The sequence below is a fragment of the Podarcis raffonei genome, chromosome 5 (assembly GCF_027172205.1).
Source record: "Podarcis raffonei isolate rPodRaf1 chromosome 5, rPodRaf1.pri, whole genome shotgun sequence".
Lineage (NCBI taxonomy): Eukaryota > Metazoa > Chordata > Lepidosauria > Squamata > Lacertidae > Podarcis > Podarcis raffonei.
The window spans coordinates 2,451,004-2,595,182 of record NC_070606.1 but is presented as its reverse complement, the minus strand read 5'-3'; the positions used below and the strand labels follow the sequence as shown (position 1 = coordinate 2,595,182).

General features: G+C 42.8%; 4 protein-coding genes across 8 annotated transcripts; 1 reads left to right on the top strand and 3 right to left on the bottom strand.

The window, feature by feature from the left end:
- The first annotated feature begins 53,394 nt into the window (after positions 1 to 53,394).
- Positions 53,395 to 91,889, top strand: PPARA (peroxisome proliferator activated receptor alpha). Of its 2 annotated transcripts, none has more exons than XM_053387562.1 (8): positions 53,395 to 53,474; positions 60,506 to 60,631; positions 71,946 to 72,194; positions 72,802 to 72,962; positions 78,092 to 78,230; positions 81,477 to 81,679; positions 90,136 to 90,583; positions 91,214 to 91,889. In XM_053387562.1, exons 3-8 carry the CDS (start codon positions 71,957 to 71,959, stop codon positions 91,459 to 91,461), a joined length of 1,437 nt encoding a protein of 478 aa, XP_053243537.1. In that variant the 5' UTR covers positions 53,395 to 53,474; positions 60,506 to 60,631; positions 71,946 to 71,956; the 3' UTR covers positions 91,462 to 91,889. The 2 variants fall into 2 exon arrangements, with proteins under 2 accessions (XP_053243537.1, XP_053243539.1); XM_053387564.1 differs by having other exon boundaries at positions 90,136 to 90,339; positions 91,214 to 91,352.
- Positions 91,890 to 104,591: 12,702 nt separating this feature from the next.
- On the bottom strand, positions 104,592 to 111,871 carry CDPF1 (cysteine rich DPF motif domain containing 1). 4 transcript variants are annotated; one of them, XM_053387559.1, is made up of 4 exons: positions 111,818 to 111,871; positions 108,890 to 109,106; positions 107,092 to 107,203; positions 104,592 to 104,855 (listed from the first exon to the last, which is right to left on the bottom strand). In XM_053387559.1, the coding sequence occupies exons 2-4, from the start codon at positions 109,000 to 109,002 to the stop codon at positions 104,697 to 104,699; spliced, it is 384 nt and encodes a 127-aa protein (XP_053243534.1). In that variant the 5' UTR covers positions 109,003 to 109,106; positions 111,818 to 111,871; the 3' UTR covers positions 104,592 to 104,696. The 4 variants fall into 4 exon arrangements, with proteins under 4 accessions (XP_053243534.1, XP_053243535.1, XP_053243536.1 ...); XM_053387560.1 differs by lacking the exon at positions 111,818 to 111,871 and adding an exon at positions 111,444 to 111,628; XM_053387561.1 differs by lacking the exon at positions 111,818 to 111,871 and adding an exon at positions 111,127 to 111,354.
- A 4,143-nt stretch (positions 111,872 to 116,014) lies between these two features.
- On the bottom strand, positions 116,015 to 124,223 carry LOC128413522 (polycystin family receptor for egg jelly-like). Its single transcript, XM_053387557.1, has one exon. It carries the CDS (start codon positions 124,170 to 124,172, stop codon positions 116,304 to 116,306), a length of 7,869 nt encoding a protein of 2,622 aa, XP_053243532.1. The 5' UTR covers positions 124,173 to 124,223; the 3' UTR covers positions 116,015 to 116,303.
- A 5,903-nt stretch (positions 124,224 to 130,126) lies between these two features.
- LOC128413521 (polycystin family receptor for egg jelly-like) lies at positions 130,127 to 138,722 on the bottom strand. The gene has a single exon (XM_053387556.1). The coding sequence runs from the start codon at positions 138,656 to 138,658 to the stop codon at positions 131,000 to 131,002; it is 7,659 nt and encodes a 2,552-aa protein (XP_053243531.1). The 5' UTR covers positions 138,659 to 138,722; the 3' UTR covers positions 130,127 to 130,999.
- Positions 138,723 to 144,179: the final 5,457 nt, after the last annotated feature.

The window sequence follows — 144,179 nt, the reverse complement described above, 5'->3', positions numbered from 1 at the left end:
GAAAAAGAGGGTTGGGAAGAGAGAGCAAAGGTGGGAGAGAAAGGGGGTAATAAACTTCTGTTCTTTTACATGGTACGTGTGCGAGGTTTTTGTGTCAGTGTCACATGGGTAGGTTCTCTTTCTATTCATTTATTTGTTTTCATTGGCACTGAGAGATTAGGATGCCCGGAGGATGGTTAGTTGTCTACAGTTGACTGCAGTGAGTTCTGTTTGCCGGTGGGGTGGGCTAGTTGGGTCAAGTTAGCCATATCAGTTCATATGCTGTCAGTGGGTTCTTCTTGTTGTCCTGTTGGGCTGTGTGTGTAATAAAGGGGAGCCGCACCAGGGTGAAGTCATCCTCTCTCTTTTTTTACTCACTTTAGTTTCACTTTGTTGGTTAGACCTTTCAGTGTCTAGCTATGATGCTCCTGGCTGCTGAGAGTAGATAGGTTATAAGCCCTTTGTGGTGTGAGTGTGTGTTATTGTCTTGGAAAATAGTTCTGGGGTGGCTTCTAATACCTGTTTAGTTATTTTGCATACTTCTTATAGGACTGATGTCCAAAAGGGTTGCATTTTGGGGCAATCCCACCACAAGTGGATGCATGTACTTGTAGAGGCACAGCCTCTTCAGCATGTTTTTGATGTTCCTGAGTGTTATCAATGCCAACATATGTGGTGTTAGGTTAGATAAGTTTCAAGGTGAGTTCCCTTCTTTTGGCTGAGATGAAGATAAAATGAGGTTTAGACCACAGTCATTGTTTTTTGATTGAGTTGAGGGGATTTGTGGGATTTTGGAGCAGCGCTTTTTATATTATAGATACAGTCCCCTTGCCATGTCCCTCTGCTGTCAGCAGAAGGTTTTCAATGGCCTAGTGGCTGCTGTTTTTACTGCTGGGTTGTTTAAGAAGGCATGCAGTTGAAAGTGGGTTAGCCAGGACATTTGGTTGTCCCCTAGTTTGTCTTGTATTTATTGTGTTGGTATGGATTTATTATTTTTGTAGAAGTCTGTGGCAATATAAACCTTTGGCTTGCCAAGTTTTCATTTGGAAGTTTTGGGCTGCATGGCCAAATAGTGGGTGGTGGCCCAGGGGGGTTAATGGGGATGGGGTTGGAACAGTTTTCCACCTTTTTCCTTCCATGCTTAAAGCATGGTCTGTGTGAACCTTTTAGTGTTGTGGGGATTTTCCTTAGTTTGTTTTAGAGGAGTTGGTGTGGTGTGGTGGGGGTATTTTCAATTGTGTCTATCTCCCTGTTTCCTTTCGTCTTCTAGGATGTATGGGATTATGTGGCACATTTGGTTGGCAATGTAGTATAGTCCTATATTGGGAATTCCCCCATCCTTCTTCTGAGGAGGGAAGGTGCAGGTATTTGGAGCTTATTCCTGGCAGTTTTTTCTGCCATTAGCAGAGTTGGGTTGGGGAAATCCAAATTGAAAGGGTTTGGAATAGGTAGGTTAATTTTGGGATGGTGATCCTTTTGATCATGACTATTTAGTCTGAGGGGGTGAAGTTGGACTTCAGGTATTTATTAATTTCTTGCCACAGGGGATTGTAGTTGTGGAGATATAGTTTGTTGAGGTTTCTGGTTATTTGTACCCCTGAGTATCTGAATATGGTGCAGCAGAGCTTTATTTTTATGATGTAGGTGAATTCTTTTTGGATATGAGGGAGGGTGTTGAAACATATAGCCTCAGATTTTGCAAAGTTCACCTGTGGGGCTGACACCATTGTGAAGAGGTTGTGAGGTCTGCTGTGGTTGTGAGGTCTGGTGTCATGACATCACTTAGTTTATAGGTTTTGCCTTTTATTTCCACTCCCTTGATGTCAAGGGCTGCCCAGAATCAGATTGCTAGGGGTTCCAGGGCCAGGATGAATAAGAAGGGGGGCAGTGGGCATCCTTGTTTTGTGCCTCTTGGGATTGCTATGGTATTGGAGTCCATATTGTTAATTCTGCATTTTTCTGAGGCTTAGGAGTAAATTTGTTGGAGGGTTTGTAGGCGGTTGGGGCCAAATGTCATGTTGGCTAATACTGCTATTAGTTATTTCCATTCCAGACAATCAAATGCTTTGAGGATGTCCAAGGACATAACTATCAGTGGGAGTCTGGTTGTTTTGCTATGTTTAATCAGGTTCAGTAATTTCCTAATGGGGTCTTTTATGTTGCGGCCAGGGACAAAGCCAGCCTGGTCCGGGGCTACTAATTTGTGTAGGAAAATTTTATGCGGTTAGCCAAGATTGATGTGAATATCTTGTAGTCTTGATTTATCAATGAGATTGGGCAGTATGATTCTACTTTGAGACTATCTTTGACTGGTTTGGGGATTTTGAGGCACTCTTTGTGTGCTAGCAGAATAATACAATATAATACAATATATTAGAAACTTGACAACCCCAGTAATTTGGAGATGAGACAGGCCATTTGATTGTGACTCTTATCTTCTCAGCTACATACTCTTGAAATTTTGATTCAAAAAGGAGCCCCTTCTGATCAAAGTTTTTAAAGTGTAGTATGGGGATAGCCAATGCCATGCCATAAGTTGTTGGACTCCATCATCCCTGACTGTTGTTGTCCATGCTGCCTAGGACTGATGGGAAGTTCCAGATGTGGCAGATGCCGAGACCTTTGAAAACAACAGAATGGCCAGTTAGAAGGGCAGGGTTGAAATAATAAAATTATTATTATTGCTTTATTATTATAGCTTCAAGGTACTGTAGTTAGCATTTAGAGTAGATCTTGGACATCTCAGATTGCATGTTGATATGGTGTGTAATCCAGCAGTTGTGTCCTGAACATGGATGGAAGGGAAAACCACAGGCTGGAAAGCAAGTTTTAGTACACATAATCATGTATGGAAGCTCATGGTTGTAGGCTAGAGAAACCTTTGATGGTGTTTTCAGATCTTTGCCTGCTACTCCAGTACACTGTGAGTCAGAGAGTGTGTGTACATGTGTATTCACCTGACTCATGACAAGTTTAAACAGATTTCATGTCAAAACATTTTTTTGCTGATGTAGCACATTGGTGCATTGAGCAGCTAATTGCTGCTCATTTGTTTGTAAGATTGTTTTATGACACCTAGTGGTCATTGTGCTGGTATTTCCGACTATTGTAATTATTACTGGACTCATATTCTAGACTAGAAGTTTTTACTCATAGTAGTTTTGTACTAGTCAGTTTCGTGCAGTTTATGGGCTAAGACTGAGCTAGTTGGTAAGTCCAAAGTTTGACTCCCCTGCTATGAACTCTCTAGCTGGCCCAAGGCAAGCTGCTTTAACTCTACTTCTGCCTCAGCAACTGTGGCATAGGACTAATTATACTTGCTTGCTTTGCTTGAAATGTTCTATATTAATACTGTATTACTGTTATGCATACTACAAGTTTTCAAATGGCAGGAGTCCAGGAGAGAATTTCCAGAAAATCCTGACAATTTCAAATAAATGTAAAAGCCAAGTGAAAGTAAATGTCCTGTAGGCACCAGGTGAAGACGTTCCTCTTTAACCAGACCTTGGGTGATTATTATCTGATGCCCTTTTACATGTGTTGTGGAAGAGGGGGAATATTGGTTTTTGTTAAGTATTTTGTGCTTTGTATAATATAATTTTATATTGTAAACTGCCCTGAGATCTACAGGTATAGGCCGGTATGCAAATTTAATAAATAATTATAATAATGATACTAATTCTCCTTTCCATCATCTACAAGAAACAGACATATATACTGCCACAAGTGTGAACAGTGAAAGCAACTGTAAACATTTCTGTAATTTCCTGCTGGACATCATAGAATCTTAATTTTCTGACTATATTTATGCTGTAGATGGAAAATGCATGAACATTTTACTGCTATTTGTTTGTTTGTTTGTTTATATAGCATGGACAATGTATATAGCGCTTTACAGACAAAGTGAGACAGAGGCAGATACAGAGAGAACAGCCCATTCTAAGAAGTTTGCATCCTTTTTTCCTAAAACATATAAACGTTCATATAAAAACGTGCACTCATTATCATTGTTACTAGAAGAGAGAAAGTTTCATAGAATCCTAGAATCTTAGAGTTGGAAGGCACCCAAGGGTGCCTTCTCCCCTGCAATGCAGCTAAGGCATCCATGACGTTTGGCATACGGTGATTGGGTATAAATAGTTGGAAAGAAAAATGCATAGATGGAGAACAGTATACACAACAGTAGCAGTTTTTCTTTTTCTGCTTATTCTATTTATGGGTTTTTCCCCTCTAAATTAAAATTGAGGAGGCTTTCCAGTTATGAGCAGAGCAGTCCTAATCCCTGGGCTGTCTTGTGGGAGGGGATTGAGGTGCTGCAGAGGTCTTCCTCTGCTGGATGGGCTCTGATGCCACAGAGGCTCCAAATGGGCCCACTCAAAGTGCTGCCGAGCACACGCCACCACAGGCTGCGTTTCCACTTCCTGTAGCCAGCAGCAGAGTAGGACCATGCCTCTGATGGAGCCAAGGCTGACTGATTTCCCACTGATTTCCCTAGTCAGCTGGAACCATCAGGGCTGTGGATGCCACAGAGAATCCACCTCTCTAATGCCAGCTGGGTGGATGCTTAAGAACTTGGAGTCACAATCAAAAACAAAGCAAAAGAGTAACAGTTCAAAAATGAAAACTTTAGTTTTAAGAAGCTGAAAAACATTATCCAAGAAGGCATAATTTTAAGGGGGGAGCTTTGACTAGTGTAGCCGGAAATACTGGAAACTCTGAGCACTGGAGACCTTCTTTTGAAAGGCAGTTCAGGAAGATGAGGCAGGGTTGCTGGTGAGGAGGCTGTGCCCATGTCTCCTGCGGGCATCATAGAGCAGTATGTGGGACCTCAAGCCCAGGACCCTTCCTGAAGACCAAAGAGGGTCACGGCCTCGTTCTTTAAGCTGCTCTTTTTGATTCTGCATATTCACTATTAGTAACTGGGGGCGGGTACCCAATCCATCTTCATGGCTGTGTGCCACATCCCTGGTTAGCGAACCAGCAGCAGCGCTTGAGATTGGAGCTGGGATTGTCTTCTTCCCATCACCATCCTCCACTTGGCCATTAATTGGTGCCATCACCAGGACTATGTGCACACATCCCTCATCAAGACCACTGAAATTAAAGAGAAGTTAGTCACTTCTGTGGGGGCAGCTTCTGAACAGGAAATCCTGTAAAAAGTAGCGCAGTAAAGTGCACCTTCAGTTCTGAGTCAAGTTTCCATTTTTCCGTGCTTTTCTTAGCTGATCGTCGTAACGGTTCCCTTGCTACTTTCACTTATGTAAAATTAGAGACCTCAGCAAAAGCATCGTGAATAATTGACACTGAGAATAGCATGCTGTTGAGCGCCATGGCAGCAGCGATCTGCTTGCTTTCTGACACTTTGAAGCCTTTGTTTCACTCTATTAATGAAGGTTTAACTACATAAAAGCTTTATACTGTGAGTTAAAGACACACATACTCCATTTCAGAGCAACAGAATAGGTTTTTTAAAAAAATGGAAATCACTGGAAAGCAGCATCCCTACGGCAGTTGAGTTACAGTCACGTCTCACCAAGTGCTCTTTTGTTATGTGCTTTGCAGGCTCTGTGCCTCCAGGTGGCTGGATCTCAGACATTTGCACTAGGCCCAAACACCCAGGTTTTGCATCCCTTATTTCATCTTGCTCAATGCTATGGTCCTGTTATATGTTACTTCTTACTACCAGGATGTTGTGTTATTTTAAAACTGCTGTGTGGTGAAAACTTGATAGATTTGGAAATAGCAACTTATATAATTAGCAACTTGAAGGCAGCAGTCCTTGCTAGGGGGCTGTTCCCACTGGACAGAGTGTGGCTTTCTTATGAGTTTTATGCATTGGGCTAGATAAATAATTTAAATGGTTTCTCTAACTCTTTCGTAATCCTTGGCCCAGTTTCATTCATGGCCAGCTGGATATCCAAAAGGTGTATGACTTCTACAAAATTGTCTGAAACCTTTTCTTAGTCCTCGCTCTGCTTGGCCCCTTTTTTTTTCTTGTCAGGTAATGTACACAAAGCCTTACTTTGAATTGTTATTTAAGGTAATTGTTTTTCTTCCTCAATACATTTCCCATCTCTCTTTCTTTCTCTTCTCCCCTCAGGTTTCTTATCCATCCCAAAAATTGGCTTGGTACCGCTTTCGGAACTCAGACCATCTGGTAGCCATCACAGCCTCCTGTTGGGATCATGGAAACTGGTTCCGCCATGCTGCTGCTGCTGCCACTGCCTCCCTCAGCTGCACATGTCACATTTCAGCACCATGTGGCGGTGGGCATAAAGCCCATTGGCACTAACACAGCAAAGCAATGGAGGAGCACAGGTAAGAGGGTCATGGAAAAATTATAAGGCCACAGTCAAGTACTTCTGGTTTCACTGAAATCATTTTCACTGATTTCAGTTCCAGAGCTGAGCACGTGCTTTAACTCTCGCTCAGACACATTTGTACATGCATACGCAGAGAGAGAGAAATTGGTGGGAATTAAAAGCTCTTATCTTCAAATGGATTGCTCCCCATTTAAATCCTGTCCCATTTTATTTTGAAACAATCTGCTTCAATAGACTGGGTATAAGGAATTATTCCGTATGAGAAAAAGGATAGAGGGTCTTCTCTGTGGACCTGGCTTTCAGACTCCAAACTCAACTAGCCTCTCTGAATCCTATCTTGACCTCACAGAGCTAGACCAAAGCAGCCTGGCTCTACTTGTTCAGAACTATGAAAGGCCCCATCTTACAGACAAGGTAAGGTGGAAGAGATTGAAGACATCAGGGTTTGCATCAGACTTTAGTAGTCCCTCTGCCCCCAACACTGATTTGAAGTTTTGCCAAGATTTGCTATAACCCCTGCCACCCTTAGGTCCCACCCCACCCCAAACTTCTCCTGGACATCCTGGACAGTTGACTTCTCCTGGACATCCTCACCGAAGTGTAGGGTGACACTGCTTGGGTCCCATCCACTGCAGGTAACCACTATGTTGTAAAGGTAAAGGACCCCTGACAGTTAAGTCCAGTCGCAGACGACTCTGGGTTTGCAGCGCTCATCTCGCTTTACAGGCTGAGGGAGCCAGCATTTGTCCACAGACAGCATTCTGGGTCGTGTGGCCAGCATGACTAAATCTCTTCTGGTGCAACGGAACACCGAAACCAGAGCAGCGCACGGAAACACTGTTTACTTTCCCGCCAGAGCAGTACCTATTAATCTACTTGCACTTTTTTGCATGCTTTCGAACTGCTAGGTTGACAGTAGCTGGGACTGAGCAACGGGAGCTCCCCCCGTCGCGGGGATTCGAACTGCTGACCTTCTGATCGGCAAGCCCAAGAGCCACTCGTCTGGTGCCAGCTTACTTGGAGGAGTTTGTCGAGACGCATTTGGACAGCATACCTACCACATGATTGGTTCCCACTCCAGGTGGTTGTTGATGATGGTCAGGCAAATACCATTACCCTTGATCCCTTCTAAAATTAACCAAGATGTCACTAGACTTACTTTTGCATATTACAGTGTAAGAGGTTTTAACATTGGCACTATAACTCATGAGATGCATGCATGTATGTATTTAATATGCCTGGTATAAGAAATTTAAATAGCAGCCATGGGAGGGCTGGGGAGGGGAGAACTCAAACACACACACACACACACACACACACACACACACACACACACACACACTGGTGCAGCAGTCTTGATGGGGGAAGGAAATTCCCAATGCTGCTGTCCCCCCCTCCGGCAGGCTGGAAGCTGCCATTGGCTGGTGATTTTTTAAAAATGAAAGGTTGACAGCCCTGTTTATGGCCATATAATTATAATTTTTTATGAAGCTTCTGATCCTGGCAGTTGTTATCCTTTGGAGTTGTATATATCTCCTACCTTAAAACTGTCATTTTTCCTATTACATAACAAAAATAGCTGGCTTGGTGCCTTTTGAGGAGAGACTGTTGAGGTGTTTATTACCACCAGTCCCCCTCTCCCAAAGTGCAAGGGCGTTGTTCACTCAGCACTGAAACTGCTGAGAATGGAGGTGGGGGAAGAGTATCGGCTTTCCTACTTTGGAATACATCTCTGATGGACTCCGTACGTGCCGCTTTGGTTTATGAAGCAACATTTTAACCAGTTAAAATAAATTTACAAGCACTTATAAAATCCCAAAAGTAATTGGTTTTCACCCTTGAGCAAAAACATTTCATAACAGGCACATTAAGCATTAATGTAACCAAACCTTTTTATTGTTGACAACCACAGGACAATCATGTGTAAGACTAACAGTTTGTAGTTAATATTTATGATGGAGCTTATGACTCACCTGTGGAGCAATTAAGTGCTGCTCTTAAAGACTGAGGTTTGGGGTTTTTTTACCAAAAAAAAAGTATTTTCTGCATGCTCGTGTGAATCTCCTGCAACTTTAGTACATTCTTGCTTTAAACACTGATCTTTCTAAACATTGTACATTATTCTGCTGAACGGATAACAGACATGTTAATTATTGTTGAGTTTATTCTTCTAAAGACTGTTGTATGTCTGGGTCAGACCGGATAATATCAGTACATCAAAACAGCACATTAAACCCCAAATTATCAGATCAGCTGAGGTCAGCAGATGAGACATACACACACACCTGTGGGTGACAGTACACATTATCAAAAAATGTGAGAGGGCAACCCCATGTCAAGACCCATGTATCAAACAATAACATGTTAACTGACTGGGTGTCCTTGAGACTTTCCCTGTCCTAACCCTCCATCATTGGCGCCTGCCGGCGGTGGCAGTGAAATGCTCCGCATAAAGTTTCTCAGGATACTAGTAAATCGTCTTTCATGATTTCCTATTGGGGCAGCCCGTACTTGCAATGTTGCTGGACTCTTTCCATCATCCCTTTCCCTGGGCCTGAAGGGATTTGGACTCCAGCAACATCTGGAGGGCATCATATTGCCTGTCCCAGTGTTTCTAAGCTCTGGGATGGAATTTGGCAGAGGGCTGTTATTTTTTATCTAGCCCAGAGTTTCTGATAACATGTAATTCTGCCTTGCATAATGCCACACAAATGGTTCTTCATGTTTTCAGAGGGTTTGGTCCTTACAGATTAGGTCTGGCTGACATGGAGTCAGGGTGGTGTAGTGGTTAGAGAGTTGAACTAGGACTGGGAAGGCCAAAAAATCAAAGCACCATTTGGCCATGAAGTTCACGAGGTGACTTTGGGCCACCCACATTTTCTCAATCTAACTACTTCACAGAATTGTTGTGGAGATAAAATGAGAGCTGAAAACTATGTACACCTTGAGCTTCCTGGAGGAAGGGGGGAATCTAAATGCAACAGATAAATACCATACACATCTGGGAATTAATGAATCATTAGAGCAATCACTGCATTGGTCATAAAGAAAGATGGGATCTTTTGACACCTTTTGTTTGATGAATTGTGTTGGCACAGTAGCATGCCTTGATAGTTGCATTGAAGATGCCTTTATTAAACAGTAGAGCACAAGCTTTGCACGCAGAAGGACCTAGATTCAGCCTGCGCTGTCTCCAGTTAAAGGGTATCAAGTAGCAGTACGTGGAAAGACTGAGATCTTCCAGAGCAGAAGCCAAAATGGGAAGATAGAGGTAGACAAAATGGAGCGTTAATGTATGCATTAGTTTTGGCCCAGTATGGTTCTGGCATCTCTTTCAGATGCTGAACATAGTCTTTAAAGCTTGCTTCTATATGAATTAATAAAATAAATTCAGGGTGACTTGTGTGGGGTGCCATCTCAGTTGGGGCATCACAGTGTTCAGAAAATTATCAGGCCCCCTGGCTGATATATTATTAAGAATGGGCTTTGTGTAGCCTCCAGTAGGTGAACAACACCCACTGACCAAGCCTGGTGGTGCCTGGCCAGACCCCAACAGCTCCATGCCCTGTGTATAGAATGCAGGATATTAACCCGTGTTAGTCATACATAACATACTTTAAGTTAAATGTCAGGTTATAAATGATAAAGATGGACTGCCTGGATTACTAACAACAATAAAAGCTAAAGTATGATGGTTATAAATGTGGAATTTGTAGAATATTCCTAAAAGATTGTATTGTGTCTAAACTAGTAATGCACTGATTAGCAACACCATTAATTTTTCCCCCCTCTAGAGATCTTTTTTGTCTTGCAGGTTACTGTGATTCAACCCAGGGATTTGTTGGACCTCATCTGCATCAGAGTGAGACTGTCCTTTGGGGTGAGGTAGTAGGTTGTATAGTTTTAGGGTTATACCCTGCCTGGCAGATAACTATACAATCTACTGTCTTTCCTGAAGTGGCTGTGATAGCGGCACAGGACGTTCCATCACCGTATCAGGAAACAACATCTGTTACTGATTCAGCCCATCCATTGACCTCGTTGAGCCAAGGACATGATTCAAGGGCCAAACACACCAACCAAATAATGTCTTCTTACTGAGTTGTACTTGATAAGGGTGGCCTCTGCGTCTAGGTGTACACATTTTGGCTAACCAAACAGTATGGTCTTCTTTAAAATGTTTTGAAAAAAAAAAAAAATAACTCTTGTGGAAGAGAGCATCTTTCTTTAGTACAGTAGTTCCATAGGAAGTTTGCACAGATCGCAATATCCTCCAAATGTAAATTACAGCACTACTTGGCCACTAAAGGTTTCCAGTTGAGACAGGAATAGACCCATTTGGCAGGTGGTTATTATCAGAGGGTGCTACAGTGTGGCAGCAGAGGTAAAGTATGGACCAAGACCACATGGTAGGAAAATCCCACACAATAGACCTGGAGTGGTGACTCCTGAGTGGAAGCAGAAGGCATTGCAAGGCTGCTGCTAATCCTGAGGAATGACTAGGAGGTGGGGAAGGGGCTGGTGGACATAGGAAGGAGAGCATGATGCCAGTGCCGTACTGCAACACCTGGAGAATGGCCAGCAGCACTAAATACAGGTATAGCCTAGTGGAATGAGCACCATCATCCCCTCTTTGGCTCTGCTGGATTCCTTGAACAGCAACCCCTGGTTGTCACCCAGTGGAAATGGCGGCCTTGCCTTTCACTCCAAATACATTTATGCATCACCACATGCAAGACTCTCTCTCTTAATTGTGGAAGCAAAAGCCAAGAAGTAGCTATGTTCTATCAACGCCACCCAGCGCTCTGGCAGGATGAGGTAGTAGGTTGTGTGGTTTCAGGGTAGTGATTTTGCCCCAATCAGGAGATAACTATACAACCTACTGCCTTCCCTGAGGAGCAGCTTTGCAGCTTGCCCAGAAAACCCATTTCACTTTCAAGTAGACAATCCATGCAACAGTCCTCCCAAAGTATCTTGAGAACTGTATGATTATGCTGGGAATTCTGTGTTGGAGAACCACTACCCTCACCTAAAAATGCAGTTCCGAAGGACAATATGACTTTTAAGCCAGCTTCAATCCACGAAATGGGACAGTATAAATTAGAGATGTTATGGTCATCTCCAGAGTAAACCTATATGTGAAAATAGTATTATTTGGGATTTTATATTTAGAGTTTATATAATTTTATGCCTGTCAATTAATTCATATTTTAGAAAAAGTTCTGATTTATCTCATAAGTTCAATAAAATGTTTTGGGCTGTAAAAAAATTGCCTTAAGTGTCAATTGAGTGGAGTAAAATTTTTATGTTCTGAAGAGTAACACTTTGGCCCTCCTATTCAGCATATTTGAAGACTGCCACTTGGCTTACAAACAGCTACAGTGGGTGTCACTAAGTTGTCAGGCAAGGAATGTCCAGGGTGAGGATTTAACTCTTTACTGCCAAAAGTACACTTACAAGTTTGGAAAAGGCATGTCCACCCATCCTGCATCTCTCAGCTCTCCATAGATGTGCACCCAATGATGCTGTTGCAGGAATGAAGAGACCCCGCTCCCAACCTCAGCTTATGTATCTTCCCCACCTGAGCTGTGCACAAGCCGACAAAGACTCTGCTTCAGTCCTCTTTTGCTCCCTCTTACTGAGGTTGGAAAAATAAGGCTCCTCGCATTTAACCCCATGAAGCAGCCCATGATGCCATCTCTTTCAATGCTGATGACCACAGGCAGCCACACTTTAAGCACAGGTGATTCAGGTCCTACCAGACCCTTGTAGTGTGTTTTTACAGGATGCCAAGCCGTAAGGGATCTTTCGTTTCTGAAACTAACTTAGTGAATGCATGTCCTCAGGTACATAAGCCTACAAGCCATGTTTTACAGAAATGGAATAACTGCTTCACATCTGCGCATAAACCTACATATGTAAATACTAGTAACTGAGTTTGCCAAATGGTGGTTGCAGAAAGTGGGAGGGTGGTGGGTGGGAATGCCGCAGGTTTGCAAGCAGCACTCAAATTCATTTCTAATAATCTGTGAGGGAAAAGGTACTTGCCTCACAACCTCCTTTGAGGCTTGTCGATTTACCAGGTGTGAAATCTGGATCAGTTCCTGGAAATTTTGCCTGTCTCTAATGGAAAGCTTGGGAAGAGCTTTAGTAACCTTATAGCAAGTTATTTAACTGGTTGGGAGGTGAGGGGGGGGGAGAGAATGGCCCATTGCCCACCATCAAATCTGGTATCTATTATTACTGTTTATTAAAGGTGCAAGATTTTATCCAGGCCTGCCCAGCTTGGGACCCACCAAGCAGCATACAGCTCACCCATTATGTGTGGCAATGGAACTTACTGTTTTTCCTGTTTGCAAGAGAATGCTGTTAAACATCAGTCAAACCGCAATATTTGCTGTGTCGCTGGAATTGTCTTGGTGGGTCATAGGTTGATCAAGCCTACAATAGGAAACATTTTAATGGCTCTCATCCAGCCAATGGAGCTACCTCTTTGCCTTTCCTTCCCACCAGGGCACAATGAAGGAAGCACAACCTGTGACCTATCAAAGCACACATAATCCACCATCATGGTAGAACAGGATCTTGACAAACCTCATATTTATATCTGTCAGAGACTACAAAAATAGGGGAGTTGCAAAGCCTTTGGCAGGCCACAAAGGATGGCTTGTGTTCAGCTTGGTGGGTTTCCCAGATGGAGGGACAAACAAACTGCTTGGCACTGGCCACCCCCACCCCACCCCCCACCCCTGCCTTGCTAGAAGAACTCCCCTTTTAACCATAGAATCCTAGAGTTGGAAGAGACCACAAGGGCCATCGAGTCCAACCCCCTGCCAAGCAGGAAACACCATCAGAGCACTCCTGACATATGGTTGTCAAGCCTCTGCTTAAAGACCCCCAAAGAAGGAGACTCCACCACACTCCTTGGCAGCAAATTCCACTGTCGAACAGCTGTCGAACCAACAGATTCCTTGTAAGTAGCTCCCTCCAGTCTTTGTCAAGCGTTAGAAAACAACATTTATTGTGATCCTGCTATCTTGGAGTATTAAGTATCAGCAACAAAGTTTCTCTCGGTTGTTTCTGACAATCAGCCACAGAGTATTCAGATAAAATTGTCAGGATTGGAATTCAGATTCCCTGTAGGCATTCAAATAGCAGCAAATGAAACCAGCAGCAGAGTCTCTGAAAGAAGAAATGCATTAAGAAGAGACATCAAACATCAGCAGGAGAATATGTGGAATTTCAAAGTATTCATTTACAGCAGAAATATCTTATTTGCATTATGATGCATTATTTATTGAAAAGCACTTTGAGTCTCTGTGAGAAAAGTGAGTGTAAAAGCTTTCTCAATAAATACAAATAAATAAACATTTCCCATCACGGTCTGTGTTGAGGGATCCAAACAGGTGATAGCAATGCATAACCAGAGCAATGGCAGAATTCTTTGATACAGTTTGTGCTCATTTTTAAATGCAGATTTTGAAGGCTAGCCTATATTTTAACTGGCAAAACATGGGGCAACATAAGTTCTGAATGTTGGCCCACCAAACCCATGCTCATATGCTATTTTTTGGAAAACCTCCTTTACTCTGGTAGATTTCTCTTGTGACTAGGCAGGGGAAATTCACTGCTATCTGAGCAGGCAACAGTCTTAACCACTGGAAGTAAGCCCCAATGAACTCAGCTGGGCTTGTTTCTGAGAAGACATGCCTAGGCTGGCACTGTAAGTAAACTGAGCGGCATCTTCCCAGTGAGAAATGCAGGGAGGCTCCTTTCATTTCTTTGTGGACACAGAACAAGTCAGTCCATGATGCTCCTCTCTTCCACCAGCTGACTGTTCTGAAGACCTGCTCAGAATTTCAAACAGGAGGATTCTATTTGAAGAGAATGGATGAATGGAAGCAAAGAGCTTTCATAAACATTGCACAAAATGAGGTGATAGACCAGAGTGGTAGAATTCTGGGATGTGCTACTTCAGACTGCAGGGAACACATTTCTGAATGCACCTGTATATAAAGCACACACACAAACTCCCAACAAGCTGAAAACTTGGCAGAGATATGTTAAACATTTCTCCCACAATAAGTTAGATGGCTACATGCAGGGACGGTTTTATGTAAGGATGCATAAGAAAAGCAAACCCCCCATTTGCAGTCCAGAATTCTACTCCATTCTGCATAATCCGTAGAACAGCTGTAAGTCTCCCTCCCTAATGAGCCTGTGGGAAAGGAGTTGAATATAAAAACCCCATTTTTTTCTGAATCACCTGAAAGTTTACAACAGCTGATCTATTAGTACCCATCTGTAATGAACACTTGGAAGAATGAGTAACACATGCTGTATTTAAAATCAACACCTTGAAACAACAATACCTAGCTAGAACAATTCTCACACAAAGCAGTTGTCATCACATCTAAAATATTGATGCTACTTTTTGTTAATAAGGCACATCTGAGTCCCCCAAATTCTATCCCATGCTGTCAACATCAGGAGTCAGCAAACTTCTTCAGCAGGGGGCTGGTCTACTGTCCCTCAGACCTTGTGGGGGGCCAGACTATATTTTGGGGGATAAATCTGAACAAATTCCTATGCCCCACAAATAACCCAGAGATGCATTTTAAATACAAGCACACCTTCTACTCACGTAAAAACACGCTAATCCCCAGACCATCCATGGGCTGGATTTAGAAGGCAATTGGGCTGAATCCAGCCCCCGGGCCTTAGTTTGCCTACCCATGCTCAACATTGTCACACAGGGATGTGTACCTCCTGTCCACAGTCCAGATGTGACATGACAGCTGGCTCACTGTGGCCTGCTGGACTCTTTCCCCAGGCCATGGCCCTAACTGGCTTCACTCCCTGCTTTTCTTAGTGTCCTGTGATTGCCAACAAAGGAGAGCATGCTAACTCTGCTTCAGCAGCACAGTCTGATTCCATAACTGGCTTCTGCAAGAGTGAAAACACTTTCTCTGCCAGTATGGAAGCCAATTGTGCTGGCAAAGTAAGGAGAAAGTGCTCTGCTTCGTCAGGCCAGTCAGGCTGGCAAAGACGGGCACCTGATCCCTGCTCGGTCAGCCCACTGGTTGCAAAGAGGCGGAAGAGGCTTCCTCTGCAGGTACGGATGCCAATCAAGCTTGCAAGACAGGGAGAGAGAGAGCACTGCTCCAGCAGCACAATATATCTGGCCAGTGGGGAAGAGAGCCCTCTATTCTTGGCCAACTCACAGGGTTTCTGTGCCGTGCAACATAGAAGCAGTGTGTGAGAGAGAAGGTGTATGCACCTGGGGGGGTTTGGTCCCACACACTTGGGGCCTGGCCACTGTCTACCCAATGGAATGTGGCCCCAGCAATAGGAATAAATTATATCACTATTGGCCCCACCCCATGCAGGAACAGAGTTGGTTTTCAATGCCTCGGTTAAACTTCACTAACAAGGGAGATAGATCCACCGTACCTGTGAGGGTTTTTCACCACTTTTTAAAGTAAGTGTTTGTAGATCAAATTCTTTTAAGCAATTTTCTTTGCAGCTATTTTTGCCCGACTTTCTTAAATAACTCATTTGTTTTGGTACAAAGTAATGGCCAGGTCACATGTAGAAAAGGTTATATACAAGTATGCATATATGTTAAAAGAAGTAGCGCTTCTTTACCCTGGGAGCTTACAGTGAAGCGTAGGTAAGAAATAAAATAAAATAGTAGTAGCATGCACATCCACTTACTATTAAAGGTAAAGGGACCCTTGACCATTAAGTCCAGTCGCGGTTGCGGCGCTCATCTCACTTTACTGGCCAAGCGAGCCGGCGTTTGTCCACAGACAGCTTCCGGGTCGTGTGGCCAGCATGACTAAGCTGCTTCTGGCGAACCAGAGCAGCGCACGGAAATGCCGTTTACCTTCCCGCCGGAGCGGTACCTATTTATCTACTTGCACTTTGACGTGCTTTTGAACTGCTAGGTTGGCAGGAGCAGGGACCGAGCAACGGGAGCTCACCCTGTCAGGGGGATTTGAACCCCCGAACTTCTGATCGGCAAGTCCTAAGCTCTGGTTTAGACCACAGCACCACCCACATCCCTTACTTACTATTAAAAAGGTAAAGGTACCCCTGCCCGTACGGGCCAGTCGTGTCCGACTCTAGGGTTCTGCGCCCATCTCACTTAAGAGGCCGGGGGCCAGCGCTGTCCGGAGACACTTCCGGGTCACGTGGCGAGCGTGATGAAGCTGCTCTGGTGAGCCAGCACCAGCGCCGCACATGGAAACACCGTTTACCTTCCCGCTATAAAGCGGTACCTATTTATCTACTTGCACTTAAGGGTGCTTTCGAACTGCTAGGTGGGCAGGAGCTGGGACCGAAAGACGGGAACTCACCCCGCCACGGGGATTCGAACCGCCGACCATACGATCGGCAAGCCCTAGGCACTGTGGTTTTACCCACAGCGCCACCCGCGTCCCTCTTACTAATTACGCCCTGTCTAATTACTAATTACGCCCTGTCTACTTACTATTACACCCTGTCTAATCTGTACCACTTTAGACTGCATTTAGGGTTCACATTTCCTTCATGCTACATCTAAAAATCTCTCCACATAGAAAACTAGCATGTCAGGAAGATGGCTGTAGCCTAATTTCATATGGAGGAGTATCCCAAATCAGAATATTTATCTTTTGTAAACCACTCTGAGGTATTTTTTCAATCAAGCAGTGTATATATCTTATGAAATTAAATAAATATATCAATGTATCTCACAGCAAGCTGGCTTAAGGTATGTGAAGCAGGCTGTGCAGCACTCACAGCCAGTGGCGTAGCATGGGTTGTCAGCACCCGGGGCAAGGCAAGTAATTTGCGCCCCCTAACCCGTGGATTTGCGCCCCCTAACCCTAACCCCCAGATGTTGCGCCCGGTGCGGCCAGCCCCCCCCTGCACCCCCCACGCTACGCCACTGCTCACAGCTCCAGCATAAGAAGCCAACAATATTTTTGAAGGCATGCCCTCCAACATTTCTCCAATGAAAATAGGGACGTCTTTTTCTATTCTTATTATACTATTTATACCCCACCCATCTGACTGGGTTGCCCCAGCAACTCTGGATAACTTCCCACATACATAAAAACACAATAAAGCATGAAACATTAAAAAGCTTCCCTATACAGCGCTGCCTGTAGACGGCTCAGGGCTCCATACCCCCCCCCCCAAACATTTTGCTGATGAAAATAGGGACATCCTAAGGAAAGTGGGACATTCTAGAATCAGATCAGAAACCGGGATGGCTTCCGTAAATCTGGGACTGTCTCTGGAAAATAGGGACACTTGGGAGTGTCTGAATGCTACTCCTGATTGTACAACTGGTAACTCAACAGGCTGAATGCAATCAATGTTTTCTGTCTGTTTGGGACTTCTGGGGAACTGCAAAGCACCTGACATTCTGCAATGCAAGACTTGCAATACAAGACTGCAAACTGTAGAAGCCTCATCTTCCTCCACCCCCACTGATTTCCTTCTTTGGGCTATGGATGTCACCTTTTTCAGTCCTGTGCCCTTAAGCAGCAGCTTGTAATGCAGAAATGATGAGGATAATGTTTTCCCGGTCACTTTATCCCTATGCCAGGAAAACCTTCACCTATTCAATGTCTGCACGTCAGATTGCTGCTCAAGGTGCAGCAGCAAGATACTTAGATTCACTGCTGCGACAGAAACACATTTATTACAGAAGCAGAGCAGTTACAAAACCATCCACTTGATATGCATGCAGAGACACCTACTGGCTGCCTTAGTGCTGTTGTTTTTCAAAATCCTGTGCAAACATTACAAGACCCCTGCTGGATCAGGCCACAGTTCCATCTAGTCCAGCTTTCTGTTTTCACAGTAACCAATGAGATGCCTGTGGGAAGCCGACAAGCTTGTGATTCCCAGCCTTGGAAGGAAGGCCTCCAAGAGCAGAGGCAGAACAGAGCCATCATGGCCAGGAGCTACTGATAGCTCTGATCGCTCTGTCCTCCATGGCTTTCTCCAGTCCTTTAAGAACATCTCCCTATAATCCTTTTAATGGAGCTTTGCGTATGTGTTGTTTATGACTGAGTAATTTGAATGATTGGACAGTTGTTACCTCTGCATTTGTTTTAGATTTATCACCCTAAAAGCTTTCAAATAAATTTGCACAAATTAATGCCATATCACTTTAACATTTTAAAATTAAAATATACCAGCTTAGAGCAAGAAAAAATGCTGCACCAGTAGCTAGTTAAGGCAGGCAGGCAGGCAGACTTTCCCAAAGGTACTTCCTTGTGACTAGGTAAGAATTCCAAAAACCAGTTTTGGGGTTTGATTTAAAAATAGAAGGACTTTATTTTTTCCCTTTGCACCCTGCAGTATTAGTTAGTGGAAACTGCAAATCTGTGCTCCAGTGCCTGACAGCAAGTTGGAGGGGTTTATGCTTGTCTCATAAAAATGTACCTATGCATGAATTAATATTGTAAGACTTGATTGTGTGAAATGCTTTGAGTTGTATTTTCTACATTACATGCTTTGAGATGCCCATATGAATGGAAATGACCAACCAGTCATACCCTTTTCACTACCTCACACCTTTTTCACTAAACATTTTGTACCATTTAGTACCATTCCAACCTTGCAATTGGGATCATAATTACTTTATGCGGTCTCTTTTTAGCCCTCGGAAGTTGAACTAAATCCATTCCGGAAGTCCGTTTGACTTCCAAAACATTCAGAAACCAAGGTACGGCTTCCGATTGGCTGCAGGAAGCCACAGAACCCACTTTGGGCATTCGGGTTCCAATGAACGTTCACAAACCAGAACACTCACTTCCGGGTTTGTGGCCTTTGGGAGCCAAAATGTTCGAGTTGCAAGGCGTTCAGCTTCCAAGGTACAACTGTATTCATTCAAGTGAAATGTTTTTATATTTGCTGGAAGCAGCCTAGAGTGGCTAGGGAAACCCAGCCAGATGGACGAGGTATAAATGTTGTTGCTGCTGCTGCCGCTGCTGTTGATAAGCTATTTGGGGATTACTAGGTCAGTGAGGAACTTTTGTCATTGAACCACACAGTGTTTTGAGGTTCTAAGGCCACAGTCCCCAGCTCATTTGCTTAAACCTAACTATGCTCCAATCATGTATCAGACAGATGAGGTTTCATTTTAAGAGCGAAGGGGGCACTGAATCAACCCCTCCTGCTGCAATTTACCTCCCTGCAGCCCCCCACCCCCACCCCAATTGAGCTATGTTCTTGTTCTGGAGCCCCATTGAAATGGGCTCAGTGGGAGCTCTAGCAACTGATTACAATGCTATAAGCCATGAGAAAGTTCAGTTCCCCTCAACCAAGCGTCCCGCTGGGTCTTCAGAGTACCCTGACTTATTCTTGACAAATAGGTCTGCTGTGGCCATGTGTCTTTGAGCCTCAGTCACTCTCAGCCCTTCTGCCTCTTCCTTCTCCCAACTGAAAGTTTCCTTTGTTGATTTATGAAGCTGAATGACCTCACTGGGTGGAATTACAGCCCCCTTTCGTCACATAGTGCTGTCTCTGTTATTCTTACTGTGTTCTATAGATTTACGATAGTTTTTAAGCCTGGCAGTACATGATGAAATATGATGTTTAAAGAAAAAACCCAACAGGCCAAATGACGTTGATGTGGTGGAAGCTGAATATAATATAGTGGTTTAGCATTTCCCTTTCTTTCTAGACTTCAATCACTAGTAGGCTTTAGCTGTTTTTGCCAGCTCTATCTGATAATCAGACACACAAGGATCAATCTCTAATCAAGCAAAAAGGGAAAGGGAAAGAGAGAGTTTTCAATGCTGCGTTTTCATTTTTTGCTCTACAAATATATTTTATAAACCTTGAAAAAGCAGTTCTAGTGCAGAGTGCCTCAGCACCCACCCAATGGCTACAATAGTTTATCTCCTTGTTTTATTCCTAAATAATTGCTACTGGAATAGAGGTAGGGAGCCTATGTGCTCTCCCAAAATCCCTGGCTTGGGCTAATAGGAGTCCAACAAGATCTGGAGGGTGGAAGATTGCCCCTCTTACACACTGAGGGGAACAAAGCCAAACTCCTCTCCCCTCATTTAATGGAAAATATTTTCACCAATTCACATATGAAGTTACATATGAAGAAATATAGGATCAGCTTGCATAATAATTATACCGACAATGGATTTTAATGGATTTCTAATGAAGCTGTTGGGAGTACCGTATTTTTCGGACGATTGGACGCACCGGACCATAGGGCACACCTAGTTTTTTGGGGGGGAAATAAAGGGAAAAAAATTTCCCTTTATTTCCCCCCCCAAAAGCAGGTCAGGGAAACCGAACCAGGTCGAGGAACAGCGGGATAGTGGCGCTGCGCCTCCCTGCTGTCCCCCGAGCTTGTGGGGCTGGCTGATGTCTGCCTGGCGCGCGGGGCGCTCTGCTTCAGGGCGCCCCGCCCGCCGGGCGGCAGGCTGCTATCCGCAGCTTGGGGAGCCTTGCGGGGAACTCCTGCAGGGCTCCCCACCCTGCGGATGTCTGCCCGGCGCGAGGGGCGCTCTGCTTCAGGGCGCCCCGCCCGCCGGGCGGCAGGCTGCTATCCGCAGCTTGGGGAGCCTTGCGGGGAACTCCTGCAGGGCTCCCCACCCTGCGGATGTCTGCCCGGCGCGAGGGGCGCTCTGCTTCAGGGCGCCCCGCCCGCCGGGCGGCAGGCTGCTATCCGCAGCTTGGGGAGCCTTGCGGGAACTCCTGCAGGGCTCCCCACCCTGCGGATGTCTGCCCGGCGCGAGGGGCGCTCTGCTTCAGGGCGCCCCGCCCGCCGGGCGGCAGGCTGCTATCCGCAGCTTGGGGAGCCTTGTGGGGAACTCCTGCAGGGCTCCCCACCCTGCGGATGTCTGCCCGGCGTGAGGGGCGCTCTGATTCAGGGCGCCCCGCCCGCCGGGCGGCAGGCTGCTATCCGCAGCTTGGGGAGCCTTGCGGGGAACTCCTGCAGGGCTCCCCACCCTGCGGATGTGTTCCCGAAGCGCCGGGCGCTCTGCTTTCAGGGCGCCCGACGCTCCGGGAAGCAGGCTGCTATCCGCAGCCTAGACATCCCTGCGGGATCTCCCGCAGGGTTGCCTAGGCTGCGGATGTGTTCCCGAAGCGCCGGGCGCTCTGCTTTCAGGGCACCCGACGCTCCGGGAAGCAGGCTGCTATCCGCAGCCTAGACACGGCTAGCGGAGCGCTAATCCCGAAGCTTGGGGCTGCGGAGCTCAGCGCGCCCCAAGCTTCTGGGTGCCGGCAAGGTCTAGACGGCTAGCGGAGACCTTGCCGGCACCCAGAAGCTTGGGGCGCGCTGAGCTCCGCACGCGCCAAGCTTCGGGATTAATGCAGCGCTCCGCTAGCCGTGGGAGAGCTGGGTCTCCCACGGCTAGCGGATAGCTTCCTGAAGCCTGGAGAGCGAGAGGGGTCGGTGCGCACTGACCCCTCTCACTTTCCAGGCTTCAGCGAAAGCCTGCATTCGCTCCATAGGACGCACACACATTTTCCCTTGCTTTTTAGGAGGGAAAAAGTGCGTCCTATGGTGCGAAAAATACGGTACATTGGCCAAGTGACCTACTTTACAGAGGCAGTCCTCTGTTTGAAGGTATCCTTTATTTGAATGGTTGCCCAGCCCAAGTCCAGTTTAAAGAACCATAAGAAGGGATAACAGGAGGCCCCTGGAATTGTTCATCCACAAAGTTTGCTGCATCTGATCAGCAGATGGAGCAGGCCCAGGCACACAGGTCACCTAGTCACTGTCTTCTCTGATATGGTAAGATGTATTTCTTTCTAAATTATAGGAATTGTTTCCAAATTTGTATCTATACATATCAAACAGCATATACAACTTTATGCTATTCATTGTCTTCTTTTGGTGATGCATAAATGGCACCATAATTGGGAGTAAGCGGTTTGCCTAATAAAATCTATGCCGGAAGTGTATGCTCATCATAGAAGGGGAATAATTGTAATATACAGTTACTGACTTACATTTGCGTGCATGAAAAGGTTAACCTGAGCCTTGAGTTCAAGTTACCAGAGTGTGTGTAGTTTGGCAGGCTCACAGCAGCCCATGCTTCCTGGAGCAAGCAAAGAAGGAACCATGTGACTTGGCTCCCAACTCAGAAAATGCTGTAGGTGAACTGAATTACTCCAAAAGGGAGATTTTTATAGCCTGCATCTTTGCACAATCCTTTTTGTAAGGAAACCAAGTTCTTTTCTTTTGAAGTTGTTTAGAATCTCCCCCCCCCCTTGTTTTACTGCCTGCAGTTGGAGATCTGTTTGCAGTAAAATCTGGAATCTCTGTGAGTAAAACATTCACTTATTTGCAAAGCTAAGTGTCCGTGATTTATTCTAGCCTAAGTATTTTTGTGGGGAACATTTCTTTAAAGGTGGATGAGGGCAGATGCAAATCTAACCAAGTTTTAATGTGCTTAGAACAATCACCATTGTGCTTAGTTCCGCTACTGGACAGTAGGAATCTCTCTTCCAAACTTCTCTCTCCAACAAGAAGGTATTAGGAATAAACAAGAAGCAGAAACAGGTGGCACTACTCTGAGAGAAGATGATGCAGCAGCTTCAGGATTTTAGGCACCACTAAAGGTGGCAGTAGGGATGCGGGTGGCGCTGTGGGTAAAAGCCTCAGCGCCTAGGGCTTGCCGATCGAAAGGTCGGCGGTTCGAATCCCCGCGGCGGAGTGCGCTCCCGCTGCTCGGTCCCAGCGCCTGCCAACTTAGCAGTTCGAAAGCACCCCCGGGTGCAAGTAGATAAATAGGGACCGCTTACTGGCGGGAAGGTAAACGGCGTTTCCGTGTGCTGCGCTGGCTTGCCAGATGCAACTTGTCACGCTGGCCACGTGACCCGGAAGTGTCTCCGGACAGTGCTGGCCCCCGGCCTCTTGAGTGAGATGGGCACACAACCCTAGAGTCGGACACGACTGGCCCGTACGGGCAGGGGTACCTTTACCTTTTAAAGGTGGCAGAGTTGGCTGTGCTAAAAGAAGGGTAGCTGCAGCCAGCTACAGCTTTCTGGTTAAGTTACCTGGATTATGTGTATGTTCGTTTCATTCATACTTTACCATTTTGCATGGTATACCCTAGGTATACCCTGAAAAATGCAGCATATGTGGAAAGGCTCTCAAAGGCAACCTTGAGAAATCACTTTTAAAAGTGACAGAAATAGGAATAACCTTTAAATCATGCATCTCTCTCCCAAAATTGGCTGATCTGGGAATATGTAACAAGTCAATTACCAGGATTCCCCAACCTGTAAATTTGGTGGTTATTTAGTTCTCATAATGTTCTCACCTTTGCAAAGAAACAGCATTAAATGTTGGTTGCAAAGCTCTGCTTACCACCTCAAAGATACAATTTGTTTGGAATTGACATTGGACTGCTCCACAGTTTTCCACTGTGGTCAACTTTTCAAGCTGACCTGGCCTAATGTGGGCTGACTTTGTGTCCCTGGTGCCAGACTTTTCCCCCTTCTGCTCATGCCGTGAGCCATCTGTTCAAATTACTGTTGAAAAAGTACCAATGTGAAATATTGCAGAGAGAATATTGTGAACAGGAAGCGGGTTTCCAGCAGGGTAATTTATGTACTTTAAAACTGAAAGGTATATTATCCTTGCTTTAACAGACATCAGTTGCTTTTTAAGCTAAAACTTACAGGTATTTTCTCCCTGAGGGGCAAACAGCATTGAGGACAATTTTGATCAGGAAAATGACATTGGGGGAAGGAGGTTTTTTAAAAAAGAATTTCCCTGCTATTTCTAACAGCATCCCCTTCCCCTGCTCCATTTATATTTGTTCTTAAAAGTCAGGAAATGTTAACCCATGGGCTCTGAGTAGGGAGCCCTTATCAAATGTTGCTGGTGGTAATTACAGTATTAAGAAAAGGGCATTTTGCATATGCTCACAGTCACTTCTTGGTGCTTTTTATCTTCTATTGCTGAGACCCGGCACCAGATCCTAGGCCTTAAAAGGGTTTTGGGGAGCTTTTCAGCAAATGGAGAAACACCACAAGGGGCAATTTTTAAGGCACCAGTTGTCACCAACTCTGGATTTCGACTTCAGCCTTCCCATGCACTGAAGTGCCTGTGTGTGGTCATTTTATTACTTATTTACCGTATTTTTTGCTCTATAAGACTCACTTTTTCCCTCCTAAAAAGTAAGGGGAAATGTGTGTGCGTCTTATGGAGCGAATGCAGGCTGCACAGCTATCCCAGAAGCCAGAACAGCAAGAGGGATTGCTGCTTTCACTGCACAGCGATCCCTCTTGCTGTTCTGGCTTCTGAGATTCTGGAGGGCAACCAAAATGGTCAAAGGCCTGGAAACGATGCCTTATGAGGAACGGCTAAGGGAGCTGGGCATGTTTAGCCTGGAGAAGAGGAGGCTAAGGGGTGATATGATAGCCATGTTCAAATATATAAAAGGATGTCACATAGAGGAGGGAGAAAGGTTGATTTCTGCTGCTCCAGAGAAGCGGACACGGAGCAATGGATCCAAACTACAAGAAAGAAGATTCCACCTAAACATTAGGAAGAACTTCCTGACAGTAAGAGCTGTTCGACAGTGGAATTTGCTGCCAAGGAGTGTGGTGGAGTCTCCTTCTTTGGAGGTCTTTAAGCAGAGGCTTGACAACCATATGTCAGGAGTGCTCTGATGGTGTTTCCTGCTTGGCAGGGGGTTGGACTCGATGGCCCTTGTGGTCTCTTCCAACTCTATGATTCTATGATTCTATGAATATTTTTTTTCTTGTTTTACTCCTCCAAATACTAGGTGCGTCTTGTGGTCTGGTGCATCTTATAGAGCGAAAAATACGGTACTTAAAATATTTGTACCCCACCTTTCCCCATACATACAGTGTGTCTACACATGCAGGTATGTCTATACAGTGCAACTTTTAAATAGGCCAGCTATGCAGTATATCCAACCCTGAAAGTGAATGCCCACTTAGAAAATCAAATAGTTTCTTTTTTTTATGTAACAATATCTTACTTAGCTTGATTTTAAAAATGTACGCACCTTTCAGCAAAAAGCGATTAAGCCTGTCAACATACCACCAAAGACACAATAGTTAAGTCATATAAACAAACCCTAGAAACCAGCATTCATAAACACAATCCAAAGCATGCCCATCCACAATCAAAGCTCTCTGTACTTTTTTATGACGTATCTGCAGAGATCATAGAATCATAGAATCATAGAATCATAGAATCATAGAGTTGGAAGAGACCACAAGGGCCATCGAGTCCAACCCCCTGCCAAGCAGGAAACACCATCAGAGCACTCCTGACATATGGTTGTCAAGCCTCTGCTTAAAGACCTCCAAAGAAGGAGACTCCACCACACTCCTTGGCAGCAAATTCCACTGTCGAACAGCTCTTACTGTCAGGAAGTTCTTCCTAATGTTTAGGTGGAATCTTCTTTCTTGTAGTTTGGATCCATTGCTCCGTGTCCGCTTCTCTGGAGCAGCAGAAAACAACCTTTCTCCCTCCTCTATGTGACATCCTTTTATATATTTGAACATGGCTATCATATCACCCCTTAACCTCCTCTTCTCCAGGCTAAACATGCCCAGCTCCCTTAGCCGTTCCTCATAAGGCATCGTTTCCAGGCCTTTGACCATTTTGGTTGCCCTCCTCTGGACACGTTCCAGTTTGTCAATGTCCTTCTTGAACTGTGGTGCCCAGAACTGGACACAGTACTCCAGGTGAGGTCTGACCAGAGCAGAATACAGTGGCACTATTACTTCCCTTGATCTAGATGCTATACTCCTATTGATGCAGCCCAGAATTGCATTGGCTTTTTTAGCTGCCGCGTCACACTGTTGGCTCATGTCAAGTTTGTGGTCAACCAAGACTCCTAGATCCTTTTCACATGTAGTGCTCTCAAGCCAGGTGTCACCCATCTTGTATTTGTGCCTCTCATTTTTTTTGCCCAAGTGCAATACTTTACATTTCTCCCTGTTAAAATTCATCTTGTTTGTTTTGGCCCAGTTCTCTAATCTGTCAAGGTCGTTTTGAAGTGTGTTCCTGTCCTCTGGGGTGTTAGCCACCCCTCCCAGTTTGGTGTCATCTGCAAATTTGATCAGGATGCCCTTGAGTCCATCATCCAAGTCGTTGATAAAGATGTTGAATAAGACCGGGCCCAAGACAGAACCCTGTGGCACCCCACTAGTCACTCTTCTCCAGGATGAAGAGGAACCATTGATGAGCACCCTTTGGGTTCGGTCAGTCAGCCAGTTACAAATCCACTGAGTGGTAGCATAGTCAAGACCGCATTTTACCAGCTTCTTTACAAGAATATCATGGGGCACCTTGTCAAATGCCTTGCTGAAATCAAGGTAGGCTACATCCACTGCGTTCCCTTCATCTACCAGGCTTGTAATTCTGTCAAAAAACGAGATCAGGTTAGTCTGACATGACTTATTTTTCAGAAATCCATGCTGACTATTGGTGATCACAGCATTCCTTTCCAGGTGCTCACAGACTGTTTGCTTAATGATCTGCTCCAGAATCTTCCCTGGTATTGATGTCAGACTGACTGGGCGGTAATTATTTGGGTCCTCTCTTTTCCCCTTTTTGAAAATAGGGACAACATTTGCCCTCCTCCAGTCTGCCGGGACTTCGCCTGTTCTCCAGGAATTCTCAAAGATGACTGCCAGTGGTTCTGAAATCACATCTGCCAGTTCTTTTAATACTCTTGGATGCAGTTCATCTGGCCCTGGAGACTTGAATACATCTAGACTAGCCAAGTATTCTTGTACTATCTCCTTAGTTATTCTGGGCTGTGTTTCCTCTGCTGAATCATTTGCTCCAAATTCTTCAGGTCGGGCATTGTTTTCTTTATCGGAGAAGACTGAGGCAAAGAAGGCATTGAGGAGTTCAGCCCTTTCTGTGTCCCCTGTTTGCATTTCACCATCTTCTCCTCTGAGTGACCCCACTGTTTCTTTGTTCTTCCTTTTGCTACGAACATACCCATAAAAGCCTTTTTTGTTGCTTTTAACCTCTCTAGCAAGCCTGAGTTCATTCTGTGCTTTAGCTTTTCTGACTTTGTGTCTACACGTGCTGGCTATTTGTTTGAATTCCTCTTTGGTGGTTTCCCCCCTTTTCCATTTTTTGTACACATCCTTTTTTAATCTTAACTCAGTTAAAAGTTCTTTAGATAGCCACCCTGGCTTCTTTAGGCACCTTCCATGTTTCCGTCTCATTGGTATTGCCTGAAGTTGTGCTTTTACTATCTCCCTCTTAACAAACTCCCAGCCATCATGAACTCCCTTTCCTTTTAGTATTACTGTCCATGGGATCTCACCCAGCACTTAGTATTATTTAGTAATAAATAATATTCTCACCCAGCATGAGTGAAGGTAGCTGCATACACATGGTGAGGGCAACACCCTGGCTTTAAATCCCCACCAACCATGCCTTTGGCTGTGAGAGATTGGCCTGTATTCCAGACCTTCAAAAATAGGGCCACTTACCAGAAGAGAGTCACTTTCTGAGGAAAGCCATATAATGAGAACTGATACATTGGTTCTCCTCTTATAGATGAGTAGTACTCATGTGACACAATAAACACATTCAACCATGATTTATTGGTCTGTGAAGGAGCCTCGGGCTTGCTTCCCTCTCCTCCTCCAGTCCTAGACTTGTTAAATATGACAATCACAACAGGGGCAGAAAAGAAACAGGAAGAGGGCACTGGCTGGAGAAGAAGCAGAGTCGGCCACTCAGTAGCCCCACTAGGCCCTTTGCCTCAGAGGTGCAACAGGAAGGATAGAAGAGTCCCTTTGCCAACCACCACCATTTACCACACGAGGACCACAACTGCTGCTTTGTTGCTGCAGCAAAGGAAGCTCCTGTGGGACTCTCCAGGAGTGCCAAGGCCAGAATGGCAAGCTCAGATGAAGGGTCCTTCCTCAGTGAGAGGCATTCTGGGTGAGGTGGACTCTGAGGGGACCTGTGGTGCTGCTACTTTGCCATGGTAACTACTTTTGAAGTTTGAGTAGCAGACCATTAAACCTTAAAGTCAAGCGTCTGTTAAGCTTGTGGGATATGCCCCATGGACAGAGTGACTGCAGAGAGGATTATAGAGTTATCATTATTTATGATGGAATCTCAGAATAAGTCACTGTTAGCTTCCAATGGTCACTGCTCAGATAGTCAAGAAAACCTCTCCTGATAACATGTGAAAAATTTAAAACAAAGGGCTTGGTAACATAAATGCTGTTTGTTATTGTTCTGTTTTTTAAGAAGCTGCTCTTTTTTCCCCTGCTCCCCCCTCCCAATTTCTTCATTTTTTTCTGGCAATCTTTATGCAAAAAAATCTATCCATGCATCTTTCCCTCTTGGCTGTTGTAAATGTTTCTGTTTTAACTTTATTCTCCTTTCCCTTTAAGATTTCGGCTGCAGAGCTGCTCATTTTCATGTCAGTCCTTTCTGGAGTCCCATTTGCAGCAGCTTTGATATCAGCTGCAAGCTTCTTGGTCTGCTCTTAACTTTGCAGGCAAAGAGCCTTTTGTGAATGAATTAAACAGCATGAAATCTCAAATGCTGGAACCGGGTAACACTCTGGGACAAAAAGCTCAGAAATGACATTTTCTAATGGAAAGAAACAAGAATGGAACCAAGGTGCATCTCTAACACACATACACACAAGAATTTTAAATAGGGATGTAGGAGAAGCCTATTGTGGAAGGATTTTGGGTTTTGGAGAGATAGGAGTATTGGTATGTACAATACTTCCTCCTTGCTTCCTCCTTGCACATCCTAAAGGGTTAAACCCTTGACTCTTATGCATTTTGGGTTTGCATTATTGTCTTGATTTTCTGTTTCTGCTTCAGGGATAAGTGCCTGCAGCTGAAGGTTGAGTGGCTGCCCACAGTAGAAAATCTGTAGGATTAAATACCTATGCTGGTCCTGGTCTATTAGCTTACCTCCCCTGGCCAATGATGTAACATCCCTCACACCACCCCAGGAATGGTTTCTGGAACAGGTGTGAGGCTTCAACATAGGCCAGGTGCTTTGTTCTGGCTACTTGGAGTCTCTCCATTATTGTCTCTGATAACTGAAGTGGGGATTATTTTATATTGTTTATGCTATGTTATACTGTTTGAAAACTGCTTCCATGGCTTTTTAGTCTGTGTTTAAGCCTGCTACTTAATAAAAGCACTGAATTTCTCTCCACTAGTGTTATTGTGATTGAATAAAAAATAACTATTGCATTTGGTATTGGGCAAAGAAAGCATTAGGATATTTTGTACTGTGTTCACTCAGAATGAAATGTGAGTAGGAGGCTGCATGCAGAATGCTGTATGACAGTGGTCAGCAGTCTGCGGCCCATGGGCCGGGTGCGGCCCACGAAGACCGTTTTACTGGCCCATGAGCCGCCCATGAACCCAGCCGCCCTCTCGGCGAGTCCCCTTGGTGAGTTTAGCATGCTGTGCTAAACAGGCACGGCGTGGGGACTCGCTGAATGGCACCGGAAATCGCTTCTGCGCAGGTGCGATTTTCAGCGTCTGGGCATGCACAGAAGCGATTTCTGGTGCCGCAGACATGCGCAGACGCGATTTCTGGCATCACGCTGCACCAGTCCGGCCCACAGACGATCTCCATGGGAGTGATCTGGCCCATGGCCGGTAAACCTTGCCGACCCCTGATGTATGATAATGAATGTAATGATCTTAAGAAAAAATGTTGATATCATTCCAGTAAAGGATTTAGGCTGTAGTGCTATACAGATTCATCTGAGGAGATGTACATAAGGCTGCATTGTGAGTTTATTCATTATTTTATTTACATATTGGATTTATTGCTGCTAAATAACAAAAGTCCTCTGAGTGGCTTACAATCTTGATCACAATGGGAGAGAGAATTCCACAGCTTGGGTGTCATAATCAGAAAGGTCCTCTCCCACTATACTTAATGTTAGGTGGTTTAAAGAAAAGGATTAGATATGTTTGAGGAGGGTAGGTCTATCAATGGCAGTTTGCCATGAAACCTAATTGGAACTTCTGTTTTGAGTCTACATACTTAAGAAAGCAAGATATTTAGGACAACCAAGAGGGGAAGGCCATTACCGCAATACCTTGCCTGTGACCTTCTCACATGAACACTGTGCTGATAGAACAAAGCAGTCCTTATATTTGGTGCAGACCATGTGCGTTGCAAAGTGCGCCCTTACTGGTGGTGGTCCAAGATAGGGTAGGGGTTCTGGAGTAGTTTGGCAAAGAGCTATAGTTCACATGTATAAAATCCAGGGGTAATCAAAGACATATTGCTGCTGCATGAGGCAGGCAAGATGACACCCTCACTCGTACCAGGTACAAAATAAAATCACACTGGGAGTATTTAACTTCAACACTGGTGATGGGGCTGTATCCTCCAATGTACCTCACAGCAAGCTAGCTTAGGGTATGTAAAGCAGGCTGTGAAGCACACAAAGCTCTGTCTTACAACCCCTTGCCAATGCTTCTCAGCTGCTTCTTCTGCAGGTGCATGCCTCCCTCTGCCGAATGGTAGGGCTGGCCCCAGACAAAGCCCTAGGTTCAATTCCTGGCATCTCTAGTTAAAAGATCTCAGACCCTCAGCAAGTGTCCCTATTTACCAGGGACAGTCCCAGATTTACAGGAGCCATCCTAGTTTCTTATTGGATCCCAGAATGTCCCTCATCCTTAGGACGTCCCAATTTTCATGGGAGACATGTTGGAGAGTCTGGAGTTATGTGACCACCAAGCCAAGGCGATAAGTAACTATACAACCTTTCGAAGACATCTGAAGGCAGCCCTATATAGGGAAGTGTTTTTTTAATGTTTATTGTTTTATTATGCTTTTATATATGTTGGAAGCTGCCCAGAGTGGCTGGGGCAAGCCAGTCAGATGGGTGGGGTGTTGTTATTATTATTGAATAGGATGTCCCTATTTTCACTGGAGAAATGTGATCTCTGTCTGAGACCCCTACCAGTCAGAGTAGATATTTGGCAGTTGTGGGGAGAGACAAAATGAGGTGGTAAGAAAGGGCAGCGCTGATTTAGAAAGGGGAACATACACATTGTGCTAATGAATGCTTCCCTATTTTAAAAAAATCCTCTAGTTCACATATTAATGCCAATGTAGCTAATTTACACTTCCAAACCCAATATGTGAACAAAAAAACAGGCTTCCCTCAAATTTGAAGTTCTTCAATCCAAAAATATGTGCAAAAATATATCTATTAGGGGAAAGTATTCTACTTCTCTAGGTCTTGTTTTTGCTGAAACAAAAACAAAAAACAAAAACAAAAAACAAAAGCAAAAAGCAAAAACAAGACCTGGAGCTGACTGTGGCTCAGATCATCAGCTTCTTATAGCAAAATTCAAGCTTAAACTGAAGAAAGTAGGAAAAACCACTGTGCCGGTAAGATACAATCTAAGTCAAATCCCTTATGAATACACAGTGGAAGTGAGGAACAGGTTTAAGGATTTAGATTTGGTGGACAGAGTGCCTGAAGAACTATGGATGAAGGCTCGTAACATTGTACAGGAGGCAGCAACGAAAATCATCCCAATGAAAAGGAAATGCAAGAAAGCAAAGTGGCTGTCCAATGAGGCCTTACAAATAGCGGGGGAGAGAAGGCAAGCAAAATGCGAGGGAGATAGTGAAAGATACAGGAAATTGAATGCAGATTTCCAAAGAATAGCAAGGAGAGACAAGAAGGCCTTCTTAAACGAGCAATGCAAAGAAATAGAGGAAAACAACAGAATGGGAAGAACCAGAGATCTGTTCAAGAAAATTGGAGATATGAAAGGAACATTTCATACAAAGATTACCATAATAAAGGACAAAAGTGGTAAGGACCTAACAGAAGCAGAAGACATCAAGAAGAGGTGGCAAGAATACACAGAGGAATTATACCAGAAAGATATGGATGTCTCGTGCACCCCAGGTAGTGTGGTTGCTGACCTTGAGCCAGACATCCTGGAAAGTGAAGTCAAATGGGCCTTAGAAAGCACTGCAAATAACAAGGCCAGTGGAAGTGATGGTATTCCAGCTGAACTATTTAAAATTTTAAAAGATGATGCTGTTAAGGTGCTACACTCAATATGCCAGCAAATTTGGAAAACTCAGCAGTGGCCAGAAGATTGGAAAAGATCAGTCTACATCCCAATCCCAAAGAAGGGCAGTGCCAAAGAATGTTCCAACTACCGCACAATTGCACTCATTTCACACGCTAGCAAGGTTATGCTTAAAATTCTACAAGGAAGGCTCAAGCAGTATGTGGACCGAGAACTCCCAGAAGTGCAAGCTGGATTTAGAAGAGGCAGAGGAACCAGAGACCAAATTGCAAACATGCGCTGGATTATGGAGAAAGCTAGAGAGTTCCAGAAAGACATCTACTTCTGCTTCATTGACTATGCAAAAGCCTTTGACTGTGTCGACCACAGCAAACTATGACAAGTTCTTAAAGAAATGGGAGTGCCTGATCACCTCATCTGTCTCCTGAGAAATCTCTATGTGGGACAAGAAGCTACAGTTAGAACTGGATATGGAACAACTGATTGGTTCAAAATTGGGAAAGGAGTACGACAAGGCTGTATTTTATCTCCCTGCTTATTTAATTTATATGCAGAATACATCATGCGAAAGGCTGGGCTGGATGAATCCCAAACTGCAATTAAGATTGCCGGAAGAAATATCAACAACCTCAGATATGCAGATGACACAACCTTGATGGCAGAAAGTGAGGAGGAATTAAAGAACCTTTTAATGAGGGTGAAAGAGGAGAGCGCAAATTATGGTCCGAAGCTCAACATCAAAAAAACGAAGATCATGGCCACTGGTCCCATCACCTCCTGGCAAATAGAAGGGGAAGAAATGGAGGCAGTGAGAGATTTTACTTTCTTGGGCTCCATGATCACTGCAGATGGTGACAGCAGCCACGAAATTAAAAGACGCCTGCTTCTTGGGAGAAGGGCAATGACAGGCCTAGATAGCATCTTGAGAAGTAGAGACGTCACCTTGACAACAAAGGTCCGTATAGTTAAAGCCATGGTTTTCCCAGTAGCGATGTATGGAAGTGAGAGCTGGACCATAAAGAAGGCTGATCGCCGAAGAATTTATGCTTTTGAATTATGGTGCTGGAGAAGACTCTTGAGAGTCCCATGGACTGCAAGAAGATCAAACGCATCCATTCTTAAGGAAATCAGCCCTGAGTGCTCACTGGAAGGACAGATCGTGAAGCTGAGGCTCCAGTACTTTGGCCACCTCATGAGAAGAGAAGACTCCCTGGAGAAGACACTGATGCTGGGAAAGATGGAGGGCACAAGGAGAAGGGGGCGACAGAGGACGAGATGGTTGGATAGTGTTTTCGAGGTTACCAGCATGAGTTTGACCAAACTGCGGGAGGTAGTGGAGGACAGAGGTGCCTGGCGTGCTCTGGTCCATGGGGTCACGAAGAGTCGGACACGACTAAACGACTAAACAACAACATTCTACTTCTCTTTAAATCCCTAATGTCCCCTCACCTGAGCAGGAACTTCCAGAACTTCTCTTCAGCTGAAATTTGGGGGCAGTCATAAATTAGAACTGTTTGGGTGGGACATAAGAAAACAGACCTAGAAAGATTTGTGTTCACCATTTTGCCAAATATAACTTTCAGCCACTAGGTGGCAAGTGCTCCCTTCTTCCCTAATTAAAAATTGCTGGTTGTATACTGTACTCCTGTTGCAGAATTGCAGGATAGTAACTTCTGTGGAGGCAAGAGTAGATGTTTTGCACATCACCACGCATGGGGTGGCTCATTCTTCCCCGAGGCAGAAGATTATCCATGGGAAAACAGATCCAACTGCCTTATCTATGTGTTTTTTTTTAACCTGAGAAAGACAAGTTTAAAACATAGTAGGACTTGCATATACTTTGTCTAGACAGCTGGAGCAGTTGCTGTTCTTGCCACCCCAGCCCACCCTACATTATTGCCCCAAGGCTATACATGGGGTGGGGGCAGCACCACATCCGAGCTACCCAGGATGGTGTGAGTGATGTGGGACTCAGGGAAACAGCAAGGCAGCCCTTTTCCCTGGGTGGGCAATGAGAAATGGAAGAATTCATATATTGACAGATGTTGACAATCTGGTGGGCAGAGGGGAGCAAAGGTAAGAAGAGCGGTTTTCAGTGTTGCTTCCAATGCTTTTCTCAAGATGTTAGTGGAGGGTGACATAGCTGTTAGAACTACTATTTTATCATATTAAATATGAAAAATAAACTAAGAACAGTAGTGCAGAACAGCACAAGGGGCAAAAAAAGAGTGGTGTCCCCTGTGGTCACCTTGCTGACCTCTGCCTCTGGAAGCCCTGGGGTTACATTACCCTACAGTTTACTTACATTTAAGCATGCAGAGAACCCTTCCGGTTGGAATAAAGTGTACAATACATTGGTCGAATGAAGGTGCCTCAGGTTCATCACTCATATAATCCACATATTATATCTGAAACCTGAAAAAGACTGTGGAAGTGAATTTACTTTTGACTGACTATAGTATTTGCATATAAAGTGTCTGCATGGAATAAAGGTTTTTGCAAGAGTTGTTTATGTAGTGGAATTTCTTCAGTTAAACAAGAATAACTTAGGTTTATGTTTATACAAGAACTCTATTATTAAATTTGTATACTGTTCACAACATACAACTGGCAACATTGGGATTTTTAACATTTAGTCAATTGAAGTGTTGATATAGTGACTCCTTAAAGGAAAGAACAGGTTGTTTACCTGTGAGTAGTCATTTGTGCAAACACATATATGGGTATTTTAAAATGTACTAACCAGAAGCTCAAGGAATAATGTTAAGTATAGCCAGAGATTAAATAAAGCATATTCAAGTTCAAATGCTCACATTTACCATTATTACCTCATTCATGTCTCCGATGTCTTTAGCTTTCAGTACAACAATTATTCCTTCATTTAAATGTTAAAAATTGCAGTGCAGAGCAAGATAATTTAAAATTTTGAATTGTAGAAATAAAAGTGGTTTAATGCTGAAATGGCTCAGCAGGCAGGAGACATGTAATTTAAGAATTTAGCACTTGGTTTTAAGTTTCACTGGTGACTTGGAAAAATTAATCAGAATCATCTGATCAGGCCTTTCTCACACAACCTGCTTTAAAAACAACAAGACCGCAATAGTTGTCATTCTTACTTCAGAGGTGCATTCAGTAGCAATGAACAATAGTCCTTTTACTTGACACCATGTCAAGTTTAAGCAATACATTTACATATTATTGAGTATTACTCCAGTTGCTTTCAAAGGCATGGTAAGAAAACATAGTCCCTACGTTTTCCTCTAGAGTCCATACTTTCATTATTTACACAATCCTATTGCACTCTAATTATTGATACATACATGTAGATTATGGATTAAGGAATATAATGTAAACAAAGAGCAACAAATATTCTTTACACTGGAAGAATCCTCTTTGGAAAAGGACCTGGAGCTCCCCAAGGCAAATGTTAGGGAGCAGCAGGCCTTGTCACTGGACAACCAGGCAGCGAGGATTCAGACATCATGGCGCCCCAACCACCTTCTCAAAACACAAAGGGTCCCTTTGCAGAATCAGAAGCAGAGAAGTCATGGAGTCCAGCAGATCACAGATGCCTAAAGGTACAGTGGTGCCCCGCAAGACAAATGCCTCGCAAGACGGAAAACTCGCTAGACGAAAGGGTTTTCCGTTTTTTGAGCTGCTTTGCAAGACGAATTTCCCTATGGGCTTGCTTCCTTTTTCTTAACACCGTTAACACAGTTGCGACTTGACTTCGAGGAGCAACTCATAGAACGCAGTGTACATAGTAGCCTTTTTTGAGGTTTTTAAAGACTTTGGTGATTTTTGAAGCTTTTCCAAAACTTCTTTTGCAGCCATTTGGTAAGTTAAGCTTTTAAAACTTTTGGGGGGGGGTTGGATTTTGGGTTGGGGTGTTTGGAATTCAAGGACTTGGTGTTGGGGAGGGGTTTGCAAGAATCTGGAAGCTTGTTTCCCCCCCCTGCATTTTTATGATTTTCTGTGACCATTGGGCCACTCTGCTGTTTTTTTTAAAAAAATCTGGGTTTGAATTTTGAAATGCTCTTTACAGTATGTGTGACTTTAAAGAGCACTTAATAAACTCTTGTTGTACCAAATCTGGCTTTGTTTGGACTTTTTTTGACCATAGGAACGTATTAATTGATTTTCAATGCATTCCTATGGGATTTCGTGCTGCGCAAGACGAAAAATTCGCTAGACGAAAAAATTCGCAGAACGAATTAATTTCGTCTTGCGAGGCACCACTGTACAGGCTTAGTCAGCTGCCAAGCATCCTGTTGCCTGCCTGAGGAACAAAGACTCTTCACAAGTAAGGAGCGACTCATGAGTAAAGTGCTACTCTTGAGTAGGCCAACTCCTCAGGCAGGCTACACAACCTGCTACTTGCAAAAGATAATTTTAATGTGCATAAGATGCTATGTTTGCGTGCATTATATATGAAACTTAGTTGAGGTTTGAATTCACAGAACGTATGTTTTGCAGATGGGACGCGGGTGGTGCTGTGGTCTAAACCACAGAGCCTAGGGCTTTCCTATCAGAAGGTCAGCGGTTCGAATCCCCGCCACGGGGTGAGATGAGCGCACAACCCCAGAGTCATCTGCGACTGGACCGAACGGTCAGGAGTAGCTTTACCTTTACCTTTATGTTTTGCAGAGAATTACAGCAAGTGCCCCAAAGGTGCTTTTACAGCTAAAGCTACATAAAGAGGATGGAGTCTTTATTTCAGTGTTTATGTTAATTGATGACTCAGCCCTAGAAGTCTCAGGCTCTCTCAGAAGCTGCCAGCACATTGAAGAAGAAGCTTGGTCATCTGAATCTCTCTCTGGGACCAGAGGGGGGCTAGTAGTTCTTGGACTATATTACCAAGTAAGATCTTAAAGAAAACTGGACTTCGTTGCTAGTTGTTGAAGAGCAATGTGTTGGGTTGTATTTACAGCACTCTTTGGTCACAAGTTTAAACACAGTTTGCAGTAAAACCCTGGGACTCTTTCTTGATGTGGAGGGCTTATTGATTTGTACTCTGCACAAGGTCCAGATCAGGGCATTCCTCTCACACTGCTGTGCTCTGGGTGGGACTCCAAAAGCTGAGAGGTTAAAGTTTTCAGTTGCTGGAGCCAATATCTACACCAGCTCCCTGCTGAGCCTTGGTGAACTTAGCATGTTTCTGAACCTTGCTCTTGTGTTTTGACTTTCAGCTGCTACCAGACCTTGCTTTTTGTATTAACCCAGTGAGTAGACTTGGAACTGCTGCATTTGACTATGAGGGGCACATTTCAGGTGTCTGTAGCATCTTTCCTACCCCTCTAATGCATGCTACTCCTTTTCAACAGCCTTCTTAAAGAGGAGAGCTAGGATTGTCAGTGTGTTAAATACTAACTTCAGAACAACTTAACTGGAAAAAAGATCCTTATAAGGCTACACTGCCCTTCAATGATCAAACGCTGACTACTTTTATTCATCATGTAACAGGACCCCATAAATTCCAAATGGGGAAAATTTAACTCCCTTAAATTCTATTCCTGTACAGTGGTACCTCGTGTTACATATGCTTCAGGTTACATACACTTCAGGTTAGAGACTCCACTAACCCAGAAATAGTGCTTCAGGTTAAGAACTTTGCTTCAGGATGAGAACAGAAATCGTGCTCTGGCGGCACAGCGGCAGCAGGAGGCCCCATTAGCTAAAGTGGTGCTTCAGGTTAAGAACAGTTTCAGGTTTAGTACGGACCTCCGGAACGAGTTAAGTACTTAACCCGAGGTACCACTGTAGTACAAATATTGTTTTTCTTGGTGAGGGGGAAACTTCAGCATCAGCCCTCTAAACAGGCAACTCACATTAGTTGGAATTTTACTACAAAAAGTTAAAAATGCACACCAAGCAGACATTCTTTGGCATACAGTTTGGTATGAGTTTGAAAAATGTGTTCCAGTGATTTTAAAATCCCCCACATAACAACATTAATCCTTTCATCAAAAAGTTCCTGCTTCTGAATGTGGTTAAAACTGTGTCAGTATCGAGAGGATTATTAAGTGCCCCCAACCTACTTTGCAAATGTTTAAATTGCCAGTCTGTCTTAGGATGAGTGTTGTATAGTAACCACAAGTAAAATATTAACAGCTCAAACTTGTAAACACATCCTGACTTTTGTATCCTTTGACAAGAACCATTATTGAAGTAGAGCATATTTTTATTCTTAAAAATGGTATCCTATTGTTCCATCTCAACTGATGCTGAAGTTAAAAAGCAATCCCAACTTCACTGCTTCTAAATTTAGGCAGCTCTGCTATGTACTTTGAACCATTTGTTTATGTCCTGATCCACCTAAGGTGATTGTTAGGCGAGTGGTCGCAGATTCCATGTTTTGATTGGGAATCTGTATTATAATTAGATTAGGAAGCAATACAGTTAGAATTGGTTTAAGCTGAACACTCAGCTGCTTCTTATTGATCTCAGCCTTTTCATGGTGTGATAACAACTATACAGTTCAAAGTACATCACTAAAGCGCAGCTGCGCTTTCTCTCTTACATTTCTATCCTACCTTTCCTCCAAAGAGCTCAAGGTGAGATAAATTGTTCTCCTTTATTTATATCATTACAACAACCCTTTGAGGGAGGATAGGCTGAGATACTATGACTAGCCCAAGATCACACAGTGACCTTGATGGCTGAGCAAGGATTTGAACCCTGTTCTCTCAAGTCCTGGTCCCCAGCATCCTAGCAACAATGCCACACTGGCTCTCAGTGGGTAAATAAGGGCCAGAAGACTAGATATGTGGTGCCTCTCTCCCCTAGGGTTGCAATTCCGTGGGTACAGTTTGCTAGAAAGGACACTGGGTGATTGAATGGAGCTAAGTGAACAACTGTTCCTCGCTTTGCTGTTTTCTATCTCCTCCCTCTAAACTTAACTGATAAGGGAACTGCATGTTTTGATGATCACTGCATATTTGGTTCTGGCCATGTCCAGGTTCTGGTGTTATTTTTGCAAATCATATAATTGGATCTGGTTCTGTCAGTGCTGGTCTCTTGGCTGGAAGTAGAGGGGAATGAACCCAGCTCCCTTTCCCACATCAAACAGGTAATGATGTCTTTCACAGGCAGCCAATCTTCATGAATAGATATCCAGATAAAGTACATCATAGCTGGAATGGGACCATCATGGTTAAAACCTTGTACTGTATAAAATACATTCTAGTGTTCCAGTATTAAGTTGGCATGCCTTACAGGTATGCTTAAAATCAGATATCTGGTTTGATTAGAAGTTGGCACATCATAATGTTAAGCTCATAATTATCCTAGAGTTTGCACTGAATATACATTGCCAAATATTTTTACTAGCAAGTAGGGCATGCAATTTCAGTGGCGCCTGTGCGAGGCCCAAATTCAGCACCCTTCTCACCTTCTGTTCTGCTCAACTCAGAGCAACATAGTGGCGCCCCCTCCCCCACCTGCTTGGTGCCCAGTGGGGAGAGACTGGGAGGACTGGTTGCAGAGTGAAGTGCTTCTGTTCAGAATACTCCATTCCATTCCTGCATCAGGAAGAGAGTATAGAGTTCTGCTCACTTCATCTCAAAAAAGATATTGTGGAAAATATTTAGAAAAGGACAAACAAAATTATCATGGAGATGGAACAACTCCCCTATGAGGCAAGGTTACAACATCTGGGGCTTTTTACTTAGAGAAATAGTGAGTAAGAGGCAACAGGATAGAAATTTACAAAAGTTGTGCATGGCATGGAGAAAGTGGACAGGAAAAAGTCCGTCCCCCCAGAACACTCAACCTCATGGACATCCAGTGAAGCTGAATGTTGGAAGATTCAGGACAGATAAAATAAAGTCCTTCTTCATGAAATTCAGTGATATCCCCCAACTTGGGAAGCTTTAAAAGAGGATTAGACAAATTCATGGCGCAAAAGGCTGTGTTCTGCCTCCGCTGCCTGAATGCCAGTTCCTGGGAATGGCAGGAGGGGAGAATGCATTTGTGGCCCCATCCTGCTTGCAGGTTCCCCATTGTGGCATCTGGGAAGCAGCCTCTCTTGCCGCTTGGCCGCATCTTTTCACCATAGATAAAATCCTGTGAAAAGACTAAAATTGGTAAAATCTTATTGCAGTTGCTCCGATATGCAGCAGAACTCTGGCTGCAATATACTATTATCAAAATAATAATTTCAGAAAATAAGACAAATTCCTAAGTTTTATACTGTTACTGAGCATTAGTGCTATAACACCATATTTAGGTGCAGTGATACCAGAGCTAATACATCCTGGATATCCAATTACAGTAATCTGCAGTGAAAACATATGAATTGCCTTGGTGGTTGAATCCAAGACCCATACAGTGCAGTACTCACCTTTTGGAAGTTTGCAGCCAGGACGCAAAGATCGCTCACTCTTTTGTACAATATCATCTCAATGGAGGCCTCTACTTGCTGCTACAATTTTTCTTTCAATCAGCACCGCAACCTAGAAAGAAAATCACTGCTTCTTGCTCTTCCTCACAGCTCACTTCCTCAGGAGGTGATCAGGCAGCAATTGTCAGGAGAAGGAGCAAGGTCAGAAGGCTGGCATTAGTGGTGAGACCCCTACAGAGCTGTTGGCTGTGGCAGGCAGCTAAGAAGGCCAACGCTTGCTCAGAAACAGACTAACTCCCATCCAAGTACTAACCAGGCCTGACCCTCCTTAGCTTCCGAGATCAGACAAGGTTGGGCATGTTCGGGGTAGGACCATTTCTCCAAAACAAACTAAAGAAAATCCCCACAACACTGAACAGGTCCACACATTTACAACTCCCCCTGGCCTACCACCCACTATTCCATCACATGGTGCAAAATCTCCAGATAAAAACCTGGCAAGCCAAAGGCCTGCACTGCCTAAATGACTTCTACAAAAAGAAATCCATACCAACACAAGAAATACAAGACAAACTAGGGGACACCCAAACACCTTGGCTATCACACCATCAACTACATGCCTTCTTAAACAATCCAGCAGTAAAATCAGCAGCCACTAGGCCAGGGGTCAGCAAGCTTACCGGACGATGGACCAGTCCACGCTCCATCCGTCAGAGGGTGGGCTGGAGCGTGTGCGCCCGTGCGCTCTTCCAGGTCGGAGGAGCGTGCGTGCGCACATGCTATTTCCAGCACTCCTCCAACCTTGATGTGTGCCGGAAATAGTGTGTGCGCATGCGCACAGGCGCTTCTTTGTCCTGCATGGGTGCACACATGCTATTTCCGGCATACATCCGGGTCGGAGGAACACCCATGCACATGCGCACAGGCACCATCACCCTGGAAGTCGGTCCTTGCACCGTGCCACACCACACCGCACCGGTAAGAGCGAGTGGCAGGGGTCACCATGGGGCAGATAGACGAGCCCTGTGGGCCGCTACTGGCCCATGGGTCTTAGGTTGACAACCCCTGCAGTAGGCCCTTGACCACCTTCCAAAACCTTCTCCAGACTGCAGAGGGAATGGTATCCACAATATACAAAATACTGCTCCAAAATCCCACAACTCCCCTTGATGCACTCAAAGAACAATGAGAAGTCGTCATAGGCTATGAAATAAACCCTACTCAATACGCTAAAATATGGTCTAAATATCTATTTAGACCAGGGGTCAGCAAACTTTTTCAGCAGGGGGCCAGTCCACTGTCCCTCAGACCTTGTGGGGGGTGGACTATATTTTGAAAAAAATATGAATAAATTCCTATGCCCCACAAATAACCCAGAGATGCATTTTAAATAAAAGGACACATTCTACTCATGTAAAAACACGCTGATTCCCAGACCATCTGCAGGCCAGATTTAGAAGGCGATTGGGCCAGATTCGGCCCCCGGGCCTTAGTTTGCCTACCCATGGTTTAGACCCATCTCATCCAAAAAAAGGGGGGAAGTTACTCTGAAACTTACGGTACTTACAGATGGTACCAAATACCGCTGGCACTGATACACCCAGGAACCTCACCAAAATGCTGGAGAGGCTTTGCCGCTACAGGCCCATACCTCCACGTGGGGGGGGGGGTAATGCCCCCAAATCCAACCCTTTTGGACATCAGTCCTACAGGAAATACACAAAATAAATAAGAGAAGTCACCCCAGAACTGGCCCTGCTGAACATCTTCCAAGATAATAATTTCCACTCACACTATAAAGAGCTCATAAGCCACCTACTCTCAGCATCTAGAAGCATCCTAGCCAGACCCTGGAGAGACCTGTCAGATGTGAACATGGACTAAATCGTATGGGAAACAGCTTTACTAGAAAAGCTAACCAACAGACTGAACCTGACATGGGGACAAATAGAAGAGGTTGCCTTCACCTCAGTATGGCTCCCCTTTATCAACTCAATGGGACTACAACAAGAACCCATTGACAGCATACGAATCAATATAGCTTACTTGACCCCCCCACCCACTGCAAACCTCCCCACATCCAACAACAGACAACCAACCACGCCCCCTGCCTCCCATCCCTCTCACCACCAAGAAATGCAAAAAGCGAATAGAAAGAGAACCTACCTAGTTGACGCTGACACAAAACCCTCACATGTACATTATATAAAATATGTTTCACCACACCACCCCTCCTCTCCCCCTTTCTTCTTCCCCAACCCCATGCTGAATACAAAACTAATGTCTCGTATCAAATGTAACTGATTTGTAGAAAAGACTTTACAACCTGAAAAAGAGACAATGCACATACTTTTGTAAACCAAGAAAACCTTTTATATATATTTTTAAAAAGAAATAAACAGACTAACTCTGAACATGGAGGTTCGATTTAGCTGTCATAGCTACAGCCAGCAATAAAACTAATTGGTTGCTTCAAAACTAGCAATAAAAAGTCATTGGTTGAGGCATGCTATTATTACAAAATTCATATATTACAACATATATTTCTAGATCTGTGTTTATGAAACTGCATTATGAAAGACAATCTTATTATGTTATATTCACATAACATTCCTATTTATATATGCTTTTATCAGTTTAAATATAGTTTACATTGGGCTTCTTTCATTTTAGTTCCCTAATAGGTGTTAAATTGGTGCTCAATAAACCACCATTTCTATTATTGAATCCATTTCTAAGGGTGTGCATAACTCTTAGGTACAACTATCTTGGCATGGTGGTCAGAAGCAATCAAAACAAAGAGATTAAGGTCATTAATGATATTCATTTGTGGAACACTGATACAATCAAATGCAGAAATTTAAAAGCAATAATGTTCATGCCGATACCATCTGTTTCCTCCATTTTCTGAAAGTCATCAAATCGGGCAAGCAAGGTGTCCCCAAGATGTTTTATTCACAGTACCACAGAGATCAAATCCATCCAGGAATATTATAATGTATAAATCATCAGCTCCTGCCCTGGAAGGCAAACACCTGAATATACTGCTATATGCTGATGACATGGTGGTCATGGCACTCACTCGAAGGGGCCTACATAGCATGCTGGAGGGGCTCGCAGCTTATTGTTCCCAAAACTCTCTAAAGATAAATTATGATAAAACAAAAATTGTGGTATTTACTAGAGCTCGCCACACATTTAGATGGTCTTTAGATGAACACAAAATTGAACAATGTCTTCTCTTTAAATATCTTGGTATCACTTTCCAAGCTACATCTAGCTGGCTTGCCCACTTCAAGACTGTAGCCCTTCTAGCACGTAGGACAATTGGTGCTCTGCTCAGCTTTTTTTATTCGAGGGGAGGGCAACTGGTGACCCCGGCACTAAAAACTTTTGTTGGAAAAGTGATTCCCCAGATGTTATATGGAGTAGAACTCTGGGGATGGAATCAGAAGCTGTTAGAACGGCTTGAAATCTTCCAAAATTTTTATCTCAGAAGAATTCTAGGCCTCCCTCAGAGCACTCCTGCAGCTTTCCTAAGAGTGGAAGTAGGATTACCCTCTGTGTCTGCCAGGGCCCACTTAAGATTCCTGCGTTTTTTCACCAACCTTATAGATGCCCCGAACACCTTATTGGCTAAACAAGCCTTTGTATCATTACAAAATAATACCACTTGGCATAAAAACCTACTAGACATTCTATCTAGATACAACCTACCTGAGTTTAATACTCTCAAATTGTGGAGCCCTGATAAAGTTCGGTAATGGATCTTTGAAAAAGACGCCTTTTTGGACTCCACTAAGATAAAAAAACTCTGGGTTTTCCTACTAGTTCCCTCGAGTAAAAGCAGTCAAAATCTGTGCCAACTACTTGGTGGAGATCACTGATCCCACCCTTCGGAGAGCTTTTACTATGGCACGGTTTCAAACATTGCCAACTGCTTATTTGACCGGTAGATACACAAAAACCCCAGTAGAACATCGTTTATGTCCTTGCCTTATGAAAATTAAAGAGGATCTTACACATTACCTCCTCTATTGTCCCATTTACTCGGGCTTTAGAGACGCATTGCTGCAAATTATACCCAACTCTATAACCAGTCCTGAAGATAGAGTTAAATTTTTGTTAGTTGATGCAAACCCACGCATTACCCATGTGGTAGCGGTTTTTGTGATGAAGGCCATGAAAGCCAGGGAAAGATTTATGGACGACAATGTAAAGACCCCTTCACCGTCTGTTTAACTCGTTGCTCGTTTTCCCTCCTTTTCTATTCTGTGGGAAGAAGGTTCTGTTGGCATAGTATGTAATGAATTTTAATATTTTTAACTATTGTAGTGTTGATGTTTGTGCACAGGCATGGTCCTCACAATAAATGGATTTGATTTGATTTGATAATGTATCTCCCTAAATGACCTTAATTTCATTGCCAGAGTTTGTTGTTTGTATCATGAAATTTCACTGTGGAGAGCAGGATGATCTTATTCTTGTTTCCCATCCTACACAATGTGGACTGGCCTCGTTGGTCCTATGGGGACCCATCCCCCTCCAGGTAGCACATTGAAACAACGATTAATCACTTGCCCAAGGAACATGAGATTATACTTTGGAACGACTAGTTTCAAAAGAGGAAACTAGTACCGAAAGAGGAAATCTTTGGTTCCAGCTGCTTAAGAGGGTGGAGTAGAAAGCAGTGCCCATGAGGAAGTCTTGCAGGTCCTGCATTAGGGAAGAGGCAGGTGTAACTAATCTTTTGGTTCCAATAAACTAATGAAATTCTTAATGACCTGTGGGCAGCTCATATAAATACAAATCAATATACAGATCAAGTGTTGCCTTGCACATTAATTTTCATGCAGAAGATCAAGTCTTCTGTATGATGCACCAGCGTTTTGTATCTGTAGAATGGATATGCAAATCTGGCCGGCTTCCAACAAATATAAAAGCACAATAAAACATCAAAATTAAAAACTATGCAGGGCTGCATTCTAAAAGTTGAATAGTTATTTATCGCCTTCTGATGGGAGGGTATTCCACTACCAAGAAGACCCTCTGTCTTGTTCCCTGTAACTTCACTTATCACGGTGGGGGAACCGCCAGAAGGTCCTTGGAGTTAGACCTCAGGCTGAATGATGGGGGTGCAATGCAGCAGTTTGGACTAGAGGACCCTTGGCGTCCCTTCCAACTCTACAATTCTGTGATTCTATAATTAAATGAAGCCTGTTGTTGCATCCATTTTCACATTACAAATGTGTACATTTCTTATTCATGACCACAGACATTTGAGTATGAAAATGTAATGTGTAAAACATTCCAAGAATACAAATGTTACTGAATTAGAAAATAAAAGTATATGCATTAGCATTACTCCATGTGTAACTGAACCTTATCAAGGACGTTAGCAAGCTCTCCAAAATTACATCCGTGTAAAACTCTCCATGTGGTTTAATAAGCAGGAATTTATGTGCTATTTCCATTGGCTGAACTCTTACCAAATTGTCATGTTTGCTTTCTGAAAAATAGAAGCGTTTGTTTGCAATAATTGTCATCACAAAAGGTCTGCAGCAAAGAAGGAAGTCCAGCTCAGCTAGTGTGACTAAGTGTTTTTTGTTAACTTTACTCACACTTTAATAATAAAGTTGAGGTGGATCTTTTCTATGCAAATGTTTTATTGATGCTTACTGGATGAGTAATCTCTACATTGCTTGCTGTATTAAAAAAAACCTGGTTGAGAATTCTCATCAATCAGTTGCGGGAGGGGGGAGAGATTCCTCCCCCCTTGATCAGTTTTATTCCCTCTCTTTTATGATGGCCAGAGATGCTGTGGCAATGGATTTACATGGTGTCCTGACTCATTTGGAGAAGCAAGGGAACTATGCGAGACTGTTATTTGTAGACTTTAGTTCTGCATTTAATACTATTCTTCTGCATAGATTGGTGCCCAAATTATTAGACCTGGGACTTCCACCGTGTTTGTGCAGGTGGATATTAGTTTTTCTATCTAACCATTCCCAAAGGGTCAGGTTGGGTTCACAAGTCTCTGCGGATCTCATCATGAATACGGGGACGCCGCAGGGGTGCGTGTTGAGCCCACTTTTATATACGCTGACTGTGCCCCCAAATACCCCAGTAATAAGATCATTAAGTTTGCAGATGATACAACGGTGGTTGGTTTAATCACGGCTGGAGAGGGGGAGGTGGCTTATAGGAAGGAAGTTGAGCAGTTGGGGGAGTGGTGCAGGAAAAACAACTTACTCCTTAACTTAAAGAAAACAAAAGATATTATTGTGGGCTTTAGGAAATGTAAATTGAATATTCAGCCACTTATTGAGGGGAAGTGTGTGGAACAGGTCTTGGTGTTTCGATTTCTGGGAATGGAGTTGAAAGATGACCTAACCTGTTGAGAGTGTGTTAACTTATGGTCTGTGTGTGTGGTTTGGGAGCTGCACAGCCAGGGAAAAAACAATGCTGTCTAGGGTTGTAAAGACTGCAGAGAGAATAATTGGGTGCACTCTTCCCGCCTTGGATCAAATCTACGCTTCCAGGTGCCATAAGAAAGCTGCAGAGATAGCGCAGGATAGTACGCACCCCAGAAATGATCTCTTTCAACTTCTGCCTTCTGGAAGAAGGTACAGGGTTATAAAGACTAGGCCTGAGAAACAGTTTCTATCCAAATGCAATTCTGGTTTTAAACGCAGTATAAGGAGTATCTATAGGAGTATATTGTATTTTAAAATGGGGTTTCAGAGTTTTTAGAGGTTTTTGAATGCCTCATGTAGAGTTTTCAATTTCATTTTTTTCTGTATGGGACAATGGCAATAAATATATTGTATTGTATCGTATCGTAGAGGACACTGTTGGTGTCTATGCAGTTTAATTAGGTCTGGGCTTTTCACATGGGCATAGCCAAGGGGTGTTCAGGGGGGCAGCTGCTCCCCTAAATCAATACAAATCTGAGGTTCTGTCCCCCTAACAAAAGCCTGCCCCCCCACTAGCAGAAAGGCTGGCTGCGCCCATGTCAGAGCAGTGTGTTTTCCTGAGGTTGGACCATCAGAGCAGCAGCTTTTTGACTGCTTTGTAAGGTGTCTCAGAGAGACTGGAGCATAAATATATGCTTATTAGTTCCCCTATTGAAGCCAGTAGGATTAAAATGTGCTTACCCGGTAGCTTTTGCTAAATCATTAAGTTAAAGTACCTAAGGCTGTAATCCACAATATCACCACTAGACCAGCATTTTATCAGGGCTTGAACCACTCTGGGGAAAAAATCAGCAGAGTGATTGCCATTTGTGGTAAAAAGCAGGTTTTCGCAGGGAAAGTGGTAGACAAACCAAAAAAAGTTCTTGGACACAGACCTGGAAAGACCAGACCTGTGCCCAGAAATGTGAAGTAAAGGCAAGTGTGGAGGAGTTCTCAGAGGATGCAAAGATGATGTTCACTGCAGATCTTCTTCACTTGCACCCTTGGCATCTCCCAGACATGAGATCAGTGATCACCAACCTTTTTTGGAGCAGTGGCATGTTTGGAATTCTGGAAGAATGTCATGGGGAACCAGGCACAAAGTGGCTGCCATGAGCGTGCAGCTTGACACAAAACTGGGAATACTGGTTTTCTTGCATAACAAAGCATCAACTGATTGGTTGACCTGAGAGACCAGGGTTCAAATCCCCACTCAGTCATGAAGTTCAGCGGCTGATTTGGGGCCAATCACAGGATTCTCGTGAGACTATAATGGAGAGAAGGAGATGCATGCCACATTGAACTGCTTGGAGGTGGTAATAATAATAGTAATAATAATAATAGTAGTAGTAGTAGTAGTAGTAGTAGTAGTAGTAGTAGTAATAGTAATAATACACCCTTCAGGTCATGAAAAAGCAATGAGTCAAGCCTCAAAGCAAGTGGGGAAGGTATCTCTGTCACCTCTTCTCCCCAGAGCCAGAAAAGGGGGAGAAGGTAAACTTTGCCTCCGTCTGTTCCAGTAAGTGAAAGATCATTGAAAATATTAAGGAAGAGCTGCCTGGAGTTGAAGGGCCAACTGCTGCATCTACATCTTGCTGTTCTCCCTGGCCGGGAAAGCAGAAGGCAGGCAAGTTGTTAAACCAGCCTGGAGCTGGAGCTGTGATTAGGCTCACATTGGACACATGATGACAGCAGTGAGTGAGGCCAGTTCAGGACCCAGCGCTTCCTGGGCTGGCTCAAGCCTTCCCCACAATGTCCCATATTGGGGCTTTCTGTGGTGGAGATTCCGCCAGCAACACTTCCTCCTGTTTGGCAGGCATGTCTCCCAGGCACCACCAACCAGCAGTTCTTGCAAAGCCCTGTGCTTTCACAAGCCCTGACATGATCATCAACTCTTGTACATTATTGATAATGTACAAAAATAAATCAGACCGATGCTGGAAATGTAAGGAGGTGGTGGGATCGATGTACAATGTCTGGTGGACATTGTAAAAGAATGAGGGAATTTTGGGATTCAGTCTGTAAAAGAATGAGGGAATTCATCTGTAAAAGAATGAGGGAATTTTGGGATTCAGTCTATAACGAGTTGAAAAAGATGTTCAAAATTTCATTTCCCAAAAAACCTGAAGCATTTCTTTTAGGGATTATTGGGAGGGAGATTCCAAGAAATTTAAAGAAATTATTTATATACACAACCACAGAAGCAAGAGTTTTGATTGCACAGAATTGGAAAAGTGAGACGATACCATCAAAAAAAGTTTGGCTGATTTAACTGATGGAATACACTAAGATGGAAAAACTGACAGGACAGAGGAGGGATCAAGTGAAACAAAAAATTAGTAAAGACTGGAATATATTTAAAAAATACCTGAAAGACCACTGTGGAGAATTACATTTTTTGACTGGTTTTGATTAACTCTTGTAATAAGAAAGTAGCAAAAAATTGGTTACCGATAAACTAGATTTATTATGATATGCATTCAACCAACTCTAAAGGACCCAAGTAAGAAGGGGAGGGAAGTCAGAAGTAATTAGAATATTAATGAGTCAAATGATTAAGAATATATTTTTGTTTTTCTTTATTATGATTTAGAAGCACATGTACATCAACAAGAAACTGAAACTTTATACTGTGATCTTACGTTAAGAAAGCATTTCTGTTGTTAAAAACCAATAAAGATGAATTGCAAAAAAAGAAGAAATGATCATCAACTCTTGCTGACTGCTTATATATGGTCAAGGCAGAGGGAGAGGGGAAATAGACCAACTCAAGCTATTTAAAGCAGGTTATTTAATTTAAACCATGCCTTCTAATACAAGAGATTCTCAAATGCTGCTTGCATCTACTATATATTTTGGATGGTTGTTTGCTTGTTTTTGACACAAAAAAGCCCCATGAAACCACATTGCAGTACTCCAGTCTTGAAGTTACCATCACTGGAAAACTGTGGCTAGGTTATGTCAGTCCAGGAGTTGCAGGCAGTGAATCAGCCTCAGCTGAGATATTCTTTTTGCCACCAAGGCTACGTAACTATCAAGAAATAAAGAGGAGTCTAATAACATTCCCAGACCACACACTTTGTGGTTGAACACATCTTCCTTAAGAATTAAATTAAATTAATTAAATTAAATTCCTTAACCCTTTCCCAGTCTGTGATTGCTTTCAAACACCACATAAAAGCTTCTTCTGGGTGTGATTGGGGTATTGATGACACACATCTTCTGACGGCCTCATTCAGCAGCTTCATGTTGAACAAATGGGGGACAGAAGGGATCCTTGAGGGACCCCATTCCACAAATGTCATGGAGCACAAGCACCTTGTGGGACCACTGGGAACGGGCAGCGTGCCTCCATTCCTGAGAGCATATCCTGAAGATTACCATGGTCAATGCTATCAAGTGCTGCCAAGGATCCAGCATAATCAGCAAGGCCACAGTCTTTCTATTCCAGAACAGAACCCGTTCACATCCAGAGGTACCACTGTATTCGGACAATTCTCCCAAAGTATAGAATCTTCCTGAAGGTACTTTCCAGGGACGTTTACTACATAGGATGAGTTGTACATGCCCACTTCATTTACTGGCTCTGCTCCCGTTTCCTAGGCAGGAGGGGGGGAAACCACCAACTCTCCCCCCTTCAGCATACCATGCTAATGAATCACCACCTAGCCTCCATCTTTATGCACCCAGATTTAGCTTCCATTGTTATTTTTAATATACTCAGTGATTTTCTTACTGAGAAAAGGTGGGGAAACTCACCACAAAATTAGTTTCTTGCAAGCCCAGTCACAGTGCCACCCTGACAGGCAGTGACCAAGGGTAAGATGTGATTTAAAAACTCAAGCAGACAATGATCTGGATTAGAAATGGCCACAACTTTATTGATTACAGATATAGGTGGATTTTTGGCTCAGGCATTGGGTGTACTGTATATCCGTTCCAGCCCCCCCCCGCCAACAAAAAAATTAATTAATTTTAAAATGCTGAGAATATGCTGTATATGTCTTCTTCTCTCCTTATGTTTAGAATCTTAAGAAACTAAGGTCTGTTTAGTCCAACATTTGATTTCCAACAATGACCAGCTAGCTCTTCCTTTTATTTATTTCATTTTAGGGACAATGGCATCCAGCTCTTCTTTTAAAAATGGTAAAAACCAAAAGTGGTTGGGTGCTGCTAGTGTTCCTCAATTTAAGTTAGGAAGGCCATTTCCCACACCAATTGAGGAAGCAGCCAGTTGGTTATGGGGCACCTTGAAAAGAATGGCACACAGAGTCATTGAAATCCAATGGGAGTCTAAGCCCTGTTAAAGAAGATTCCAACTAAACAGCAGGAAGAACTTTTGGACAGCAAGAGTTGTTCCACAGTGGAATGGTCTCCCTTGGGAGGTTGTGGACTCTCCTTCCTTGGAGGTTTTTAAGCAGAGGTTGGGTGGCCACCTGTTGTGGATGCTTTAGTCTGAGTCTTGCAGTTCAGGGTTGGACTATATGACCCTTGGGGTCCCTTCCAACTCTGCAATTCTCCCCACACCTGAGGCCGGCTGCTTCCTTTTTGTTTCCTGAGGAGGAGGCGGCGGCCTGTGTTTCCCATAGCTGTTGACATTCTATAGGTGCAGCAATTTTGCCCTCCCTGTTTGGAAAACCCTCGCACCTGCCGAGTTGGTGGTTTGGTTTGATTGATTGATTATATATTTCCATGCTGCTTTTTATTAAACCAATCCCAAAGCAGCCTACAAGCAATAAATAACAATAACACGACACAACAGAATTTGTGGGGTGTGAAACACAGAGCAGTCAAGTACAACATTCCTAGCGTGGACGTATTTAGACATGAGGAGGGACGTTTGTCCAGCTAGTAGATAAACTTCCTGCTTCCTCTTGGGCTGGGACAAACTTCCTCCACAGTGACCAGAGGTAGGCGTGACCTCACCTGTGCTGGTTACAACAAAAGCACATGGCAGGACACCACATCTCTCTCCTCTTCCTTTTGCTTCCCTTGAAGAAGCATTCGCCTGAGATGCTCTCCTGGCTTCAAAGGAACTATCTCCTTATGGGATAGATTCCAGGTGCATATATTTTGTCACTTAAGTCTGCCTTCTGGGATCCATTTGTAACAGGATGAGTGAGCAAACTATTTTATACTTTTATGTAAGACTGTTGTGTCTATTCTTTTTGTGTGTGTGTTTGGTCGTGTCTGCCTCTTCGTGACCCCCTGGACCAGAGCACGCCAGGCCCTCCTGTCTTCCGCTGCCTCCCGCAGTTTGGTCAGACTCATGCTGGTAGTTGGAGAACACTGTCCCGCCATCTCCTCCTCTGTCGTCTATTCTTTTCAGGAGGGATTAAAAGGGGAATTACCAGGAAACTTATTTTAGAGGCTTAAACCAGCCTGGCAAAAACGTTGTCCGCTATGTAAGTTTAAAAAGGGGAATGTTACTCTGCTAAATTGTAGAACTTGTTAACACAAGTTGGGAAGGATATAATTCAACAATATATCCTCTCCTGCCTCCCTGAACATTCCCACAAACAGAACATGGCAAATACAACTGAGCCCATTTTCTGTCCCGCTGCCTGGGGGCGCCGCGTCTCCCGCGGACCTGGCTGCCCAAGCGACGCCTCGGACCTTCCCGCCCGCCCGCCCGGCGAGGGGAGGGTGCGCGGCCCCCGGGCGCCCCCTCCAGCCGCCTCCTCCCTCGCCCCCGCCCCCGCCGCCCCCGCCCGCTGGCTTGGCCCGTCCTCCTGGCCTTCGCGGCCCAATAGCAGCCGGCCCTGGCGGGAGGTGTGCGCGGGCGTGGGCCGGGGACGTGGGCTGCTGTGTACACGGCGACCTCATTTCCGGTACCTGCCACTCCGCGGCGGCCAGGCCCCTGGGACCCCCAACCCCGCGCCCCCCGGGACGCGCGGCCCCTCGCAGCTGCGCCCGGAGGGAGCCCGGGCGGCCGAGGCCAGGTGTGCGCGACCTCCTTCCTCGGCGGAAGCGCAGCGAGCGGCTCGGCCTTTTTCTGCCGCGGCTCCTTTGTGCATTTAAGCGGCGTCTCCAAGGCGCACGTTCAACAAGTGAAGTTCTCCTCCGCAGCCGCCCTCTCGGGCGGGAAGAGGAGGAGCTCTACTGGTTGAATCGCTGTCTGTCAGGCGGGCTCGAGAAGGGCGCGTGTGACCTTCTTTCCTCGCTTATTTATATAAAAGCCGTAGGCAAGGCAAGGTGGTTGCTGCGCAGCGCGGAGACGTGAAGGGCCCCTGGCGCGCCGTCCAGCGAAGCTCCTCGTCCCGGCCGCGTTTCCAGGCGGAGGGAATCCGCGCGGCTTGAAGTTCTGCCTGTCAGTTTTGCTCCATGGTATGTGTATTCCTTTGCTCCCCAATGCGAGGCTGGTAGCCGCCTTTCCTCCTGCTTCTAATCTTCCTTCCTTCCTTCCTTCGGGGAGGACAAACTCTAGTAGGAACAGAAGTAAGAAGGGATCGTTGGGCTGCCTGCTTCCCTTCAAACTTCGCAGTCAAGAAGAAATGCAACAGGTGTAGCAATTGGGAAAGTTTCACCTGGGGAGGGAACGCTGCACATGTTGAACTCCTGCCTGTCAAAGACTGCAGAGAGTATAGGAATCCTTTTCAGATTAAAAAGTGGAAATCCTGTGTTTGTTTGGCTGCGTATTCCTCTCTTTCAGCTGAAATAAAACCTAAGTGCAGCATAATTAACTTTGTCTTATATGGTCTTCTCCCTTTTTTTGGTCTAAACGCAGAGTTTAAGCTCCATTTTTGTCACCTTGTAAAGTCCAGATACAGTGGTACCTCAGGTTACAAACGCTTCAGGTTACAGAATCCGCTAACCCAGAAATAGTGCTTCAGGTTAAGAACTTTGCTTCAGGATGAGAAGAGAAATCGTGTGGCGGTGGCGCGGCGGCAGCAGGAGGCCCCATTAGCTGAAGTGGTGCTTCAGGTTAAGAACAGTTTCAGGTTAAGTACGGACCCCTGGAACGGATTAAGTACTTAACCTGAGGTACCACTGTACTCTAATGGTATTGCATAAATAGCTTGAGGGGGAAATGTTCCAACAATATTCTTGTTAAAATAGGTTAAAATAGGTCAAGATCTCTTAGCAATTATTATTTATTTCAAACTTTTAAAAAGTCTTCAGAGCTATGTGCAAGTTATGCAGGGATTAGTGGTGATAAAAGTGTGGATTTCCCCCAGCCCACCTTCTTCCTGGTCTCAGGAATCAAGGGTTCACAGTTCAAATCCCTGCTCAGCTCTGAAACTCAGCCGGTGACCTTGGGCCCATTGCTCCCTCCTGGCCTAACCAGCCTGGCATGCTTGTTGTGAGGACAAAGTATGGCAACCTACATTTGTGTATGCCGCCCTGAACTCATTAAAGGAAGGGTGCAGTACCAATGTGATAGGCTAGCAAAACCAGTATCTTACATATTTTAGTGGCTAGACTATTTGAGGATTATGTAAACGATTGAGTTTCACAGAACTCCTCTTCAAGATGACGTGGGGAACGATGATCTCTATCAATTCTTGTGAATCAAAAGCTCAGGCTGGGATGATGTAATTGCATTTTATCACACTCTTGGACTTTGTGTTGGTAGACTGTGCCCTGTATCCTAACCAAAGGCTGGGGTGTTTCAAAAGAAACTGCCTGTGAATTCTGACGTAAAGGGCCTTAAAATATCTATAACAGAGTAACATAGAGGTTGGCGCAAAAGAAAGATCTTGAAAGAAGCTGCCATCACAATTTAGGTGGTAATTCTTTCTGTTGAATATGTGAAGTATTTCTTTGGTTTTGGATGTAGGTCATATGCACACCAACATAGGTGGGTTGATTATGTAGTCTTGGATGGGTGATAGTGTTATCCTTGAGACGAGGGCAGAACAGTTGTGTCCCTGACATAAACAATAGTTGGAAGCTATCCATACCCACAAAGCAGGAGGCTTGTTGCTCCTGGGTGGATTGATGAATATAATTTATTTTATAAAAATGTAGTATTTCTGGCAAATGGTATTTAGGTGGCAGACTAGACAAAATTACCATTTTATCTGAATTATCAGTTGTAAGCTGACACTTATACCCAGCCTTCAACTCATAACTGGAGTTAGTATAACACCTTAGTAGGTTGTAACTACGCTTTGTAGGTGAAATACATTGCTATACTATACTATACTATACTATACTATACTATACTATACTATACTATACAGTGGTACCTCGGGATGCAAACGGGATCCGTTCCAGAGCCCCGTTCGCATCCTGAACAGAACATAAGATGCGACTGCCCGTGCACGGGTTGCGTTTCGCCGCTTCCGCACATGCACATGACGTCATTTTGACCGTCTGCACATGCGCAAGCGGCGAAACCCGGAAGTAACATGCTCCGTTACTTCCGGGTCTCCGCGGAGCGCAACCCGAAAATAATTATCCTGAAGCGTATTTATCCCAAGGTATGACTATACTATACTATACTATACTATACTATACTATACTATACTATACAGTGGTACCTCGGGTTACATACGCTTCAGGTTACATACGCTTCAGGTTACAGACTCCGCTAACCCAGAAATAGTGCTTCAGGTTAGTAACTTTGCTTCAGGTTTCGAACAGAAATCGTGCTCCGGCGGCGCAGCGGCAGCAGGAGGCCCCATTAGCTAAAGTGGTGCTTCAGGTTAAGAACAGTTTCAGGTTAAGTACGGACCTCCAGAACGAATTAAGTACTTAACCTGAGGTACCACTGTACTGTACTGTACTATACTATACTATACTATACTATACTATACTATAATTGAACTTGTGCTGTACAATGCATAATAATGAAGGCTGCTCCATCATTTTAGTGGGATTATTTATTTCCAGGTAAACGCTAGAAAGATTGGCCTGCAAAAGCATCTAATTATAAGTTTAAACATGTGGCAACAACACTTTCCTTGGCGATCTTTCTGTGTTCAGAGGCATATTGTTCATCTTATGTTAGCAAAGTGCGTTTTGGTGATTGACCTTGGTGACTCTCCTGCTTTCTATGATCCAAGTACGTGGGATATTCCTTCTCTCCTTCCCCTCCCCCGCTTTCCATTTTGGGAAGGCCTGGCATGGTGATCCTGGGACGTGGGAGGAGGAATCTTGCCAAGTTACTTGTGCCCTGCACTGCTGCAGTAATAAGATGGAGGTGGGGATTTTGGAATTGAGGATTTGTGTGGATAGATTATGTTAAACCTGCTTGCTTTACTTTTAAACATTAACTATTTGTTACTTTTTCACCCTTGCCTTTTTCATTAATATAATTTGAATTTCAAAGTTTTTGCATTGGAATAAATGTAGCTGTGGACCAGCATTGCACGCCTGGTGTTCTCATGGGTAATGATGGCTGCCTTATCAGGTTGGATTCCGCCCCCCCATCACAAGAGTTTTATTAGCCGAAATGTGATGGGTTGTTTTGATGTAATTCTAGATGGGAAACTTTGCCACAAAATACACTTTATTAATCTGTTTTAATTTACCTGTTGAGATTTAAATCAAACATGGAAAGATTAATTGTGGAGAAATTAAAAGCTTGTTGTAGCAAGTAAATGAAAGTAATGTTTCAAATATTTTCTTTAATTTGTTGTAGGAGTTAATTTAAATGTAAGAATTGTCTGTTACTTATTTAGACTCGTATACCTTCCAGCTTTTGCTCTCATCCATTAAGCCTAAGTTTCCATTTGTTTTTTCCTCTTTGGGATGGGTGTGTAAGAGATAGGATTTATTCAGGTCATTTTTAAATTTAGGCCTCTTGTGACTAGGTGTGTATTCATTTTACAATGAGCATTTTAATGTATGTAAATGAAGCGCCTACCATAGGGGTGTTACTGATACTGCAAAGGCATGGTATTGTTTTTGTGTACATAACACCAGCAGAAACAAGGAATGTACTTATCCTGAATCTTTTACTACAATTGTGAGACTTTTGACTTGTAGAATGCTGTTAATATTTCCACAGAGAAGTAAAACAGCAGATTGGAAGACCTATTGCACAGCTTGTTAGAATTTCTGACAGGTTTTAATAAAGAACAACAAATAAGGTTTTCAATTATATTTCCTATATGTTGCAGAGTTTTTCTGTTGTGTCTTCTAAGGTTAGCTGTGACTTTGATAAAGTGTATGATTGATTGATTGATTGATTGATTGATATAGTGATGTTAAAATATATGAAACTGAAACAGGGATTTGTGTATGATGAATATTCATTGTGAAAGCTATTTTCTGTAATTGAGACTTATAAAGGGTGGAAGAGTCCAACTGGAGAAATGTATGAACATAAGTAATTGTGGTTCTCAGGCCTGTGGGTATTTGTAGGTGACATAAATATAGTTTTGTTGCACAAGTTCAGCTTTAGAAATGTAACTATTTCCAGATGGGTAGCTTATGTGGCAGCAAAAGCAACGAAGAGTCTTGTGGCATCTTAAAGACTGGGTGATATTCAACTAAGCTGTAGGATAACAGATAGGTAGCCGTGTTGGTCTGCCGTAGTCGAAACAAAATAAAAAAATTCCTTCCAGTAGCACCTTGGAGATCAACTAAGTTTGTTATCGGTATGAGCTTTCGTGTGCATCTGAAGAAGTGTGCATGCGCAGAAAAGCTCATACCAATAACAAACTTATTTGGTCTCTAAGGTGCTGCTGGAAGGAATCTTTTTATTAAGTTGTAGAATGTCATCTTAAAGAAATTTATTCTTGCTCATAACATAAGCTTTTGTTGTCTACAGTCCACTTCAATGCAAAGTATTATTCTGGTCAATGCAAAGTGTTACTCTTTCAAATTGCTTTGTTTAAGAATGACCACCTTAAGGTCAGTTACACAGTTGAGTGCCAGGTAACAAGACCCTCTCAGCCCAAAGGAAAGCAGAGCAAGATGTTTGGCATCAGCTTGGCTGCAGCAGTTGCCAGAAGGAGGTGCACAAGACGCCATCCGATTGTCTTGTCCGGGTTTATGTAGGGTTTACTCCTAAGCCTTTTATTCTCCCAAAGAGGCAGCAGGTATGGATTCTTCCTCATGGTTTACCGTGAGTATAGCCACAAGGTGGCAGAGGCTTAGGACCAGAATTTTCCTTCTCCTAGTTGGGCTCCCTTCCCAGGTTGATGAGCCCCTCACTTCCCTCTACAGTGTGTGCAGAATCCGCTTTCTTGACCATTGGACCCACTCTTGGTCTTGTCCACTCAATCTGCTGGAGCCTGTCTTCACATGCGGGGGAAGTCTGTAACTCACTGAGGGTTTGAGACCCATTGGCTACCCTCACCTGGTTTAGCCGGCCTGTTGAAGCCATTCCCAGGGCGTGGCCACTGTCGCATGCTGACAGCTTCTAGTTAATAGCTTAGTTCAGTCGTTTTCAACCTATTTGAGTCCACTGCTCCCTTAACCAACTTACATTCTTTCTGTGGCACCCCAGTGGGGCTCAGGAGCCCCGCTATTTGACCCCTTGCCTGCAGAGCTGACAGCCTCTCACCCTTTTTCAAACACCTTCCCTTTGGGAGTGTTCTCCTCTTCCCTCTCCTGGGGAGTCCTCTGAACAGCTGCTGCTGCTGCCCTCGCACCTGCCCCACAGAGAGGGGCCTCCTCACATTGCCCCACAGGGGCCTGGGAAGCACCCCCTGGCCAGCCCCAGGCACCATTCGCCTGGGGAGCTTGTAGCAAGGGCTGCTGCAACAAACAGCTGTGCAAGCCTTTGGGAGGCAGAGATGCAAGAGGGCATTAGAGGAGGAATTAAGCAACTATCTTACTTTTCAAAGACATCCGAAGGCAGCCCTGTTTAGGGAAGTTTTTAATGTTTAATGCAGTATTGTGTTTTTAACAGTCGGTTGGAAGCTGCCCAGAGTGTTTGGGGAAACCCAGCCAGATGGGCAGGGTATAAATAATAAATTATTTATTATTATTATTATTATTATTATTATTAACCATCATTCAAAGCACCCCAGGGTGCCAAGGCACACTGGTTGAAAACCACTGGCGTAGTTAATAGCATAGTTATAACAAGCTTTACTTTTCTTCATTTCATATTGTTCTCACCATGGCTACCAATTCCAAATACAGTATTAGGCAAGCTTGGTCTGATATTTCTGACCAAGAAATATTAGCTTTTTAAAAACTAAATAAAGGTAAAATAAACTAATTACAGGTAAACTAAATATGCTAATTTAGATAATCTAGGATATTAATCTTTAAGGTGTCAGAAAACGCACTCTTTTAAGAAATAGAATTATTTTAGTTTGTATCACATACTGCTATCTCTAAGCCTTGGGCAAGTAACTGTGTAGTTAAAACACAACAAAATTATGCTGCATTGGATATTTGGGTGGTTGCACCTAAGCATAATAATACTTTAAAGTCGATAATCAGTCATTTTTGTTAATTTTCATTGTTAATTTTCATTCTTGGCCACTGTGTAATTTCCATTCACCAAGATCGCTAATCTAATCTTTTCCCAAATTTGATTCTGAATGTGGACTTTTGCTTTGGTTGCCACCTCTTTTCTTGGCCCTAGTCCTATGCATTTAGCAGCAGCCTGGCATATAGAAATTAAGCTGATGGTTTTTTCCTCATAACTTTTTCTCCATGCCACGAAATATTTCATTTTCTTAGTTTTTTGTGTGAGCCGGACTGTTAAATTCACAGGACGAAGTCTAAGGGTGGAAATGGCAACCTTAGAAATAGTATACATAGGAGAAAACGTAAGAAAAGGCTGGAATATTTATTCAGTTGCAGCAATATGAGTCACATAAATTAAACAAATAAAACTTTTTGGTATGGACATAAAAGGTTGAGAAAAGACCTACCTGGAACGGGCAGGTCCTCTGAAACAGAAAAGCTTTTCTAGGCTCCCTTGCAGGAGAGCTGATAGGAGGAAATAATAGTGATCTCATGCACATAAATCTTGAAGATATTTAGCAAAAGTTAAAAATGGGAAGAAAACAGCAGCTTAGAGCACAACGTTTAATGCACTGCTTAAGCATGAATTATGCAATATTCAAGATATAGTTGAAATCTTTGTAAAATAGTTAGGTGTCTTGTGCTGTAGTCCCAAAGAGCTTTGAAGTCTGCACTTTGCTCAGAGAGCTAACATTAAAGATACCTAGACAGAAGCCTTGGGCAAATTGATAAAACCAGGCTTGTTCTTGATATCTAGTATCTGCTTGTATAGATCTTAATATATGGGACTAATAATTTACCTGCTGATTAGATTTTTTGAAAGTGCAGTTGCTAGATTGGATAGTAATAGACATACCTTATTAAAGTTTGGGGGAGGGGGCAACAGACTTGCGGAAGTTTGCATGTGCCTTAGCTGCATTTAAGAGCCCCCTTTCCATGTTCTGTTTATCTTATGTAGTACTCTTTTTCTTTTTAAGTGAAAACACTAGAAATCCAGAATTCATGGTGAATCTAACAACAAGCAAGTCTGCCAAGAAAATGGAAGGGAAACATATTATGGATACAGTTTTTGTTTCTAGTTTTCCAAGAATCTGTTGTAAATGGTAAGTAAAATTTGCATTTTGTATATTATGCAAACCACTCTGATTTCTTTAAGGCACTGTGGAAAGAAACTATTACAGATATTCTTGCTTGAATAGGTGTAAGTTGGCAAAATAGTATTTTTTATAATATCATAACTCCTGATCTGTCTTGTTTTACATCAGCTCAAGAGTTCAATTCTTATTTTGTTGTTGGCTCACTCACAGCGTTCAAAATTAGCCCATCTAATTTTGACTGGCAGCCGACCTTTTGTGAGGCAGTACAGATGTCCAGGCGCCATTGTTTGGTGCCTAACATCTCCCCCTGGCAATACCACACCAGTCAGTTGGTCTGTGGGGCATCAGGGCACCAAAATACATGCCTCTTTTGCTGCTGTACTGCCCTGCCTGATTGACAGGGTAGCACGGTACCAGAAGACGCATGTGCCGAAACATCCTAGGCAGCAACTCTTGAAGGGTCTCCTCTGCTGCTGAGGAGAAGTGCTGATGGGATGCTGCCGAGGAGAGGAGCTGTTTGGGGCTGGCACTCAGAGCTTCATCAGTGCTGCAAATGTGGAGCTGTTCATTTGGCTGCTCCAACTTCTTAAGCAGCTCTAGAAGCTTCTGCACTTCAGCGTGAAGCTTCCTCATTCTGTTCCCTTCTTTCTATTCTCCAATACTGCGGAAGCCAGCTGATTCCCCCTGGCCTTAGAGTCTTCTCCCCACGTTGGAGATGCGGAAGAAGGGGAGGGAGGGGGGAGCTTCACCAGACAGAGAGAGAATAGGAGGAAGGGGAGAGGAGCCGGCAGCAGGAGCTCTCCTGCTGCTGCCTTGTGGGGTGAAAGAGTGACGGGGTTCTTTGGAGCCATGGTGGTGCTGATGCTGAAATGCAGAAGCCGCCAGAGCTGCTTACGAAGTTGGAGCAGCCAAACAAGCAGCTCCACATTTGCAGCGCTGATGATGCTCTGAACCCAAACGGCTCCTTTCCTTGGCAGCACCCCCAGCACCTCTTGCCGAGGCCATCAGCATCCTGCTACCACCTTTGCTGCTGTCCCCCACGGCCACCAGGAGCAGCCCTCTGCTGCTGAGGCTCGAGAATCGCTGCCTGAGGTCAGACAAAACCAGACCCAGGCAGCTTCCACCAAGTAAGAAAAAAGGACGAAGCGAGCGGGGAGATCTGCAGGGAAGAAATGTATTTACACATTGTGTTTTGGCACCCACAACCCAGGTTCCAGGTGCCATGTGGCGCCTAGCTTTCCTATCCCAATTTTGAGCACTGCTCACTCAGGTGTCATAATTTATAATAAAGTATGGATCTCAAAATTATCACATGGAATGTGAATGGACTTAACGAAAAAGCAAAGAGAAACAGGGTGGCACATGTTTTAGAAAAACAAAAACATGACATAATATGCCTGGAGAGGCCCACGTTGCAAAAAAACCATAAAAGAGTTTTATCAAATAAGAGACTGGGACTAGACTTTATCTCTTCTAATAATTTGATAAAAAGTGGTGTAGTAATACATGCAAAGCCTTATTTGGATCCAAAACTACTACCGGAATATAATATGAACTAAAGCTGAAAAGCTTTGAAGAGATAAGAGAACGGATAGTGGACTGGTTCCAATATTATCAACTATTTGAAACATTCAAAATAGATTAAAAAGGGGGTTTGCGACAGAAACATCTAGATTGGAAACAGATTTGGTCAACTCCTAAATGAAAACTCTTTCCAGAATGTAGCAACTCCTCCTTGACTGGGAAGTCAGTTGTCTGGAGGGTGCTTTGGTTCCCTTTCCCTCACTTGTATCTTCTCTGGGTGGGATTTCAGCAGTCAGATTCTCACACACCTTCTGATCCTGACTTCTCCTGCATTTCTGTCTTGTGCTTCTACCGGTATCAATCTGTCAGGTACTCATCCCAATTGTGTATATTAAATTTGTTTAATAATTAACTATATTACATTTATTAAAGGTGTATTTAATTATCTATTTAATAAAATATATTAGTCGTGTATATTAACTAATATTATATTGTCAATACTTTAATTAACGATATGGCAATTTAATTCAGTGCTGGCACACAAATTCTATGTCAATGTACTCTTGCAGCCCACTTGGTCTGAGAGGGTACACCACCCAGGTCTATGGGAAAGAATGGCACGTTGCAAGTCTCGATAAATAGCAATGTCTAGCTGTGGAAATGACATGATTTAGGATAGCGGTGGTATTTCACAAGTCTTAGAGTCAGAGACTAATGTAGCTATCTAGTCATTTCAGCTTAGAATCAGAGACTGGATGCTCAAAGAAATTCCCTCTCAGGGGTTTCTACTCCTCACCTTCTGGGGGATTTTTTTCCTTGGGTGTTGGAGAATGATGTTACTGTGTGTTCCTTCTTAATGAAAAAATGTAGAGTTCTACATTTTCTTATCTGTCCTGTGCCTATAAATAGCATTACAGCAGCATAATATTAAATTAATAATGCATTATAGAATTCTGTTGTATTTATTTTACTAGTTTAGAAGATCTAATCTTAATGCATTTTATATTTTTGATGAGTAAAGTGCTACTACATCTCTCTTTTATCCTTGTAGAAGATCAAGGAGCCTGTATGTTTGCATTTTAAGAACTGGCAACTGGGCTTGTGAATTGTCTAAGGATATCCTTAAATCTGAGAGAGTGGCATTTGGGGATGCAGAAACTGGCCAGGGACGGACAGCTGCTGGGGCTATAGCCACTACTCTGGAGCTTACTTATGATGTCAGGATGTATAATAGGCTTTCCTGGGATGATGGGAAATGCAGGGAATTAAGGAGAGAGAGGTTAGTATGTAGGGTATCCTACAACTTTGTTTTCAGGAGTATTTAATGTGTTTGTAAATATGAATAATTTTATTAAAACAAAAAAGTAAATAATTAGTGCAGGAGCTACTAATTACGGAATATAACTACTTCAGATGATATCAGTACTTGATTAGTGGAATGTGCTTCATGTGTGCCTTTGTATGGGGTCTAGAAGCTGTAGCTAGTGCGCAGTGTGGTGGCCAGACTGCTCACTGGAACAGGTTACTGGCAAAATGTTAACTCTTTTGCTGAGAAAACTCCACTGGTTGCTGATTTGCCCAGGGTCAAGGTTCTTGTGTTAAGTCCCAAAGCCCTAAACCAGGCATAAGCAAACTCGGCCCTCCAGATGTTTTGGGACTACAACTCCCATCAGCCCTAGCTAACAAGACCAGTGGTCAGGGATGGTGGGAGTTCCAGTCCTAAAACATTTGAAGGACCGATTTTGCTTATGCCTGCCCTAAACAGTTTGCCTCCAAAGTACCTTAAGAGCTGCCTGGTTCCTTGGGATCACAGAAATCTTCTGATGGGCCACTTTTGGTGGTCCTCCATGCCCCTGAAGTTCAGCCAGCTTTTAGCAAGAGTGATCCTTTAGTGTGGCAGACCCTGTCCTGTGGAACTCCTTAGCTACTTTCCTTTAGGGTCCTAAAAACTATTTCTCAAACCAGCATTTGGAATTTGATTCCCTCCCCCCAACCAAGTTATATTGACATGGTACTTATATTTTTGCAGATGCTGTTATATTAAGGTTTATGTTATATACTGCCTTGTTCAGGGCCATCTTAAGCATATGCGGCGCCGGGATGCAAAGATCCGCCTGGCGCCCCCACCCCAGGTTGCCCAGAGTTGTTGACCTTTTTTAGGGTGGGCTGGTGAGGCACGCAGAGCTGGCCTGGCCAGCTGCCTTAGCAGAGAAGCCCAAGGCAGCAGCAGAGCGGGGCCGGGCACCTGGGGGGGGGGTGCAAGCAGAGCCCAGTGCAACAACAGTCAAACCCGAGGTGGCAGCGGTGGCAGCGACTGAGCGAAGCCAGGTGCCTCGTGTGAGCAGCGTGCGCTGGGCAGGCCTCTCAACAGCCCACCAATCCCAGGCACGCAGGAGGGTGGATCCGGCCGGCTGGCTGCCACAGCACCTCGCTCGCCCGCAGCAGAAGAGCTGTGGTGCTCTGACAGGCTCTGCTCCACTCGGCAGCAGCTGTCAGCACTTCCCAATCCCCAGACTCCAAATCTCTGCCCCAGACTCTCAGCCTGGAGCCCCTGAGAGCCCGCGCCCGGGTGCCCCACACCCCTAGTGCCTATGGGTAAGACGGCCCTGTCCTTGTTATGTTTCCTATGAATGTGTGGTTTATAAATACTTAAATAAAAAAGAAATAAAGCTATTTATTGAAGTAGATATATGTTGAATAGGTTATATTCTTGAAAACCTTTATGAGCTATTTTAACTTAACTTCCACTGTTCTGTATACAGTGGTACCTCTGGTTACGTACTTAATTCGTCCGTTCTTAACCTGAAACAGTTCTTAACCTGAAGCACCATTTTAGCTAATGGGGCCTCCCACTGCCGCCGTGCCACTGGAACACGATTTCTGTTCTCATCCTGAAGCAAAGTTCTTAACCTGAGGTATTATTTCTGGGTTAGTGGAGTCTGTAACCTGAAGCGTATGTAACCCGAGGTACCACTGTACATATATACAGGTGAGGGGATGAAGAGGAGAGCAGGTGCTAGTAAAACTCCTCGCCCTCCTTCCCTCCCTCTGTGTTGCCAGAACATGCAGGTGTTGACCAGAGAGAGAGAATGAGAGGGCATGCATGCTTCTGTATCTACTGCTGAGAAAATGCAGCAGAAAACGTGTTCATGTATAAAGTGTATAACCAAAGAAGGAAGAAGACGCTGATATGAATTGTTGTATTAAGTATGTGTATGCTTTCCCAATATTGTATTGTAACACTGAGTGATGCAATGCATTGGCAGTAAAAGCAAGAAAGTGAAAGGACATAGTATCGTTTTTCTTTTCAGCCCAGAAGAAGAATTCATTCTTGTGCAGTTTCTTCCGCAAACAGATGTTAGTTTCACTGTAGCTTTTCAACTTGTAAATAATTGTGGTCTGTTTGTATTTTGTAATGAATGGTGCAGGGGCTACAGATGGTGTGGAGGCTGCAGCTGTGCAGATGCAGAAAGAGCTGGGATGGGGGGGAGCTGGAGGAGTGCACTGGCCTTCTCAGGCAGGAGAGGAGGAAAACAGCTGAGAGAGAAAATTAACGGGAGTGGGAGAAATAAATTGAACTGAAGGAAATTTAAGTTTTGCTGTGAATAAGAATAATAAGCATTGGTTGTGCTGGATATTGATGCGGTAAGTCACTGGAAAAATTGCTGTACATATTTAATTGCTAAATAAAAAAAGTCAGAGTGTACTAACATTTCGTTCAGATGTTATGCTGTGAAGTCATGATACTAGTTTCCTAAATGATCTTCTTCTGGGTTTGAGTTCACAAGAAAATGTAGCATGTGGTACATTATTCTTGTGTAGCTAGAAACTATGGTACAGTCCAAATAAACAAAATGCACGTCTGGAGAGAATCTTGCATGGAATTTCTGTTACTGTGCTTCCTACTGCTGAAGAGGCAATGAAAACAATGACTTGCCTCTAGCACTGTGGATTCAGCAGAGGCAGCATAGAAAACTGTGACACTGGATGGAATTGCTTACTATACTTCTGTATGGATTACAAGTTTTTTTTCCTTTTTAATATTTTCTTTTTCAAGTTTCAAAATAACAGCATTTTTCTTTTGTTTATACATATCCAATCCAAATTTGCATTTAATGACTCCCTCCACCCCCTCTGGTTTCCCTTTCCCCCCTTAAATTCTCCTTGCATATGATTATAGCTCTCCAATTAATTTTAAGTTTTCTATAGAATCATTATTTAAGAAACTTTAGCATAGTTTGCTGGGAAGCAATGTGTCTATACTTTATTTCATATCTCAATTTTGCATTCAAGTTTTCCCAAATGGTGCCCTTATTGAGCCATAAGGTAAAGGTAAAGGTACCCCTGCCCATACGGGCCAGTCTTGACAGACTCTGGGGTTGTGCGCCCATCTCCCTCAAGAGGCCGGGGGCCAGCGCTGTCCGGAGACACTTCCGGGTCACGTGGCCAGCGTGACAAAGCTGCATCTGGCGAGCCAGAGCCACACACGGAAACGCCGTTTACCTTCCCGCCAGTAAGCGGTCCCTATTTATCTACTTGCACCCGGGGGTGCTTTCGAACTGCTAGGTTGGCAGGCGCTGGGACCGAGCAGCGGGAGCGCACCCCGCCACGGGGATTCGAACCGCCGACCTTTCGATCGGCAAGCCCTAGGTGCTGAGGCTTTTACCCACAGCGCCACCCGCGTCCTTGAGCCATACTACTAGTAAAAACAAGGCCAAAGTATTAATTGGAGACCAAGTAGCATTGTGCTGTTGAGTATCTTTGAGAATACATAAGAGGTAGAATTGTACAAAACTGGCAAGAGTTCAATAACTGTTTTGCAAAGTAGTCAAGTAAGAAAAATGAAATAAAACCGAGAGCAGGGCAGAGTTCTAAAAGAGACTTCCGGGTTAGCGCCATCAACTAATGACGGATTCCCTCTGAGCTCCGGAGGGAATCGGCTCCGCAGGATCGGGTCTTGCCGCTGCGGCGACGCGGGGACCCTCAAAAATCACAGGCGGTGAAGCCTGTGAACCTGGTGACTCGGCGGGCACCATTTGCGCGCCCCCGACCTGCGAAGGAGCCTTTTTAAAGGCTTCGGAACGGGGGGCGGGGTGAGCAGCGCGGTGCTGAGAGTCGACTGCTTCTCCTGCGGAGTGAAGCCGCATTGCCATGGTCGGAGAGCGCTGACTTCTCCTTGTGAACAATTGGATTCTAAAAGTAACAACCCGTGAGTACTACGGAAATTGGAACTGTAAAGAATTTTTTTTTTTAAGAATTAGGCACGATCGGGGAAGGTGTAAAAAGGAAGTCTGCCTCCCCGTCTTGTAAACAAGTTAAAGCAAGGACCTGCTAACTAAGGTCGAGAGAACCTCTTTTTTCCATCTTTGGTAAAAGACTTTAATTTCACGGTTTGGCAGTATAAGAAATCTTGCTGGAGGATAAGAGCTAATTTTGGGAGCTGAAGTGCCACCCTCCCGGACCCGGGAGTGTTCCGCGAGAGAGCCTGTTGATGAGGTACTAAAGAGTTTGACAGCTGTCAAATTAGCTGTCAAGACGGAAAAAGAGAACTTTGTTTCTGTTGCTTCTGCTGGTTATATCTGTTACAATTTTGTTATAATTCGTTGAAAACAAGGAAGAACTGATACAAACTAACTGGATTTTTGGATTTGAACTGGAATGAATATTAAGAAACCAAAATCCCTCTAGAGGGGGTTTTGGGACATTACAAGAATAGCTGGAGGAGGGAGAGTTCAGGCTGAATTGGACAGAGTCTTTGTTCTCTTGGGAAAGTTACAAGGCCAAATTGATGTTTTGGCTATAAATGTTACAACTCTGGACTCAACTGTAAACAATATCATTGAATCTGATAAGGATTTGAATCAGGAAGTTTATTCAACTGAACAGAAAGAGAAACTTGACAACTTTGAGAATTTGGAGAAGGAGACATATGTTGTCCCTGAAGAAAAGGAAGGAGGAACTGAAATTCTGCAGATGATGAAGGAGGACTTGAGGTCTGACATGATGGTAATGAAGGAAAATAAGAATTTGATGTGGAAAATCTGGCCTGAATTGGAGATTGAAAAAAGGAGAGATCTCCTTATGTGGAGATCTGAAGACCTAAGGATTATAAATTTGCTTAAGGTGGAGGTTGGAGCCTCGGGGACATTTGGACTTGAAAGGGGTAAGAAACAAGATTTGGGCTCCACTTTTAAGTATGGAGGACTGGTTGGAAGAAATATGGATCCTGAAGGACCAGAGCTTCTCCGAGATTTGGTGTTTAATTTAAAGGACTATCAAAAAAACCGGCAGAGAGGAATTGAGAGAGAATTAAGAGCCTCGGATGTGAGATCTCCAGGCTAATACAAGATTAAGACTGATGGACATTTGTTGGGGACTGAAACCGGGAAAGGGTGGGGTGGGGTTTGGGAATCCAAAGGGTACATAATTACATGTGTTTTGTTTTTATTTTGTTTTTGTAATGTGTATGAAAATTGGGAAATTCGTGGAAGGGAATTTGGGTCGACTTTAGAAAGAATGTTTTAAGAATGTGTATTGATGTATAAGTATTGATGTTTAAGTTTGGATAAGGTAAAATTGGTTTTTTAAAATGAATTAAATGAAAATAAGGTTAGTAAAAATAAATTGAGGAAATGGATGAAAGAGAAAAAGTAAAATAATAATATGTTAAATTAAGTATAGAAATAGGTTAAAAATTATGGATAAGGACTTGCTGAATTAACAATTTCAATTGGAATACAAGAAAGGGAGGTATGAGGAGGTCAGGGAAATATGTTATTGAAAAATAGGTATTGTGAAATTTATGTGTTTTTAATCTTTTTTGCTTTTTCTTTTTTGATTCTTTTTTATTGTATTAAATTTGAAAACCTTAATAAATATATTTTTTTAAAAAGAGAGAATACATAAGAGGTAGAATTGTACAAAACTGGCAAGAGTTCAATAACTGTTTTGCACAGTAGTCAAGTAAGAAAAATGAAATAAAACCGAGAGCAGGGCAGAGTTCTAAAAGATTATCTCTAAACAGAGAATCTGCATAAACCTGAGATTCAGCATAGTTTGAAGGCTAAATCATGGTTTGTAAAGACCACAAACCAATGCAGTTACCGTATTTTGCGCCCCATAGGACGCTCCGGCCCATAGGATGCACCTAGTTTTTTGGGGGGAAATAAAGAAAAAAAATTTATTTCCCCCCCCCCCCCCCAGGTGCGGGGCTGGAAGAACCAGGTCGGGGAACAGTGGGAAGGCGCACTCTGCCTCCCCGCTGTCCCCCGAGCACACACATTTCCCCTTCATTTTTGGAGGGGAAAAAGTGCGTCCTATAGGGCGAAAAATACGGTATAACATAACAGATACAGGAGAGAGAGGGGGGCCTGGACACGTGGCGTGATCACACAGTATTCTGCACTTGAATTATTGTTGAAGTTGGTGTTGTTGTCTTGAGGTCAAAAGTCCTAAATGAGAAGTGAATATTTAACTACTCTTTCAAGGACAGTTGGTAATCTTTCTTTATTGGAACATGAGATTAGAGGGTTGAAAACAACTCCAAAGAGATATGACTCTGGATGGTTTTGGCTGCCAGAGCAGTGCAGCCTGTGGATTTAAAAGACCATTCCATAATAAAAATGAGACACACTGTGAATGACCAGAGAATGTTTTTTGGGGGGGCAGATCTTGGATTTAAGCATTGTCTTCCTTCTCTCTGCCTGCCCCCACCTTATGGTGGTGAGTTCCTTTACATTTTTTTCCTAATCCTGTACTACCTTTCCCCACCAACAAAAGACTCCTAGCACAAAAAAACTATGAATGGATCTATTCATTTGCTATTTATTTTGTCCCTCCTTGCCTATTTGTTTATATGTGCAACATTCACACTTCCTTACTGCTCCATGTGCATTCCATTTTCTCTATGTAAAATTATTTGCTTGGACATTTCATAATAATTAATGAGAACTAAACTATTTCGATGGAAAAAACCAATATTTTTCTTATCTGACAGAATGAAAGAGATTTAACATGTCCAACTCCCTAACAGAGTAGCTGGCAGAGTAGCTAGCAGTGCAGTGAGGAAAGATGATCTGGAATACCAATCTGGATAGCTTTAAAAGATTATTAGACAAAGTTATGGGAGATAAGGCTACCAGTGGCTGTTGGGCATGGAGCATAGTCCTCATGGCTATTCTTGAAGGCAGCATGCTTCTGAATATCAGTTGTTAGAAACGGAAGGTGGGTTTTCCACAGGCATCTGGTTGGCCATTGCAAGAACAAGATGCTGGAACAGGTGGGCTGTTGATCTGGTCCTGATGATGATGATGATGATGATGATGATGATGCACAAGTTTGCCATTGAAAGCTAGCTTGATTCTTGAACGGTCAATCCTTTACCAAGAAATGTAAGCGCACACCTACCAGCACTTGTGAGAATGCCCGGCAGTACAGCAATTCTTGGGGAGGGGAGATGTTCTAAGGGAGATCGGTTATCTCAGATCCCAAGTTATGGTAGCAGTGTTGAGAATTCTGATATCACCTCCAAAATGTTAATTACATATTTATATGCAATTTAGAGCCCTGTGTGGGTGGGGAAACATCCCCCATGACATGTTTAATTTTTACTATGTATTTTGTGTTTTTTATATTGTATTTTTATGTTGCGAACTGCCTTGATATTACAAATGAAGAGTGGTGTACAAATTTATTAAATAAATGAAAAATAAATAATGCTAGTTTACGACTGTGATTGAACTTGCAAACATGAACCCATGACTTGACTAGACTATTTTTTTCCTTTCCCCCAGGCATTTTTAATCTTTTTATTTATTTCCATTTCTAAAAATTATACACCACTTGATTATATATTTTAAAACCCTCAAAGTGGTTTACAGAGAGATAAAACAATAAACTTAATGGTAAAATCAGTTTAAAACAGCCATTTAAAATATTCAAAAAAATTTAAAATAAACTTTGGTTTGCGTTTTTCACAGGTATGTTCTGGTGCCTGCCATTTTTCTGCTGCATTGCTATTGTATTGTATTGTATTCAATGGGACGCGGGTAGCGCTGTGGGTTAAACCACAGAGCCTAGGATTTGCCGATCAGAAGTTCGAATCCCTGCGACGGGGTGAGCTCCCGTTGCTCGGTCCCTGCTCCTGCCAACCTAGCAGTTTGAAAGCACGTCAAAGTGCAAGTGGATAAATAGGTACCACTCCAGCGGGAAGGTAAACGGCGTTTCTGTGCGCGGCTCTGGTTCGCCAGAAGTGGCTTAGTCATGCTGGCCACATGACCCGGAACTGAACGCCGGCTCCCTTGGCCAGTTAAGCGAGATGAGCACCGCAACCCCAGAGTCGGTCACGACTGGACCTAATGGTCAGGGGTCCCTTTACCTTTTATTGTATTCAAGGCCCCCCCGGGGGGGGGGCTTTGGTAGGCATTCCATAGGAATGTTGAGTCCATGACTTGCTGTCCTGCTTTTCACTTCTATGAAAAAGCAACATGTGAATACAGTGGTACCTCGGATTAAGAACTTAATTCGTTCCAGAGGTCCGTTCTTAACCTGAAGCACGTTCTTAACCTGTTATGCGTTGGAAGAGGGGTAGTCTTATACGGCGAGTATATCCCAAACTCTATATTTTAACTGGAAAAGTTGGGGGTTGTCTTATACACTGGGAAATATGGAAAATTTGAACGTGGTTTGCACCATTGATGCTATAAGCTACATCCCTGAGTATTTTGAGAGGGAATCATACAAATATGGCAAATAAGTGGCTCATCTTACCTTGCTAAGATATTTGTTTTGCTTTCAGACGCCTAATAAATGCTGAGCGACATACTTTGCTTCACCGAAATGGTGGACACAGAAAGCCAGCTTTGCCCCCTCCTTCCCTTAAAGGATGAGGATCTTGGTAGTCCTTTATCTGAAGAATTCTTACAAGATATGGATTCCATACAAGAGCTCTCACAATCTATAAGTGGGGATAGTTCAGGAGCATTAAGTGTAACAGACTTCCAGTCACTGGGAAATGGAGCTGGGTCTGATGGATCAATCATCACAGGTAAGAATGTTATTATCTAGAATGGATTTAATCAGATTTTGTTTTAATGTATGGCAGCAACCTTTTATGTACCCTTATCACACCTAATACAATTTGAAATACTAGGTTTGCTATATTGCTGAAACATGATTTGGGATTTGTGTAAACCAGGGGTCATCAGTGTGTCCACCAGTACCCCCAAGGGACCTGCAAAAGAAACCCACCATGCCCAAGAGACTGTTTCTCTCGTTGCTCAGCTCTTGCCTCTTCTGTTTAGAACTCCCCGGCTTAAACAGGGGTTGCCAAGATGGGACAGGCACGCTCAGCCATAAACTTGATTGGTAGACAATACAGTGTGCTTGTCTATTATTTATTAGAACCCTTTTCTTCCATACTCCACCCACCCATCCTCTATAAGTTCAGCTGCCATCAGAATTCCATATTTTCTCACAGGTTCCTGTCATGCAGTTGGAAAATAGTAATTTCTTTTAATTCACAGATATATATTCTTTTGCTTAAATAGGTGCCTCTCAAATATTTTGAGTTGTCTTGTTTAGCTTCCAAACTTATAGGCTTTCAGTCACCTGTTTGCTGTTTGTATTTGCTAACTGTTTTTTTTAACTTTCAGACTCTCTCTCGCCAGCATCCAGTCCCTCGTCTGTGAATTTTTCCACAGTTTCGGGTAGCAAAGATGAACTGCCAAGTGCATCGTTAAATATTGAATGTAGAATATGTGGAGATAAAGCTTCAGGCTACCATTATGGAGTCCATGCTTGTGAAGGTTGTAAGGTACTGTCCACAATATTCTCTGCATAACGATATTCCAGAATAGCAAATTAATTACTTTAGAGCTGTTGAATTTTTTAATCTAGAAATTAGTAGTTGGATCTTATTGAGAAGTCCTTTGTGAAGTTAGCAGTCCTAGCTCCATTTACCTGGGAGTAAGCCCCTTTGAATTCAGTAAAGCTAGCTTCTGAGATATGGGGAGAATGTGCTGTAAGTTTCCAAGCATGATTACTTGGAAACAAACTCTATTGACACCCATGTGCCTTACTTCTAATTAATTTTGCTTCAAAGTATAGTGTGTCATTTTTTTACATGAAGTTTTTTGTACTGGGGCAAAATAAGGATTCATCTAGTAGCAAAGCGAGCTAAAGAACTGGAAATTAAGAAAAATGGGAAGTGGCTATGAAAAATGCCATAAATGTAAACTATGATTTAAGATGGAAACTACCTTTTCCTGTGCAGCAGGGCACATAACTATGTTGTTTTACTATATACAATTCAGTCAGAAAATTACATTACTGAAAATAGTCTGGAATAAGTTTATAACTACTTTGCTCATAAACCAGGCTTTTGTTTGATGTTTTGAGAATGGTTTTATTTGACCATTTTGTAAATTGGACAATGGCTTCAGCTTTAGTAAGACTCGGCATTCCTCAGTTTGTTCATACCTGAGCACAACTGTAATGGGTTTGGGCAGGAATGTGCTTAAGTGTGGATTGAGGGATAGCCTCTGATGCTCTGGGTTATCCTTCTCCAACCTGGTGCACCCTAGAGGTTGTGGACTACAATGTCCTCCTCCTCCTCCTCCTCCTCCTCTTCTTTGGCAATCACTCGTAGCCGAGTAAGATTGTCTTCCATAGACACGGTTTTAACAGTGAGTCCGTAAGTGACTGTGGAGGCCAATTCTGGATCCACACATCCTTCCACAGTGGGGACATTGGTTTCCAGGCGGGAGTTGATCACGGTGTGGATTTGCAAGGCGTTCCTCCCTCTTAGCATGTTTCTCCCTTGCGTACTGAGTTCGAGTGTCTTCAAAGCCCATGACACCTTTGGTAAAGGCTGTTCTCCAACTGGAGCGCTCGCAGGCCAGTGTTTCCCAGTTGTCAGTGTTTATACTACATTATTTTAGATTTGCCTTGAGAGAGTCTTTACACCTCTTTTGTTGACCAACAGCATTACTCTTTCCATTTTTAAGTTCAAAATAGAGTAGTTGCTTTGGAAGACGATCATCAGGCATCTGCACAACATGATCCGTTCAACAAAGTTGATGTTGAAGAATCATTGCTTCAACACTGGTGATCTTTGCTTCTTCCAGTATGCTGATACAAGTTCGCCTGTCTTCCCAAGTGATGTGTAAAATTTTTCGGAGAAACCACTGATGGAATCTTTCGAGGAGTTGGAGATGACATTTATAAGTGGTCCATGTTTCACAAGCATATAGTAAGGTTGGCAGTACAATAACTTTGTAAACAAGCATTTTGGTTTCCTTGTGAATCTCAAACACTCTGCCCTTCAATTGGGAGAAAGGCGCACTCGCAGAGCTCAGGCGATACCCTTGTGGAAAGATAGGTAGGAGAAGTGATCAACATTTTCCAACGTTACACCATTGAGTTGGATTTGTGGCACTGCAGAGGGGTTATTTTGTACTTGCTGGTGCAACACTTTGATTTTTTTGGATGTTGAGTGATAGGCCAAGCTTTTTGTAAGCTTCTGCAAATATATTTAGGATGGTGTGGAGGTCATCCTCTGAGTGTGCGCACACTACGTTGTCATCAGCATACTGAAGTTCTATGATGGAAGTTACGGTAACCTTACTCTTTGCTTTCAGCCTGCTCAGATTGAAGAGCTTTCCATCTGTTCGATATATGATTTCTACTTCGGTGGGGAGCTTCCCTTCGACAAAGTGTAGCATCATGGCAATGAAAATAATGGAGTTGGGGCAATAACACAACCCTGTTTAACACCTGATCCCACTGTGAATGGTACACTTTGAGAGCCATTGTTATCTGCAATTGTTGCTGTCATATTATCATGGAGGAGCCGAATGATGTTTACAAATTTATCTGGGCAGCCGATTTTCAGAAGGACAGTCCACAGGGCATTACGATCTACAGTGTCAAAAGCCTTAGTCAGGTCAATAAACACCATATACAGGGGTTGGTTTTGCTCTCTGCATTTTTCTTGAAGCTGTCGAGCGGTGTAAATCATGTCCACTGTCCCCCTAGAAGGCCGAAAACCATTTTGGGATTCAGGAAGGGTCGCCTCGGATATTGTTAAGAGATGGTTTGCTAAGATCCTTGCAAGAATTTTGCCAGCTGCAGCTAATAGAAAGATGCCTTGATAGTTTCCACAATCAGTTCTGTCACCTTTTTTAAAAGAGATTGATAATTTTGGCATCCCAAAAGTTTGCTGGGATTTCTTCTCTTTCCCAGATTTTTTTGATGAGCTTGTGAAGTTGTTGTGTAAGTTCAATTCTGCCCACTTTGAAGATTTCAGCCAATAGTTTGTTCACAGGCTGCAATAATGGATGTTTTTAGCTTGGTCCAGTGTTCCTTGATGTTATCAGGGAATTCTGAAAGCAGATGGTCCTTAAGAGTCGTTTTGAAGCAATCCCACTTAATGGGATCTTGAAGCACTTGAGTGTTCATTTTGCACCTTGGTTTTCTTCCTTGTAGCCTGCATTGAGGTATAATTTTGATAACCATCATGGAGCGTATTAGTTGGTGATCTGTCCAGCAGTCGTCGGTGCTCGTCATAGCCCTGGTAAGGAGCACATCATGGCGATCTTTAGCACGGACAATAACATAGTCTAAGACAGCGGTTCTTAACCTGTGGGTCCCCAGATGTTGTTGGACTACAACTCCCATCATCCCTGAGCTCTGGCCTTGCAAGCTAGGGGTGATGGGAGTTGTAGTTCAACAACATCTGGGGACCCACAGGTTGAGAAAGGCTGGTCTAAGAGGTGCCATCATACCTCCATCATATGTCCATCATACCTGACCATTGGCCAGGCTGGCTGGGGCTCATGGAAATGTAGTCCAGAATCTGAAGGGCACCAGGTTGGGGAAGGCTTCTTGGGGAGGCTGGCTTTAGCATACAATACATTATGAAATGAGTATCATAATGCTTTTACTGACAGATAATTGAGAGATTTGTACTGGGGCAAAATAAGGATTCATCTAGTAGCAAAGCGAGCTAAAGAACTGGAAATTAAGAAAAATGGGAAGTGGCTATGAAAAATGCCATATAAAGAATTATTGGTACACATGCCTCATGCGATCTATTTTAACACTATGCTATTAACTCAAAGTATCTCATGTGACTTGTTATGTTCAGAGCTCCATAAACTTGGGCAGACCTTGGTAACCAAGGCAAAACTTGTAATTGAGATCCTGCTGGAACAGATTTATGCATATCTACTCAGAAACAAGTCTCCCTGTGTTCAGTGGGGCTTACTTATAAGTAAGTGTGCTTTGGACTGCAGGTATGCATAAATTTGGGCTCTTGGCCCCTGACCTCTTGCTGTATCTTCCATACAATATGAGGGTCCATTGCCTGCTTCCCTCCTCGGCCTTCCAAGTCTGTAGCTGGAGACAGGGTGGCAGGGTTGGAGGAGCTTGGAAAACCAGGTTCACTGTGGGAATAGTTTCTGCCATGCTTTTAACTCTGAGAATAGAGTTAGAGGAGGGGAGCAGGATCTTGTATAGTGGCACCATGCAACCCAAACAGCCACTCCTGCTTTCCCCTCTGGGACTTGTTTTGCTGGTTGGCTGGGGGTGGAAACACTTGGCCTGCCTCTGCTGCTTGCCATTCATATGGCCATTGGTGGTTGGTGGGAGAGGCACTCCTGCCCACAGCTTTGCTCAAACTTCTGCCTCCACCTTTCTCCTTAGAAAAGGAATGCTTTGGCTAATATTGGCAGGGGGTGACAGAGGCTTTTGGAGTGCACGGGTCTCCCACCGGCCAAACAGCAGCTCCTTTCTAGCTTTGAGTTGGAGAGGTGGGTGGGAATCATTTCTCATAATTGCATCTCTAAAACTTGGTGCAACTGTGTGGGATGTTTTACCACCTTCGCTTCATCAGACTTGCCTTTAGGGAGTTGGCAGAGCTGCAGAAGGTTGCTGAATAAGATTTGCATTGTGTTGGAATTTACCTGTGTAAAGTTGGAAGTCTGTTTTTCTGATAAGACCCGATAATTTAGGTTCCCACATGTCTTGAAAGCTTCAAATATCCCAATTATTTCATGTAATCTAAGCAAATAATTTGAGTGGTGGTGTAATTTAGTGGACAGTTTGTTTGGAATTTAAGATTGGATTGAAATTACTAGATTCCTATTCTAATAAGGGCTGGAGATAGTTTAAGAGAACTGAATGTGGTTTGAGAGAGTTATCCCTGCACAAAATGTGCACACACATTTTTGTCCAGCTGAGGATTCCATTGACTCTATCTATCTACAATTTTTAAAGCCCTGGCAAAACCAGAAATGATGGTAGGAATAATAAAAACAAAGAGTCCTTTGGCACCTTAAAGACTAATACCTACATTGGTTCATAAGTTTTTATAGACTACAGTCTACTTCATCAGATGTACAAAGTATTATCCTGAGTAGCAGATATGTCAGAAGGAAATGAAATGCAAAAATGTATGGATGCTAATAATGGTCTTATAAACAGGGATCATACACAAAGGAGCATAATTTATAACACAGACATCCTTATACTACTAAACCAGTTACCATGTAAATTATCCTTTAGGTAAGGTATTGAACAGATCCACTGAAAACATTCACACCCTGAGTATATATGAGATGGGGAAAATTAAGAGCCTGAAAATCTGGCTCTTATGTCCGTGTTAGCCATAGGTTCATCAGAGCAAGAAGGAGTTTCACAGTGTAGTATTATGTGTAAATTAATATTTTACATAAAATTTGCTACTATTACTCTTAACATCTACATACAGTATAGCTGAATGGGGGGGGGGATGTATAGAACGATCCTAGACATTTTTACTTGGAAGTAAGTCCTACTGTCTTGAAGTGTTTTCTCATAAAAAACAGGTTTAGGATTGTAATGCATTTCAAATATAAGAAGCTTTTATTATATGCTAATGTCTGGTCTTTAAACTTTTCACAGGGCTTTTTTAGGCGAACAATCAGACTAAAACTTATATACGACAAGTGTGATCGCAACTGCAAAATTCAGAAAAAGAATCGAAATAAATGTCAGTACTGCCGTTTTCAAAAGTGCCTTTCAGTTGGAATGTCTCATAATGGTAGGTAAGAGTGACCATAATTTTTGTTTTACTTCAACAAAAAAATAAGTTGGACAATGATTCTACATGGATAGCTGGTACGACATCTTATGCAAATACAGGACTGAAGCAAACATGGCTTGGATTCATAGAATCAGAGAATCATAGAGTTGGAAGAGACCACAAGGGCCATCGAGTCCAACCCCCTGCCAAGCAGGAAACACCATCAGGGCACTCCTGACATATGGTTGTCAAGCCTCTGCTTAAAGACCTCCAAAGAAGGAGACTCCACCACACTCATTGGCAGCAAATTCCACTGTCGAACAGCTCTTACTGTCAGGAAGTTCTTCCTAATGTTTAGGTGGAATCTTCTTTCCTGCAGTTTGGATCCATTGCTCCGTGTCCGCTTCTCTGGAGCAGCAGAAAACAACCTTTCTCCCTCCTCTATGTGACATCCTTTTATATATTTGAACATGGCTATCATATCACCCCTTAACCTCCTCTTCTCCAGGCTAAACATGCCCAGCTCCCTTAGCCGTTCCTCATAAGGCATCCCATCCAGATATGGAATACATTTTCTGCTCATGCAAATATTGTTCTGTATCTTGTCCTAGAAAAGTCAAATCCAAAGTTGATGGTCTACTTGCACAAACAGAAACATGAGAACTGCTATAGGAACCAACTAAGTATAACACTGCATGAATGTTTGCACAAGCATTTATTGAATGCTAAGTTCCTTCTGTTCTCCAGTCTTCGGATCTAGTTTGATGTCAGAAGGTGAAGAAACACAGAATTGTTATGAGCAATTTCAGATATTGCAAAGTAGCAAAGGGAAAAGAATGGAATCATTGTAGAGTTGGAAGGGACCCCAAGGATCATCTAGTCCAGCCCCCTGCAATGCAGGAGCCTCATCTAAAGCATCCAAGACAGATGGCCATCTAACCTGTGCTTAAAAACCTCCAAGGAAGGAGAGTCCACAACCTCCCATTGGAGTTCGTTCCATGGTTGAACAGCTCTTACTTTCAAAAAGTTATTTCTGATGTTTAGTCAGAATATCATTTCTTGTAACTTGAAACCACTGGTTCGAGTCCTACCCTCCAGAGCAGAAGAAAACAAGCTGGCTCCATCTTCCATGTGACAGCCCTTTAGATATTTGAAGATGGCTATCATATCTCCTCTAAGTCTCCTCTTTTCCAGGCTAAACATACTCAGCTCCTTCAACCGTTCCTCTTAAGGCATGATCTCCAGACCCTTAATTGTCTTGGTTGCTTTCCTCTGCACACATTCCAGCTTAAACTGTGGTGCCCTTTTTCCAGGATGATGAGGAACCATTAATGAATACACTTTGGGTTTGGACAGTCAACCAGCTACAAATCCACTTAACAGTTACCTCATTCAACCCACATTTTGCCAGTTTCATCACAAAGAATACCATGGGGGGCTTCGTCAAAAACCTTCCTGAAATCAAGATACACTATGTGCACAGCATTCCTCTGATCCACCAAGCTTGTAACTCCATAAAAAAGAAAAAAGAGATTTGTCTGACATGACTTGTTTTTGAGAAACCCTTGCTAGGTCTTAGTAATCACATCATCCTTTTCTAAATGCTCACAGACCGACCATTTGATTATCTATTCTAGGACCTTTCCTGGTATTGAAGTCCACTGGTTGGTAGTTACCTGCATCGTTTTTTCCCTCATTTTTGAAAATGGGGATACCATTTGCCCACCTCCAGTCTGCAGAGACTTCACCTGTTTTCCAAGAATTCTCAAACATCATAGACAAAGGCTCTGATATTACATCTGCAAGCTCCTTTAGTACCCTTGGATGCACCTTATCAGGCCCTGGAGATTGGAATTCATTTAAAGCAGCTTGGTGTTCCCTTACCACCTCTTTTCCTATCTTGGGCTACAAGCCTCTAATCAGTTTCAAACTATTCATGTATTGAACACTGTAGTTAAAATTCATTCACAAATTTCAGTGTAAAATTGCTACAATAGGACACAGAATGTTGCTAGGTCTGAATCTGAAGGTGCACCATTCTGAGATAACACCAATGACTGTATCAATGTTAGGTTCTGCTTCAGTTGTTGCACTGTTTGTGTGCTGTTGGTGCAGATGGGAATTCAGTTTAGGGAGGGACAGTACTGGTGGCTGCTATATTGGACTGTGGTCTGGTTGGTGATAAGGTAAAAGGTAAAGGTACCCCTGCCCGTACGGGTCAGTCTTGCCAGACTCTAGGGTTGTGCGCTCATCTCACTCTATAGGCCGGGAGCCAGCACTGTCCACAGACACTTCCGGGTCACGTGGCCAGCGTGACAAGCTGCATCTGGCGAGCCAGCGCAGCACACGGAACGCCGTTTACCTTCCCGCTGGTAAGCGGTCCCTATTTATCTACTTGCACCTGGGGGTGCTTTCGAACTGCTAGGTTGGCAGGCGCTGGGACCAAGCAACGGGAGTGCACCCCGCCGCGGAGATTCGAACCGCTGACCATGCGATCGGCAAGTCCTAGGCACTGAGGTTTTACCCACAGCGCCACCCGCGTCCCTCCACTGGTTGGTGATACACAACTCAAATAAGCCACTTCTTGGTTTTTATAAATATAAGAAAGATGTTTTTGATGCATTTATCTGTGGGAAGTGTTTGTATTGCAGTTTTAATGCAGTGTGTGGGAACTCACTACTCTATTTCTTTCTCTACTTCCAATGGCACCCTCTTCTTCTCACTATACCACACATCACTCTGCACCTCATTGTTGCCCCTTTTTCTTTCCCTTCTCTACAGGTTTCTCCAAAGCCTCATCTTTCTCCCATCCATTTATTCTGTCTCTGTTTTTGCAGTGTTTCTTTCCTCTTCACACACCTTCTCTAAGCCTTCTTTCTCAGTTTAGCTGCAGCTTTCCAGCAATTCACATAATTAAGGAGTTGTGGGTTAGCTACCCACAAAGGCTGTAAAAACTGTGGCAGTGCTACCATGTGCTTCTTAGTAAAAGGAGATGATGCGTTGATGCAGCCATTCTCCCACTTCTGATGGACTTGAGTAGACCTTCCCCAAAAAGATGTGGGAACGAGCTGCAGACCCGGTATCTTGAACTCTTTATGGGGTCACAAATAGATAGGAATGGGGTCTCAGCCTTTGGGGCTAGTTTACTCCTTGTGCTGCTGTTGCTAGGATCCTGGTAAGCTAGTATTTGAGCTTAAGATCAGGCTTACAACTGGAGAACAAATGTTTGTGCTGTTCCGCTTTAAATGCATGTTTTCTCCTCAGCGATTCGATTTGGACGGATGCCAAGGTCAGAGAAGGCAAAGTTGAAAGCTGAAATTCTAACAGGTGATCATTGTATAGAAAATTCTGAAATCGCAGATCTTAAATCACTCGCCAAGAGAATTTATGAAGCGTATTTGAAAAACTTTAATATGAACAAGGTCAAAGCCAGACTCATACTTGCAGGAAAAACCAGCAACAATCCAGTAAGTATTTGCCATCATAAAGTTTAAAAATAGCAAACTAAGCAAATGGTGAGCTAATGTATGTAAGACAAGTAAAAGCACTTCTAAGAACTGCGGATGGAACCGGCTGTGTTAGAAGAGGCATTTCCCATTCTCTCTCTCTCAGGAGGAGATGCTTATTTGGTGACATGCATTATGGAAATTTCTTCAAAGTATATTAGTTTATTTCAGTGCAAATTTATGTAGATTTTAATGACTAATTGCTTGATCTGTTAAAACCTTTGTATGAGCAAATTTTATTTTAATCTGGAGGCAGCCTTATTATTATTTTTTGTTTATTTTGAGGATATGTACCCCACCTTTAACAAGTTTTCTGGACAGTTTACATAAAGTTAAAAAGACAGTAGAACAAATAAAAGCAGAAAGATAAAAATTGCACAATATAAAAGAGCAGCATGAAAGTAACACTTAAAGAGAGTGTGCTCTGGATACTTTTGTAAATGGTGAGTTAAACCCACACCAGTTGTTCTGAGCAGCTTGTGATGAAAGCTTTCCTAAGGACTGGAACTCGTAACTTCTGACATTTTGAAGTATTGTTGCTAGGCAGTTGACTATTGCGTATTTAGCCATTTTCATAGAAGTATACAGCTGAACTGGGCAGTCTCATACCACGTAACCTCTTCAACTGCTTTTAAGCAAATGAAAAAGAAATAAAGGACATGGGGCTTTAATTATAGGGACACACACACCCCTTGTCATGTTGCCCGTAGATGAGTATGAAAAGTTGCAGCCTGTATGCTGAAATGGTCCCTTTTACTTTTGAGCCTGTTGTTCTATGTGGTAGCCATACTAGGCTAGGTGATTTTGCGTTGGGGGTGAGAGGGACAGAAGGAAAGGGAGGTGGAAGAGATAAATTTGGAGATATGTGAAACTTTATCTGCTTGGCACCAGGAAACACAGAATTTTTTCCTCACAAGTCCAACAGGATTTAGAAGTGCTTATCTTTTGGTTGGATCTTGCCCTGAAGGTGGTTTCCCCTGCTCCCCTCTTTTAGAGGATGTAAGTCGTAAACGAATCCACTAAAAATACTAATGCCATAGTCCAGCCAAAGTTAAACATCCTTCAGCCTCATTCATTTCAAGTCAAGGGTGCTAAATTTACACTGGACAGTTCCTAAAGCATATCTGGCTGTGGGGGGGGGGGAGAGATCCACTGGGGTGTGTTTGTGGGGGCAGGGGTGGTGAATGAGAGAGACGGGGAGAGATTCTGTTACCAAATGAACTACTTTGGCTGCATTGGGAAATGATTAACTGGGTTTTAGAAATGACTAAGCTTGCAATACCTTAGTTCTCCAGCAAAAGCAAAAACAGCAAAGTTTTACAACATCTAGTTTAAAATGGTCTGAAATGGCCTTACGTCATTCCTCTCTAATTGTATTTACATCAAAAGCAAAAAAAAAATGAACACAGGATTGAAAAGAAAATTGGGATTGTTATTTCACCATTTAAAGGTAGTATGTCTATTTGAATCAATAGGGAGCTCTTCCGCCCTCATCGCAGTAAAGATTATATTATTTTAAGATCACATGTAACTATGAAAGTATTCAGGCAATGTATGCATATAATTAATTGCTCAGTATTCCACGACTTCTTCTTATAATCCCTGGTGGTACATAGTAACCTGATTTTGAATGGGCAGTTTTCAAAAGTAAGTTGTAATTTTGCCAGAGTTGCTAGAGTGTCAAAGAAAGAAAAATGTGTTGTGTTTGTTTCTTTAATCCACATGAATAGTCCTAATGATGTGGGTTTTCCAGAATAAACTGAATTGGAGTCTTTACCACACTGAATTGAAATATTTGGTTGATGGGTGCAATTCTATCCAGGATTACTCCGCAACAAATTCAATTAATGGCAATGGGACTTGCTTCCAGATAAATGGGCATCGGATTGTAGTTACATTTTGCAATCCTGTACTTGCCTTATGCTAGGTGTGCTGATACACCTCTATTGAAGCAGCCTCCAAATCCTATGTCCATGTAGTCAGGAGCAGGGAAGTACAACATCAGGAGAAATAAGCACATCAGAAAAGCAACCAAATGCCCACAGCATCTGCAGAAACATTGCCACAGTCTACTATCACGACACACAGGCAGCCAATGAACCTGTACACCCTGCAAGACACGCCCTGCATCGCAACACACACAGTAGTGGAAAAGCACCCTCACTCCAGCAGGCCTCAGTGGCACAGTTAGCAGTGCAATAGCCAAGTGCTTTAAGACCCGCACTACCAGTTGGTACTTCCAGGAGGCTGGAGAAGAGACTTGCCATCATTGCTCTCCCCAACACTTACCTTGTGTTGCTGTCAGCCTCCTCTGGAGGAGAGGTGGGGGAGCCACCTGATGGCCATCTACCCCTCCCTCTGAGCTGCATTTAAGGCAGGCTCCTGGGAGTGCAGAATCTTTATTGGCAGTTAACTTTTGTTTTGCTTTGTACCTATTCAATGTACCTATTCAACAACCTAGATGGTTGTTGTTACTTATATTGAATTTATTCTGTGTTTGCTAATTTTTTTGTCGTTTTTGAATTTTCTGACATGTTCTGTATTTTGTATATTCATATTTCTAATACTCTGTATTTGTTTTGAAAGTTTGCTTTAAGCCACTTTAGGCATAGCTCATTGTGGAAAAGGAGCACATGAATGAACTCAGTCAATGACTCTAGTACTGCCTGTTCAAAGGCATTCCTCCAAACAGAGGCAAAGGTGCTAACATAATTTTCTGGGCAAAGTGCACTGCAGATCAGATCCTCTACCCTCCCCTCAAAAGATAAGCATATTTGCATAACAATGGAATATGCTAATTTACTTGTGTAGCTGCAGATTTATAAGTAAATAAGTGAGAAGAATAAGTGGTAAGAACCAGGCATAGCTGTCAACTTTTCCCTTTTCTTGCGAGGAATCCTATTCGGAATAAGGGGATTTCCCTTTAAAAAAGGGAAATGTTGACAGCTATGTTACCAGGTTAGGGGACATATTGTCCCCATCTTTTTCCTTTGGTAAATATCAAACTGGTAGGAAACCTTTTTTATATGAAGGACCATTGACCCACAGAAAAGATAAATTGAGACACACACAGAAGTAAAAAGCTATCTGATTGGCAGGATGTCAGCAGGCACAGCTTTTTCATAGTTGTACTTCCATACTAGCAAAAACTTTTGTATTCTTGCTTGCCACAAATATATATATATTTTTAATAATAATATTTTATTAAATTTAACAATAAGGAAAGACATCACCAAACAAAGGACAATAAAAGCACAAAACCAAGATTTCACAATACATAAAATACCTAAAATACAAACATTTAACCTAAAAAAGAAAAAAGAGAAAAGAAAGAAAAAAAGGAAAAAAAACACCAGTCAACACACAGAAGTAAAATAAGAAAAAACACAAGTCACTCTTTTCTAATTATTCAACATTGATTAACTTATTTTCCTGACTTCCTCACGTCTCCCTTTTTTGTATCCCTTTTTGACAGTTGGTTCAGCAAATTCATACCACTTTGTCCTTAAGTATCCTACCTCCCAAATTTATAATTTCAAACTTTCACTCTCGTCACTAAAACCCCTTCATTTCATTTCAATGTCATCAGCATTCATACATTTTACACTGCTTCTGTAAATAAATTTTAAATTTCCTCCAATCTTCTTCCACCAACTCTTCTCCCTGGTCTCGGATTCTGCCAGTCATCTCAGCCATTTCCATATAGTCGATTACTTGCATCTGCCATTCTTCCAAGGTGGGTAATTCTTGTGTCTTCCAATGCTTTGCAATGAGTATTCTTGCTGCTGCTGTAGCGTACATAAAAAAAGTTCTATCCTTCTTTGGCACCAATTGGCCAACTATGCCCAGGAGGAAGGCCTCTGGTTTCTTCACAAAAGTGTATTTGAATATCTTTTTCAATTCATTATAAACCATCTCCCAGAAAGCCTTGATCCTCGGGCACGTCCACCAAAGGTGAAAGAATGTGCCTTCAATTTCTTTACATTTCCAACATTTATTATCGGGCAAGTGGTAAATTTTTGCAAGCTTGACTGGGGTCATGTACCACCTGTACGTCATTTTCATAATATTCTCTCTTAAGGCATTACATGCCGTAAATTTAATCCCAGTGGTCCACAACTGCTCCCAGTCAGCAAACATAATATTGTGTCCTATATCTTGTGCCCATTTAATCATGGCAGATTTTACCGTTTCTTCCTCAGTACTCCATTTCAACAGCAAATTATACATTCTTGATAATATCTTAGCATTGGGTTCTAGCAATTCTGTTTCCAACTTTGATTTTTCCACCTGGAAACCAATTTTTCTGTCTTGATTATAAACCTCTCTTATTTGAAAATATTGTAACCAGTCTCGCACCTTCCCTTTAAGCTTCTCATAACTCTGCAATTTCAGCTTGTCACCTTCCTGTTCCAAAATTTCACAATACTTTGGCCATTTAGCCTCCATATTAAGTTTTTTCATAGCTTTCGCTTCCATAGGTGATAACCACCTTGGAGTTTTATTCTCCAAAAAATCTTTATATCTTATCCAGACATTAAACAATGCTTTCCTGACAATATGGTTTTTAAATGCTTTATGCGCTTTAACCTTGTCATACCACAAATATGCATGCCACCCGAATACATTATCGTAGCCTTCAATATCTAGAATGTCAGTGTTCTCAAGAAGTAGCCATTCCTTAAACCAGCAAAAAGCTGCTGATTCATAGTAAAGTCTAAGGTCCGGCAGGGCAAACCCCCCTCTGTCTTTAGCATCCGTAAGTATCTTAAATTTTATTCTGGGCTTTTTGCCCTGCCAGACAAATCTAGAGATATCTCTTTGCCACCTCTTGAAACAGTCCATCTTGTCAATAATTTGCAGTGATTGAAACAAAAAACAGCATTCTCGTATTTTACCTTCTTTACCAATGTTAAATCTGTCTCTTTCTGAAACCTCTCTCTCTCCATTGGCGTCAGGTTTTTCTCCAAAACCTTAGTTTTAAGCTTATTTAACTTGAAGCCTGCCACATGACCAAACTCCTGGATTAATTCTAGAGCCCTCTTGGTACTAGGTACTGGCTCTTGTAATGTCAATACAAGATCATCTGCGAAGGCTTTAAGTTTATATTGTTTAGCTCCGACCTGAATACCATGAATCAACTGGTCCCTTCTGATCATATTTAGCAAAACCTCCAGGACCGAAATAAAAAGCAATGGGGAAATTGGGCAGCCTTGTCGTGTCCCTTTCTCAATTTTAAATTCTTCTGTCACTATGTTGTTAACTATAAGTTTTGCCTTTTGTTCAGAATAAATCGCACCTATACCATTTTCAAAATTTTGACCAACCCCCATCCCCTGCAGGTTTCTCTTCATAAAAATCCAAGAAATGTTGTCAAAGGCTTTCTCCGCATCCACGAATATCAAAACCGCTTTTGTATTGATATTCACTTGTAACTTTTCCAAAATGTTAATTACATTTCTCATATTATCAGATAAATGCCTACCAGGGAGAAAGCCAGCCTGATCTTTATGTATCATTTCTGCTAAAACTTTTTTAAGTCTTTTAGCCAAAATATCAGCAAAGATTTTATAATCCACATTGAGCAGAGATATGGGGCGATAGTTCTTAAGTTGTGTCTTCTCAGACTCAGTTTTAGGTATAAGTGTGATGAAGGCTTCTTTCCACGACTCCGGCGCCTTTTTCCCCTCCATAATTTCATTACAAATCTCCTTTAGTGGTTGAATCAAATAGTCCTTCAAAGTTCTATAGTATTTAGAGGTTAATCCATCAGGCCCTGGAGATTTTCCCAATTGCATAGTCTGGATGGCACCTTCAACCTCTTGTTCTGATATTTTAGAGTTCAACAATAATTTATTTTCTTGAGAAATTTTTTGTAATCCATTGGTTTCCAGAAATTGATCAATTTTAGTCTCTGTCTGTGGCCCTTGTGTATAAAGTTGTTTAAAATATCTCTGGAAGCAGTTTCTGGTTTCCTGTGGGTTTTGTATGTTCCTTCCATTGACTTCAAGATTAGTCACAGTATTTAACTTGTGTCTTTTCTTCAATTGCCATGCTAACAGTTTCCCACATTTATTAGCAGATTCAAAAGTCTTCTGTCTCATCTGTTTAATTTTCCATTCTATCTCCTGATTTGTCATTTTCATATATTGTGCTTGATAAAATTTAATCTCTCTCAAAATCTCCTGCGACTTTGGTTTAGCTCTGAGCTTCTTCTCTCCTTCTTTTATTTTTTCCAGGATCTTTCCCTTTTTCTCATCTTGAATTCTCTTTTTTATCGCATTCTGCTGAATCAGGAATCCTCTCATAACGGCTTTACTTGTGTCCCAGATTACCCTTTTTTCCACTGATGTCTTCAAATTTATCTCAAAATAGTCTTTCACAATTTTTTGGGCCTTCCTAATAATTTCTGGATCTCTGAACAAGGTGTCATTCATCCTCCATCTGAAGGAACTGGTCGGTGTTAGTTTCATTTCCAGTTTCACGGGGTTATGGTCAGAGCAAGTTTTTGGACAAATTTCTGCCTTTCGGATCTTTGGAGCCATTCCTCTAGTTATCCAGATTTGGTCAATTCTTGTCCAGGTCTTTTTGGCTTCAGAAAAGAAGGTCCCTTCTTTACTTAGGGGGTTCTTTGTTCTCCAAGTGTCAATTAAGTCCATATTGTCTGTCATTTCAAAAAAAGATTTCGGTAGTCTTCCATCTTTTGTTATTACTTGTCTATCTGACTTGTCCATATTTGTCGAAACCACTCCATTCATATCTCCAAGCATAATGATGTTACAGTCCATAAAGTCCAACAATGTCTCATGCAGTTTCTTAAAAAAATCTGATTTCCCCTCATTTGGTGCATAAACACCTACTATCAAGAATTTCTCTCCTTGGGCCTGTATTTCAATTGCCACAAATCTTCCTTGTTCATCTTTAAAAACAAATTTTGGGGATAAACTTTCTTTCGCATAGATCACCACTCCTCTCTTCTTGACTTTATCTGATGAAATAAATTCTTGACCCAATCTTTTGTTGATCAGTACTTTCCTATGTGTTCTAATCACATGAGTTTCTTGTAAACAAATCAAGTCCAAGTTTTCTTTTTTCAATAAGTGAAAAATTCTTTTCCTCTTGTCCTTGCTTGCCGCAAATATAGTGCCTCTTCTGTTATCGGTGTTTAAGGCACAAGAGCCCTGCTCTCTCACAATGCCAGTCCTAAACTATAGAAAGATCTCAGGTGCATTATATAACGGTTGTTACTGTGGGTCTGTCATGTAAGGCTGGATACATTTCAAGATAAGGCGTGATATATTAGATGGAGCTGGTGTCGGAGTCAGTATTAAATGGTTAAATGCAAAAGGTATATACTGTAAGAACATTGGCTGTGATCACTTTTTAAGTATCCCAATGACAATAGCAGTGTTGTCAACACAGATCAAACAAGTACCGTTTCCGTTTCTTTTTTGAGCAAAAAGGATTTGACCCTTTGGCATTAATATGCCCATTTAGGTGTTTATACCAGCACCAGCAGCCTATGCACCCAAACCCCCTATTTTTTCTGATAGGCAGGGAAACTTTTTCCAACCTCAACCATTATCCTGATCTTTATAGACTTTTTCTTTTTGATTTTTATATATTTTTAAAAAATATAAAACACCCTAATATTTTAAATTGTTTTTATAGGGAAATAAATGCATGTGCGAGACCCCCAACCAAACTTGTGTGATATCTCCATGCGCTCCTGCTCCCTTCCCCACACTAGTTGTCTTGTTTCCTCCTCCCTCAAGACCCAATACAATCATTTTTTTCATTGACTATTTTGAATGCTGCTTGTGCAATGAACTGGTGGCTTGGCTGACAAGCCCCTCCCTGAAGGTGCTTTGAGTGCCTTCTCCTACGCATGCATAACTCTTCCTCTACCCCTCCTTGTGTGCAGTCGCCTGATCTTGGGATTCACCCCTGCTCACAGATGTCTCCCTCTTGCTTGTGGGTGTGGGCATTTGGCTACAAAGCCATTAGCTTGTGCCTTCCATCTACGGCTCTCTTTGCCTTCTGGGAATATGCCCCTGTGGGGTTGGGATGCCATTGTGAGATGTGGTGCCCAAAGCTGTGGGCTCCCAACCATTCTCTTACAAGCTTACTACCTTAGGCTGTGAGGGTTAACTATACAAGCAAATCCACATGGGGCAAATGCTTCTGGTGGTGTCATCTTACAGTGTATTCATTACCTCTTTCAAAATGCTGAATGTTCTTGAAACAATTTTTTACATTGGTGGATCCCATCTTCCATTAAACCTGGTTCTGAAGACACACCTTCAGTAGGGGCTTTGATTATATTTGTTTTGTTCCTGTTAATATCTTAGTATATACTATTGCTTTTAGTATATTTGTAAACAGTTAACATATTTACTTTCACTATCTCTTTGTAGCCATTTGTTATACATGATATGGATACATTGTGTATGGCAGAGAAGACACTGGTGGCAAAACTGGTAGCCAATGGAATACAAAACAAGGAGGCAGAAGTTCGAATTTTCCACTGCTGCCAATGTACTTCCGTCGAAGCTGTAACAGAACTTACAGAATTTGCCAAATCCATCCCTGGCTTCTCTAACCTAGACTTGAATGACCAGGTGACGCTATTAAAATACGGAGTTTATGAAGCCATTTTTGCCACATTAGCCTCTGTAATGAACAAAGATGGAATGCTAGTAGCCTACGGAAATGGTTTTATAACTCGAGAATTCCTCAAAAGTTTAAGGAAGCCATTTTGTGATATCATGGAACCGAAGTTTGATTTTGCAATGAAATTCAATGCATTGGAGTTAGATGACAGTGATATAGCTCTTTTTGTGGCTGCTATAATTTGTTGCGGAGGTAAGACTTAAAGCTTCTATACCTATGTATTCTAATTAGTGATTATCTCCATTTATACTACCTCCCCACCTTTCCACAATAGTATTCAGGGCAGCTAACAATAGCAATAAAACAATTATTTAAGCAAGTAACAGTAAGATAAAGAATATAACAGTAGATTTTGGGTGGTTGAGAAACAGATGGAAAGATTGGAATATTTCTTGCATTATACTGTGCAGAATGAATGATTAGCTGCTGTTCCTCATGAACCTCGTATGAATTTTACCTTTCCCTGTTTCTAGTAATTTCCTTTCATAAGTTGTTTGAGTTGGTTGAGAGCAAAAATGGACAAGAGGATAGCTATAAATGACAAGGCAAAACAGTTTAACAGATCAAAAACATGTTTTTGTCTGTTTAAAAGCTGCTTTCTGTTTATATTGGTCTCGTGGTTTGTGGCTGTATGAGGATTTGAAGTGGGTTTTCCCTAGTCCAGCAGTCTTAAAAAGTCTACTATCCTCATTCTTGCAGTTAACATTAGGGAGAGGGTCTTTTAGTGGGTCTTTCAGTAAGGTCTTAAGCAAATATAATTTATGGTCACAGATTAACTCTTCTACAATAACTTGATGCGCTTTTTTTTGTTTTGGTGAACAGATCGCCCTGGCCTTGTAAACATAAGGCACATTGAAAAGATGCAGGAAAGCATTGTGCATGTACTAAAACTTCACTTGCAGAACAACCATCCTGATGACATCTTCCTTTTCCCAAAGCTTCTACAGAAAATGGCCGACCTCCGACAGCTTGTCACAGAACATGCTCAGCTTGTTCAGATTATCAAAAAGACTGAATCTGACGCACACTTACATCCTTTACTACAAGAAATCTACAAGGATATGTACTAAGGCTGTTTTTTGTTTTGTTTTGTTTTTTGTTTTGTATGACGTGAAAATACAAAAGCAATAGATGGGAGCAAACTACTTTGCACACTTCTCTCTGTTGTGCTTTTGTTTCAAAGCATTAGTGAGCTAAAAGGTAGGTAACTGCAATATCATATTTTTCTTGCCAGGAGTTATTTTTAAGTACTTAAGAGAAACTGTATAGTATGTATAAAAAATGGCAATAAGCTGTGATTGACTTGAAATTTGGGCAACAGTGGTAATATCATTTATAGTACATCTGAACTTACTAACAACATACACTTCTTCTGAAGTTTCTGCACTTTTAAGCCTTTCTCCCATCATCTTCATTACTGTAAGAAAGCTAGGAGTTTGGGCCAGGATCCAAAAGCTTTTATGTGATGTCCATTAAAGCTTTAACAGTGTTTCTCCAACAGCCGTCCTCCGTGCTTTGTGGTGAGTTACATTTTGAAACTCAAAGGTGTTTCTAAAGCAGATTGGGATTTGACATGGTGGGGGCAGAGATGTCTGCCATTAAAATAAGTCATATGCTACTAGTCATACCCTATCCCTTAAATCAGGGATAGCCAATGTTGTATTCTCCAGATGTTGTGGACTACATCTCCCATAAGCCCCAGCCAGCGTGACCAAAAGTCAGAGGTAATGTGAATTGTGGTCCACAATCCACCTGGCCTGGCGGGCGAGGCCCACACTCACCCAGCCCTACTGAAGAGGCTCCTCATGAGGCCAGAGGAACATCGCCCGGCTATTGTTTTATTATTTATTGATTTAATATGCTGTACACCGCTTTGAGGTTTTTATTAAAAATATAAAGCGGTATAGAAATTTTAAAAATAATAAAATAAAATATCTGAAGGGCACCCTAGTCACTAGCCCTGCATCTAAAGTACAGTAAGCCCGCAATTTATGCTGGGGTTATGTTCTGGGGATTGCGCTTAAAGCCAAAATTGTGTATAGTCAAAGTACATTGGGCTTCCACACTGGCGGGTAGGAATGCCAAAGTCTTTTCCCCCAGATGTCTGCCCCCCTTTTATTTATTTTTATTTTTGCCAAGTGCGTAAAACTGAATGCGCACAAGCTGAAAGGTAAATAAATTGTAGGATTACTGTAATTTCTTTAGATCCTGTCCCTACCTCAATTGTTTTCCATAAAGGATGCATTTTTTAAAGGCTCTCTTCCTACTTAAGGCTGCAATCCTATGCACAATTTCTGGGAAATAAATTCCACAGACGTCACTGGGACTTGTGTAAGGTTGCTGTGTTGTTTTATTTATTTAACTGAAATGAAATCCCATTGGCATGTCAAAGCCATAATGATATTGGGAAATATATTTAATGATGTGCAACCAGGCCCTCCCTCTTCCATGGTTCATGCCAAACTGTTTATTTCCAGTCAGTTATGCAGGATCAATACACAACATTAAAAAGCCTTATAGTCATGCAGAGCCAATTCATAATTTCTTGTGTATTCTGGTGCTTGAGTTTGAATTTGAAACACTGAATTTCTAAAACAGCTCTGCTCTGGGCAAACTTCATGTTAACCTGTTGTTTAGTCTTATAGTGAACCATAGATACAAGAAAGTTGATGTATCTGACAGAATGTTGCTTCCATACAGCACTGAAACAAGGAATAGGAGTCAGAGTAGTGTGTTGTTTGGACTTGTGGATAATTTTCTAATTCAGTGCCCTTTCTTCACTACCGAAGCAATAATATGGGGGGGGGGACACCGCATAGAGGCCAAGGTGTTCCAATACTGTAACCTAGATAAGTAGCTTATTAAGGTTATGTTTAAACCAGACGCTCAACACTAATGCAAGTTGTTACACATAGTTTTTGTATTCTATAGACAAAAACCAATCATATAGACTTTCCCTCTCCTGGAACCCTGATAACTCTTTTTGGGGTGGGGGCTATGAATCTCATTCAGATATCTCAGAATTTTCACCATTCTACAGTTGCCAGGATTCTTTGGAGAAAGTCATAACCTTTAAAATGGTATCAAACATGTCTGCAGTGTAGATATGTCCCTAGAGCTCTTTATATCAGATGCATACACAACTTCTCACAACAGTGTTTTCTTTGAGGATCATTTTTAATGGATGCACATGAAAGGCTGCAGATACTACAAAAACTATGCTGGGGTTTGTTTGTTTTTAATTCATTGTATTTCTAGGAGTGTGCATTTGATGTTTTTAAATACTACTATTTTATAGGCTAGGGACACGGGTGGCGCTGTGGGTTAAACCACAAAGCCTAGGACTTGCCAATCAGAAGGTCAGCGGTTCAAATCCCCGCAATGGGGTGAGCTCCCGTTGCTCGGTCCCTGCTCCTGCCAACCTAGCAGTTCGAAAGCACATCAAAGTGCAAGTAGATAAATAGGTAAATGGCGTTTCCATACGCTGATCTGGTTTGCCAGAAGCGGCTTAGTCCTGCTGGCCACATGACCCGGAAGCTGTACACCGGCTCCCTCGGCCAATAAAGCGAGATGAGCGTCGCAACCCCAGAGTCCGGCACGACTGGAGCTAATGGTCAGGGGTCCCTTTACCTTTTATTTTATAGGCTACACACTGCAACTAGTCACATGTGTCTGCTAAAACTGTAATTTGTGAGGTCCTCTGTATTCTTTAGGATTGCTTCATTTGTAGTCTGTGCAAATACCTTATTAGAAATCTGTTTCAAAGATAACATTTTATATAAGATCACAGCAAAATCAGTCATCTTGATTTTGGAAGAAGAAGAAAAATCCTAGATCTGCTTTAGTTGGTTATCTTTGTGGCAACTCCATCTTTCCATTAAATATCTTCCCACTAAAATACATGGACGGCATTTGCAAGAGGGGCATTCTGTGATTTTGTAAAAAGTATCGGGTTTGTATTGCAAGATCCAAATAGTTCCACCCTTTACATTCTTAATTACTTTACCGAATGACAAACCCTTATTTTTAAAATTCGACCTGGTTTCTGTATAGCCTGAAACGGTGGCCTGCTTCAGGTTTCTGTTCCTGGCTACTATATGCTGGTTTTTCTCCAGATCGTTTAAATCTTTTGTATTTCATAAACCATGGCTTATTAAGACTGAAACCAATATTAGAGCCCTTTGGCTCTCCTCATATTGTGCCCCAGCTGTGGCATGAAGAGCCTTGCTTATCTTAAGGCCGGGCTCACTCTTGTGTCCAAACTGGAGAACTCTGGCTTAATGTCAACAAACTAGGATCATACCTGGTTTTTTTACCATGTTGTTTTTAAAAGTTTGCAAGCTGCTGTTGGTTTCTAACTCACCAATCACCAGCCTTTTGCTTTCTCTCTGTGGACTTCCCTTCCGTGGCCTTCCATGTAATTTAGAATAATTTAGAATGCTATGGGATGCAGTTGTAGGATGATGTGAAGATCTCTAGTATTTTGTGAATACCTGTGGGTTGCACCTATGAATTACAAGTGCTGAAATAACTTTTGAGAGCCTACAGAACTTCAGTAATATGTTAGCCAGTGGATTTTAGGAGAAGGACTGTCAGAAAGTGCACTAGAAGACTGTTTGCACTATCATTCAGAGTACTCAGGATTGGGACCGTAACTCAAGGTGCAATGTTGAAGAAAAAAATGTTTTCCAAAAATGAAATTGGCTACCTCAACAAATTATGAAAAAGAAGGCAGCAAGCTGACTAGCTCAATAAATTTATAATATATGACTCAGGGTTGCAAGTCCAAGGTAACTGGAAACAGTTCTAATATCTACTCTCATCATGCAAATTGTGTAGCTTGTGGGGGGAGTCACACCACTTTATTTTTTGCACACTCATATCCACGTTGCATTATTTCTGTGTATTTAACCTGTGGCACTTTCATTAACTGTTAGCTACTCATTATTACTTAATTATAATGTGAGGGGGGCACTTAAATGCATGGACATTTGAGCTGATTCGGCTCCCCTGGCTTCCTCAAGGATATTGGGGTAGACTTTTCCCTATTCCCCAAATGAGCCCATAAAGCTTGACATTTTTCACACTACAGCAGGATTTTGTGTGCCATAGGAGTGGCAAATGCAGTTTTCCTGTAAAGTCCCATGTTGCCCAACACGCTTTTCAGTCTTGCAAAGATCTCTCAGCACCAGCTGCCAAGTTAGTGATTTTTCTCTGTGGCCTCTGCGCTGGAGATACCACTTCCCTTCTCTTCCCCTGTGCTAACCAAAACCAGAGAGCTCTACGTAACAAAAATGCTTCTTAAAACAGATCAGTACAGTTGACTTCCACCAAAAGAAGTGGAGGGTGGGCCGTACCTCACGTAGCTTGGGCAGCAATGGCACCACATGGACAACGGCTTTGAGCACTGATGCAAGCTCACTTTCAATGAGAGCACAGGAAGCAGGCGTAGATTGAGCTGTGGCCCTGTGGCTAGATTTCTTTTTAGGCCCATATTTATAGCTGCTGCTTATCAGTGCCTTGTAGAATTTCTTCACTTTGCCATCTAGCACCACCTCAGCATGTTATACTGGGGCATGGTGCAGTTGTGCTGTCCCCCTCAAACTGAGTCTCAGTTGATGTTGTTGATTTTGACTTCAATGGGATAATAAGAGTAATTGAGAAGTGAGCCCATACTGATCCTATTGTTCTGTCTTTTCTATATGTGTAACTCTCCTCTGGGTTTCATTTCATTGTGTTTCACTGTGACCTAGAAATAATTATATATGTTGAATTTGCTATGCTTCTCCGTTGTGAAATTTATTTGATGTTGTGCTGCTGTTATTTAATCAAACGTGATAGTTTTGATCCATTTCATATAAATAATGCCATGAACAAACCTATAGAAAATTGGTGGTGTAACAATTTTTAAAGAAAGCATTGGCTTAAATTTAATTTTTCACAGTTCTAAATATGCAAATATTTTCAATAATATGGACACTTTCACAGATGAAAAATTGGGAGCTGTATATTATAGCAGTAATGCGCTTGTTTAGAGTTATGTTGCAGTTACAGTTGCCATCCATGTGCACGGTTAGTTCTTCAGTGAGCAAAGGAGACTCTAATATAACTGTTTACAATAGTTATAAACCTGAATTTTACAGTTTTTAGGATTTTTGTCTGTGGTCTAGTAGGCATAATTAGACCCACCAGCTTATTTCTGTTGCTATAAACTTTAGATTTAAGTATGTTTTGCACTGAATTTGCACTGCATTTGTAATTAAAACTTTTTAAAAAATATATAGGGAACAATTAATAAGCCAACATTGCTATGCAACCCACTTAATGTGCCAGCACCATTGAGATGGATGGGAGAGTTGCACAGCACCATTCCTTGGTAGGTTGTGCTATTTAATGGTGACTTTTGATTGCCCAAGGAAAGAGACAAGCCATAGAGACAGAGCCTGGTCTTCCAATTATGTCTACTTTGGAGCTAATGGAAACAAACCTCATATAAAAACGTGTTGGTAACTTAAATATTTGTGATTTTAGTTTTATTTGGAAGCATTCTAATATGTTGCCTTGAGCAACGGAAGTGATGCCTGCTCTACTTGCAATGGCTTTTACTGATTGATATTTACAATTTACACCTCCTTGTGTAGAACAGTTTTAAAATGCAGGCTTGAACCAGAGTACCTAACTGACAACATAGTCTATAACTTTATTTTTCTGCACTGTTTATTTTTTTTTGTGCAGCAATAAATCAACCTGTGAAAAGCTCTATCAGATGTATTATAACTGCATTGTAAGCTTACTTTCTGAGAGTCTGCTTCTGAATCTGTTATGCTCCTGGGTCATCAGGCTTTTCTAAAGACGTTTGTTAAATCATAATTGGGAGAGGGGGGAGCAAAGCAAGAGTTAGACTAAGAAAATGACCAAGGATCAAACCTCATGTCTGCATTTAGAACAGTTTTCACAAATGGAGACTTATGAAAGGAAAGATCTTAGGATTTCACCTAAGGATTAATGGACTCAATGAATGCAAGGTAGACTCATTACAGATACGGTGAAGGAAGTAATCCTTGAGCGTCCTTTCTAATTCAATGACTTGTGTTGCTTTTTAAAAGCTTTACTAGCTAATGCCTTGGAAATGTACAATTAATCAAAATTCTATCAACATGTTGATTTCCAAGGCAATGAAAGAAAACAGTTAGGGTTACACTGGCATGATGGGCAAAGAGGAACAGTCATTTATCTAATTGATTCTTTCCAAAACAAGATCCCACTGACAAGTTGGCAAATGAGATGAAGGGAATCCAGGCTGCTTCAAACACCCCCAGTTTAGATTGCCACTTGAACAATCTGATGTTTTCAATTTTTTCAATATGCCTAATGCAACTATATCAATTATCAAATGAGAATTCAGTTGAAGCTGGGTTTTTTGCCTTATTTTGAAGGTGGGTTACTTAATGAAATACTGGGGATGAGAACTTAACTCCAGGCATATCTCTCTTGTCCTGGTGGCCTTTAGACTTCCCAGCTCTGCCTTGCAGTTCAGTAGCTTTTAAGGAATTTTAGTAATATTTGTTCAAAACGGAGGGAAGAGAAACAACTCGGGTTTATGCTTCATGACACATGCTTCATGAGAAATGCAGCCCCTCCAACACCAATAAAATCACCGGGGGGGGGGCATGGCCTGGTTGGGTTCATCTGACTTCTCTATATAGGGACCACAACATGGTCTGATTTCCACCATTGGGATACTTTTAGAGCTGCCACTATTGTGAGAATTTGTGCATCCATGTGCACAGTATCAAAGTACAGTGGTACCTTGGGATACGAACGGGATCCATTCCGGAGCCCTGGTCGCATCCTGAAGTGAACGCACCCTGTGTCCGCGCGGGTCGCGTTTTGCCGCTTCCGCGCATGCGCGCGACATCATTTTGACCGTCTGCGCATGCATGTGCATACGGCGAAACCCAGAAGTAATGCGCTCTGTCACTTCTGGGTCGCCGCAGAGTGCAACCCGAAAATACTTAACTTGAAGCACATTTATCCCGAGGTATGACTGTATTGAGTTCTGCACTTCAAATACTCTATAGATTCTCTCTCTCTCTCTCTCTCTCTGATCCCAGGGACTTGAGGCGGAGAAGGGAAAAGACTTGTTATGTTCACTATGAAAGTGATAGTTGGGTAATACCCTTCATCCCACCTCAAGGGTTAACTTACTGCAAGACTTGCTATGTTTCACCTGCTTTTAAGCGCGAGGCAGGGAGCTGAGAAATGCATAGGCCTTCCACCACAACGGCAAAACAGCTTTTAGGAAGAGGAAATGTCTATTATACTTGCTTTATAAATAAAAACACTTGAGAAATCGTAGTGGAGGAGAGCATTCCAGCTTTAATTGACCTTGCATTGAACAACAAAGCAATGCTTCACAACATTTATCATAATGTAATAGTTGTAACTAGGGAGACTTCATCGTCTAGCACATCTGGATTTTGTGTTGGGTTTTAAATTCAGGTCCTGGTTATTGACCAGCTCAGTCTTTCAGTTCATATGATAACAACATTCTGGTTGAATAAGCTAGATGCAACTTCAAGCTTCATAAAAGCTACCAGGATGGGAAATCCTAGACATGCAGATAACTTCTTGCTTTCATTTATTACCAGTGATCAGTTACAGGGTTAAAGCTGTGAAGCAGGGCAGCAGAGCAACTTGATTTCCTTAATTCTACTATCCTGTCATGTGCCTTTTGGCGTGATCTGCAGGTTCAGAGACTTAAGAAATTTTGAATAGCAGTATTTAAGTACAGAATCATAGGCGATACTACATTCTTTGATACAAATGTATAAAAATGAAATAACTTCACATGTATTTTGGATTATTTGTTTTAAACTTAACCTTGGATTATATTGTGATATACAACAGCCTGTGGAAATGCATCATGTTGTTCGCAAAAACTGTTGAACAGGTTTATGAGATTGGTTTAAGTCATTCTCTGCATTTACAGTTAGAGGAAGTGCAAATGAAACAAGCTCCTTTAAAAAAGAAAAAAAGGGGAATTTGCACATTCCCCCACTGGTGGGAATGGATCGTGTGCCTGGCTGCCTGCAGGGGGCTGGACAAAGAGTCTATATTCTTGTATGTAGCTTCTCTACGTGATGGAGGATTCTTATGTGCCTTCTTTAGAGTAACACTAACAATGCAATCCTAGCATGTTCACTCAGAAATAAGGTTTTGCTGAGTTGAAAGGGGCTTACAGGATTGGAATCTTAACTCAGGTCAAATTCAGTAATAACACAGCTGCATGTAGTAGCATTTAGATGTGGGTATGAAATCTCTTAAGGGACGCGGGTGGCGCTGTGGGTAAAAGCCTCAGCGCCTAGGGCTTGCTGATCGAAAGGTCGGCGGTTCGAATCCCCGCGGCGGGGTGCGCTCCCGCTGCTCGGTCCCAGCGCCTGCCAACCTAGCATTTCGAAAGCACCCCCGGGTGCAAGTAGATAAATAGGGACCGCTTACCAGCGGGAAGGTAAACGGCGTTTCCGTGTGCGGCTCTGGCTCGCTGGCCATGTGACCCGGAAGTGTCTGCGGACAGCGCTAGCCCCCGGCCTCTTGAGTGAGATGGGCGTACAACCCCAGAGTCTGTCAAGACTGGCCCGTATGGGCAGGGGTACCTTTACCTTTACTATGAAATCTCTTTAGTAAAATATGAGTTTTATAGACGAGTAACATTGAATTCTTCCCTTTTCTGCTTGCAGAAAAACTCATCCAGAATATTTAAATCTGGTCGATCCATTTTAGAATAAAAATGCCTATTAATTGACAATGTATTTTTCTAATTTTTGACATTTTGATTTTCCTGTTCAGACAACAAAGGATTGAATAAGAAAAAATGTATTTAATGAGTCTGCTGGAATATTGTCCAAATCTGTGTGTACTTTAAACTCTGTAAGGACTGATGAATGTATGTAAAACACTTCACAGTGTGATTTTTGCCTTAATGGTTTAAAATAGTCTTTCATAAAATAAAATATTCATTTAAAATATATCTTGGTTTTTATTGTTATTACTTTAGATACTGAAAGCATTTTTACCCCACCCTTTTGCCACACACAGTACAACCACAACCCTTAAGCTTATTCTGAAACACATGACGCACAAGAAAAATGTAGAAAACAAACAAACTCCGGGCACTATCACCCCCAGAGCAACACCTCTCACATTTAACAACAGCTTTTGTTAGCCTCTAAGACAGGGGTGCCCAAACTTTTTTCAAAGAGGGCCAGATTTGATGATGTGAACATGCTTGAGGGCCAACCAAAGATAACCTTTTTTTAGGATTGAAGTTGTTGAAGTTTTTTACCCCAGGAGTTTTTTTACCCACAAGGGGCAGATTAGGCCCCAAAACAGACTTGGGACATGCCTGCTCTAAGAAAAAGCATTGCATCTTGCACTTAATTGACTGATTATATTCCTGTGCTCCTTTTTGTTGAAATGAATTCTAAAGCGGCTTGCAAACAATAAATAACAGTAAAATGATAAAACACCAATAGAACATCACAAAAACAGCATAAATAACATAGAATAACTAACAAATCATCAGTGAAACAATTGCAATAAAAAAAAACACTGTTAACAAAGCAACAACTGAAAACGCCACCACAATTAAAGCAAAAGTCATATATGATTTTCCTTGGTAGTGAGAGAAGTTGGGTGTGGTTGGTTGTCTTGGCTGTATAATCAAATAGAAAGAACTCCAGTGACACGGGTGTAAAACCACACATGCCCACTCTTAAGTATTACCACCCCACCTCTCCCCTCTTCTCCTTCCCCAACAGTATTCGAAACAACACATTCTCACATCAAAAGTAAAGAAGATTCTACAATTTGGAAAAAAGAGAACGCATGTTCTTTTGTAAAACTAGAAAATCTTTACTTGTCCTATTTGATTAACAAATCAATACTGCATTTATGAGCTATAAAACAGTATTCATAACAACAGGAGCCAAGAAACAAACTAAGCAGAGTTAAGTTCAGACACACTCCACACCCCCATGACTCATAATCTTTCAGTGCATTAAAATACCCTTGCAAATAATGCCTGTGGCAGCAACTCCCTTCTGAAGGTTCCTCAGGCTGCAGGTGGGGCAGCACAGGTGAAACCAGCCCCCCCCCCCATGGCAAAGAGAGTCTCCAGAGGGAGAACTGTGAGGGGAGAAACAGCTCCCCCATGAAGACCCCTAGGGCTGGAGGGTGGGGCAAGACTGGTGTAAAAAGGCAGGTTGCAGAAAAATTTTAATATAGCAAAGCACTCCAGTGCTACAAGAAAGAGCAACTTTTAAAATTAAAGGTGATAAAATGCTGCCTGCCACAAAGGCTATATTGAATGTGTGACGAGCTGTGAAAGGGTCACCTGCTCACATCCAAACCACACCTCTTAAAGCTTGAAACAGTAGAGCTAAGGGCATCTATAACTTTAGGGATTGTGTTCCTCTTCTACATTTCTCAAAGACAGACGCAGCCTTGGGAAACAGGATAGGCAATGCTAAGTGAAGAGGGCATGGCTGTTCTCCCTTAAAGGCCTTGTGTGGAAGCACCTTCGATGCATGCAGTAGATGCTCAATCACTATTATTTCCTCTATTTCTGATGTTAAAGAGGTGATCACTGGTCTCTGAAGTCAAAATGTCACCAGCTGCACACAAGAGGGACCAACACGGTTGCAAAAGTACAAAACATTTAGGAACAAAAGCCATCACACTGAAGACCTGAAGTGTTTGATGTGGATGCAATATTGGCTGAATGTTGGAGGAGTGGAAAACAGGTGGAGGAACAGAGAGAAGTATCCTGAAAAGAAGCACTTCATACTATGACCTTTTGTAAGTTCCACTTTACTTGCTTGTAGTACAAAGATTAAATCTATAGCAGAAATCACTTAAATTGCACCTTCTACTCTAAAATGCGTATTTCTATCATATGCTACTGCTTAAAGTTTAAGGCTTACACAGTACTTGCCACGTAGGCTGCTGAACTTTTGTGTGACTAGAATTTGTGGCTTCATTGTATAGAAGACAGGCTATGTGTTCAGCAAATATTGAACTAAGATGACAGGCCACAATCTTGAAAATTTCCTGCAGAAGTCCCACTGATGTGAACAGGAGATACTAAAGAGAATTTAGTTTCTCTAAAATTCAATAGTTTTGCATTTTATTTTATTTTTTAAAAGTTTCTTTACAATTAGATGTATTATTGGGATTTTGTATTTGATTTTTCTTGGTAGCCTAATTTAGGATGTTTGATCCCTTTGCTCATTATTCCCCCAATTCATTTGAGACTTCTGAAGATTGTAGTAAAACATGTGCTTGTTAAAGAAAGCTTGTAATGAGTGACCTGTTTGACACTAAGCAAGTTATTCAGTCTTGGGATTGGGACATATTCTGAAAGTCAACATTTGCCAAGTCAACCCCTGAAAGTTACACTTTGCTAAAATAACATATAGTGTTGTTGTTAGCCAATCATAAATATAGAGTGCATTTTTTAAAAACAATCCTACAATATCATGACTTATTTGCTACCCTCTGGTGGTGACATTTAACACAGTAGCAAAATTATATGCACGTTACTTACGAGATATGTCCCTTTGTTTTCAAGAGGGCTCACCTCCCAGGTTTTTTTTTTTTTTAGGATTGCACCTTTAGGATGCCTCCAGGCATGTGTGTGTTGTGGGATCTGTGCTCTCAAACGCAAGGGTTTTTGCTGCATCCATATGACATCATGGTAATCAAAATGCCAGCCCACATTTTCCCCATTTAATTTAGTGTTCTCTTTTCTGGGGTAAGTGTAAAAACACCACCACCTGTTGTCAATGACCCGTTTGCAATTTCTCAGCAAAACCTTTATAGTATGAAACCCCTATGTGGTGCTCTACTACATCACTTAAATTCATTGCACCTATGCAATATTTATCTATGAAACACCCTTAAAATGTAGCTTTATATCCAATAGCCAAGAGGTTCAAGATAGACGGAGAGGAAGGTCATTCAAGCTATTGTCTGTTGATGTGTTTGGATAGGCTGTGTGTGCTAAGGAGAGATAAGACTGGTCATGCAATGGTTATTAAAATACAGCTCCAACACAAGCAGACTTCTGCAGTCCACATAATTTGCATGGCTTTGCTTCCCCCTAATGTTATTATTCATTTTATCCTTTCTTGCATCATTCTGGTTTTGCCAGTTGTGGAGAAGAGCAAAGGCACTGAAGATCCTCCCAAATCACTGGGACTCCTCCTTTGCTTCACTTCCCAGCTTTCAGAAGCAATGTCTCCAACTGCAGGTCTGTATTTGCAACTGAAAGAGGGTGAAGTCTTCCTTTTAACATAGCAAGCAAAATGAAGAATGGTGTACTCTGTATCCTGTTCTGTACTTTATGGGAGTTCCTGTGCAATTGCAGCTCCTACAGAGCCTTAGGAATGGGCTTGGTCCTTTAAGTGTAGTTATTTCAATGCAGGCTTCCATAGTCATCGGCTGATAGATATGGACTGCTGAATTGTTGCTCTACCAGAACCACATTGAATGCGGCAGGATCTTGGTAGTTTTATTTCTTATGTTTTTAACCAGCCCTTCTCCAGCATACCTACTGGCTACTGGCTATGACAATGGTTGACATAAAGGGGTAGCAAATGAGCTGCCTTGGGTGTTCAATTTAACCAACACAATTTTCATTGTTGAGCTGGAGGATTTAACTATTGATAACATCCCCTGGCATAATTATAAGATTTTAGCAGCTGGAAAAATTCTGAGGTACAGTTAAAATGTGGTGATAGCACAGAGAAGTTGGAGTCATGCTGAAAGTCATGACGACCCTTCATTGCCCCAGGTGGTAAGTTTTTAATAAAATATGCAGAGAAGTGATAGAACAGTCATAAATGCTCGTTAGTTATATGTATGGTAATCACAGTTCATTATTCCTCTAATCTGGTGATAAAACTTTCCTGTTTAATCAATCAACAAGTCTAAACAGGAAAACAGCTCTGACTGATGTTGCTCAGGCTTGTTTCCTTACCTGCAGTGGAAACATGTTCAGGGCATGCCTATTGTTTAGTCAGAAGTAAGCTGCACTTTGTTCACTGGGGCTTTCTGCCACGGCTGTGCTGCCTGGGGCTGAGGGATGCTCTAGTCCAAAGCACCTGGTGGGCACCAGGCTGACACACTGCATTGCGAAAAGTAAATCCTCCATCTGAACTATCTTATAAAAACTGTTCTAGAAGAGATTTATCAGACACAGCTTTATATTTGTTACAAAAAACACACTTGGGCCAAAAACAACCTAGTTTTTCTTTGAAGTCTTGGAATCTCCCTTTTTTGAAGATTGGTGTTGAGAATGAGTTTTCTTTTCCAAATCTTGCCTTATTTCCACTGGAAACTCATTTAAGTGTAACTTAAGACAGGGAAGGCAGAATCTTTTTGCGTAGAAAAGGCTACAGTCCTGAAAAAGAACAGAGAAATTCTTAAACTCACCAAACTTAACACATTACATCTACTCTTATGTATGGCCCCAATCCAGCCAAAAGGTTAGTCCAAGTGCTTTTAATGAGGCGTAGTTGTGACTAACTCATTTCTTAGCTTCAGTGGCACCTGAAACTCAAAGGACTTGAGGATGCTGCTGAACTGCTCCAGTCGCGCCTCCTGCTCCTGAACCCCCCTTGTGCTCAGCAATTAAGATACATACAGATCCAGCCACTTCTTAAGATTTAACAGCCAGTCTTGCCATCTGGGGTGGCTTGCGCTCCACCTGCTTGCATGAACTCTTTTAAACGTTCCTAACAAGCAGCCTGTTTGTTTATTACATTTTACTACACCCATTTTCAGCAAGTGCAATACACGGCTGGGCCCACACCCAAGGGAGCAGTAGCTCGGTTGCAGCTGGATTGAGGGTGACTAATTAATGAAGCGAAATACAAGATCAAAGGTTTCTTTAATCCAGCAGGTGAATTAAGATGTCCACAATCCTCCTCCACTTAAGGAAATCGTGGTCAGAAGACGTGGTGATGGTCACTGGCAGTGCAGCCCAACCCTGCTCATGTTTACTCGGAAGTCCCACTATGTCCAGTAGAGCTTTTTCCCAGGTAAATGTGCACAGGATTGCTTTTTAATTTTAAAAAATCTGCAAATCCATAGTCTCTCAATGGCTAAATGGAAGCTCCAAGGTCAGAGGCAATGAAAAGCTGAATACCAAAAGCTGTGGGCAAACAACACAGCAACACTCTTCTTGCTTTCAAGCCCTGCTCACCATCTTCACTGCAGCCCTTATGGAAGCTTACCTCCTGCTCTCTAGCCATTTGGAACTACCACTCCCATCACCCCTGACTCTTGACCAGGTTGAATGGGGCGGGTGGGAGCTGGAGTTCAACATATGCAGGGCATCAGAGTGCAGAAGGTTGACCTATGGCCAACATTAATGGACCCTTGGCCTGACTGCATGGGGCTTCCTGGTCAATTACAACTTGTGCAAGGTCTGTATAACGAGCCTAAATAAATATATTTTGCTATAGGCCAATGAAGGGTGTGAGATCTGTTCCAGGAGGAGGCCAAAACTGATTCCTATCAGACTTGCTTTGAACAAATCTGGAATCCTTAGCTCAATATCATTTTAAAGAACTGGAAGCGGGGAAAGAAATGGGTTATGAATTACGTTTTTCGGAGAATCTTACAGTTGGAAGGGAAACATTTAACATGTAGCAGATGTGATGAAACAGTTCCTCAAGTTGCACAACTTGGGAAAATCCGTTTTTCCTGCAACGCCTCATAATGGTTCCTTATATCCACAACTACTTCAAGTAAGGGCTGCCTGTCATGGCACAACGTGTAGCATTGTGGCTATAGGAGATAAGATCCAGAGAAGCTTGCAACACCAAAGCAACCCACAGATCTTCATCACAAAAGAAGCCAAACAAAGCTCAAAAGCTAAGAAACAGTCTCCAAAAAGGACTGTGTGGTTTGCTATGTCCTGTGCAAATGAAAATAAATGGCAGAATTCTTGTTGCCCCCCCAAAACTCTAGAAACACAGCTTAGGGGAGAAGTGCTAGGGGCTCCTCAAAGGACATTCTCAATGCTTCAGCAAAATCCAATTTTTAGGATTCTTTGGAGGAAGTCACAAAAATGAAAATGGCATAAAACCAATATACATTTGTAGTATAAGTATTCCCTTCATGGTCAAATAATCCAGGCATTAGGTATGGTATGTTGCTATGGTGATCAATGTAAATAACAGGCTCACACTGGGCAGTGTGACTGGCACCAACTGTCCTGAGATCACAAACACACCCACCCAGTAGTTAAGGTCCTGTGGCTCCATAGCATATTTATGAACATTCAAGCAGCGGAAGAGCAAGTATGAGATGGCCAATTGTTCACCTGCTGGTGGAGACTTTCTGTTGAGCCTGGCAGGAGATTCACAGAAGGCCTGGGAACAGAATGACCCTGAACTGTTGATAAGAGAATGACCAGCGAAAAGGGGCACTTAAGGTGTTGATCCTTCAGAGGGCCATTAAAAAAACTGAATTATGGAACTGTATTTTGAACTGTAGTATATAAGAGGTAATGGCAAAGCAAGGGTGGAAAAAAGGTTATGTTCCACTTGGCTTGATTTTCAGCCTCTAGGTCACAGCCTATGAAACTAACATCAGAGATATAAAGGCAGCAGGCATCACGTGCTACTTACTGTGCCAACACACACATGCTTGCAACACAAACTGCACTGGGATCCAAGTATTAGGAATTTGTCCTTGTCAGAGGTGAATGGATCCTTCATGACATAGCATTCCTCCAGAAGGCTGGGAAAGAATCATTCCACATTTTAAAGAGATAGCACTGGCACGGAGCAACTCACATTCCCATATCCAATCTTAAGGACCAGGTCAGTGGCTAATATTCAGCAGGGACTAGATCTGTACTGAGTAAAGGGCTGCAGGGCTAATGGCACAGAGTCAGGGCACAGCCATTTTCAGAGGCGCGGCATGATACCCTTCTCACAGGCTTTCCATTCACCACTGTGCAAAACAGCATACCAGGCCTCCCTCAAAAGTGAACAGGAATGGAAGCTTTCGCTGAATCCTTCCCTAAGCTCCCCTCTTCAGCCGACTTTCTCAAGACGAAGGCGAAGGCTCTAGAGCGCCACACCCCCTCCCAGCAAGAACCACAACAGTGGGGATGTCGGGAGTTGCTTTCTTTCCGGCCTTCAGCAACCAACTCCCGTGCATGAGCCAAGACGCAGGCAAGCAGGAGTGAGCAGCTGAGCGGCAAAACAAGAGAAGGGATCTGCCAGAGACGGCCACCGTTTTGTGCCCTCTCTGGAATTAACCTGCTGTTTCCAAAGGACAATTCTCACACTCCAAAAGGGCACAGAACAACTTGCTCCTGGCCCCGACCCTGCCTGCCTTTGGCAGACACCAGATGCTGAATGCTCCAGGGACCAAAATAGATTTTCTCATCATGAAACTAGGGTACTCTTGAATGCAGCTGAAAAACAGTGAAGGGTCACTGTGAGGCAAAGGAACAGTTTTGTTTATCACTGACAGGTAAATTGAAAATGATCCTTCTCCCTACTCTCTGCAAAAAGTAAGGGATAGAAACATGGTCCCCATTTAAATATCAAGCTCTCAATAAAACTGTGTCCCATGTTAGATGGCCGCAGTTTCCGCTGTCTTATTAGCAAGCCATTCTTGAATCCATAATGCAGGATTCTGCAACCTGGTGCCCTCCAGATGCTTTGACGACAACTCCCTTCAGCACAGGCCAGCATGGCCACTGCTGACTGTGGCCACTGGAAGTTGTAGCCAAAAACATCTGGAGGGCATCACATTGCAGTAAAGCCATAGCTATAGGTCACACTCTGGATCTTTCATTCTCAGTTCTCAGGAAACAGTGAGCAGAGCTCAAGCTTTCTAGCAGGGAATTCTTGAGACCCTCACCAAGTATAATTTCTGGACCTCTTGAGAAGTGAACTTATAAGAAGCAGTTGTTCTTGGATGCCTGCTTGCCACATTCATACTTTATGTGGGAAGAGGCCCAACATCAGTTCAACTTGAAGGTGCCACAAGGCTCTTCGTACTTTTTTGAAAGCAAGACTCCTCAAATATTTTGGTCCTAGCTACACATTTGGCAAAAAACACATGACTGGGACTCCCCTTCTCTGTGCAGGTGCAGACCCAGTTTTCAGAAGACACAGGTGTGGGGAGGTGCTTACACACAGAAACTGTTACTTTTCCCAATTTCATAGGAAAATCTGCTTGGGGTGTAGCAAGGAGAAAGCAGCAGACAAAGGAAGGGGACCACCCATCACGGCTGCTCTGCAAATCACTGCAAAGAGAGACCAGGTGGCTGAAATTCCCATCTCTGGGCTAGCAACTGGCCCTCAGCTACATGGCATTGATCATTCAAAGGAGCTGCTTGCCATAGTGGAGATACTATCATTGGTGGACAGCACAGGGAGTACCGTAAGTGGTAAGAGATGTACTTACGTAACACAGGCAGCATTTGGAGGTTTCTGTCCGTAGTAGCTGTACGGGGCAGTTAATCCACACAACTCACACTCAAAAGTGCCACAGCACTGGGACTCCTTGCTGCACTTCATCTGGGAATGCTGCGGACCAAATGCCCAAACAGATGGATTTGTACGTGGAGCCACTCAGCTGGTCCAGGACTGTCCAGAGTGGTCCACATGTGCTGCACCTGAAACTGAAAGCTAGACTTGCCTTAGCAGCACCCCATGTTCTTACACACCCAGGGAGGGGGAGGGGTCTTAATTACCTCCAGTGTCAGAGGCAGAATGCAAACAGTGAGGCCTCGCATCTGGCTGGCCGCCATACAGGGACAGAAGGTGGGATGAGGTGGGCTTTTGATTTAAATAGGGATCTTCTCATCTGCTCAAAACAGTCAGCCGTTTCATAACATCTCAAAGCAGCCAGTGTGGAATTAAGATGGGAGTTATTATTTGCTTACTCTGAAAATGTGTGGAACTCATGTCACCAAATATTTTGGGATTAGCAGCTGGGGATAAGACAAACCTAGAACTTTTGAGTGTTTGAAGCAGACGGCACCTTTTACAAAGAGCAAGGAGGAAAGGTCTCACCCCAAGAGGTGCAGAAGAGACAGCAGAGGAAAGGAGGCCGGGAGAAAGATTAATTAAAAAGAAATGGAGGTGGAGCATTTAGTCGCAACAGGGCTGTGTTGTGCAACTGCTGTGACCGTCTAGGTGGCTCCACGTGAAATCCTTAAACGAGTTAACCATGATTGGTGTAGAGTATAATGAGATTTCACTGAGATGATGTTGAACCAGTAGGAGATTAGACTGTCATTATCATACAACTATTTGCAATAGAAGACATGCTATCTACCACCATGCGCCCAGTTTATATGCTCAACCAACTGAGGGCTGTGATTTCCACAGGGTGGGAGCACTGGGATACGATGCTTGAACATGCTGGGCCAATGTCCTTCACCCTCAAAAGTGTTGTGGGGGGAGGGGAGGATAGTCACACAAATCAAGCCTAAAGGCATAGAGGCCAATGCATGTCGTGCCCACATAACACATGTGCACTGCTGGGAGGGAATCTTCAGGCATGTGATGTGTGAGCTGGGAGCCAGTAAGGATGGAGGTTCCTTCCAGAAGCTCTGCTACAAATCCAAAGAGAACAGCGAAGTAAGGTGGGCAGGCGTCGTGTTTTACTTGCTTCTCAACTTCTTATGCAAGCCTTTAAGAGTGACTATTTTTATGTGGCTTTTATTTCTCCACAGCTGCTCTTTATCAGCTAATTGTTCTGCATATTAAGGAAGCTCCAACAGATGTACTTTGCACAGACAAGCCTGAACTGAATCTTGGGTTTATGTCAGGGAGGCCTTCCATACCCTTTATTTAATTTTACCAGATTAAATTCAAACTGGCACTTGTGGCCTTCCTCCGCTGCAGGGAGTTCGCACACGTGGTTCTTTAAATGCCAAGGAGGACCAATTAGCATATTTACAGAATTGGATAGCAGAGTGTTCTCAGGATCAAGCTGCCCCCATCTACCCCTGAAGGTGTAAACTGCCTCCTCACCTCCATTCAGACATGATTAAAGGGGTCCCCAAGGTATTAGAAAGTAGGAAATGGGATGCAACAAAACCCTCAAATCATGTTGTTAGAGAGGAATAAAATAAGAAGTTAGAAGAGCACAAACATTGCATTAGCTGCATATATGCTAACCGTAGCATGCACATCAACGGCAAAACATGGAAGTCAGCTATTTTATCAACTCTTAGTCAATGAGGAGGGGAAATATGTGGACTACTATGTGAATGAATAAGATCGGGGCCTGTAAATATTTGGAGTTGGTGTGCTCATCATCATTTTTTCATTTATTGGTAATTATATTAAGTAACTCAATTTGCAAATGTAAAATGAAGGTATCAGATATTTATTTTTTAAAAGGGGTGTTGCATTACTAGCTGAGGGAGAAGCGACAGGGATAATCCCATATGCTCAGCTGGTTGTAACCCACCAGCATTTGTGGAGCTGACAGCAGGCACCTCCTTCTTTTCTGAATGTGTGCATGGGGGGGGGGGGTACTGAAGTGTGCTCTGCGTCAGAAAGAGAGATGGAGAGGTGCAGGCAGGTGAGAAAGACCAAGAGCATGAATTTGTGACCTGTGAATGGGAGGGAGAGAGGAAGAGGCACGTGTGGTGATGAGACCGGTTCCAGCAGGACTTGCAGACTTACCACCTGGCCCTGTCTGGGTGTGAAGAGCAACAGCAAATGACCCTCTTCTAATTTTGTTATGCCACAAACCCCAAATAGCAGCCAGTTTGTGGCACCCACAGCACTTTCTCAAACTTCACTATGTGCCTCTTGGTCCACAAAGTTTGGCAGCCCCTGCACTCAAGGTCAGGAGCTCCTTCAAGAATCCCCCTCCGCCCCAGTAAGAGAACCATGAAGGCCAGAGGATGCCCTGCGAAGGTGTGAGCACCGTTGCCCCCTAGAGGGCAGGAACAGAACTTCCCGGTGCACATCCCGCCCCCCCCCGTGAGAAAACTCACAAAGCCGGCCATTACATTCTAGTTGCAATTCCATTATTGACAAGGGCATGTCTATCTCCACATCTGTGTTTATAGACCTGGCAGCAATAAAACTGCTAGCACATTGGCAAAGTGAAGCGGGGGCCGGTGTGGTTTCAAATTGGATGGGGGGGGCGCATGTTGAAACTACTAGATGACCCTCGAAGGGACCTGCTAGGATGGACTAAGAAGCGGCGGGAAGGAAGAGACACTTGTGCAAGAGGGAGACGCGCCTCCAAGGGCCAAGCGCGGAGGGGCCGGAGTCTCCTCGCTCGCTCGCCTCACATGGCGCGGTCCCTGCAGCAAGGCGGGCCCCGATTCTGCCCTAGAGCAGTCGAGTCCGAAGTGCCACTTACGCTCGGAGCTCCCTGGCCGAAGGGGCCGCTTCCTAAGATCCGCTGCCCAGCGAGGAGGCACCACTTGGAGAGCGCAGCTCTTTGCGCGCACGTTTTGCTCGGACCCGAGCGCTGCTGCAAACAAAAGGCCTTTACTTCCGAGGAAGCAGCGGACAGGACCAGGCAGCTGCCAGCAGAAAGAGAAGGCGTGGCTTTAGCAACGCACCTTCCCTATTTAAGTCAGAACCGCCTGCAAAAAAGAAATCAAGAGGCCCGCGGCGTCGCGCTGCTCTCCTCTTTCTGCAGCCACTTCCTGCTCCTCCGATCCGGCCCCGGCGCCTCCTTTTAAAGGAGCCGGAGAGAAAGGCTCCCTTCGGGGAAGCAGCTGCTTGACTCGACGTCTTCAAATTCTGAGATGGTTCCCTGACTCGGACGCGAGTCCCACTTACATGACTTCATTTCCGAGCAAACCTAGAAATAGGACCAGCGGAAGTGAAGTCTGCAAGCAAGAAAAATACTTGGAATTAAATCCAGGTCTGAAATGGGCAGGTCTAGGCTCCATGTAAATCATAGAAGTGTAGAGTTGGAAAGGACCCCGCGCGCCATGTGGCCCCCCCCCCCTGCAAGGCACGAATCTAAACGAAATCATGCAGGTGAGAAAAACCAGTGCAGTTCTAGTTCCTCCACAGCTATAAAATAAACCCGGCTACGCCAGTTTTTGAGGGGGGGGCGGAAGTCAATACATTTTCATCAAATTTCACATAATAATAATTATTATTTATACCCCGCACTCTGGGCGGCTTCCAATGGAATATTCAAATACAATAACCTATTAAACATTAAAAGCTTCCCTAAACAGGGCTGCCTTCAAAAGTCTGGTAGTTGTTTTTCTCTTTGACATGGGGAGGTTATTATTATTATTATTATTATTATTATTATTATTATTATTATTATTATTTTGCATGGAGTGATTTTCATTGGCACTAAATGCACAGAGATTTTCACCTTCTTCTCGATGTGGGTCTTCCTTCCCCCTTGTTCCTGATCTTCACTCAGCCTCTAGTTCCCTGGCAGAGTGTGTGTGCCATTTTCTGGTTCGCCTCTGGTGCCAAATGTCTTGGGGTGGCCCTGAATTAGAATGCCTGACCAGGTCTTCCCTGCAGGCTCATTGGCAACAGAAGAGAGGTTGCTGCTTCTTTTCCTTGCTCCTCTCCGAGCTGGCTTGCTTGGAGAGGGTGGGCAGGCGTGTGCAGGCAGCGGCAGCAGGAGGGCCCGGGAGCTCTAGGAGTTGGCAGTGGGCCCTCAGCTGAGGTGTGGGTCTTGGCAAGTGGTTAGTGATGCTGACTGTCAGTGTTGACTCTGATTACTAACACACCCCTGTTGCAGCTGCCCTTGGAAATGCCCACGCTACTTGGAGAATTGGGGAGCTGCGGGTGTGAAACAGTAAGTTCAATGCAAACTTTAAAGAGGTATCATTTTGTAAAGGTTCAGCTCTAGTTCTTCAGTAAAGATAAACAATAATTCTTCAATAAAATCTGCAGATAGGAAAACTTGGCTTGACTGACTAATTTTAGCCAGGATTCTGTATTCTGTTGCTTTGGCTCTTAGTCTGATTGTTAAGACATGTGATGATGTAACTTAATAGTTTCCCCTCCTATCATAAGTTTTTTTCTCATTTCCAGAAACATTTCTGGTGGCCACTGCAAAGCCTCTGACGTGGAGGCCACTAATTTGGGGGCGGCATCCACACAACATTGTGCTGGAGTCAACAGCATCCCATTTCCCCCCACCCTTCCTCGGGGGAGGAGATCTAGTTAGTGCAGTTAGGGGGGGCATAGGTGCAAAAGCTTCAAAGCTGCAGCTGTTTCAAAGTGGAACTATCTGATTTGGGGAGGCGGTTGATGTCTGACGTGTTTTGTGGCATTTCTTGGGAGAGCTGCTCTACTGCCATGCGTCCTCAGCTCTGGTTTGGCACAGCTATCTATCTATCTATCTATCTATCTATCTATCTATCTATCATCTATCTATCATCTTTGTAGCAGTGGAGCAGGACTCGTGCACCATTAAAAAGCCTAACCTGGAATTTGGCTGCTCAACTCTTTGTTGGTGTGCACGTCCCGGGGCGTTTGTAAAGTTTGCAAAACAGGTGAGGCATCAAAGGTGCTTGTGGTGAAATGGGCTGCCTCCTCAGTAGTTCCTCCTTCCCTTCCTGCAGAAACCAAGTCTGACTGGTTGTGATTCTCTTGTGGCACTGGTGGGATGTGTTAAGTCTGTAAAAGGAAAGGGGCAGTAGGAAGGGTCAAGCAAGCCCTTTGCCCTTTGCCATGTAGCCTCAAACTGCCCACTCAGTCCACTACACTGGGCAAGGGAAAGACGACAAGCACTGTAAAACATTCCCGGCTGGGCTTGTTGCTGGTGGCCAAGTTCTGCTCAGCTCCTATTTAAGCACACACATGTGCAAGTGCAGCAAGAATTATGCACAACAATTGCACAATCCATGGTACACTCAGATGCTTTCCGTGGCCAGACAATTACAAAAAAATACTCCTAGCTTGGTCATTTTTGTACATGCTCTATGAAGTGTAGCATATGGGAAGCATGGAGAAAGGGCAGCAGGAAGGGGAAAAATAGGCACTTTCAGTTATGCTCCATGCATTGGTGCTGCCTGGATACCATAGTTGTAAAAATGTATAAATCTGTAAGGAATGGTGCTGTACTAAATGATATTCTGATAAAAGTGGAATGAGAAGGTAAAGAAATCAGCAGATTTCCATCCAAAAGCACCTTTACATCTGTAAAAGGAATGGATCCCCCCCAAACTCTGTCTATACCAAATGACAAAATTTCAGCTAGTGTGGAAGTAACATAGGCAGAGCATTTTATGTCCTGTCTCATTCTAGACTTTTAGTGTTCAATATTTATTGGACCACATATGTACCACATTTCAGTTTGCTAAGTATCCCTAACCAGGTTCAAAGGAGCTGCAGGGTTGCATGGGCTAACCCCATTGCTCCCATTGCTGACACACCGATTGGCCACCCACTCACCCAGGAGCACATGCAAACTGATGTACACATGCAGAGCTGCTCCATAGCAAAGGCTGGTGGTGATGGTCCTGGCCCAATCAGAAACACCTCTTCAGAGGAAGCCCTCTAGATGTGTAGTGTTACTTCTTATGTATGCTGAAGACACAGTTGCTAGGGGTGCCATGAGCAGGGGTTGGGGTAGCCTTACACAATAGGGTTCACATGAAATATCTTTAATAACCCAGGAATTAGTGGTCTGGTCTCTAGATTCAGTAGCATATATGCTGCATTTGTCAACATGAGTTCTGTCCAGTCTGTGCACACCATGGCTATTTGCATGCTCAGCTGCATGCATAAGCACATGCATGGCACAGTAGTCCCACAAACATATGGGGTACAAAAGATGAAATCAAGGGCAATGTGTTTCATTCCTGAATGTTATTACCCCTCATGGCTCTGCAATTGATCCAGCCTGATATTAATAATGCCACAAATTGTAAAATAATAGTAGTAAAGGTAAAGGTACCCCTGCCCGTACGGGCCAGTCATGTCTGACTCTAGGGTTGCACACTCATCTCGCTCAAGATCAAGAGGCCGTGAGCTGGCACTGTCCGAAGACACTTCCAGGTCACGTGGCCAGCGTGATGAAGCTGCAGCTGGCGAGCCAGCACCAGCGCAGCACACGGAAACGCCGTTTACCTTCCTGCTATAAAGCGGTACCTATTTATCTACTTGCACTTTTTTGGGGTGCTTTCGAACTGCTAGGTGGGCAGGAGCTGGGACCGAACGACGGGAGCGCACCCCGCCACGGGGATTCGAACCGCCGACCATACGATCAGCAAGTCCTAGGCACTGAGGTTTTACCCACAGCGCCACCCGCGTAGTAATGACACACAAATAAAATAGTGAAGCAAACAAAACGCCTCATGCAAATGACAGGACAGTTTTACTATTAAGGTTACAGTCTTCCTCTTTGGCAAAAAGGCACTCATTACACTTCACACACACCCTCTCATCTCAAACATTGTATATTGCTGTATTTTAAGACATTAAGAGATAATAAATTAGATCACCCAAATGAAATCTCTATTTGAAACAACAACAACAATAACAGGGTTGTTTAATGCAGGATACATACACCAAAGACCTGTTCCCCAGCCCTTTCCTACAGTTTTATAACACCCTCCCTGACAAGAGAGGTTGAGGGAGGCACGGGTGGAGGTGTCAGAAACTGAGGTTACACCGATACTGGTTCTTCATCCAGACTAGTGGTATGGGAGTGCTTGCAGTTAATTAAGTGTAGTCATTCCATAATAGCTTCTGTGAATAAATGGGATGATGTGGAGGGCGGCACTGAAAAGCAGTTTCATTAGGAATTAGCACTGATTAATATTCGGAGCAATCCATTTTTCCTTACTTCTTCCTTTCTGTCTTTTTAAATGTGCAGTTCTCATTCAGTTTTGAAAAAGCCAGCTTAAGAATCAAATGACAAGATAAACCATTTTTTTGCCGTTTATTTTTCTGGCTTTGAGCCCCAGGTGGTGTGTGCTTTTCCTCTCAGGATGCCCAAACAGAACTCTGTTGAAAAGCTCTGCCTCAGCTGTGGACGCTGACCTGCAGGTTACAAAAAACCAGACCCTGCGAATCTTATGAAACAGAAAATTTACTACCTCTGCTTCATCAGAAGGCTCTTCATAGACGGGTTGCTTCATGTCCTCATAGGCAGACATAATCACAGCTTGAAATAAATTGATCAAAACGCAGATCATCACCATCATGAATGAAGCTAGAAAGAGACCCCCCAGAATCCTATTGGACGTAAAGGCAGTGTCTTTAAAAGCCGAAACACAGTAAGAGAATACTGTCTGAGCAGAATGAGTCATTGTGTTGTAATTCCATTCGTGTTGTCCAAATACCAGATAACCGAATGCCATGTATACAAAGAAGTACACCGCCACCACTAAAGCCATAGAACAGATGCCAGGAAGGGCTGCTAAAATAGATCGCTGAGCCAGGCGCACATCGTAAAAGAATCGGGAATACCGGAGAGTTTTCAAGACGATGAGGAAGACCAAGAAACCCAGAGTTATCCGCAATGTTTGATCAACATGGGAAACTTTATGGAATGGAACAAATTCATCTGGGTGAAGTAAAAACAATTCTGTTATTGCAGAAGCCAATTTAAATTTGAAGGCAAGCTGCAAAAGGAAGAAGACACACACACCCTTTATCCCAAAATTAATTAAATTTGAAACAGTTTTTATGTATTTTAGCCTTTGTTGCTCCACCACAGAAAACTCATCGATGATGTAAAAGACAAGAATATAGCCAACAGCTATATAGACAAACTTTTTCATACCACTTAGCTGCTTGAAAATGGGGAGTGTGTATGAATGGATCATCAAGCTTGTGTTAACAGGGCCTAAATTAGAAATCTCAAATACAACCGAGATACTGCAAAATAAATCGACATCTGGATTAAAAGTTGTCATCTCAACTATCAGTGCCCAGGTATTTTCATCAAGCCAGCTGCTCCCTTTTAAAGCATTGATTCTTTTTGTTGAGTTATGCAGTTGCTCTTCTGGATAAAAATCAAAAGTGTATCCTCCTGCTCCATAAGTGTTTAGTTCTCCATATGAATTATATTGCCAAGGATCAGGGAGGGAGTGGTAAGTGAAGCCTGGAAAATTGGCAAAATTATTTGAAACAGACCTATTGGCTGTGTTTGCCCAAGACCCAAAGTGGTTTCTTTGCTCTTCACTGTCATGGCCGTACTTGGGAAGACAATGGCTTGTACTAATCACAAATTTATGTACAAAACTATGTGGATAGAAACATTCTTTTATTGTATTCTTTGCTCTAACTTGCCGCATTCTGGGTAACCCAAGGATTTTGGACCAGGTATCTGAAAGATAGGATGGTTTGTTATTGTTGTGGATCAAAGGCAGAAAGACATTGCTAAGCCAACTGTAAATGTGCTCTATTTTAGTGATACTTGAAAGCTCCGGAGAGAACTTGTTTTGAATATCCTGGTTGTAGTAAAAACTAGCAGTGTTTTCCATTGAGTAAGCAATATTTAAAACAAGAATTAAAAAGACAAAGTGACATATTATGTCCTTTATGAAAATGAAAGCTTGTTGTTCAATCTTCTGTTTTTTCTTAAAAATTGTGATTTCATCCTCTTCCAGGGGTTGGTAGTGCTTGGTACCTCTCGCTCTTACGAGATCATAATGCAATTCTCGCATATCATCAGCATCCATAGTTGCATCTTCCAGATTAATCTCTAAGAAGGTGTTTTTGCTTGACCATGGAACATTTTCACAGTATTTGGGATAAAGTGTCTCCAAGGCTGAAAAAATCCCTATGGTCAGAGTTTGAAGCAAAAATACACATGCAGAAAAAGAGATGGTGGATGCTGTTAGCCACTCGAATGATGCTTCATAGTCATAGTGTAGACCATAAAATATGATAAAAAATGATGACACGGCAGATATGACCAAGGCCACCATCCACAAAATAGATTGATTCCACCATGAAAACACTATTTGTGGCTTTCTATAAAAGAGCATGTGGGGAATATTTGGTGGTTTTATCTGAGGATACATATCATTCTTTACATAATTATTACTAGAATTGATATTGGGCGTAGAATCTTGGGTTATGTCCTCTTCTGTTGCAATTACATTTGCATCACCCTCAGAAATTGTGCAGTTGGTCCAACTTTTTCCTGCCTGTCGCCATTTTATCTTTTTTGATTGTTCCAGTTCGGATGATTCTGAGACACTGGAAAGCCTCCTTGGGAAATTAGGTCCTGGGATGTTTGAACCAGTTTCTACAAGGTACCACTTCTGCAGACGCTCCTGCCAATTTCTAAAGTCCCCAGACATGAAAGCAGAGTATTCTGGAGGGTAGGTCTCCATTGCATTCAGTGGTGAAGGTTCCTTCTGAGAATATTTCAGGGAAGCTGTTACAATCATTTGCAAAGGAAAAGCAATGAAAGCACTTTGGATTCCGATTATTATGGATCTCAAATATTGTAACTCTTCAGAAAACATGTTTCGATCCTCATCTGCGTTGAAGAACATAACGTTGATAAGCAGGATGCACAACAGTATTGCTAAACAACAAGAAAGCCGTTGAAGCCTGTTCAAAGAAGTTGAACAGACAGGAGCAAAGATCGAGAACCATAAGTGACAATCCACCAGGTCATTGGCAATGTTTATCATTAAGAAATCAATTTTGTTTAAAGGTGCTGCTGGCTGAGTAACAACTAATGTCCTCTCTATTAGGCCGTCTGCCTTGTCAAGAGCAAACCATTTCCGGCACATGAACACCCAAGACTGTTTGGAGTATATGTTTTCCACTTTGACTCTACTCAAGAACCAATCAGGGGAAGAACCTGCATTATTGTGCCAGACTTGAAGGCAATAAACTTCTCCGAGGTCATTCTTACTCGTCAAGAGAAAAGTATCAATGGCCCCTCGAAGAAAAGTCGGGTGTTTGGGGTGTCTTAAGCAATGTACGTCACTGACAGCACTTTGGCCGATTAGCTGAATAAAAACATTGGCTGTGGTTGCTGCTCCAAAACGGCTGCCTGTGTATATTGTGACCAGGTAGCACACTTGATCAAAAGGATCATTGTCTGGCAAGACTATGGCATGGTCTCTGCTCTTCAAATCGGCCCTATCTTTTCTTATTGTCCAAATAGCCAAGAAGATGTATACTATCAAAATGAAAAGTACCGTCAACATTGTCACAGGATTTTTGTCGTTTTGGGTTAACTGGACCTTTTTCATTTCTACTGGACTGGGATATGCAGTTACTTCCCCAGCCAAAAAGTTGATGTTATCTCTGTAGGTTCTTCTTGGCTGAGAATTTGCAGTCCTTGGAATACGCTTTTTGCCTGTGCAAATGCAATGTAATTTTTGCCAACTGGTCTGAGGGCCAAGGCTGCAGAGGTCTTCTTTCCAATGACTTTGGACTCCATCCATGTGTAAGCAGTTGGCAGTAAAAATCACAATGCCAACTAGCTGACTTACAGAAAGGTCGGATTGTAAAACAATGGATATGTTCAATTGTTTTGCACTGTTGCCTTGGAATATTGTTCTGAGCAATGTCTGGGAAAGACAAAATATGTACGGAGTCTGAAGTGCACAGCCATTATTACTGGAGCTATTTCTCCTTGGTATTGCAGGTTTGTTATGGAAAATACTAAAAGCCGCTACAGCAAGATTGCTGTTCCTTAAACCTAGGTATACAAATGCCTGGAAAGTGACCTTTAGTTTTGGCATAATCTGAATGAAAATATCTTTGGAATTCTTACAGACTTCAAAACTAAATTCTCCAGTTGTTTTAGGGAGTTTGCTGCCATGTCCCATCATCAACTCAAAGATGACAGTTTCTTCATTTTTTCTGGTCATTATAATTTCTGCTGTATCAGGCATGATTCCACGCATGTCACCATTAGATTTGGTCCCTATCATCTTGAATCCAGTCACCATTGTGCCAATGTTATCTGTATTTGGCAACCAAGGAAAAGGATTCTTGTCAAACTCATAAACAACAGTGGAGATCACAGCATCCACTGGTAATTCATTGTTCTCCAGTCTCATTTTGGGATAAAAGCAGTTCCTGCAGTCTTTTCTCTTTGAGAAAGCACTGATAACATCCCACTTTTCATCTTTTCTTAATGTGATGCTCCAACCATTGGCTTCCATAATAGTTTCACTCTCTCCAGGAACTTTACCTTGTAAAATTAGGTCCGCTAAAATCTCACTGACAGAGATGGTTTCCTTAACCCCAATTTTGTGAACAGTTCTATGTTCTGACAGAGCAGCTTTCAGGACATTGGACAACCCTGCAAAAATACTAGTGCAAAGAACCTCTGTTTCTTTAGAACCTAGGTTGTCATTGCTCTGCCTTTGCACTTCTTCACTTAAATCTTTGAGTTTTCTGATGGCAAGTAGTTGCGATTTCCTATTTATTTCAGTGGTTTCCTGTGTTATCTGAGAAATACTTGAGATCATTTGGTTTGTCCCTGTTACGTCTATTGTAGGGATAGCTGCAGACCTATTTAGAAGGATTTCCCGCAGTTCAGTTTTAGAGGAATGAAATTTTTGCAAGGTTTCAATATCATTTAAAGTAGAAGCCACCATGTAGACAAAATAACCTGCCCTAAAATAGTCTCCACTTTTGAGAAAAGATGCTATTGGAGCTGTGGGTCCATGGGTTAAATCATGTAATTCATTTATTATGGCATCATTTTGCTTACCTTTCAATGGACTATTCACTGTTGTCTGTAAAGTTATTTGGGAGTATGCTCCAAGTGCATCATAAATTTCAACATATACTGTTAAAGCACCAGTGGGTAAAAAAGTTGGTGGAGTTTTAGGCTGATGTCCACAATACACAATTGTCCCCAATATACCGTTGTCTGGAGAATGTAGTCTAGTAGAGGTCCATTTATCTGATACTGCTTTGACTTTATATGTAAGAGGCAAATTTTTATCTTTAAACCCACTACAGTGAACAATGAATTTTGTTAAGAATGACATTCCCATGGCAGGGCTAAGGACACACTTTCCCGGTACTGGTGGAAAGTTTACAAAAAATAAGTAACTATAGACTGATGACTCTCCTTTCCACATACTCACTTTTAAAACAAGCATATATGATTGTTCTCTCATATTCACAAAACTCAAAGAACGTATACATAAGTATGGACTTGATCTTCCAGTTGTAGTCTTAGAGTCCCAGTCAAAATGTATTTCGGTGGAACTTGGTGAGAAAAGTGACCAGTGGTAGAGTGGTCTGCTAGATTTTCTGCAATTTAGACATTTACCAGAAAGACAAAATCTTTCTGTTGGTATTATTGACCTACCACAATTTTCAATACATGTGATATTCAGCATCAGTGCAGAGTCAGACCGCACATGTATCATTTGCTGAGCTTGAGCCGTTCGGCTTCCTTTTTGAACTACCAGGAGAAAATAATAAACAACATTTTCCTGAAGCGTTTTGGGTAGAACTGTTTGAACTGGGTCAGAGGAAGCTGTCCATTTCAAATCCACTTGTTCTGGATAACATTTTCCATTTCCACTTAAGATCATGGATGCAAAGTCTGTTTTTTGTTTAGTGCAGTACCAAGTAAATGTGAGTCCTTCAAAGGGTTGGGCTGCATCAGGATCAGAAGAAGCGGATCCATCCAGAGTCCACTGGCTAGAAAAACCAACTGTCTGCACAGCACCTCCAGCAATGACAGCCACAAGACTACCTGGTCCAATTGCTACAAACACTGAATCAGAGTCTTCCACACTCTCCAAAGTATCCATTGCAATTAATTTCACTGTAAAATTAAAGAGGTACAAACCATAATCTAAGCTAGATGCAGGAACTTCTAACACGAGAAGATTTCTGCTTCCAATGCCAGGCGCATTAAATGGTTTTGACCAGTCTGGAGTACTGTTCACATCTGGGATTTTGTAGATTTTCCAGGTTAGGTCTCGTAGTTTAGAACCTGGACAATTCACCTCTGTGTCAGCAGACAAAGTAAATGGTACCCTTTTAATATGGTTTAAGATACAGTTTTTAGGATGAGGTTTCTGGATCTTCACTTTCTTAATTAAACAACTCATTTGAAGGCAAGTCACTGTGGATTCCACAGTCTTTGAAGCATAAGTGTGGACTGTAGCTTTCAAAGCAGCTTGAGTCTTCCCAGTTCTTGTGCAGTTTACCTGGGCCACATACCCTGCATACAGGGCAGGGTTGAAAGGTAAAACTGTATGAGGAATGAATTGGGCAGCATTTCTGACACGATCCCTGTAAGCATAGGTATTGTTCCAAAAGAGGTATTCTTTCCTTGAATCAAAATATTCTAAGTTGAAAGCCCACTTGAATTGCAAGAGAGGGTGTTGCACTGGAATAAACCACACAATATAGACCACACTTTGTAAAAAAGAAGGACCACTGTTGAAAATGTGAATCTCTATATCTTTCCTTGAAAAATAACTCAGAAGGGCTCCTTTCCTGTTAAGGTATAGATGTACACTGAACTTGTACCACCGTAGTTGGATAAACTCTATTGCGATCAAATAAGACAGAGACTGATGCTGATAGAAAAAGTAGTGAGTGCTTGAGAGGTTGCCAGAGGAACTGGCAGCATTTCCTCCTTGGGCGAAATAGTAAAGCCCCTGTGTGCGGCTAAAAATGTAAGTGCCCATCTTGATTTCCTGTGTGTTGAGAGTGAGGTGCGCCCGGGGCTCACTCTTTGATGTTAGATTTAAGGTGGTATTAGAGTAACCAAGTTCTCCACCTAGCTCCCCAGAGGCCGCCTCATCTACACAAAAGTAGATACTGGCCACTGTTTTCTTCCTGGAATGCTGTGGGATATGCACAACAGTGTAATTGTTCTGTAGAGCATACGGATTGTAGAAAGTAGACCAGACCCTTCTACCTTTAACATCCCATAGTCTGTAGGCTATTTTTTGGGAGTTGACAGGTAGGAGGCTCCAAGAGAGGCTGATGCTCTTATGAGAGATGCTGAGCAATTTGGAATGGGTACTGCAAATGTGTAGCAGAATGGGTTCCACCTGCAAATCGAGGCTAAGTCTAATCTGGGGCCTCTGCTTAATGTGGAGGGACGAAATATATATCCCTTGGTGCATGTAATGCACAGTCAGGCGATAGCTGAAGAAGGATTTGCACTTGTGGTGCAGTTCACCACTATGGTAGTGGGCTAAGTGTGCAGAATCTGGATGACAGCTGGTGGGGAGGAGCCGACCCTGCCGACTGCTGTAGTGAGAACGCCAACTTGAAGTATTGAGGTATGCACACCAGCCCAGCTGCACCAGCTGCCGCTCGTGGATGGGACGTGTGAGCGGCCAGAGCAGGAAGAGTTGGACATCCTGCCCATACACTTCAATGCTCAGGTTGCGGTGAAGGCATGCAGGTGTTGTGCAGGAAGGTGACGCACACTGTATGAGGATGCAGCGGGATGGATGGATGTCTCCTCTTGCTAACTTAGGGCCCAGCACTATCCGGCCTGACCAAAGAATCATCTTACACATGAAAGCAACCTTCCAGCGCCAGCAGCAGTGAGCAGATGGTAATACTGTCTGCTGTTTCCCAGTCTTTGAAACAAATCTTACAGCTGTTAAATGATTATGCCCAGGATGCCCATCCTGCAGACATGAAGTCTGGCGTTTGTCCTCTTGTAGCTGATGGATGTAGTTTTGTTGGTCAGAGCATGTGACCAGCAATGGAGGTAGCAGTAAATAAGGGGTCATGGCTGCTGCATATTGAAAACGACCCCAGCCTAAGAAGAGGAGAGTGAAGAATAATAGAAGGTGCATCTTGTGGATGAGGAAAAAAACTTGGACCAGAAGCAGCCACTGTCTCCTGATAGCCCCAACTGCCATAGAGTGAATGACTGGGAATTCTAGAATTCTACTCATCACTGGGCAACCAGTATCCATGTTTCCCAGCTCATCAAAATAAAAATAAAAATCTCCTCCCTTGATCATAGTACCTGAACAGCAGCAGTTCCCTAAGGTCTCAGGAAGATGGTTTTAAGAAGCTGTTTCTTAAAACCCCATAAATTCATCCTCCTCAGAGGAGGAAGAATGAAAAACACTACATAATTCCTCTGACGGCTGAAGTAATCCCCCACTCCAGTTTTTGGAATTGTGCCCCAGGCACTTCAGAGGACGATGCAGCCTTTTGCTGAGGGAGAGGAGTAGATTTTATCAGGTTGCCCTCTTCTTGATTCTATCTCAGCACAGCCTGCCTTTTTCTGCAAGCACAATGTCTCTGCAGCACAGTCTATATACTTAGACTCCTGCACTGCTTTCCCTGGACCCAGAAGAGGGTTCAGGTACTGTTGCTGCCACCATCTCCTGCTCTGATGTCCTTCCTGTGTACAGAAGAGGAATAGCTCAATAAAATAGCCCTTCAGCAGGGCTAAGGCTATATATGCACCTGTGTCAGGAGCGAGGGCACAAGGCCACCAACCACACAGCAAGCATTTTGGGTGGGAAACTGCAGGCAAGCAGTAGGACTACTCTGAGGCTCCCTCCCACCCGACAGCAGCAGCAAGGAAAGGGAGAAAATGAAGAAAGGTTCTTTGTAATTTCATAAAGTTTTAGTGGAAAAAATAGCTACAGAAGGAAACTAAATGTGGGTGGGCGAAGGCGCAAGGCCACTCTGGAGGGTGAGGAGAAGGGCTGTGAGGGAGCTCAGGCAGAATAATCAGGAAGGCAGATAAGGCTAAAGTCAATTAGAACAAAGATAAGATCAGGAAATAAAAAGGCCCAAGTATTGCAGAGCAAATAAAAGGCTGACTACTGTCAACAAGGCAGGGAAGAAACCTGGAGATGTGCTGGCCCACTTCTCAGAAATCTCTGCTCCTTCCTTGTCATGTGACCAGGGATATCACCTGACCCAGTGCCTGAATGACACCAGAAATAAATATGCCATTAAAAAAAAAAATTTAAAAGACCCAACGTGCAGCATTGATAAAGGTAAAGGTAAAGGTACCCCTGCCCGTACGGGCCAGTCTTGCCAGACTCTGGGGTTGTGCGCCCATCTCACTCAAGAGGCCGAGGGCCAGCGCTGTCCGGGTCACGTGGCCAGGTCACGTGGCCACACTTCCGGGTCACGTGGCCAGCGTGACATCGCTGCTCTGGCGAGCCAGAGCCGCACACGGAAACGCCGTTTACCTTCCCGCTAGTAAGCGGTCCCTATTTATCTACTTGCACCCGGGGGTGCTTTCGAACTGCTAGGTTGGCAGGCGCTGGGACCGAACAACGGGAGCGCACCCCGCCGCGGGGATTCGAACCGCCGACCTTTCGATCGGCAAGCCCTAGGCACTGAGGCTTTTACCCACAGCGCCACCCGCGTCCCCAGCATTGATAGAACAAGTTAATTGTAAGTAGTCAACTGCTGCCTTTGCTGGGGTTGGGTGGAATTGCTGAATGTTGATTGTTGCTTCGTGTTTCTCATATAAATAAGTGAAAATAATAAAGTATTTGTGGGGGGACCCATTTGAGAATACGGAGGGATGGGGCTTGCCTTATCTAATGTGGGACTGAATGCCATAACTCTGGGGCCACTGCCAAAATGGCCCTGTTCCATGCGCCCAACAACCTTTTTATCTTTATTTGAAGACATCTCAATGGGGCCTCCAAGATCATAGAGTACACATAGGTTGATACAGCTGCAGGCAAAATGTAAGGTAACCCAGGCCCAAACCATTCAGGGATTTAAAGGTAATCACCAGGACTTTGAATTGGGTCTGGAAATACACTGGTACAATATGTATTCTGACCATCTGGGGGTGGCTGGCACTATGGTCTAAACCACTGAGTCTCTTGGGCTTGCCGGTGGAAGGTCAGCAGTTCGAGTCCATGCAATGGGGTGAGCTCTCATTGCTTTGTCCCAGCTCCTGACAACCTAGCAGTTTGAAAGCATACCAGTGCGAGTAAATAGGTACGATTGCAGCAGGAAGGTAAACAACGTTTCCATTGTTACGGTAAAATCTGGGTGCGAGGCTGCTCTGCCACCCAGCTCGTCGGACTAGGTCCGCGGGTCCCTGCGGAGGAAAATGAGCTCAGCCGGAGACAGGAGCAAACTGCAGAAGATCCAAGTTTATTGCGCAACAGGTTCAAGGCGAGATTGAACAGCGAGAAAGGGGTGACATGAACTTTTGAGATTTCCCTCCATGTCCCAGAATACAGTGCAAAATACATCCCAGTTACATCATGAATACATTTAGAAGAGGTTGGGTTACACAGGATTAACATATGGAGGAGGGAGGGGGAATATGCAGAGCTGGAGATATGCGCAGATAAGCACATCCTAAGTACCGGTGATGAGAAGACAATGGTCCATGTACACGTAGTCTGCCACCTGGCATTGCCTGGAGGAAAGGCTTGGCAGAGTGATTTGACAGGATTAGGGCCTTGACACCTTGCTTGAGGGATTATGGAGGACAGGGGAGGTGTCATGGAGTCCTAGAGAAATTGAGCAAATTGGCACGTTGATTTTCTATGAATTTTATAGATTTTAGTCCCTTTTGACATTGACAATTGGAAATAAATGGATATATTGTAGCGAAGAAGAAGGTGAAGAAGACATGCCCCCCCCCCCATTCCGTATCACCATGCACTCTGGCCCTTGCCACGGTGTTCTATTGCACCAGAAGTGGTTTCGTCCTGCTGGCCACATGACCTGGAAAGCTGTCTGCGGACAAACGCCGGATCCCTCGGCCTGAAGTGAGATGAGGCCTGCACCCCATTGTCAAATTTGACTGGACTCAACCATCTAAGGGTCCTTTACCTTTACTTCTGACAATCTGGCTCCAACCAGTAGACAGGTGGCTACAATTGCGTCAACTGAGATTTCTGGATGATCTTCAAAGGCAGCTGCCTGCAGAGTGCCTTACAGTAGTCTAGCCCCCATGGATAACTGGGGCAAAGTCCACTCTCTCCAGATAAGCTGGATAAGGACCTAATTGGACCCTAAGCTGGTAAAAGCTGCCCCTGGCCTCTACCACCACCTAAGCATTCCCAGTTAGCGCTGAGTCCACTGAGTTCTACAAAAGACAAACAGGCCAGTCTCTATACAAAAGAAAGAATGAATACAAATTTAAAATCAGGAAAGGCCTGGGTAGCTCAGCTGGTTAGAGTGCGGTGCTGATAACACCAGATTCGCAGGTTTGAGCACCATATGGGGCAGCTGCACATTCCTGCATTGCAGGGGAATGGATGGTCCTCAAGGTCCCTTCCAACTCTGCAGTTCTATGATTCTAAGGCAATACTGAGCAGCCCTATTTAGGATCCACTCTGCTCACCCCAAAAAGGGAAAGGGCTAGAAAAGGTGCTCCAAACACAGTCTGCCTCCCTTTTTCCCTGACTGGATTACCGAGCCCTGAAGGGTCACCACCCAGAAGTCATAAAAGACAATTGAACTTTGGAACTGGACTATACAGTACAGACTTTGTTGGATAACACAGATAATGAGAATCCCGAGCACAGGACTGCCATCACTGCAAGAGAGTTGCAACGTTTTAACATTGATATTGCAGTGCTTCAGGGTTAGCAAAATGCTTTTTTTTCTTTCTTCATTTTCCTGCATCATCAGGACTATGAAACATTTCAATTAAAGCAAGGCTTTTCTAAGGTTTGTGCTTGTTTATTTTGCTTTGCATGACATGCAATATGTATTTGTATCTTGCTCTTCCACCAGGAACTCCAGGTTCTATGCATTATTCCCTCCACCTGTTAGCTTTGCAACAGCCTTATGAGGTCAGGTAGGCTAAGTTCTTGCCAATAGATCAGAGCTTTCCAAACTGTGTGTTGCAACACACTAGTGTGTTGGCTGCAGTGTGTGGGTGTGTCGTGCAAATGCTCCCCGAGCTCTTATGGATTAGTTTAACCTCCAGTTTGCTAGTAAAACTGAATTGCTGTGTCATGAAATGATGCATGTCTAAAAAGTGTATCACCACCATGAAAAGTTGGGAAAACTCTGCAATAGATTGTGGTGTCTGCTATGTGTGAGCAGAGGAAGGCAATCTACAAAGAGTTTATTGGGCCCCCAAAATCCTGTTGGCATCCCTGCTCTGGAGGAACATTTAGTTGTCATAACCAACAACCTACCCGCCCCCCAAAAACTTCAGCTACGCAACCTTAAATTGCTGTGGCCCAAGAACGATCCCTTCAGCTTCATTCACTCCACTCCCCATTGCCATCAAATGTGTTGTGCTTTTCTTTTTAACATTCGAGTTTTATGTGTGATCCAGCAGCTAAAGTAATGTGTAAGGTGTTACGGGAGAGGCAGTACCTCTGGTGGGGGGCATGTTGTGCTCCTTCTGGTGTCGCCACCCTGCACTTAGCTCTCACCTGGGGCTCCTAGAAGCTGCCAGCGTGTGACAGAGGACACACCCCAACTGGCTGGCTAAAACAGGTGAGGGCAGGCAATGGGTCTCAAACCCTTGGTGAGTTAGGAACTTTCTCTGAATGCAAAGACAGCTTGTAACTCATTCAAAAAAGGAAATGTGATCAGACGACAGGACTTATTTTTGAGAAACCCATGCTGGGTCTTAGTAGTCACAGCATCTTTTTCTAAATGCTCACGGAAAGACCATTTGATTATCTTAGAATCATAGAATCATAGAGTTGGAAGAGCCCACAAGGGCCATCGAGTCCAACCCCCTGCCAAGCAGGAAACACCATCAGAGCACTCCTGACATATGGTTGTCAAGCCTCTGCTTAAAGACCTCCAAAGAAGGAGACTCCACCACACTCCTTGGCAGCAAATTCCACTGTCAAACAGCTCTTACTGTCAGGAAGTTTTTCCTAATGTTTAGGTGGAATCTTTTTTCTTGTAGTTTGGATCCATTGCTCCGTGTCCGCTTCTCTGGAGCGGTTCTCTTTTCTAGGACCATTCCTGGTAGAGTGGTACCTCGGGTTCCATCCGCTTCAGGTTACATACGCTTCAGGTTACAGACTCCGCTAACCCAGAAATAGTATCTCGGGTTAAGAACTTTGCTTCAGGATGAGAACAGAAATTGTGCAACAGCAGCGGGAGGCTCCACTAGCTAAAGTGGTGCTTCAGGTTAAGAACAGTTTCAGGTTAAGAACGGACCTCCGGAACGAATTAAGTACTTAACACGAGGTACCACTGTATTGATGTCAACCTCACCGGTTCTTCCTATTTTCCCTTAAGCATGAAAGGAGTGTTTTGCTGTTGTCTTTTGAACCTATGTTTTCTTAGTGTTAAGTAGATTTATACTTTAGCAGAGCAACTTGTAAAATTTGGGAGGCTGAATTCAAGTCTCATAATCAGGTATCAAATCTTATCATCACTGCACAGTACAGCTGCTTCACATGGCTTCTATCACTCTGCCACTGGGTATGAAAACATCTGCCATTGCAGGAAAAGGAAGGAAGAGCGCCCAGCCAAGCCCTCAGGGACAGAATGAAAGGGAGTGGGCACAGCCACAACAGCAGGGGCAGACTTAGGGGAGCCCAATCCATTTGCTCGCACTGGGTGCTGAGCAAAGACGGGGTGCAGGGGTGCTGCAACAATGATAAATAACAGAAGGCAAAGTGGGGGCACCAACATTTGGCACCACACAAGGCGCCACTGAAATTTTAAAGCCCCAAGTCCACCTATTCCTCTCCAGAGCAATACTGTGTGTCAGTCAGATGGGTAGAAGTAACCTTATTTTAATTATGTTTTATTATTTTATGTAAATTAAAGAAATAAACACAATTCAAGGAGGAATTGTCAAAGACCAAAATTTTGTGAAACCTATAGAATTTATTCAAATGAGCAGGAAAAGTTAACACTGAAGGGATGTTTACTATGGTTTCATTAAAAAAGAAAACCCCACCCCACTTTAACTTCTTAAACATCAAACATATATTGTGCAATAAGAGTGGAATTCTTAAGAAAAGGTGTAGACTAATTGTATGAACAAACACTTCTAACTACATAGAGTAACTATCTTGTGTTAACAACTAGGTAATGTTAAACTAAGACACCTGAATGCAGCCGCAGAAAACTGGCTTCCTGGAAAATGATGAAATTTGAGTGTGAAACTCAGAGAGGAAGGCATGCTGTGTAAAGCATTTCTATTCCATTACCACCAAAAGTTTCTATATATGCAGTGAATCCTGCTGCTGGTTATCTCTGGTTATCACTCATCTTTATTTGGAAAACTTTGGAGCTGTTGAGGTAAATTTGTGGTAGGGATACAGGCTGGATAATAACCACAATTCAGCAGCTGTGTGCCAAACACATCCCCTAGGCTTCCCAAGCATGGCAACATCTATTTCACATTTAACTGGTCAGTTCCCCATCTTTTTAGAGGTTCTCGCTCCTCTGCAGAAATATGTACATGCTGAGAAGTTCCTGAAATTACTGAATCAGTGTATATTTAGAATGTATATGTTCACTGCTAAGTCTTCTGCCAGTAATTATGGAAATCACTAGAGATATCAGAGATGGGATCACTGAAAGGTGACTGATAAGTTACCTTAACGCAAGTTTGGGTATTTGGATGATATAGCAAGAAAATGTATAAGAAATGTATAGGAAAACATTGCAGAAATTAATCAATTTCTTATCAATCTCTTTTTCAAACTGGAAGGTAAGCTATTTATCAATTATTCTATTATTATTCTTCCTTTTTAAACTGTTGCACATAGTTTTTTCTTTGTTTTCCATACAGCATTCTGTTAAACATGACTGTCCGTGTTGTGGTCCTTGTACCAGTGGTCACAAAAACCCATGCACTATAGATCTTTTGGATCACAAAATCCATCATTTCAGCTTCATGTGCATGTTCTGGATAGATAGATCTCTTTGCCTCCGTATAAGCAGAAATCATAATAGCTTGCAATAAATTGAGGATAACACAAATCATCACAAACAAAAAGGAAGTTAAGAAGAGACCTGCCAGAAACCTATCAGCTGCAAATTCAGTACCCCTAAATGCCAAGGCACAGTAAGATAACACAGTAGTAAAGGAATAAAGCAAAGTACGGTAACTTTCTTCATGTTGGCCAAATCCTAAATACCCAACTGACATATATGCCAAAAAAAAAATGGCCCCTCCTACAGACAAGTTAGTAATTGTAGGAAGAGCTTCAAACAATGACTTTTGGGCCAAGCGGACATCAAACATAAACCTGAGATACCGGTATGTTTTCATAACTAGGAAAAAAGCCAATAATGCCTTAATTGTTCTGACAACTCGATCGAAATGAGCAGCTGCATGGAAGGGAATGAATTCTTCTTGATTATACAAATAAAACTGTATTAACTCAAAAGCAAGCTTAAGTCTGAATAGAATCAGCAGCAAAAAAATTAGACAGAATGTCTTAATTCCAAAATTAATTAAATTGGCAGCTGTTTTTATATAATTCAGCCTTTCTTGACGCAGCATGCGATATTCATCCACAATATAAAATATAAGTATAGCTACAATACATAAAAATAAGAAAACTTGACTACTGGTTTGGTCAGCTAAAAGTGGGAGCTTATAAGAATGAACTGATACACTGCTGACAAGAGGGCCAACATATGAAAATTCAAATATGACAGAAATACTGCAAAACAGATCTGCATCTGGATTAAAAGTGGTCAGCTCAATAATAGTTACCCAGGTCCTGTGATCAAGCCAGGTGTTCCTTTCCAAAGTCTCCAATCTTTCTGTTGAATTTATTTGTGGTTCTCCTGTGAAAAAATAAAAGCTGTATCCTCTGGATGGGTAGCTGTTTAATTCTCCATATGACTCATATTCCCACTCAGCAATGCTTTGTTCATAAGTGTAGCCTGAAAAGCTGGTGGGGTTGGCAGCTGGATGATTGACTGGAGCTGACCACGACCCATTGTAGTCAGCTTGATCTTCTGGGTCACCTCCATATCGGTGTACACAGTGAATATCCGTCAGAAATGCTTTTTGAAAGCTATGTAAATAGGTACATGCCCTGTCAGAATGTATACCTCTTATTTGTCTCATTCTGGGCGACCCAAGGACTTTGGACCAGGTCTCTGAAAGATAGGTTGGTTGATAGTCATTGTGTATCAACGGCAGAAGGATATTTTTCACCCATTTGTAAATATCTTCTACTTTATTTACTTCAGATAAACCAAGAGAAAATTTCTTACGCATAAATCGATTGTAGTGAAAGCTACTGGTGGTTTCTGTAGGATGAGTATACTTTAAAATTAAAGCTAAAAAGACAAAGTGACAGACCATATTTTTTGCTAAAATATAACCTAGACTCTTAACAGTTGCTTTCTTCCTCAATATTATAAGCTCTTCGCCTTTAATTGGTTGGTATTTCTTTGAAGCTCTAAGTTTGACAAGGTTATCATGTAACTGTCTCATCTTGTTTGCAGGGATAGTTCTATCATTAAACTTAAGATCTTGGTATCTTGTCCACGGGATATTTCTGCAGTATTTTGGATAAATGGTATTCCAGGCTGTAAAAAAAACTACCTTTAAGGTCTCAAGGAAAAGCACAGTTAGGCAAAATGAGGTAATGGAAGCTATTAACCACTCAAAAGAGGTTTTAGTGGAATAGGATTGGCCAAGTAGTACAATGAAGAATGAGAGCACAGCAGATACAGAAAGCACAATGATCCAGGCGATGTATAGAACCCACCAAGTAGACTGTGGTTTATGTATTTTCTCAGAAAATGTTTCATTTTCTGCTGCAACATTATTGCTGGAATTGGTGTCTCTGTGGGGGAATTGCTGGGACTTCATCTCTGAGGGCGGAGCAGCTTTTAAATTGCCTTCTTCACAAAGGTTTTCAGATGAAAAGGAGGAACTTCCTTTTGGCTGAGCTTGAGCTGCATTGTGGGCTGAAGGTTTCTTTGATAAATGCTTAAACAAGGTTACCAGAACCAATTGCACAGGAACTGAAATCAAAGAACTTTCTATTCCAATTTTTATAGATCTCAAATACTGTAGTTCTACTGAATAAAGATGTTGGTCAATATCGTTGAAGAATATAGTGTTAAACATCAGGGAGCTTAACAGTATTGCTAAGCAACAAGTCAGCCTGAGGAATCTGCTGAAAGAGTCATCGTCTAAATGAACAAAGACAGACAGCCAAAGATGGTTCTTGAACAGGTCATTGCTAATCATAATACAAAAATAATCAGTCTTGCTTAAGGGTACACTGGGATTTGTAACAGTAAATGACCTTTCTATTTGGCAATCATCCCTGCCAGGATCAAACCATTTCCTACATATAAATAGCCATGACTGTTTAGTATCCATGTTTTGTACTTTGATTCGGCTTAAGAACCAGTTAGGACCAAAGCCATGATTATTGCGCCAGAGATGAAGAGAACAAATGTTTCCTAAGTCTCTCTCAGTAGTTAAGAGAAAGGTGTCAATGGATCCGTCCTGGAAGATCCCTGGGAACTGTGGATGTTTTAAATGATGTACATCACTGGCCCCATTTTGGCCAATCAGTTCAATGAAGACATCAGCATTGGTGCCTGATCTTAAACGACTTCCTGTGTATATTGTGACTAGATACCTCACCTCGTGAAAGGGATCATTGTCTGGCAAATCTATGACCTGATCGCTGGTGCCAGCTTTATCTTTTCTTATGACCCAGATAGCCAAAGAGATGTAGATTATAAAAATAGCAAGAACTGTCAACCCTGTTACAGGATTTTGGCCACTTGATGCTAAAAGGAACCTTTTCATATCAACTTGATTGGGAAATAAAAGTACTTTGGCAGCCAAAAATTGGATACCAAGTCCTGGGGTCCTTGATGGCCTGGGGTTGGCTGTTCTTCTGCTGCGCTCTTTTGCTTTACAGATGCAATGTATCTTGGAATAGGTGGTCTGAGGGCCAAGATGGCAACTCCCTTCTTTCCACTGGTTCTGAATTCCATCCAGGTCTAGGCAGGCTGCTGCAAAATGAGCAATGCGAACTATCTTTGTGGTTTGGTCTCTGACAATTGGATGTGATTGTAAGACAACAGAGATATTCAGTCTGTCTGCTCTATTGCTCTGGAAAAGAGACCAAAGCAATGACTGAGGAAGACAAAGGATATATGGAGCCTTAACTGCACAATCAGTGACATTAGTATCCATTTTAGTTGGTGTAGGAGGACTGGAATGGGAAGCAGCATACACAGCTACAGGGGGGTGGCTGATATTGTGGCCTAGGTATATAAAGACATGGAAAGTAATATTTATTTTAGACACAATCTGGATAAAAATATCTTTGGAGCTTCTTTCTACTTCAAAACTAAAGCCACCAGTTGTTTTAGGGAGATTTTTGTCTGGTCCTATTGTCAAGTCAAAGATGGCCTCCTCTTTTCTAGCCATGATCATTTCAACCACATGAGGTGTGATACTGATTACGTCACCGTTAGCTTTGGTTCCTGTCATTTTTAATCCAGTCACCATTGTTCCAATATCTTCTGTATAAAGCAACCATGGAAAGGGATTTCTGTCAAATTCATAAAGAACAGTGGATACCACAGCATCTACCTGTAATTCAGCATGATTACTCTTTTTCAGTTCAGTATAAAAGCAGTTCCTGCAATATTGTCTGTCAGAGAAAGTTCCTGAAACATCCCATTTCTCATCTTTCCGTAAATGCATGGCCCAGATTTCAGTCTCCATGTTAGTTTCTTGCTCCCCAGGGACTTTACCTTGTAAGACTAGATCTGCTAATATATCTGTCACTGAAATGGTTTCTTTAATTGCATTGGCATTGACATTTCCATGGTTCAAGAGAGAAGCGCTCAACACACTGGACAACCCGATAAATATACCATTGCCAAGGATCTCTGCTTCCTTAGAACCTAAGTCTTTGGCCCTGAGCCTTTTGAGAGCTTCACTGACCTCTCTTAGTTTTCTGACTGCAAGCAGTTGTGATTCCCTGTTTACTTCAGTAGTTTCATGTGTTACCTGACAAATACTCAAAATCACTTGGGTTATTTTCAGAACATCAGTTGTAGGTATCCTCGTAGTTATATTAAGAAGGATTTGTCGCAAATCAGTTTTAGAGCCTTGATTGGTTGGCAAAGTCTCTATATTATTTAATACAGAGGCCACCATATATACAAAATAACCTATATTAAAGTAATCTTTAGCTGCAAGCAAAGTTGTCATAGGAGCGGTTGGTCCACTGATTAAACCGTGTAGATCATGCTGAACAACACGAGTTGGTTTATTTTTTCTTTGATCATACACAGTTGCTTGTAATATTACCTGAGAAGATGCTCCGAGGGCATCATACACTTGAACATATATGATTAAGGTAGAGTTCTGAGATGGTATACCAACTGGAAGAAAAGAACGAGGAGTTTTAGGCTCATGACCAGCATACACTATTATTCCCAAAACATTATTCTCTACTGAAGATGCGGCACTGGTTTTGATTTGATTTGATGATGCTATCACTTTATATGTAAGAGGTCCATTTTTGTCTTCAAATCCACTGCACTGAATGATGAATTTTGTTAGGAATGCCATGCCTATCTTTGGATTGATAACACACTTTCCTATCTGAGGTGGGCCATTCACATAAAAAGAATATTCGTAGATGGCTGACTGTCCCTCCTTTGTGGTGACTTTCAGACTAAATGTAAATGACTGCTCTGCCATGGATACAAATGCATAAGCATTTATATGCAGATATGGATTGGATCTTCCAGTTGCACTTTTTGAAGACCAATCAAAATTTATTTCACTGGACTGTGCTGAGTAAAGTGACCAGTAATAGAGAGATTTGCCACTTCTGCAATTTAGGCATTTGCCAGAAAGACAAAATCTTTCTGTTGAAATTACTGACTCACCACAATTTTCAATACATGTGACATTTAGGATTATGGCAAGAGGAGCTTGCACATGTACTATTTGTTCCGTCTGAGCTATTCTGCTACCATTTTGAACCACCAGGCGAAAATAGTACACATTATTTCCTTGAAGTGTTTCAGGTTGCACTCTTTGAACTGGAACAGAGCATGTGATCCATTTTAAATCTACCTGATCTGGATGACATTTCCCGTTTTCACTTAGAGTCATTGATGTGTAGTCTGTTTTTTGTTTGCTGCAATACCACGTAAAGGACAGCCCTTTAGAGGGTTGGACTGCCTCACCATTGTAGTATGCAGATCCATTAAGTATCCACTCATCAGAAAATCCAACTGTCCGGACACTGCCTCCAGCAATGACAGCCACAAAGGTATCCGATCCAATCTTGACAAACAGCGAATCAGATCCTTCCATGCTCTTCCATGTATCCAAAGAGGTTAAATTCATTGTAAAATTAAAGAGATACAAGCCATTATCTAAGACAGGACCAGGTACTTTTAATATGGTGGAATTTCTTCTTCCAATGCTAGGTGGATTAAAAGGTTTTGACCAATCTGGTGTAGTAGTCAGATCTGGAACTTTATAGATGTTCCAAATGACATTTGTTTGATTAGGACCTGGACAAGTGATATGTGTATCAGCAGCCAGAGTAAACTCTGTTCCTTGGGTATAATACACCACACGCTGAGAAGCGTCTGGCTTCTGGATACTAATTTCCTTAATAGAACAGGGTTTTTGATGGCAAGCTATGCTAAATCTGAGGGCCTTTGAAGCATAAGTGTTGACTGTGGCTTTTAAAATAGTTGGCATTAGTCCATTTCCAATGCATTTCACCTTTGCTACAAAACCAGTGAAGAGGGCAGAGTTGAAAGTTAAGAAAGAATCAGAAATGAATTGCATTGCATTTTTGACATGATTTATGTAGGTGAAAGTATAGTTCTGAACTGGGTACTCGCCTCTAGAATCAAAAAGTTGAAGGTTGAAGGTCCACTCACACTGCAGCAGTGGATGTTGCACAGGAATAAACCACACAATAGAGACCAAATTGTCTTCAGGAGAACTGTTATTGAAAACGCGAACTTCAATATCTTTTTCACCTAGAGACCTGAACAAAGTCCCTTTCCGATTCAGATACACATGGATGCTGAACTTGGACAATTGCAGCTGCATGAATTCAACAATGATCAGGTAACAGAGGCTCTGCTCCTCGTAAAAGATATAGTGGGAGCTGTAGCCCTTCCTAGTGGTAGGAGGAGTGCTGTCTTCCTGTGTAGAATAGTACAATCCCAATGTATGGCTAAAAATGTAGATGCCTCTTCTAGTTTTCTGTGGATTGAGTGTGAGATAAGTTGCGGCTCCAGTGCTTGCTCTGAAAATCAAAGTCTCATTAAAGAAATCAAGTTTTCCTGCCAGTTGTTCAGGCATCTTCTCATTAGTACGAAAATAGACACTGGCCACCACCTTCTCCTTGGAGTGATATGGTATGGGAACAGCACAGAAATTGCTGCGTAGAGCAAAATGGTTGTAATTGTAGAAGTGAGACCACTCTCTTGTATCATGCGTGCTTAATAGTTTATAAGCTACTATTCCTTGGCTGAGCTGTAGAAGACTCCAGGAAAGGCTGATTGTCCCATGTGGGTGGCTCAGCAATTTGGAATGTACACTAAAGACATGCAAGAGGGCAGGCTCCACATATAATTCTATGCTAAGGCTGATCAGAGGTCGATGCTGAACACTGACTGAAGCGGTATAGAATCCACGATGGGGATAGCATACAGTCAGGTGGTAGCTATAGTACGATGCGCAGACCTGGTACAATTCTGCATTAGGGTAGCCAGCGAATGGAAGTGGTTCACTGTGCTGGTTGCTGGGAATGAGGAGATCTTCTGGACTACCCCCTCGGCTCCTGAAGCGATAGCTCCATGAGGAACTCTTAAGGCGTGCGCACCAACCCAGGTGCACTGGCTGCCATTCAAAAACTGGAAGGGTGCGTGGCCAGAGCAGGAAAAGTCGAACATCTTGCCCGGTAACCTCAATGCTCAGGTTGTGGTGAAAGCACAAGGGCGCAGAGCACAAAGTTGATGTACACTGTACTGTGATCCGACTATAAGCCCATGGTGGATAGGGACCTTCCCCTGGCAGGCCTTGACCCAGCACCAACTCACCTAGCCAGTTATCTGTACTGTTTACCAGGATGGAATCTCGGTACCAGTGGCAATGAGGAGCGGGTTGTAAGTCTGTCTCTCTCTTTTTAGAATTCACTCCTTGTGCTCTTGAGTAGCACAATTCAATGTATTCATCCCACAGACATGAAACCTGGAGTTCGTTATCTTGACGTTGATAAACACGATTTTCTGGCTTTGAACAAGTGACTAACAATGGTGGTGGAAGGAGATCAAGAGGAGCTGCCACTTGGTATTGCAAGCAACATGAACAGCAGAAGAGGAAGACATGACATAAAAGGTACCTCATCATTGACAGGAAAAAGAAACCTGACTCAGGAGTAACAGTTATCTCCTAGCAACAGCACAAAAAGAAAGTCTGCATGGATTCTAGAACCTTTCCGCTGTTGCCTTAGGCAACTCATGCCCATTTTCAATATGGCCACAATAGTCCTTGTCTTTTTCTGTGGTTGAATCCCACACTCCTCTTCATAGTCCTCACATTACCCTGGATTTGTATAAACCGTGTTATTGCCATGTTGCCCAGATGTATCTATTAGAATTTTAATGGAGAATGTTTGGTAGGACTTTAATTTTGAAAAGGCAATGACTGTGATAAAACTGGAGCTTGAGTGATTATTTCCCATGATTATATTCCATCTAAATAGCATGTATGCTTATCTCTATATCTTATGAATCCCATAAACACTGGAAATCCCAGATCTTGAATTTTCTCTATAAATTACCCCATGAGAAATGGGAACATATTACAACTGCTACCTGTTGGCTTTTGGGTAAAAGATCGCCTCTCTTTTCTTTCAAGCCAACTCTTCCTATGGAGTCTTTGGCAGAACCACTGAGTATACAACGCATCACACAGAAATGTAGCCTAAATAACTTCTCCTTGCAGGGCAGCGGCTGAAGAAGGAGCAAAAGAGTTTTCTTGTGTGTGTGTTTCTTTGTGGCTGATTAGCTGCTCTCCCTGCGGCACGCGCAGTTCGATCCATCTTTTAGATTTAGGGAAGCTAGTCTCAAACGTTTGTTGGGGGAGGCCTAGTTTTTTTGGGGGGGGAGTTATTTGCCTGTCTTCACACTTTTTATGATGGAGGACCACTGTAGCCACCCCCAATGACACGTTCTCAAGATGGAGGGTGAGGGAACAGCTGCAGTCGCCTGCGGTTCCTGCGCAATGTTTGCCATCTTACCAAAGGTTGCAGGCAGCTTTACCTGCAGCAATTGCATGTTGATTGCCCTCTTAAAAGACAAAGTCCAGCAACTGGAGGAACGTGTAGCTACGCTCCAAAGAATTAGAGAGTTGGAGCTCTTCTTGGAAGCAACAGAGCACACTGTCTCCACCAAGGAGGAGACAGGGGACTCCCCTGAAAAGGAGGCTAGTTCACCAACACAGGAGCCAGATATATGGAGAAACGTGACTCAAAGAAGTAGGAGGCCCAGGGTTCACTCTGATTGTTTAGAAATACACAATCGCTTTGAGGTCCTCTCCCCTAGCATGGAAGACGAAGAGCAAACTCCATTTGAGGATCTCTCCCTCATTACAGTCGATCAGGTATATGAAGACGAGCAGCAAAGTCAGTCCTCAGGGAATGTGCAGGCGACCTTGGAACGGACAGCTCACGGAAGAACCCCGACCAAATCTAAGAGGAGACGTGTAGTGGTGATAGGGGATTCCCTACTGAGGGGAACAGAAGCAGTGATCTGTGGGCCTGACAAGATGTCTCGGGAAGTGTGCTGTCTCCCCGGGGCTAAGATCCAAGATGTAACTGAACGACTCCAAGGAATCATTAAACCCACTGACAAATACCCCTTCCTCTTGGTTCATGTGGGAACCAATGACACTGCAAGCAATAGCCTCCAGAAGATCAAAAGAGACTATGAGACTCTGGGCAGGAAATGCTTCAAATGTGCTTCAAATGCACAAATTGTCATCTCATCTGTCCTCCCAGTTGAACGACGTGGCCCAGGGAGAGAGCGAAAAATAGTTGAAGTGAACAGCTGGCTTCGCAAATGGTGTAAACAGGAACGGTTTGGATTCTTAGATCACGGACTGCAGTTTCTTGAAGATGGACTTCTGGCAAGCGATGGGCTGCACCTCACAACGGTTGGGAGGAATGTTTTTGCCAAAAATCTCAGAAACCTCATCAGGAGGGCTTTAAACTGACTAATGTGGGGGAGGGAGACAGTGCTCCTGAAGGTAGGAGTCTATCAATTGATGAAGATGATCATCCCAATGTCATAGACCGAATGGAGCAAACAGCACGCAGACCTAGTGGTGGGAGGAAAAAATCCTTAAATAAGAGACACGGGGGAATGATTAATGGACTTCAATGTCTGTACACTAATGCGCAAAGCATGGGAAATAAACAAGATGAGCTTGAGCTCTTGGTACAACAAACTAAATATGACATAATAGGCATCACTGAAACCTGGTGGGATAAGTCCCACGATTGGAATGTAATAATGGAGGGATACAATCTATTTCAGAGAAACAGACCAGACAAGAAAGGAGGAGGAGTGGCGTTATATGTCAGGGATGTGTATACCTGTGAAGAGATCCAAGATTTAGAACCTCAAAGCCAAAGTGAGAGCATTTGGGTCAAAATTAAGGGAGAGAAGAATAACAGAGACCTCATTGTGGGAGTTTACTATAGATCCCCAAGCCAAACGGAGGACATAGATGATGCCTTCCTGGAACAGATGGCCAAGCATGCAAAAGGAAGGGAGATAGTAGTAATGGGGGACTTCAATTACCCGGATATTTGTTGGATGTCAAACTCAGCCAAGAGCATAAGGTCAAACAGATTCCTCACTGGCCTTGCAGACAACTTCATTGTCCAGAAAGTGGGAGAAGCAACAAGAGGAACAGCCATTTTAGATCTGGTCCTAACCAATGTTGATGACCTGGTTAGTGGGGTAGAAGTGGAAGGATCATTAGGCACGAGTGATCACGCTCTTCTGAAGTTTACAGCGGAAAGGAGCAGCCAAACATACTAGGACTCAATTTCTTGACTTTAAGAAAGCCGACTTCATAAAACTTAGGGAAGTGCTGGGTGAGATCCCATGGACAGTAATACTAAAAGGAAAGGGAGTTCATGATGGCTGGGAGTTTGTTAAGAGGGAGATAGTAAAAGCACAACTTCAGGCAATACCAATGAGACGGAAACATGGAAGGTGCCTAAAGAAGCCAGGGTGGCTATCTAAAGAACTTTTAACTGAGTTAAGATTAAAAAAGGATGTGTACAAAAAATGGAAAAGGGGGGAAACCACCCAAGAGGAATTCAAACAAATAGCCAGCACGTGTAGACACAAAGTCAGAAAAGCTAAAGCACAGAATGAACTCAGGCTTGCTAGAGAGGTTAAAAGCAACAAAAAAGGCTTTTATGGGTATGTTCGTAGCAAAAGGAAGAACAAAGAAACAGTGGGGTCACTCAGAGGAGAAGATGGTGAAATGCAAACAGGGGACACAGAAAGGGCTGAACTCCTCAATGCCTTCTTTGCCTCAGTCTTCTCCGATAAAGAAAACAATGCCCAACCTGAAGAATTTGGAGCAAATGATTCAGCAGAGGAAACACAGCCCAGAATAACTAAGGAGATAGTACAAGAATACTTGGCTAGTTTAGATGTATTCAAGTCTCCAGGGCCAGATGAACTGCATCCAAGAGTATTAAAAGAACTGGCAGATGTGATCTCAGAACCACTGGCAGTCATCTTTGAGAATTCCTGGAGAACAGGCGAAGTCCCGGCAGACTGGAGGAGGGCAAGTGTTGTCCCTATTTTCAAAAAGGGCAAAAGAGAGGACCCAAATAATTACCGCCCAGTCAGTCTGACATCAATACCAGGGAAGATTCTGGAGCAGATCATTAAGCAAACAGTCTGTGAGCACCTAGAAAGGAATGCTGTGATCACCAATAGTCAAATAAGTCATGTCAGACTAACCTGATCTCGTTTTTTGACAGAATTACAAGCCTGGTAGATGAAGGGAATGCAGTGGATGTAGCCTACCTTGATTTCAGCAAGGCATTTGACAAGGTGCCCCATGATATTCTTGTAAAGAAGCTGGTAAAATGCGGTCTTGACTTTGCTACCACTCAGTGGATTTGTAACTGGCTGACTGACCGAACCCAAAGGGTGCTCATCAATGGTTCCTCTTCATCCTGGAGAAGAGTGACTAGTGGGGTGCCACAGGGTTCTGTCTTGGGCCCGGTCTTATTCAACATCTTTATCAACGACTTGGATGATGGACTCAAGGGCATCCTGATCAAATTTGCAGATGACACCAAACTGGGAGGGGTGGCTAACACCCCAGAGGACAGGATCACACTTCAAAACGACCTTGACAGATTGGAGAACTGGGCCAAAACAAACAAGATGAATTTTAACAGGGAGAAATGTAAAGTATTGCACTTGGGCAAAAAAAATGAGAGGCACAAATACAAGATGGGTGACACCTGGCTTGAGAGCAGTACATGTGTTGTTGTTTTTTCAAATGAATATTTATTAGCATTTCCAAAAAGAACAAGACATATAACAACAAATACAAAAATAAACAGAAAAAACAAAAAAATACAAAACTCCCAAACTTAAAAAAGAACAATTAAAAACACCTGATAGTTCAAATACTTATTTTCTTTTAACCTATTTCTCAGACCTCCTCACACCTCCCCTTCTTGTATTCCAATTTAAATTATTGGTTCAGCAACTCCTTAGTTTACTTCTCCATTTTAACTTAATTTAATTTATTCTGACATATTATTATTTAACTTTTCTTCCTTCCTCCATTTCCTCAATTTATATTTACAAACCTTATTTTATTTTATTTTAGACCGTTTTAAAAAATCAGTTTTTACTTAATCAAATTTACACATCATTTTCCTAAGATCGACCAAGAGTTTCCCTTCCACGTCTTTCCCCATTTCCATGCCAATAGCAAAGCAAAATAAAGATAAAAATAAACTATATTTATATACCTTTGGATTCCCAAACTCCACCCACCCTTTTCCCGGTTTCAGTCCCCAACAAAAATCCATCAGTCTCCATATACTGTTTAGCCTGGCGATCTCACGTCCGAGGCTCTCAATTCTCTCTCAGTTCCTCTCTGCCAGTCTTTTTGATAGTCTTTAATGTTAAACTCCAAATCTCGAAGAAGCTCCAGCCCAACAGGATCCATATTTCTAGCAGCCAGACCTCCATCTTCAACGATAGAGCTTACGAGGTTCTTCAAATCTTGTTTTGTATTCCTTTCAGGTCCAAATGTCCCCCAAGCTCCAGCTTCCACCTCGAATTCAGGCCAGGCTCTCCACATCAAATTTTTATTTTCCTTTTTCCCCATCATGTCAGGCTTCAGAATGCTGGTCCCCTTTAACTTCTGCAAAATTTCTGCTTCTCCTTCTTTTTCTTCAGGGACAACATCTGTCATCTGCTCCATGTTGTCAAAACTCTCCATTTTCTCTGTTTGTTCAATTGGATAGGCTCCTTGTTTCATGTCCTTATCATGTTCAACAATGTTTCTTACTGTTAAACCCAGAGCTGTAACATTTGTAGCCAAAACATCATATTGGCCTTGTAACTTTCCCAAGAGAACAAATGCTCTGTCCAATTCAGCCTGGACTTTCTTTCCTCCAGCCATTCCTGTAATGTCACTAAACCCCTCTAGGGGGATTTTAGTTCCTTAGTATTCCTTTCAGCTCAAGTCCAAAAGTCACATTATTTAGTATCAGCCCTTCCTTATTTTCAACAAATTATTATAGATTAACCAGCAGAAACAACAAAGACAAAGTTCTCCTTTTCCGTCTCAACAGCCAACTTGACAGCTGTCA

Coding starts and splice junctions, on each gene's coding strand:
- PPARA (XM_053387562.1), top strand. CDS start 71,957: ATGCTGAGCGACATACTTTGCTTCACCGAAATGGTGGACACAGAAAGC. Junction 72,963..78,091: donor ATGCTTGTGAAGGTTGTAAG/GTACTGTCCACA, acceptor AACTTTTCACAG/GGCTTTTTTAGGCGAACAAT. Junction 78,231..81,476: donor AGTTGGAATGTCTCATAATG/GTAGGTAAGAGT, acceptor TTTTCTCCTCAG/CGATTCGATTTGGACGGATG.
- CDPF1 (XM_053387559.1), bottom strand. CDS start 109,002: ATGAAGTGCAGCAAGGAGTCCCAGTGCTGTGGCACTTTTGAGTGTGAG. Junction 107,204..108,889: donor CCAAATGCTGCCTGTGTTAC/GTAAGTACATCT, acceptor ATTCTTTCCCAG/CCTTCTGGAGGAATGCTATG. Junction 104,856..107,091: donor AGCATGTGTGTGTTGGCACA/GTAAGTAGCACG, acceptor GTTCTTTTTCAG/GACTGTAGCCTTTTCTACGC.
- LOC128413522 (XM_053387557.1), bottom strand. CDS start 124,172: ATGCACCTTCTATTATTCTTCACTCTCCTCTTCTTAGGCTGGGGTCGT.
- LOC128413521 (XM_053387556.1), bottom strand. CDS start 138,658: ATGATGAGGTACCTTTTATGTCATGTCTTCCTCTTCTGCTGTTCATGT.